We start from the raw sequence: 143,880 nt of genomic DNA, 5'->3' as shown, positions 1-143,880 counted from the left end.
CTCCCAAGTGTCCCCTAAAAGACTATTGTGCCCTCAGCAACTCCTACCCTTCCCTGGAGCGTCCCAGGAAATGTGGCTCTGGGAATAATTGCTTTGACTGTTTCTTGTCGGCTGTACCAGTGCTTGCCCCCAAGAAGAGGCAAACAAGATGGGGAGAGGCCTGGAGAGAGGCGCAACAAAAGAGCTTTTCTGGCGTGGCAGGACTGTGAGCATTGTCTCCTTAACAAAGTCTTCCTTCATCCAAAGGTGTGTGTGCATGTATGTGTGTCTGTGTGCGTGTGTGCATGCAAGTGTGTGCATATGTGCTGCTGGTGCATGTGTGTGTGTGTCTGTGTATGTGTGCCTGTGTATGTGTGTGTGCATCTGTGTGTGTGTATGTTTACATGTGTCTGTGTGTGTGTGTCTGTGTGTTTGTATGTGTGTGAGTGTGTGTGCATGTATATATGTGTGTGTGTGCCTGTGTATGTGTGTGTCTTTGTGTTTGCATGTGTCTGTGTCTGTGTGAGTATGTGTGTGTGCGAACACGTGCGTGTGTGCAGGGCACAGGGCCAAAGTGCTCATGTAAAGGTCAGAGGACAACCCGAAGGAGTCGGTTTGTTCCTTTCTCGTGGGTTCCAGGAACCAAACTCAGATCAGGCTTGGCACAAGCACCTTTTTACCTGTTGAGCCGCCTTCCCTTGCCAACTTTCCTGTGTCTTAATACATTTCCTTGACAGCGTGTTAGTAATGTTAACAATTCACAGTCCTTCCAGGTGAACAGAAGACCAAGACACAGACAAAAAAAGCAAACAGCAAAGAAAGCTTATGGGGCCAGACAGATGGCTCAGTAGTCAAGCTCTGAGTTTGAGCAGCTCCCACCCAAATGTAAGTTCACCTCTAAAGGATCCAACACCTTCTTCTGTTCTTCTTGGCACCCCTCCCCCAACAAACACATACAAGTGAAGAAAAAAATAACTAATATATATATATTAAATAAATGTAGTATGGTGTCAAGGTTTGCCAGTTTCTCTGTTAAGTTTCCTTTAAAAAAGCTTTTTTTTAAAAAAGTTGAATGTAGTGGCTTGTGCCTTTAATCCCAGCACTTGAGGGACAGAGCCAGGTGGATCTCTGAGTTTGAGGCCAGCCTAGTCAACAGAACAAGTTTTGGACAGCGGGAGCTACAGAGAAATGGTGCTTGCATGTGTGTGTGTGACTGTTTGGAAAGGGTGTGTAACTCCCTCGTTCTGCAGTTACAGACACCGGTGAGCTGCCCCGTGGGTGCCGGGAATAGAACCCAACTCCTCAGCAAGAGCAACAACTGCTCTTAACCACTGAGCAATTCTCCAGCCCCCTAAAATTCTGTTTAAAAATCTTTATTGGGGGCCAGAATGATGACGCAGCAGTTAAGAGCACTGGCTGCTCTTCCAAAGGACCCAGGTTCAAATCCCAGCACCCACATGCCACATGACTGTTCACAACAGTCTAACCCCTGTTCCAGTGGACCTGACACCTTCAGATAGGCATACATGAAGGCAGAACATGTATGTAAATACATTTTTTTAAGTTAAAAAATGTTTGTTGTGTGTGCACGTGCTTACGGTGTATGTGTGGGGGTACTCATACCATGGAGGTCAAAGTACAGCATGGTGAAGTCAGTTCTCCCCTTCCACCTTTGGGGGAGTACCTGGAGGTCAAACTCACTACCAGGCTGCCATACCAAGTGTTGAGCCTCTCAGTGGCCTGAACAATCCTTTATTTTAAACACAGCACAGCAGGATTTTAATTCTTGTTGCTTTATAGTATTCTACTTTATTTCAATTTAACAGTACCATTCATTGCATCTTATTTTGTGTGTGTATGCAGTCATGCATGCCATGGTAAGGGTGTGTGTGTACAGAGGTCAGAAGACAATTTGTTGGAATTGGTTCTTCTCAGGGTCCCGGGGTTTGAACTTGAGTCATCAGGCTTGGTGGCAGGCACTTTTACCCAATAGCCATCCCGATGGCATGCTTTATAATATTTTAACACCTGCAAGATTGTCCATTACTCCAGGAGATACTAACCTTTAATCTGGAACACATCTTTTGTTGGAGACCTATGGAAGGACAATGGAAGAAGGAAGGCTCTCTTTGCCTGTTTGCCTTGTGGGGCTGAGCATCTGCTAGATCCTTGGACTTCCACTCACAGCTGATGCTGAGTTTGGGAGTCGAACTACAGACTGTAAGTCACCGACAAATTCCCTTACTATATAGAGACTACCATAAGTTCTGTGACTCTAGAGAACCCTGACTTATACAGAGGGGGATGAGGGGAATGAGGAACCAGGAAGATGGTGCTCCTTTCCTCAATCTTTTTCAAATTTTCTGGGTGTTCGAGTTTTACGGACAAAAAAGGAGACACCAGTCTTGCAACCCTGAATTATGAGACAGGATGAGGCGATACTTCACAGATGTTTTACGAAGCATTTATAGTTGTTTTCTTATTAAACTTTGGGCTTCCCTCACTGGAAAAAAAATCAGTTTCAGTCCATCCACTGCAGTGGCCAAGAACATCTCTATTTAGACGTCATGCAGTAAAACAGAGGTTCACAGAAGACAGATGTCACCATGGAAAGATGCTGTCAGAACTCTCCAAAAATGTGCAGGATAAAAAAAAAAAAAACAAAAAACAAAACAACTCACACAGGGAGCACAGAACAGCACAAACTGCAGCTGTGTCCAGTTAGGACATGACTGGTAATCCTTACTGGACACACACACCTTGGAGTAAACTTTCTAAAATCTCCCTAAGCTAGTAGTGCACTGATTTTGGAGAACTCTATTCATGTTTGCATTTGAGGGGCTTTTGAACCCTACGTTGTTCCTGCTCTAAACCTAGATGAATCTTTTTGCTAAGGAGATTGTCTTAGTTAGGGTTTCATTGCTGTGAAGAGATACCATGGCCAAGGCAACTCTTAAAAAGGGCAACATTTAACTAGGGCTGGCTTACAGGTTCAAAGGTTCAGTCCATCATCATAAAGGCATCATGGCAGCATCCAGACAGGCAAGGCACTAGAGGAGCTAAGAGCTCTACATCTTGATTGGAAGGCAGCCAGGAGAAGACTGTCTCCTACGTGTCTAGGAGGAGGATCTTAAAGCCAACCCCTACAGTGACACAGTTTCTCCAACAAGGCCACACCTCCTAATAGTTCCACTTCCTGGGTCAAGTGTATTCAAACCACCACAGAGATACAAGTGTCAGGTTCACCACTTTCTCTTCCTATGTTTTCTTTTCTTTGGCATTGTCTCATGTAGCTCAGGCTGGCTTCAAACTTACTATATAGCCAAGGATGACCTTGAACTTCTGACTCTCCTCAGCCTCTGCTTCCTAAATATGCTGTTGTGCCTATTTCTTATTTATCTGTTTATTATTTATTTATTTAATGTGCACCGGTGTTGGCAGCACGTGCCTTCACCCACTGACCATCTCGACAGCACAACTTTATTGTTGTTGTTCTTAAGTTGGTTTGTTTGAGACAAGGTCTCACACTATTTAGCCTAGGCTGGCCTGGAATTCCCTGGGAATCCCAGGTAAGCTTTAAACGTAAGGTCCTGCTGAGATCATAGGTATACGGGGAACTCTGCGTCTACACATTTACTCAAAGATACTAGCAAATAATTTTGTTTTTCCTACTTGTTGATTTGGTCTTCCAAAATATCTGGCAGAATCTTCCTCTGAGCTCTCAGCCGAGCATCCACTACCCCTCAGCCTTATGTTATAAACTAGGAAACAGACGAGAGGAAGAAGGCCACTCTCCTTTAACAAGCCTGTGGCCACGCTCCTTGTGTGCTTTTCTTTCTGAGTGTGTCTTTCTCTTAGCCCTGTTGCTACTAGACTGGAGAGACAGCTCACTGGCTAAGAGTGGGTGCTGCTCTCACAGAGGAAGCGACTCAGTCCCTACTACCCACAGCCACTGGTTGTTGGTGCTGGGAATCAATCCTGGTCCTCTGCAGATGCACCCCTCCAGCTCAACTCAGGTTCGAACACTCCTGTCCTAGCTGGCGGTGCAGCTAGGAGACTGGGGGCCTGGTTGACAGAAGTAGGCCACTGAGGGGCCGAGGTGGAGCCTGGCTCAGTGGCCATGTAAGGAGCAGCTACCTTATGCTCTTGTCCCCACGCCTCCCCGATCATGATAGACTATATTCTCTCAACCTTAAGACAGCAGAAGTCCTTTCTCTGTACCATTAGGTGCTCTGCTTTATTTATATGTTATATTTAACAGTAAAGTTTTAAAAAATAACCACATCCAAATGGTCTCAAATGGCTGCTTGTCAGAAGCCATCTAGGAGAGGCTAAGGCAAGTGAGCAAGTTTTCTGGAGATGGCTCGACATTTTGTATGGTGAGCTCTGAGATCCAAGGTCACCAGAGACTTCATCCCAGGACTGCTTCTCACTGCTGATATGAAATCACTATTACACAGTCTAATGGTTCCTGGGCATCAGCCCACCCTATTGGCCCTTATTGGCCTATTGGGCCTTTTTTCCTAATCCCCTGATGCTAACAGTAGGAGTTAATTACTAGAAGCTACGGGCTTTTGGCCTTAGAATAGCAAAGAGTTAAAGAAAAAGAAAATTTACAAGTATTAAGCAACCCCCTCCCAACTGCCAATGACACCCACTGCTGCCTGCCGGGATGCTATGGGTGGTTCGTGGTGGCTGTCTATTCTTAAGGGCCTTGTCTCTTGGCTGGGAAGACAGCGTGACATGTGTCCACCATGAAGGTCTGAGGAAGGGAGGCTGGAAGGATAGATGAGGTTTGTGCACAGGGCTGGGGCTGTGAAGCAGACCTTACATGCGCATGACCTTGGGTTCAGTCCTAAGTATTGCCTAAAAGTGGGTCCGCAGTGGCATGTGCCTGTGTTCCAGCATGGGTGTGTGTGAGAGAGAAATTCATGGGCATCATTTGCTACATATTGAGTCTGAGGTTAATCTGGGCTATAGGGGACCCTGACTCAAAAAAGGCCACAAATAACCCAAGACAATTTTTTTCAGGAAGCTACAAATAATAGTTTTCCGTGTTTATCTGTCCAGGAAAGAACTAGAAATAGCAACTATCTGTGGGCTTCCTAACAAAAGATGTATTTATCTCCTGACAGGCTTTGCTGAGCGCCCAGCTGGCCCTGTAAAAGCCAGCGAGTGAAGACTGGGGGCAGGATAATTACTGGCTGCACCTCATCAAGTCTGCTTTATACAGCCCTGGTATTTCAGATTGCCCAACAACCATCGCTGAAGGTACTTACAGGTGTACCATCATCTTGTGGTTTGGTGTGAATCCCAGACAAAAGCTGAAACCCTGGCAGCGCCAGGCTCCTAACAGGGTATGATTTCGTGAGCAGCACAAATGTGGCCAATTAGAACCAACAACACTCACCAGGGAGCGGGCAGCTTGCTCCCACCCCAGAGGGACTCCAAAGGAGGAAGTGACAGCTCGCCTGACTGACAACTATCATTCTGATCCATCATTTTGATAATGACAACCCTCCTGGGTAATGAAAGTGTTTTGTTGACATTTTTGTGTCCACCGATGTGTAGTACATGAAATTCATGACATAAGCTTTTTCTTGCCTGTGCCCAGCTCCCTAGTTTTTGTTTTGATTTTTTTGTTTTTTAACCTCTCTGTAAGGATCTCTTCAGAAAAGCGTAAGATAAATTCAGCCAAATGGAATGCTAAAGTCAGAGAGGGAGGTATTTTATCTACTGCTCCCTAAAAATGTTCATGTCCTAATGCCTGGAGGCTGAAGATATTTTAGGTTCGATGTCAAAAGCCAGTTCAAAGTGCAGACATGGCTCACACCCATAATTCTCCTTGGGAGGTGGTGATGGAAAGATCTTAAGTTTGAGGCTAGCCTGGGCTTCATAATAAGACTTCTGTCTGAAATAATTGCTTTAGAAACAAAAAGGTTGCTAACATTGACACAGTGAGTCACAACACTTACATTTTTATTGGTTTTGTTTGGTTTAAGACATGGTCTCACTTTTACACCTGGCTGGTCTACAACTCAATCTGCCTGCCTTGGTCTCCTGAATGCTGAGATGTTAACATGTATACCATCACACCTAGCTGTTTTGACGATACTTAGATTTGTTGTGTGAACATGCATGCACCAGGGTGTACGTGCAACTTGTGTGATTAGGTCATCTTCCATCATGAGAGCCCCAGGAACCCAACTTTGATTGTTAGGCTTGGGAGCAAGTGCCTTTATCAGCCGAGTCACCTTTTCACTGGCCCAGACTTACATGGTTTAAAGCTACTAAATCCTGCAGTTTGTTTGTCGTAGTGTTCTATGGTTGTGAAAAGACACCATGATGCAGCAACTCTTAAAAAAAAGAAAGCCTTTAGCCCAAGCTGGCTTACAGTTTCTGAGGGTTAGTCCATTTTCATCCTGGCCAGGGGCATGGTCGCACACAGGCAGGCCCAGGACTGGAGAAGGAGCTGAGAGTTCTACATCCGGATCCACAGGCAGCAAGAAGATTGAGACACTGGGCTTGGCAAGTCCATGAGACCTCAAAGCCCTCCCCCAGTGACATACTTTCTCCAACAAGGCCACACTTCTTACTTGCTCAAGTAGTGTGACTCTCTGAAGCACTCAAATATCTGAGCCTATGAAAGCCGTTCACTTCCAAACCACCACACTGTTGCAGCATGAACAACAATGCTTTCCAAAAATATTTAAATTTTAAAAAGGGCAACGTCCCCCCTTTACTATATTGTATGTCGCCGAATTAATTGTACATGTCTAATCTGGACAATGGAGCGGGGATTGAGGTCAGGACCTCACAAATGATAGGATTCTACCACTTAGCTACACAGACAAACCTTTTTGATGTTAGTCTTCACTTTTTGGTTCCAGGAGACAGAATCCCAACTCAAGGGGGGGGGGGGGGGAGGCTACCAAAGCCGCAAGGCAGAGTGTGCAAGGGAATTTTGATCTGAGGTATTGTTTTCATCTCTAGTCACTATGGCATTTTCTATCAGCCCTTGCCGATCAAACCACCAGAGAACTTGGCCTGTCACGGCTCCAGACTCATCGCTGGCCAGGGATGTAATGCTATGGCATGTGCCACAGAGGGAGGGAGCTGGAGCATCAGCAGGTTTGGTCTTTGGGGCGACTTCTCTAAGGCAAGAACGATGCAGTTTCTGTGACCAAAGGAACCAAGTTGAAATTCTAACGTTCATTTTATTCCTTCCTTCCTTTTTGTTTTGTTTTGTTTTTGTTTTTGAAGCAGCGTTTCTCTGCATAGCAGGGCTGTCCTGGAACTAACTCTGCAAACTACACTGACCTTGAACTCACAGAGATCCCTCTGCCTCAAGTGCTGGGATGAAAGGCATACACCACCACCTAGCGAGTGTCAGACATTTTCAGACTAATGACACAGATGGTGGTGGGACATGGGACAGGGCGAGCGGGCTGTCTACCTCTTGCTGATCTTCTCCACCCTGTTTGTTACACACAGAGCACTCTCCTTTGTGAGCTCATCAGTCATCCCAGGCTGCCATAGCAACATACCACAGCTGGTGACTTACAAGTACTTTTTGAAGAACCAGAGGCTGGAGGGAGTGGCTACCAAGTTCACTTGGGCGTAAGGGATGGGTGAGAGCAGACAGGTGTGCAAGCAGGTCTTCTGCTGACTTACAGAGACGCTTTCCTACTGGATGAGGCCTATATTCAGGGTATCATACAATGTCAATTTTTTCCGGAGTATCTGTCCTGTTTTAAGGATACTGAGGGCTACAGCTTCAATGCACACATGTCGGGAAAACACAAATATTCAAGTGATTGCGGGCATACTGACGTTGATTTGAAAACAAAGGCTACTATGCCTTTAGGCACCATGTGTCCTAGTTGTTCACTTTCTGTTTCAGCTAAAGGACTGAAAATAAACCTATGAGAAATGGCAACTTTAAAAAATTGAATGAAGTCACCTAAACTTAAGTCATGGGTAAAATCATTTCTGTGATTTTCTTTGTTTTCTAAATAGTGTTTGTCTTTCCAAAGAAACAGCTTTTAAATCCAAACACACTGAGCCAGGGCATAGTGGCCCCCACCTTTCGTTCTCGCACTTGGAGACAGAAGCAGGCAGATCTCTGAGTTGGAGGCCAGCCTGGGTTTATACAGTGAACTCCAGGGCAGCCAGAGCTACATAGTAAGACCCTGTCTCAAAAAAATAAGATTACAAAACAAAAAACAAAAAAACAAAAACAAAAAAACCAAACACATTAAACCTAAATATTAATTAAATCAGACACATATTTTGATTTATCCTGTGGTAATTTAAAAGTTAGGACAACTACAGACAGGAATTTGTGTACTTTCGAAATCCTTCCTTCTCATGCAGGTAGCAAAAAGCAGGATTTTTACAAAAGCTGTAAATTAAATGTCCCCATCACATACTATTTTCAAGACCCGCCAAGCACCACCAGAATGCCTTTTCGGTACAGACAATGGCACCACCGCACACTCCGTACACACACGAAGTGAGTGGATGAGATGTTAAGAGTGCTGAGGACGGGACGAGGGCCTCAGTGTGAATTCACAAATGACAGCGTCTCTAGCTCTGGCAGTTCGTGGTTTCTCTGTGGCCGAGACACACGGGAGCATCCCTGAGGGTGCAGTGAGGCAGCCACAGGATACGGATGAGATTATGCAGGATGCAGGATGGGAAAGCGGCTACAGTTGTTCTCAGCAGCCCCTAAAGCAAACCGCAAACCACTACTGGGCAGTGGCTTACAGTTTTCCCAGCACTAACTATTGAAGTTCTACAAGTAAAGTATAGATTTTCATGTGATACGATTTGTTTCGCTGTCAGACTGCACCAACCCAGTTGGCTCAAACGTAGGACATCTTAACCACACATGGTGACTTACTCATTTTTATTGAGAATACAAAGAGAAAAATTCAATAAACCCAAAACCCTTCCACATTCCCTCACACTGACAGCTCACATTATTTAGCACATTACCTCCCGCATGCGTAAAGGCGTTACAGTGTGATACTACCTTGCACTGTGCTTACTTAGCAGACACACACTTCTACAGCCTTCCCAACAGTTGTCATGGCGGTACGCCTCACTATTTCATTAGCATACTTCCTTAAACATAAAGATTTTTGTTTTCTCCGTATTGTGGCTACTGTTTACAATGCAGACATAACCACTCTCATGCATTTACATTTTCATCATTCTTTAGTTTAAAAATAACGAGAGCTCACAGGGCAAATGATATAGTTATCTTTAAGACTTTACATTTCCTTCCATTGTGTGTATGTGTACGTCCATGTAGCACAACACACGTGTGGAAGGCAGAGGGCAGCTTTCAAGAGTCCGAGTTCTCCTTCCACAGTTGGCTCTAAGGGTTAATGCAGCTCTCGGGCAGGCCAGGTAAGCAATCTCACCAGCCCAGGACAGTCTCTTTTATGACTCTTTATAAAAAAAAGTACCATATAGTAACTCCAAAGGGTTGTATCTATTTAAAAAGCTACCTGGGGGGGGGGGGAATATTAAATAGTCTCCTTAAAAGTTTTTTTAATCAGAAGTAGTTTTTACTTAAAGTAAAAATTAGGTATTATCTCTTTAAAAACAAAACAATAAAACCAACCTCATCACTCACATTCAGATGAGTTATTTCAGCAGCGCTTCCCCCCTTTCTCAGGTCAGAGCACATTTGGGAAGTGACCCTGCAGGCACACAGAGGAAAAGGTATATCTGGCCCATAGGTCACTCAGGCCTCATGTGGCTTTAAAGGCCCGGGGGGCTCTCGTTACAGAGAACTCTGTCTCAAAGTGCCGTGTACCTGGTTGAGGAAGCTCGAGTCACAGATGTGTTCAGACACTGAAGTCACAAAATCTGGTTAGTAGCAAATAAATGCACATTCTTCTCCTCGGTGCATTTCTACCGCCTAGCAGCTGTTCTACATGCGTTCTGGCCCTGGAATTCAACTGGATAAACAGACATCTAACTGTAAAGAAGAGTTAGCCAACATGCTTAAGCCAGAACCTAAACTAGCAATTTTATACCCAAGCTAAAAATTAAGCACAGACCTTAGCATCAGGAAATATCTGACTATTTTTTAGAGTTGCCATTCTTTTAAATCGAGTTGTCAACTCTTTGAATGTAACAATCACTTGCACGGTGTTTAATGTAGCTCTGACAGAATACTAGCAATGAATTATTTACACCACGAAGGAAAGAGACCGGAAAGAAATCCACATTCTAACTAATCTAAAGGGAAAACGTTTTAAAGTGTTGTTTTGTAGAGGTAGAGAAGGTTCCCTCTTTACATCTCAGATCCCCGTCAGCTAGAGACCTGTAATATACACAGGTACACCACAGGCTTTTACAGACAGGTTCTCAATGGAGCTTTGGCTGGCCTGGAAGTTGGTATGTAGACCAGGCTGGCCTTGATGTCCTTCAACTCAGAGGTCTGCCTGACTCTGCCTCCCAAATTCTGGAATTAAAGGCATGTGCCACCATGCTTTTTCATAGACCTTTAACAGACATTTTATAACTCAGGCGAATGATTTTGACCTATACCCAGTGTTGATGCTACCAGGAAGAAAAGATTCACTACAAAAGCTTTCACCTTTACCAAGTGTCAAATACTCCATCTTGCCTTTAAAAAGCAGAGATTCTAGGAGGGGTTAACTCTCCTAATTGAACTGTTATACATACACCACATTTTTTCTTAGGTTATTCCCATTAATCACTGGTTCTGGGAATGGTGTAGGGTTAGAATTAAAATTTCCCAATGCCCCAGAGTGTGCCAATATCAAGGGCACCCTAAACTCTGCACTTTTACTAAGCCCCCAGTGATGACCTGGTCAGCTGTGGACTCAGACATTATACACACAAACACATCCATGAGACCGCATGGCACTTGGGAGATTGCCCACTATTTCCCACTTATTAAGGTCTGGATCATATTTCTCAATACTCTGGAGATACGTGCCCTTCGAGTAGGAGTAACCCCCGGTTACATAGATGCATCCATTCATGATGACGGCCCCACACTCCATCCTCCTTTCCATCATGGGCGCCGTCTCTCTCCACTCATTCTGTTCTGGGTCATAGCACTCTGTGATCGTAGTCTGTCCACCGACTAAGTAGAGCTTGTTTTCAAATGGAACTGAGCACAGTCCATATTCTTTATGGAAGGAAAAGAAAAGAACAAAACCTTAATTCCGGTAGCAGAAGGGCTATCATACTGTGGGTACAATAGCTCTACTATTTAGAACACAAAAATAGACACATGGTGACATTTGGATTCTGTTATACTCTGCTCTACTTAAAATCTAGTTCCTGCCATCTGACTCAGATGACCTGTTCCTGCTGCATGGCCATTAGCTCTCGGGATAATCATCATTACTACTTACACACAAGGGCAAGAAGAAACCCACCCCTCACACCATCTGGAGCTTTTCACTGACACCTACCTTCAATCTGACACTATCAATTTTCATACGACAGCAGTAGATTCCTGACAGGACACTAAACCAGGGAACCAGCGTAGGTTTCTCAAGATCTCAGTAACCTTGTGACCAAGGACAGACTACCTAATGTCTCAGCTGCCACTCTTGCTTCAGAGGATGGCCTGGCTAGCATCCCTCACACTGCCTGCCTGGCCAGGGAAACGGGTGAGAAAAACATACACAAACATTCCTGAGGCCTATGGCTGTCATACTCAGCCATCTTGAAAGGGGTCCCCCGGCAGAAGCTTGCTTTGGGTTTTTGGGCTCTGTGGCCGGCAGTCCCCTCCAAAGGGGCACACCTCACCTAGACTGTGCTAGTGCTTTTGGTTCGGTTCTCTCCTCTGTTGGCTCCCCAGGTACCATGATATACAGCAAGCCAGGGACAGGAAAAGCAGCAAACCAAGTCCTTTGATCTGGGGTGTGACCAGAACTGGAAGCGCTGAGGTGGAGAGCACAGGCCTCTGACAGGACAGCTGCTCCCTGGGTGTCACGGCTGCTCCAGGAGGGCGCACAGCCTCCCTGCCAGGCCTGACCACCTCCCCTTAAAGGCCTTTCAAACAAACCATTCTGTTTGAAATCTTCTGAATTTTAAAGTTTGGTAACCAGCCAATTCAAAAATAGTTTAAGCACTCTGACAGCTAGACAGAACAGACTTGTAAAGTGCTAATTGGTGTCTTTAAAAATTATCTCATCAGGAAAAGTTTAATATAAATTATAACTTCACAACCACAGCTGTGTGTTTCTATTGACTTATACTACACATTTTGAAGGGCTGATTTTCAAAGTTTTGTATCTTTTAACACTAGGCCTAAGTAACATTGCCTTTTAGACTCTTTTTCAAGTAGCCAATAAACCATATACAACTTGTAGATGTTGTGGAATACTTATTTTTATGTCTGTGTGTAAGTACCTTCATATGTGTACATGTGTGGATCTTGTGCATGCCTGGTATACACAAAGGCCAGAAGTAGACTAAAGAACCACATGCACGCAATGGAAACTAAATCTATGTCCTCTGCAAGAGCAGCAAGTGCTCTTAACTTCTGAGCTATTTCTCTGGGTCCAGAACACTTATTTTTGAAGGGATCCCCTTGTACAATGCATATTAAAATACTACTGTAAACAACTGTTTTCTGTTTCTTACTGTTTATTCTTTTTTTCCTAATTTTTTTCCCCTAAATTCCTAAATTTCCTAAAAATCTGATTTTTCATGTGTTGGATCGTTAGAAAGATGATGTAAGTACGGAATAAGTGGAGTAACATGGGACCCAGGTTTTAACACGGTGTTCAGATGGGAAAACAGTGAAGAGCCCAGGCCAGCACCGGCTCAACCTCACGGCAGACTTTGAACAATGTATTTAATGTCACTTCAACCTCCTGATAAACCAGTTAACAACACCACCTCCTTAGCTCACAGGATCACTGTAAGGTTTAAATACAACAACATGGCTGAGGAGGCGGCTCAGCGGGTAAAATGCTTGCCATGTATGAGGTCCAGAGTTCAGAACTCTAGACCCCATGTAAACTCAGAGTAGTGTAATCCCACTTCAGTGGGCAGAGAGAAGAGGACCCTCAGGGTAAGCCAGACTAACCCAAGCAGTGAGCTCTGGGTTCATTGGGAGACTCTACCCCAATATATACGGTGAAGAGCATCCAAGGGGATAATATCCATCTCAGGCCTTCATGTGCATGTTCTATGTGCCTGTACACAGTATGCACACACATATCCTCACATACAAGCATGCACACCATACACAAACACATTAAATAAATAAACACATACATGGTGTCACAGTTTAAATATGGTTAGTGTCCCCCAACAGACTATACTATATCTAAAGACTTAATCCCCAGGATATTGATATTAGGAGGTGCTATGGATTATAAAAAGGCTAGGCACTATGGGAGGCCCCTGGAAAGTACTGTATAAGTCTGGCCAGTCCCTCTCTCTTCTTCCTCAGTGGTTGTTGAGGCGGCAATGCTTTCACACACGCTTCTGACATCACCATTTCCTGCTCTCAGCCTTGGAAAAGAACCTCCACACTGGACTATAAACCTTTTCCAACCAAGTTAGTTGTCTCGGGGATTTCTTAACAGTATTTATTGTAAAGAGAATAAAATAAACAGATTAAGACATGTAAAATTATTGGAATAGTGTGCCTAGCCAATACCGAATAAACACAATTGTTCAGCATAAGATACTATTATTACTTTTCAATAATTTTGTTTATCACAACAGAAAATGATAGGAGTATTATCTAGACTAGAAGACAGGGCTGGATGACTAAGGCCAGTGTCCACACATCTATGTTTTCAGAGCTAGAACAGCCTGCAGCTGAGGTTCCTCTAGTGTGGAGGTGTTAGCAGCCAGATGTCGCACCAGACACAGTGGAGATGCGACAGATGCATGAGGTGGAAGCAGCTATGTGGGCTGAGAGCAAGAAAGGCTGCTCCAGAAAGCAGAAGCAGGTCGCATAGTGGTCACATCCCAGACAATGGAATCAAGATGGACAGACTGTGGATCCTGGGTCGTCCACTGTGTGTTTCAAACTGTGTGTTTTTGGAAAAGTTACGGACCCCACATTTCCAAATATGTAAATCAATAACCATACCTACACACAGAATTGATATGAGCATTAAGTTGCATGTGAAGGGCTTAGTCAATCCCTAACCTACATAGGGTGCACTCAAGGATGTTAACTATTGCTGTTAGTCACAAATATCTCAAGCCTGAAGATTTTAATTTCCCTCTCCAGTGACCCACTAAAATCCTTACATTCTGTAAAAAAATGATTCAAAATAAGAGGGTGGTGTGATGTGAATTCACCCAAATGCAAACTCTCAAACATATGGTGTAACTGTAAAAGCCTGGACCACTCACTCCATCACAGTGGAGCTGAGCCCAGGGCCTTGACCCATGCTAAGCACATGCTCTTGTTACTCCCAACCCTGTGTAATAGGCTAACGGTAAAAGAGCAAAAGGGGCCAAAGAGATAGCTCAGCTAGTAAAGTGACTGGTAGTGAGTCTGTGGACCTGAGTCTACATCTTCAGCACTCACGTAAGATGCTGGGCTCGACAACGCATTCCTATACTCCCAGTAATGGAAGTGCGGGGACACAGTGACCTCAGGAGCTTGCCAGACAGCCAGGCTAGCCAAATAGGTAAGCTCCAGGTTCAGAGAGATCTGGCTCAAAAAATAAGACGTTGAGGCAACTGAGGAAGGAATACTCTTGACATCATCTTCTAACACACACACACATACACAAGAAGCAGGGCATTTCTTAGGTAACACTTTTCTTTATGGCTGTTAAGGTAGCACATATGAAGGGCTCTGCATATCTAGGAAAGGTGTTTAATAGTCCTTGAAATCCAGAGTGAACAAACATGCTTCTAAAAGAGAAGGAACACTCTCCCAACTTTAATCTACATGCACTGTCCCAACTATCCTAATGACTGCAGTTATATACTCGAAATAGGATTCTTGTTACCTGGGTGTGGGCTCGCAGTAATAAGGCTCCATTCGTTGATGTCCGAATTGTAACTCTGCACCTTGTCATACGTGCAGCTTCCTCTGTAGCCACAGTGGCCGCCAATGACATAGATGACTTCATGTAGGACACAGGCGGTAGCATTTCCCACACCTGTATGTCAATTAATAGCACATCTTAGATTGCTCATGCTTTCCTGAAATGAGTACCTGTTATTGTTCTGTTGTTATGGGTAGCAGAGGCAAACATTGTGGTAGACGCTTTGAGGTAAGAGTGAATGTTAACTGCTCTGTGTGCTCTTTGAACACAGAACAGTTATAGGGAGGGAAAAAAATACTAGAGAGAGAGAGAGAGAGAGAGAGAGAGAGAGAGAGAGACAGACAGACAGACAGAAAGAAGTTAATGCAATTGCTCAGACCAAAGAGATAATGCTTTTGACTGGAGAAATCACAGCAGGGAGACACAATTTGCCCAGAGCCTGGGTTAGGACTCTGGCAAGCGGGGAGGGGGGGTGTTGGGGGGGTGGGGGGTGGCTCTAAGCAGGGGAGAGCTTCACAGAGGCTCACTGGGCAATGCCATGCAGGTCCTCACAACGGGAGTCATCAGATGAGAATTAAGGATGGAATGTAAGCTAAATGCCTGGGCTTTGTTCAGCAGGATATTTCAAGTTTATAAACAGAGGCAGGAAGAGACTAAAAACGATGGAGGGGACTCAGGGAGATGTAGAGACAGAATCACCTCAGGATTCTCAAGGGCCAGACTTAGAAGGAGCTTCGTGCGAACGGAAGGGCAGAGGTGAGAAATAGGTCAAACTGACAGGCTTCAATGACAAGACAAACCAGGCCAGTTCTGAAGTCTTGAACTGGGAAGACTGGAGACTCTGACACCACAGAAAAGTGAGGAGAAAACAGGTTCAGCCAGGTATGAAGGGAGGCTCACTTTAGTTGAAAATGTGCAGTTTCAAGTCTTTCAGTGCAGTTTAATCTCCTTGTTGATCTCCACTTCAAAGTAAGAGCGTGTTGTTATGTAAAAGACGTGTTATAATGAAAAAGACTCTGGATTCAAAGAGGCCAAGGGCTTATTTCTTCTCTGTGTCCCTAAATATCCTTCCCCAAGGGAAATGAAATTGAAATTTGACTCTACTCAATGTTACTTCACTTCATAATGCAAATAACACCAACTGAGGAAACATAACATATTCTTCCTACTGAAAAATGGGAAACTCAAATTTTGGTTTAAGCCTATCCATTGGAATACCCATGAAAGCTGCACAAAGAGGAGCTGAGCGGTACCCTCCCCTGGGTTGGCTAGACAGAAGCAAGAATCAAATTTTTCAAATGAAAATAATACACCTCCCTCCTTGTGGGTGAGTCGCACCTCGAATCCCAGTACCTGGGAGGCTTAAGCGGGAAGACTGAGTTTGAGGCCAGCCTGGGATACATAGCAAGGCATTGTCTCAAAAAATAAAATAAAATAATGGATCTCTGTGACTTCAAAACCAGCTGGTACATGGGGAAGGATGGCCGAAGGATGCCACCAGGGGTAATAAAAGAATAGGGCTTTCTTTTCCGGGCTTGGTACCCCACTCCACACTGTTTCACATAGCATTCTTACAATTTTCAGTAGAGTCATAAATTTCCATCCTCACAGATGTATTATCTATAATAGTTACTGACATGATTATCATTGAGAAATAAAAGCAGCAACACCCGCAGGTTTACAAATGCTGCTCAAGTATTTGAACTCGGCTTGTTTCTTCTATGGGAAAGGAGCCAGAACATTCAGGATTCGCCTCTGAGACAGTAAGCCATGGTTACACTCAGGCAAAGCCAAAACCCAGACAGCAACAGGCTCTCTGCTTCCTTCTCCCACCCTCTCACCTAACCACATACACAGCAGCTTGTGAAAGGCAAATCTAGCTCGGAGGCTTCCGGCGTCCCATACTCAGCTCTGAGTGCTCTATAGGCACACAGCCCTTTAGTCTTCTCAAGAACCCCCCCTCCCAGCTATCTAAGGCTGCCTGCCCTCCCCCCATCAGACAGATGGAAAAATTGGGCAGAGGGGCTGAATCATTTGCCCAAGTTTGGCAGAGAAAGTCAGAGCTGCGACCCAGGCAGCTTGACTACAGAGCTGTGTTTGTGTGTGATCGTAAGACCATCTGCCTCTAAGCTTCCGGCTTGTCATCCAAGGATCACTTCAGGTCAGATTTCCAGTCCAGGTCACATTCCCACACCCTCACTAGTGTTAAAAAGGAAACAGAAAGGCCTGGGAAGAAACATTCAGGACAAAATGACACCAGTTTGTTAAGAACCTACCAGCTGTTTTATTTTTTTTTAACTTTTTCGTTCTAAATAAACTCCCAAGCATTCATGCTTAGGGACAACAAAAGGAGACTCTAGTTGAACTTTTTTTCTCCAGCTGAAGGGAAGAAGGGAAAGGCTAAATAATCTCAGCAAATGCAGTGTTTGTGCAGCAAACACTGAGACTCAATATGCTTGGCTCTGTAGGGCACAGGAAGTAAGACGGCCTTGTCTCTGCCCTTTATTTTGACAGAAGCCTGCATCACAAAAGGACAGGTTATGTCTCTAGTTCTGGGGAGAATGTACTGTTACATTCTGTGGGGACTAACTGTCCAAAGTTTTAGTGAGAGGTCGAATAGAGATGATCAGTGCATTCTGAGAGAGGGAAAAGCTGGATGTTAAAAAGCACGTGGACGCCAGGTGTGGTGGTGCACACCTTTAATGTCGGCACTCAGGAAGCAGAGACAGGCAGAGCTCTCTGACTTTGAGGCCCGCTTGGTCTACGTAGCAAGTTCCAGGCCAGCATGGCTACATAGTGAGACTATCTCAAAAACAAACAAACAAAAAGAACAACAACAAAAATCCAACAAAACAACAGAAACAAATCAAAGTTGAAAACATTTCAGAGCAAATAAAAAAACAAGACGACAATTAACAAAACTAACCAGGTCAGTCTCTAAGCTAGGCACACATTAAGACTTGAAGTAAGATACTGGAGGATGGACAGCGGGAGAGTGAATTATACTATTTCCTAACACAAAATAGCTTTCTGTTCTAACCTGAACAGTATTCTTTTTAAAAATATTAATACGCTTTACTCCACTTAATTAACATGTTTTAAAGATGGAGTCTTACATAGCCCAGGCTGGCCTTGAACTACTTATGTAACTGAGAATGACCCCAAACTTATGACTGTCATGATCATGGGAGTCAGCCACAAGCCCAGTTCATATGGTGCTGGTGAAGGAACTCAGCTTATGTGTGGAAGCCCTGTACTCTACCGACTGAGTGTTTTACGGAGACGGGCTGGGTTCTGTACTGTTTCCACCGGAACCATGCTGGGCTGAATCACTTGTTTAATCTGCTGTAGTTCCTCAAGAATATCTCAGTGTGAAACATTGTTGCTAAAATTACTTCTCGAAGAGCGAAGATTGCTGACCTCAGCTCAGGCATGTGAAAATGCAGACGTGAAAGCCGTGCTTACCTTTGATCATGTTTGCAATGGGAAGCCACTTCTCTTTCAGAGGATCGTAGAACTCGGCCTCTTCTGCGGGTGCGCCTTTCCTGTAACCACCCAGTGCATAGACACAGCCCCCCAAGGTGACTGCACAGTGGTAATACCTGGCATTGAGCATGGGCAAGCCTTCTGTCCACTCATCTCCTTCACTGTTATAGATCCACACTGTGTCAAGGGCGTCTATGTTATCTGTCCTGTACCCTCCGGTCACATAAATGTTGGGTCCTAAGCATGTAACACCGTAACTCTCCCTAGTATAATCTGGTATTTCTGCTCCCTGAATCCAAACGTTTGTCAAAGGATCCCATATGTGGACCTCTGATAAAGGATGCCAATAGTAGCCTCCAATGATATACATGGTGGCTGTGGACCTCTGGGAGATCTCTTTATGCATGGGATTCAGGGCATTGTAGATTAGGGAACGCATCTTATTTTCAGTTAGTAGACAGCTTCTTTGAAGGCCTAAAGCTGTCTTTAAGTACACTGGGTCTATGTCTATGTGGATATAGCTTAGCAGATTGTAGAGACATTCAATTCGGTTCTCTACATCGTGAGCAGTCCACTTAATGACTGGCTCTAGGATAGCTTCTTCCTTCCAGACACTGAGATTCTTTCTGGATAAGATAAAGAGAAACTTTTCGAGGCTGATTTCCAGAAATTCTTCTTGTTGCCAGACCTCCTTAAACCTGGAGCACAGAATTCTTCGAGACTCCTTCTCTAGTTCTGAGCACACATGAAACTCTGCAAAAGAGTGCATCCCAATACAGTTATCAATATCCAGGTGCCTGACCAGAAACTGCTCACAAGCCTTTTTTACCGAAAGAAACTGCAGCAGGTCAGCTGCTTCAAGAAGGCTTTGTACATTTCTTTTAGTTATTTCAATTTGAGAAGTATATGCATAATTTACAAGGCCTTCCAAAATATCGTGGTGGATGCCGGATAGTTTTATTTTACTTTTAAATTTTTCTTTCATGTCAGCTGTGAACATTGCCTTAAAATAATTGCTGCAGGCAGCTAAAACAGCTCGGTGACAATGGAAGATTATGCCTGAAGGGCACTGAAGGGTAATATCAGTAAATAATCCATCCATGTAAAACGTTCTGAATGCATCCAGAAAATCCACTGGATGCGATGAATCCTTGAAAAGATAAATGTAATCTTCTTGTCCTTTTAGAGCCATGGCTGTAATAAATATAAACAAACACGTTTTCAGCCTTTTGTATTAACTCTAATAATTAATGTTAAATATACCAATCATCAGACATGGATGGCATCAGGTATATTCCAAAACTAGACTAAAAATCAACCGCCCAAACACCATATGCAAAATGCACTGAACTATTTTTACGATGGTCTATTGAAATTCAGGATAACTAAACGAGGATTTTTCCAGTTATCCATCTGTTAAGAGACATTGGCTTATTACCCTCCAGTCACCCAGTATCCGCACTGTCCCAGTGTGGCAGTTTCTCTGAGAGTCCACAGGCCAAGTGTTCGAAGGGGTCACCCCGCCACAGCCCGGCCCCAATTCCGCGTTGTTACTTCTCCCCCTTCCACCTCCGGTTTCAAATCACAACGAGATGCCACCAAGATTGAGTGGATCTCAGGAAAGGGATCCCTGCGCCCTGCCGCTAGCTGATAGCGCCAGAGCGGCCGGGCCCGAGCCAGCTTCTGCAGTCCACGCTAGCGCCTGGGCCCGGCCCTCATTCCCGCCGGGCGAGCGAGCGAGCGCCCCGCCCCGGGGCCCGGCGCGGGGGTTCGGCTCCGGGGCGTCGCGCGTCGCCGTTGGCCGATGCCCGCGGCCTCTGTCGGGCCGGGTCGCAGGTGTGAACGGCCCCGCGGCGCCCACGCGCCCGCCCTCCCCACCGGGCCCGCACCGCACGGCCATTGTCTGCGCCCCGGCGCGCGCGGGCTGGGGGCGACGCGGCCTCGTCCCTCCGCGCGGCCCGCTCGCCCCTCCGGCCGGGTCCCCGGGCCCCCGGGTCCCCGGTTCCCCGGGCCGCTCGGCTCCGACCTACCTCGCTGGCGGCGAGGAACGCGGACCGGGACTAGCGGCTGGCGGGGGCGGGGGCGCCTCCCGACCCTCTGACCATCTTTGGTAGCGTGCGGCGGGGCGCGGCGGAGGCGGCCCGCTAGTGCAGCTCCAGCCCCCGGGTCGCTCCGGCCTCGGTGGCCCACGGCCCCCCGCCTCCGCCCGCAGCCCCCTCGCAGCCCGCGCGCCGCAGCGTGGGCTCCCGAAGCAGGTGGGCCGCGTCCACGGGTCAGCCCCGCTCCGCCCGCGCGCGCACGCCCGCCGCACCGCCTGCCCCTGGGGGAAGCCCGGGGTCCCCAGTCCGCGCCGAAGGGGAGTGTGTACGCCTTACCTTCCCTGTCCCTCCAGACCTCTGTCCGGCCCAGGCCCGTGGGGTGCGGGGAGAGAGAAAGTGCCGAGAGAAGAAGGCGAAACTAAGGTCTTCTATTAGGGCTGCCTTCAAATGCCACAAGTAGCCGCTTTCCCACAAACTCCATGCTGCCTCCAGCAGAGCGCGCAGGAAGGAGCCTTGTGGCTGCTTAGCACAGCAGGAGTTAACCTGGAAGCTTCCAGGAAAAGTGGGGGTAGCTTGGGTCAAGGCTGAGTCCAGGCACCTAAGATTGGAGAGTTTCTATGTTAGAACACGAGCGGCTGGAAGGGGCAACCTCCAGCCTTGTGGGTGATGTCCATTGTGCCACACCAGAGAGTCCGCTTTCTTATTGCAACAAAAGCTAGTATCAAATGTTTTAACAAGATGTTGAATAACTTAGGAGCACCTCATAAGGTCCGGAAGCGGTAATTAGGTTTGAAAGATAGCCCGGGGCTGTCACGGAGCTTACTGGAAGAAGGTCCCGACAAACCTATACCTAAAAGCTGATGTCCTTAAAGTATTGTCGGAATGAAAGACCATGCAGATAAATGAAAGAGTACACAGATACATAAAGGCCATACCTTACATGGTGGGAGAACTCTCTGCTGTAATTGCCCCAGAACAACCAGGAAGCCAACTTGGGTTTCTACCCCCACGTCCAGTTCAGGATCAACTAAGGAAATATAAATATGTCAAAACACGATCGCCCGCGTTTGTAGCCCACCCCCGGCTTTCCCAGCCAACAGCCTCCAATCAGATATCTAGGGTGGCAGAGGTGGTGGCTGCTACTGCCCCTCCCCCTTGCTTTTTTCTCTTTTTCTTCTATTTTTATCCACCCTTCTCATGTCTCTGCCTGCTTTGAGCCTCTGGGAAGGACGAGTGATGATGCCAAGCAAGCTCTGAACAAATAACATGCTTGTTCTTCTTTGAGTGGTTTTAATTTAATTCCACATCCTAGTGTTAATCCCGGGGAAGTGTTCACAACCCCCTCCCCCCACCCCAGATTTCAGAAATCTTCATTCTGTTCAAGAGCACCAAGTGATTCTTAGAAAACAACATAGAACAAACAAACAACAACAAAAATCTTGAAATGTTTAACATCCCAGAGTCTGGTCAACAATTTTATGCCAAAGTAAGAAAGCAAAGGAGAATTTGATTAGGGGCCTAAAGTTCACTGTGTCAGTTAACATACAGCCTTGAGCAAGCTAGTAGACCACACACACACACACACACACACATACACACACACACACACACACATACACACACACACATACACACACATACACACACATACACACATACACACACATACACACACATACACACACATACATACACACATACACATGCACACACACACTACATGGAAATAAGTTTTAAATTTTATTTGTGTGAGTGTGTGAGTGCGCTTGTACATATATATGTGAAGCATAAAGAGCCTGCAGAGACCAGAAGAGAGACCGCTGCATCCCCTAGAACCAGAGTTACAATGACTGGTTACCAAATCCTGATCCAATCTGCACTTGCAACAAGTGCTCTAAAGCCCTGAACCATCTCTCCAACATACAGAAATAATTAGTAAGAAAATATATATTATAGGTTCTATACCTAACTTGTAGAATAACAAGAATATGATCAATATGTATAACATATGTATATGGGGTAGAAACAGAAGTGTAACAGTATATGATCAATAACTTTTATTTTTTAACATTTATTTATTTTATGTATATGAGTACAACACTGTAGCTGTCTTCAGACACACCAGACGTGGGCATCTGATCCCATTACAGATGGTTGTGAGCCACCATGTGGTTGCTGGGACTTGAACTCAGGACCTCTGGAAGAGCAGCCAGTGCTCTTAAGCACTGAGCCATCTCTTCAGCCCAATCAATAACTCCTGAATAGAGTTTGAGGTTCACTATACTGTCATTTGTGCAGAATTTTTCATATTGTGATAGGAACCAATTAGAATGTTTGCTTCCAGGCTTTTGGTGATGCCACAATCCTCTAATCCTAGCAGAGTAGGCTGAGGCAGAAAGAACCCGAGTTTGAGGCTACCCCACCAAAAATAGTAAGGCCCTACCTCAAAACAAAATATTTGCTTATGGTGTTCGCTAGTTCTGAATTATTGCCTTAAACTATGTTTCCTGAGGCTAGGGATGAAGACCAATTACTAAGGTGCTTGCTTCGCAAACATGAGGGCTTGAGCTCAGCTCCCATAATCCACATAAAAAGCAGGGTGGCCTGTGCTTGTAATCCCACGCTCAGGATGCAGAGAAAAATGGGCTCTTAGGGCTCACAGATGAGCCTGTCTAACCTAGTCCATGAGCTACAGGTCCCAGTGAGAGACACTGTCTCAAAAACAAGATAGGCAGTCCCTAAGGAACAGCAGCAGGGGTTGGCCTCTGTGCACAAGCACACCACCTGTTAGTCAGCCTCCCCTGTCAGGGGAAGCACAGACCCTGGGGCATACTGCAAGAGTAGTTATTTTATGCTGTTGCCTTATCAAAGAGACCACAGGTTCATTTTCCAGCAGGAAAAAAAAACCCACATCAAACAAAACCCAAAGAGATTGCTGCCAAAGTGAGTGGGTCTAACACATTCCAGACACATGAGACGCACACATAAAACGAATACAGAAAACAGCCTTAATGAAATAAAGGACCAACGTGAGAAAAAACTGGGATTCTTAGTGGATAGTTGACAGTGTATCAACATCGTTCACCCTTCAAAGGAACCCTGGTTTCTAAACATAATTATTTTTATCTCACTAATACATTTATCACTAAGCATAGCCTTGACATTAAATGCTAGATATGTTAATTGTGGTATTATTAAATGCTAGATATGTTAATTGTGGTATCCTAATCAGCATGAGTAGGTGGTAGGTAAAAAAAGACATTTTTATGTACTTCATTTACATACTGGATTGAACAGGTTGATACTGATATAAATCACAGGTAGAATTTTATAAGGCTGTTGCATACAGACATATAAATGTATAATATAAATACATATATATTATATAAATGTGTGTGTGTGTGTGTGTGTGTGTGTGTGTGTGTGTGTGTAAAGCTCAAGTTACTCAAGGGAAGTTTGAAGTGCACACTGTAAGAGGAGTTGTTCAGTCTACAGAGGTGTATTTGGCTATGCCCTGGAGCTGACAATATCTTGGTAAGCACTCCTCTGGTTTCCTTTCTATAAAATAAGAAAAGTGATCTGGGTAGTGGTGGCACACACCTTTAATCCCAGCACTCAGGAGGCAGAGGCAGGTGGATTTCTGGAATCAAGTCCAGCCCGGTCTATGGAGTGAGTTCCAGGACAGACAGGGCTACATAGAGAAACCCTGTCAAAAAAAAAAAAAAAAAGAAGAAGAAGAAGAAAGAAAGAAAGTGTGCATCTGGAGTAAAGGGATGGCTTGAGTTCAGATCATTAGCATTGAAAACCAGGCACAGCCCTGTGAAGTGCCACAAACTTCTAATCCCAGGAACTGGTGGGGGTTTGGTGGGGCAGCAATTGGATCTCAGTGTGTTTGAGGCCAGCCTGGTCTACAAAGTAAGTTGGAGGGCAGCAGGGCTATGTAAAGAGGCACTGTCTCAACAAACTAAAACAAACAAACAAAAAAAATAACAGCAACAAAAATGGGCACAATGCTAACACCGAGAGGCAAAGACAACCTAGCCAAATGGGGGAACTTTGGTGCACTGAGACCTTGTTTCAGAAACAGGGCAGGGAGCTATTAAGGAAAGCACCTGACACGAACCTCAGCCCACACAGGTGCAGACGGGTGCTCTTATTCCTGCACGTATGCACGCACCCGTCCCCAGGTACAAAGTGAACATTCCAACAACATGTATTTTGCAAGTCAAAAGATGTGGTGCTTGGTTTTCAATTGTCAACTTTTCAAAACCTAGAATCCTTTGGGGGGAGAAAGGGTGTTTTGTTTTTTGTTTTGTTTGCTTCTTTGAATGTCTGAGACAGCATGCCACCAGACTGGAGGCGAAGTCACAGAGATCTGCCTGCCTCTGCTGGGATCAAAGGCGTGAGCTTCTATGCCTGGCCCCATATAAGTATTTTTATTTAGATTAATACATGATGATGCATGACCCAGTATCATACAGCACACATGCGAAGCACCAGCCCTCAGTCAGATTTAAAATCCTCAGAAGGGGCTGGAAAGAGGCCTCAGCAGTGAAAAGCACTGGCTGCTCTCCCAGAGGGCCTGAGTTAGTTCCCAGAACCCACATGGTGGCTCACCACCACCCATAACTCCATTTTCAGGGAATACGATGCCCATTTCCGAACTCTCTGTGCAGGGTGCATATGGTAAACCTACATACATGCAGGCAAAAGACTCACACACAAAAAGAACTAAAATAAGCAAATCTTACAAACCTCCGGAGGGCTTTGTAAGACATTCTGACATGCCTTGGACTTCCACTGGCTGTTGTTTGGTAAATATCCAGGATGCCTTTGGTAAATGACACTGCAATAGAATCTTATCTGGATTTAAACATCCAAGGATCTGTCCATAGTTTTCTCTGTGAATATACCTTCGTTTAAAATTTGCCAGCAGTCCCAACACTGAGGCAGGGGAATCTTGATTTCCAGCTAAGCCTGGACTACAAGCTAAGATCCTGTCTCAAAATGTTTTAAATGTTTGGAGTTGGGACAATGGCTCAGTAGGTAACAACACCTGCTCGGAAGACATGGGAACCTGAGTTCAAACCCCCAGCACCCTCTCGAGTTTGAAGAGTTCTATAATGCTCGCATTGGACTTGGAAGACAAGCAGATCCCAGTAACTCACTGGCCAGCAAGCCTAGCCCAAATGGCAAGCTTGCAGAGACCTCAGTCTCTCAAGACTGTCTCAAGGCAGCAAGGCAGACAGTAGCGGAGCAGAACACCCACACCCTGTTTTGACTTCTGCGTGAGTCCATGTGTGTGCCCTACAAATTTACGAGAATGTGCTACCGCGCCCCCTCTTCCACAGTGCATGTTCATATTGAATTGAGGATAAAATGTTATTTGAATGTGGTTGAAAAAACATGTTGCGACTTTAGTATTTTAACAAAATGCAGAATATGGGGCTACCAAAATGGTTCAGCCTTCAGGGGCCCCCGTGTATCACAAAGCCGAATGACATGTTAAAGCCCCAGGACCCACAGGTAAAAGAAGACAATCAACTCCTACCAAGTCATTCTGTGTCATGCACACTGTAGAATGAACACTCACTTATAAATAAATATAAATTTAAACAATGCTGGACTATGACAGTAGAGCATTTGAAAATGGAAAAAAAGCTGGGAAGGCGGCCCACATCTTTAATCCCTGGGCTCAGGAAGCAGAGGCAGGTGGATCTCTGTGTGTTCCGGGCCAGCCTGGTCTACAGACTGTCTCAAAGTAAAAATAAAAATAGGAAGGAAGGGAGGGAGGGAGGGAGGGAGGAAGGGGTCAACAAGCAAGGTTTCTATTTTCACTGATTATAAAATCATGCGTGGCACCACTATTTAGTTTCATAAATATTTCTGCCCGTTGTTTATATACACAACTGAAAAATCTATCACTTAAATATAAAAGAGAAACTAACTTTCATTCTAAGTAACATTTTCCATAAACAGTTGGAGTCTCCCAGAATGTCCGCGTTAGGAAACTTCCATGATAATATTTTGTTTCCATATGAACCACGATCACACAGACATCACTTTGCATAACATAAACGAGAATAGATTTAGCTCTTGGCTCAGAGTAAGTTTATCCCATAAACCTTCACAGAACACATCTAAAAATGTCTACAGCAGAGCTGGAACAGCAAGAGGGTTCGCAGGATGAGTATGGGAGGAGAGCTGGCTCAGTTCGTTACTGGGTGACTATATGACCTCTCATCCTCTTAGATGCATAAGGGACTTGTTCCCCCACGTCCTGAAATACTGTCTGTCTCATACTGAGTGGGAAAGTTGCTCTCAACTCCAGGCCTACTCAAACACTATTAACAGAATGCTAGCCATTCCAGGGGTTCCCTGTGGGCACTAGCTGCGCTGATCAGGTATCCTTTGAAGCAACCTGTATGAGATGTTAAAGGGAAATCTCTAACTACCCCCTAGAGCTAGTTAGTTTCAACAAGGCAATAAAAACGAACATACTGTAAAAATAACAAATATGTGGGTGGGACAGAAATAGTATTGGGAAAAGTACACTAGAGCTATCGTTATAACTTGCAATACAAATGGCCTTAAAGGGATATTAAAAAAATAAATAAATAAATAGCTGTAGGAGCTGGAGAGGTGGCTCAGCAATTAAGGATGCTGGCTTGTCTTCTAGAGAACCCAGGCTGGATTCCCAATACCCACATGGCGGTTCACAACTGCCTGTAACACCAGTTTTCTAATGCCTCATAAGGTAAGGCCTCTGTGGGCACCAGGCACACACAAAGAGAAACTGTTCATATGCACTTAAAAATTAAATTTAAAAACATTTGGTTATAGGGATGCAAGCCTGTAATCCCAGCACTCAGGCAGGAGGTGCAGGCAGGGGGATCAGAAGTTCAAAGTCATTTTCAGCTAACTAGTGAGTTAGAGGTCAGTCTAGGCTACATGAGACCCTGACTTTAAAAAAGAAAAACATATTTGAGATTCCAGGTAGGTAGCATAATACACATATAATATTTGGGAGGGAAAATGAATTAGTACCTATCTGCCATAAGAAGTCAGCGACTGAACTAGGTAACAATGTCTTTATGTTAAATGTTCACTGAGTGTGTATAGGGGTGTCTGTGTATGTGTTTACACGTGTGTTCAGCTTCCCTTGGAAATTGAAAGAAGGATGTGGGTCTCTGGGAACTGGGGTTGCAGGCAGATGAGATATCCAGGATGGAGACCAGGAACCAAACTTAGGTTATCTTCCAGAGTGTCAGACATTCTCAACTGCTGAGCTTTCTCTCCAATCCCTGAAATATTAAATACACCCAGGAAGATTGCCATGTCACGGCAAAGCTGTAAACTCTGTGAAAAGGAAAATTTTTATCCAGGGAAAACGTTCTCGATCTGAGGTTTTAGGTCAAGCCATTAATTAATACACACTCTTACTTAATGTGTTAACTGCTGTATCTACAAAACAGAGAGACTAAATTTGGGGAGAGGGTGGATGAATAGTAGATACTTGCCTAGCCTGTGCCTGGGCTTTACTCCAGCACAACCAATTGGTCAATCAAAGATGTGCATTTTTAACTGTGTTTTATTTTGGCTGGGCAGAACAGTTGCCAATGATCTAGTGTAGAGGTTAAAAAACTGCTGAAATCCTGCAGGGCTGCAGAAGATCTCCTCTACAATGCTCCAAAAGAAAAATATTAAGAAAGGCGATTGTTCATTTGGGATGTAAACAAATTGAATGATAATAATAAAAGAAAGCCAATTGAGTCCTTAAAAATGAGTCCAACCTGGCCCCTCTAACGAAACAGATACAGATAAAGACCGTCAAGCTTATGCGTGATGAAACATTTCAAATGTTCTCAGTTTAATGGAAGTTGCCAGAAATGGAAAGGAAGAAGGAGAGGTTAGCCAGGATGGAGGCTCAAAAGAACAAAAGATCCTTTAGGATTGATCCAGGGCCTCATACCTGCTAGATTCATATCCCACCATTGAGTTATAGCCCAAACTCCCTTTGGTACATGTAAAAATGTTCACTCAAATCCTTTGCGTCACATTCTGAATGCACTAGCCAGCCAATCAGAAGCAAGAGTGCTTCTTAAAGCGTGTCCTATTCCCAGTCTTCTCAATCTTGGCATACCTTTGCCTCTCTTCTCTATAACCAACACAATTGAACGTAAGTAAAGTTCTCATCTAACTTGCTACCTTGCCTAACCGCAGAGCACTATGGGAATTCATTCTGTAGTCAGCTCTTCCTTCCCCTATGACATCTGTAAAGACACGAGACTTTTTAGAAATGGCTCAATCTCATGAGTTTTGGTTTAATGCCTGCCTCAGAATAAGCTATGCCCCTTTCTTTTCTTTACTTAGTTTTACTTAAAGTTATTTATTATTTTGTATTTATGAGTGTTCTGCCTGCATGTTATGTAGTGCCCTGGGAAACCAGAAGAAGGAGATCTCCTGGGGTTAGAGCTACAGACAGTTGTGATCTGCAATATGGGTGCTGAGAACTGAACTCAGGCCCTCTGGAAGAGTAGCCAGTGCTTTTAACTGCTGAGCCATCTCTCCAGCTATGCTACTTTCTAAGTTTTTGATCACCGGAAAGGAATTACCAAACTTAATGCAAGTTTTGTTACCGTGAACATTTTGAACCTGAACAATTTAGATGATATAACCATTTTAAACACACATGTACTAAACATTCTTGCACCCAAGATTGATTGGTTATTAGTGACCATTCTTATGTAGATCTATAACGAAAAGGAACAAGGTGATAAAGGAAAAAAATAACAAAATGTGGACTGAGGAGAAAACAGAGCAGCAGAAAAATGGAGTGTGGGAGCCAGGCCCAGTTAAAGAGGTGAAAAGGTTGAAGTCTAAAGTCTGACACTAAGTGGGGTAAAGTGGGGGTGACCTCAGGGCAGGACCCCACCCAGCTAAGTTTCCACGTTGTGAAAAAGAACTAAGGGAAAGCTTACACAGTGAACAAAACCATCAACACAGAAGCTGATGGCAATGCATTTGGGGAGAGGGGGCTAAATTCCAGCCCTGGCACTCAGCCGGGCTTGGTAGTTTTGGCACATGTGGTTCTGGCTTCAGAGTCAAGGCTACAAGAAAGGTATTGTGGGATTTCACTGTAGCTAAGGAAAGCTGCCAAAGCCAGGCTTGTGTCAGGGATGCCCCCGAGGGCTCAGAGAGACTATGGTGTGAAGCTGTGAAGATGAAGCCTGCATTATGCTGGAGATGCCAAGGTGTTGGAGATGCCAGAGTCAAGGGACACCTGCTGAGCAAAGCTGCTAACAGGAGTGGAACCAGCTTAAGAGAGAGAAGTGTGTGATAGTCAGCGAAGCTGAACGATGTTGTATAGCTGATGGCCACTTTGACATCAGACTTAGAGATGCAGAATTTGGAGTTTGCTTTGCTGGGTTTTGGTCTTGTTTTGATCCAGTATTTTCTTGCTGTCTTAGTCAGGGTTTCTATTTTTGCACAAGCATCATGACCAAGAAGCAAGTTGGGGAGGAAAGTGTTGCAGTAAATATTAAAAAAAATAATAATCGGTTTATCTCTTTACTGGCCCTGAGGTCTCACTCCTCAGGCCCGGTTTTAGTTCGGAAGCCCACGAACCTCTGAAGCCCAGTCAGAGCTGCCAGCATGGCCCAACTCGTTCATACAACTCCCTTCCCTGGGCAGTTTTCTACCACTTGTTCTCTACCTCTGTCCTGGGGTATTTCTGTACCCCAAAATCCCACACAAAGACAACTCTACAGCCTGATAGCTTTTTATACAGGTTTATATGTTCAACTCTCAATCCACAAACCCTCTACACAACAAGATTACATCAAATAGACAAAGATACAAACTGCCCTTCATATAAGATGCTAGACCTATAAAATCCTTAATGTTCATAGCTATTTAACACCAATTACTATCACCTGGGTCCAGCTGGTCCTTGGGAACCTCCATTTTGCCATTATGGCTTTCACCCTCCATCCCCTGACCTACTCAGAGCTCTCAGCCCTCTCTCCTTCCCTCACCCCTCCCAGTCACTGGCTTTCCTTTATTTTACTAATTAAATTGGGAAGGTTCAGTTGGAGTCATGTGACTAGGCAGCCCTTCTTGGGGAAGTGGAATTAACATTAAAATACAACAGCTTCAGGACAATCTACAAATGATGCTGGTCTCTTCTTACTCACCACTAATATTTTAGCTCCAGCTGACCAGCATCAATAGACCTGCTTTGGTAGTTCTGGTATCTTGTTAATCACAGCTGATCTTCAGCCTCAGCTAACCAAAACCACAGAACCTTCACAATCAAAATAGCAACAGGCCTGATAAGAGTCTTTAATCTTCCCTCTGAAATTTCATAAGCCAGGACTCCATTGTTTGCACTGTTTTTAACATTATCTTCCAAGCTCCTACAGACCATCCCACAGAGTTCTTAACATCTCAGTGGCTCCTTTTTAAGGATACCGAGAAACAACAAAACAACAAACAAATTGAAGTAGAAACAGTCTCTTCAAAACAGGTAGTGAGAAAACTGGAGTCCACCTGTAGAAAATGGAAACTCCACTCTTACTTCTCACCCTGTATAAGAGTCAATTCAAAATGGACCAAAGATCTTGAGTAAACCTTGAAACTTTGAAACTAACAGGGCTGGAGAGGGGGAATAGGTCAAGATACAGGAATAGGTATATTCTGAACAATCCTCCAGGGATGCAGCGGATAATAGGAAGAACTTTGGCAAATGGGTTTCCAGGGAAACTTCCAGCATTTTGAAGGCCCTGCGCCTAGCTTGGGCAGCATGTTAGAGCTCACCCTGGTGTGGGTGTGGTCTAGTGTTGTGAGAGCTTGAGAGCTGGCCCTGCCCTCAGCACTTGGGAAAACAGGCCCTGCACCTTGCGTGGGCAGCACAGTAGAGGTGGCCCTGGAGACAGGGGCCTGGGTGAGCTAGCCCAGAGGGTACGAGAGCATGAGCACTGCACTGGCTCTGCCCCTTGAGGGATGCTAGCTAAGGCGATGCTGAAGAGCTCACCCTGGTGGTGTTCGAGAAGGAGCTCTTTAAAGATGAGACTAATTATGTTTCATAGAATTGACGTTTTCTGCCTGTGTATATGTACACACGTGCATGTAGGTATGTATACACATGTGTGTATTAGTGAAGGCCAAAGGTTACTACTGAGTGTTCCTTGAGTCTATCACTTTGCACACTATAATAATTATTATTGTTATTATTATTACTTTGGGTTTTTTTTCAAGACAGGGTTTCGGAGTTGTAGCCCAGACTGTCCTCAAACTCACAAATTTCCACCTGCTTTGTCTCCAGAGTGCTGGGATTAAAGGTATGGACCACCTGGCTTCTGCATCTTATTGACAGTGGGGTCTCTCATTGGATGCTCACTGATTCCACTAAACTGGCTGGCCATTGAGCTTCAAGGATTCCCTAGTCTATGCTCCCCACTACTTGGATTATAGATGTATGAAACCACTCCAGCTTTTACCTTGGTGCTTGGGGATCTGAACTTAGGTTCACATACTTAAGTCACAGAACCCTATGTGACTGAAAATGCAAGCCTATGGTCAACAATGTGATAAACTAAGCCTTCCTGGCTTAGAAAAGAATAAGAAGGAATTAGGCCTCTTGCTGGAAGGTATGACTGACCTACCCTTGAAGAGGCTCTTCCAGCCTGCCTTTCATCTGATTGAAGAACCAGCCAGTATCTGGAACCACTTTCATTTCAAGCCAGAACCATCTAGTCAACTGCTTGTAACTCCTGACTTCAGACAGGTCATGTTTATTGTTTCAAGCTGTAAGTTTGTTTTGTTATCATTGAAAAGGTACCACTGCTGTCAGCATGGTCTAAAATTTCTGGGCTCAAGTCTCTGTCTCTCTGTCTTTGTGTCTGTCTGTCTCTCTGTTTATCTCTGTCTTTCTCTCTGTGTATGTGTATGTCTTGACCTCACAAATACTGGAGCTATAGGTGTACACCACTGTACCTGGCTAAACTGTTAAATTCGGAGGTAACTTGTCCAACAATAAATAACTCATGCTTAAAAACTAGCAAAGCATAATCAAGAAAAACTAAACAACCCAAAGAGCTGAGCTGTTAAATGACTATTAGTGGTTAAAACCTTTCAAGAGAGAAAACCATGGGTCTGTATCACTGTTGAAGTCTACCTGCAATTTAAGGACAGCCAAAGTAAGTTGTTTTTCCAGTCATTTCTTTGGCTCCTTTACTCTTTTTTTGAAACTTTTGTTTTATGTGATGGTGATTTTGTCTTTTGTTTCCTGCTGGGGACTGAATTCAGGCTAGCAGGTGCCAAGTATACATTCTGCTACCAAGTTGCATTGTAAGCCTAAATTGTTTTGTCCTAAGAGCAGATTTTGTTTTGTTTCTGCTATGTAAACGAGGCTGGCTGTAGACTTCTTGGGCTCCAGTCACAAAGCTGGGACTACTTATACTAGTCTTAACCTCATTTCCCTGCAAGAGCATACCATGTGCTAGGATTCCACTTTGTTTCTAATTTCTTTAAACACTAGTGCACATGCGTGTGGACACATATATGTTCATGTGGTACATGTGGAGGTCAGAGGACAATGCAGACTTCATTCTCTCTTGGTCCTAAAGATTGAATTTAGCTTGTCAGATATTGTGTGCCAAGGATCTTTACCTAAGGAGCCATCTCTCCTTGTCCCACAGCTTCCTTTAAGAGATTTTCAACTCTTTGCCAAAATTCTTAAACATTTCTCTGAAAACCCTAGTATCCCTGCAAATAAAAATGGAATCTTGTTTTCATTCATGTCTCTTTGTGAGGCTCTCTACCTAAAACATACCTGCAAAACTTCTTACATTTGAAGACCTCCTATATCATTATTGTTGTATGACAAAACCTTGCTGTCTCACAGGTTCTGCTTGGCTGGGTCCTCCTCTTCAAGGTCTATGCTTGAATTAAATATGCAGTATTCAGCTAGTGAGGCTCCAGTGGGACAGGACCCGCCTCCAAAATCACATGGTTGCTGGCAAGAGTCTTACCAGCTCAAATACCACACGCCAGTAACTCTTCTGGTCACAGAAGTCACGGATATAACCATTAGGCAGCACAGTTTAAGGTGGGCCACATGTACAGAGAAACAGCTCCCAGCCACATCTCTGCATTTCCTTAGAAATGCCTAATTACTGTCAGTTCTCTGATGTGGTTAAGCAGGGAGCTAATCATCTTAAGCTGTCAGCTTGTCTAGACATTCTCAGGAAGTAATACAGTCAATTAATGGTATAAAATTTGGTCATTTATTGCAAATTAAACTATTGTATTTTAGTTTAAGTTGTACAGTTTGTTATTGACCTTGATATAGACAAATACTTTATAATTATTGTTTCAGTATAATCTGATCTATTAATGATTTACTTTGAATTTAGAAAAACAAAACCCTAGAGTATAATTTTACCCCATTACATTACACTGAATATTTGTATTTAGGAGATTAAGAAAATTGTATATGTCAGTGTGGTGATGTATGCCTATAATCCTAACACCTGGAGGCAGAAGTAGGCAGACTGTTGTGGGTTCCAAACCAGCCAGGATTACACAGTAAAACCATGTGTCAACCAAACCAAACCCAAAATAACCCAACAGAACAAAAAAGCCAGAATTTAAAAAATGAAACCAAACCAAGCCAAAACCAAAACACAGAAAGAAAATCCTGTTATGTACTGAATATTTATGACTAATTATGTGCCTATGGATTAGCATGAATTTATAATGCCTAGATCAGCTGGTATTTTGCTAATATTCCCACATCAGTCTCTTAACTGTTGAGTATTCATACAAGCTCATATTTCTCACAACGGAATTGTCAAACCTAAGTAATAGCTTAAAGAGGCATGCTGAAGCCAGACATGAGGGTACACTTGTAATCCCAACACTCTGGATGAAAACACGCAGGATTGAGGGCCAGAGATCCGTCTGGGTTATAAAGTAAGCCCGACTTAAAACAAACGGTCTGTCATATTAATTATTTACGGTGCTATGATCTAAACATGAAACATGAGGAAAATTAATATATCTACATATTAATTTCAAAAGGAAATCCCAACTGATCAAAACGCCTAACAATACTGCCTCATGGGCTGGCTAGATGGCTCAGCAGTTAAGGGCACTTGTCCCTAAGGCTGATGACCTGAGTTTGACCCCTGGGACCCACACAGTAGAACTTCTGATCTCCACACATGTACCTTGGCATGCCTCAACCCCAAGTGTAAAATACTGCACCCTTGTTTTAAAAAGAGATTTCAGAAGACATATGTTTGAGAGCCTCTTATTCTTATGTGAATAAAATAGCAGGGTTTTTGTTGAGAAAATAAAGCCAGTTTTATTTCTTGCATTTGAAGTAGTCTTCAACTGGTATCCTTAACACACCACAACCAAGTTTATAGGGTTCCCTCTCTTGTTTTCACAGATGCCTAATTGGGTTGCTCAGTACAGTGCTCCTCCACCAACTTGATACACGTAGGCTCATCACAACAGAGTTCAAGCATGCACTTGCTTAAGGCTTTGGTAGCTTTGCACGATGCCCACGCTGGGCCCTCTTGGATAAAGGCAGTCTTCAGCGTTCCTGTTAGGCACTACTGCATCCATCACACCTCCGGCAATGCTGCCTTCCTCAGCCACAGCCTCGGGTTGTGGGTGAAGCTGAATTGTGAACACACCTGAGTGTCTGTATGACTCACTGATAGCAGGGGAAGTGAGCTCATCAGCTACTTTCAACATTTGTTAACTATTGCATATATTTTTTAACTAAGAGTAAAATAAAGCCACTTTCTTTGGAAACAAAAAAAAAAAAAAAATACAATCTCTTAACCATCTTTACTATAGACTATGAGTTCCACATACATCAATTATGTATTCTGTTTTTACACCTTTTCCTGGGCACATGACCACCTGGAATGAAAGCTCTATTTCCCATCTTTGCAGGTAGGGAGGGCTCTGACTAGGTTTTGGCTAGTGGTGTTCATGCAAAACTGTTTGGAAAATATTTCTTTAACAAAGGGCTGAAATCCTCCTGCCCTGGTTCTTGATGGTCAGTGTTTGTTGTGAGGACTTGAGCTTGGATGTCAATCTCAAACCATGGGTCAGAACCAAAAGCTGAGGTTGGCTGAGCAACAAAGTGGCCTTGGCATATGACCAGAATTCTTTAAAGAGGAAAACCTCCAACATTTTAAAAGGTACTAATGTTGGGAATTTAGTTTTATGTTGCTGAGCCCAACCTTAACTAATACACATTTCAATCGTTGGCACATCAAATCTTTATTAGAATTTGTAAGTGAGAAATTATTTCAACACCCGAAGACCAAACTACAATAGAAGATTCCATAGGCTCAAGATTTTGAGACATTTTGGCAAGAGTTCTATGTAAAGCATACCCTTCCCGTGGCATGGCAACATCGTTTTTCTTTAGAAACGTTACTGGGCAGACATCGTTTCCGCCATCGCCTATATACACGATCCGTGTATATCTCACTCCCTTTTGTAACTGTTTATCTATAAACTCCCCCAAGACTGTATTTTTGCAAAGATTCTTTGGGCACCTAGTGCAAGAATGAGCATGGCAATTTTTCACTGTGAGACGACCACTGCTATCAAAAGATGCTGGGTTGGTAAACACCTTATCAAAGACATCATGAAAAGCAGCAGCTTCTAAAACCCAATCTATGAAGATGGAATTTGAATCTGAAATAATGATGCAGTCAAAGCTGTCCTTATTCATCCTCAGAAAGCTGAGAAGTTCTATCATCCCTGAGGTGAAGGGCAGAGACGTCACTGCCCTCTTCAGTTCATCTTCCTTTACCCCCTCATCTCTCAGATACTTAAAGACTCTGCCCATAAATTCTGTCCAAAGCCCCTTTTGATAAGAATCCTGTAGCTCAATGGGAAGCTTTTTGTCAGGAGCGCACTGTACAATCCAGGTGTCACTGTTGTCATCTACGATTGTATTGTCAAAGTCAAACACCAACAGAACTTTCATGGTTCCAGTAACAGACTTGGGTTACCCTGAAAGAGAAGAAATATTATTCCCTAAACATACTGTGTTTACATATCTACTATACTTATTGAAGAGAAGCAAACGTTAACCTGGTAAGAGCTGTGTGTGGTGCACGTATCTGTCATCTTATCACTTAAGAGCCTGGGGCAGAAGGAACGAGAGGTTGAGGCTGACCTGGCTGTATAGTGAGAATATACCTAATACCTAAAAAATAATGCCAAAAAAAAAAAATCACACACACACACACATGCACACACACACAGTTAACATGCTAAAACAAAGAATAGAAATTAGTAGCTTAACATGTTTTTTGTTTTTGTTCCTGAAATTAGAGTCTCTCTATGTACCCCTGGCTAGTCTGGAACATGCTATGTAGACCAGGCTGGCCTGGAACTCAATAGTAACCCACTTACTTCTGCTTCCCAAATGTTTGAATTACAGGTTCATGTCACCACACTCAGCTCTTATTATGCATTAAAGACAAATTAAAAAAAAAAGTTTCTACTTACATATGTTATATGTACCAAATCTGTGTTTGGTACCAAGGAGGTCAGAAATTGTCTTTGGATCCCCTGGAATTGGGGTTACTGATTGGGAACTGCCATGTGGGTGCTAGAAATTGAACCTAGGTCCTCTGAAAAAGCAGTTAAGTATTCCTACCCAGTGAGACATCTCTCCAGCCTCCAATTAAGCATTTTTTTAAGGAACATTGCTTATTTTTCCTAAGAGAGCTACTACAGTTATTTAATTAACTTATAGTATTTGTAATAATCATCATTATTAGAATATACTATGGATATTCTATATATTAAGAAAAGTTCTGAATGAATTTAAGTTATATAACTCTAAAAAATGTAAATAATTTTTAATTGGCTTTCAGACTGAACTCAATTTCTAAATGTCAATGTTATGACTTAATGATTGTTATTTCTGGCTTTTTTTTTTTTGTTTGTTTGTTTTTCAGATAAGTTTCTGTGTAGTTAGTCCTGGATTTCCTGGAACTCATTTTTCAGACCAGGCTGGCCTTGAACTCAGAGACACACCTGGTTCTGCCTCCTGAGTACTGGGGTTAAAGGCATATGACACTAAGTCTAGCTCCAAGTAGGTTAATTTTAACAAAAAGATGTTAAGTAAAAATACCCAGGGCTGGAGAGATGGCTCAGAGGTTAAGAGCACTAGCTGATCTTCCAGAGGTCCTGAGTTCAATTCCCAGCCACCACATGGTGGCTCACAACCATTTATAATGGGATCCGATGCCCTTTTCTGGCATGCAGGTGTACATGCAGCTAGAACACTCATACATAAAATAAATCTTTAAAAAAAAAACAAACAAACAACTCACTAACCTTAAAGTACATACTAACAAACTGTAATCATGTTGTAATTTTAGAAAGAAATTCTAAAAGGTAAAGGATTTAAAATAGGATAAAAGATACAGAAATCAATTAAAAATGGAAAAACATGGTATGTAGCTAATGTATTTTCTGGCTTATTAAAAAAGCTAATTAGTAGTAAAGATAGAATATGCACACACAAGTACTTTGTCACTTTATGGTTTATAGGAAATGTATAACCTAGTGGGGATCTCCTCTCTATGAACTTACTGGGTTTGACGTTATTGGTGAGGGTAGGTTTTTGAGACAAGAGTTCAGTGTGGAGCCCTCCTGTTCAGCGTTCTAAGTATTGAGATTACAGGCATGAGCCAACATACCCAGCTGTTGTATGAATTTAGATGGCATACTACATCCTGGTGCCTGCTTTTTGTATTTCTGAGTATCTAATCCGGGTGTCACTGGCTGTCAGATATCTAAGTGGGAAATTCAATTTCATATACAAATAATTCAGTACATAGCAGTGAGGCAAACCTCATGATTACTCATTACCTAAGAGCATTTTCAGTTAGCTGAGCAGTGGTGGCACACCCTTTTCATTCCAGCAGAGGCAGAGGCAGATCTCTAAGTTCTAGGCTAGCCTGGTATACAGGACAGTAAGTTCCAGGACAGCTACTTGAAAAATCCATGTCTTGAAAACAACCCCCCCCCCCCAAAAGAACATTTATTTATTTATATAAATACACTGTAACTGGCTTCAGACACACCAGAAAGGGGCATCAGATCCCATTACAGATGGCTGTGAGCCACCATGTGGTTGCTGGGAATTGAACTCAGGACCTCTGGAAGAGCAGACAGTGCTCTTAACCGCTGAGCCACCTCTCCAGCCTTAAAAAGCACATTTAGACAGACTGCCTTAGGGTTTCCATTTCTATAAGGAGATACCATGACCAAGGCAACTCTTTTTTTTTTTTTTTTAAAGATTTATTTATTATACATAAGTACATATTATTCAGACACACCAGAAGAGGGCATCAGATCCCATTACAGATGGTTGTGAGCCACCATGTGGTTGCTGGGATTTGAACTTAGGACCTCTGGAAGAGCAGTCAGTGCTCTTAACCTCTGAGCCATCTCCCCAGCCCCAAGGCAACTCTTATAAGGACAACATTTAATCGGGGCTGCTAAAGGTTCTAAGGTTCAGCCTATTATCACCATGGTGGGAAGTACGGCAGTGTCCAGGCAGGCATGATGCAGGAGGAGCTGAGAGTTCTATACCTCATTCCAAAGGCAAGCAGAAGACTGTCTTCTAGGCAGCTAGGAGGAAGGTCACGTCTGCTCTAGGCAGAGCTTCAAACCCCCCTCCCCCCAGTGACACACTTCCTAACAGTATCACTTCCCTTAGGCCTAGCATACCTTATGGAGATTCACTGTGTTCCATTTTAAAAGGTTTTCTAGGGATGTACACGTAGCTCAGAGACCTACCTAGCGTGCATGATGCCTCAGTTTGATCTCCAGCACCTATTAAAATAAAGTTTTCCCTAAGGTAACTCATAGGTTTAATTCACCACAAATTACTGAAAATTTTTAACTTTTTCTTTTTTGGCTTTTTGAGACAGGAATTCTCTGTGTAGCCCTGGTTGTCCTGAACTCACTGTGCAGACCATGTTGAGAAGAATACAAGTGAAGTAACATCATGTTTAAGGTTGATCCAAGAGTATTTTTTTCCCTCAACTTTAACATTTTTCCCCTGTCTTATAAACATATTTTTTACTAAAACCACTTACCCACACTGGTACTTGCAGTCCAATTAATCTTACTTCAGCATAGAGCTTAGGCAACTGCAACCTTCAATTTGCCAGCTGTTTTTAAACATTACTTCATTTCTGTATGCAGAGAAACTGCTTTGATGTGCAGCAAAAGAATGAAGACTTCTTAATTCCTGAAATTAACAAAAGTATTTTAAAGGCTTAAGTTTTATTCTTTCTAATTGGATCCCTTTTCCTCATATCAAAAAAACCAAAGATATGTACTGGCAATGAAGAGACAATTTGATTATACATATATACTTGAAATAAATACAAAAAAGAGAATGTTGTGTTAAAATATTTCATCTGATTAATAAAATCACAAGTGTGAAACCAACTGAGAATCATTTCAGTTTTAATCATTAAAAGGAAAGCACTATATTTTATTTATATTCAGATATGAGTGATGTACTTGAAATAAAACTCTACAAAAATTAAGGTAGTACACAGATTGACTTTTAACAATGTGAATTTACCAGGGAACTCTTTTTCTAAAATTTGAACATTTGAAAAACAGACCAGTAATCCCAGCACTCAGAAGGCTGAGGCAGACATAATGCTACAAACTTGGACCCAGCTTAGGTTACGAGTGCAACGTGAGGACCAGCGAGCAGAGGATGGGTAAGACACTTCCTGAGCAAGTCTAACAAGCCAAGACTGAGTCCTGCAAGACACACTCGGGACAAACCCACAGGAGAAAGGATTCCTGAAGGCTGTCCTCTGACCAGTATACCATTACACTCCTTCAACACACACATCACACATTTTATTAACAAAAAACAAAAACTGTATTCCCAGGGCTTCGAGATGGCTCACTGGTTAAGAGTGTGCACTGCTATAACAGAGCACCCAAGTGTTTAGTTCTCAGAGCCCAAGTCTGGTGATATAATTCTAGCTCCATGGGACTTAATGTTGCTAGACTCCATGGCTCGAGAATGCACACGCACACCTACAAGTGCACACACATACATGCACACAAACTCCAGGTAAGTAAATAAATAAGGGGCTGGAGAGGTGGCTCAGCACTTAAGAGCATACACCGCTTCTGTAGAAGATCCAAGTCTGAGTGGCTTATCACCACCCGTAACTCAAGCTTCAGGGGAGGTCTGACAGCTCTAGCCTCTTTGGGCCCCTTCAATCTTGTGCACTTACCCTCACACAAGCACATATACAAACACATAACTAGGTATAATACACATAAAATGGTCTATGGACAGTGGTCAGGTCTTGATGAGTGGTTTAATCATCATTTTTAGCTTTTCTTCTGATTTTGTTTTTAAAATGTCTCCATAGTCATTTAAATTCTGTTTCCAATTAGGGTGCAAATACTACCATCTTCAACTTACAACAAAAGTTTCTACGGGGCAAAAACCAAATAGTTCTACACCAACTTGTATGTAAAGGCTGTAGGTGGCAGTTACAACTTCGAGTTTCAAGTCAAATATCAGACCCAGCTTGAAATATAGGACTGTATTAGAAAGTCACTGATATATTATATGAGGCTCAATACTTGTAACTAATTTAGTAAAACTCCTGAGGATTTTCACTGAGAGACGTGGTCTACACTGCCCTGTCTTCTAAGTTATGTACTCTATGCTGAAGTTGCTTAAGGATGTCTCTCCAGAGAGCAGGCTAAAAAGCACCCATGTTGTCCCTTGTGATTGGAGTTGCCTCAGCTAAGAGTTTCTCTCCTATAATACAACACACATCACATTCACATAACTTTTTGCTCACTTCCAGTTATCTTGTGGGAGGATGGACTTAGGCAAATAAAGGCAAAATTTGCTAGTGATGCAGCCAGCTAGCATTGTGTAATTCGCTGATCCCTCACTAGGCGTCGTGGTCTCTTGCAAACTACGTAACTACAGTAAAATCCCCGACCCTTTCTGTTCTTGTGAGCTTTCAACTCACTAGGACACACGTACACAAAGTTCTGTCTACAGAAATTCTTATTAATCCTTCCACACTTACCAGCATTCTTACAGTGGTACATCTGAGAGAAAACCTGAAGAGAGACAGCACAGCTATGTGTTAGAATGTTCATTACTGAAAAGTCGCACTTGTTTACATTTTGAGGAACAACAAATGTTGCTTAATTAGTCGACAGTACCAACAATATCGTAATGAAACCATTTGTACGTCGATATATCAGGAGAGTCTTTTTTGTGATCAAGGGCCAGTCCACTTTAATATATTTATCTTGTGTCATTAGAGACTGACTGGTCCCCAAGCACACTAATTACAATTTCTCCACCAAGCAGTATAGGTTAAAAGTCTTAACGCCAAGGTTCTGAGGACAACATTCAAGTTTTAATACTTCTATGTTACAACAATCGACAGGGTCTCATCTAGTCCTGACTATGCGTCACAACCCAAATCATTTAAAAACACCTTTTATGTCCCTTAATACTTGGGGTTCAGTGGCCAAAGAGGTCTTTCACCTCAGCCAGCGAGGCGCAGTGTAGAAGCTCACACCCAGCCTGGGCCTCGGCTCGCACACCAGCCAACTCCAAACTAGCGCCGCGTCAGACAAAAACGGCACCGGACGGGCGGGACCGAGGGCTCCTCACTGACCCAGGCCTGGGTCGCAGCCGGTCGCCAGCATCCGTTCCAGCATCGGCCGGTTGATCCTCGAGCCTTACGTAGACGCTAGACTGCTAGCTCCACGGCTCGCCCACAGCTAATGTACCGCGCAGGCGCACACCCATGCTTCGGTTCTTGGTTCAACAGCGGACAGGACTTTTTCCTGGTTCCTGGATGGCGACTAACGTCACTTCCGGCGTGGTTGCTAAACAACCAAATGGTTTAGCTACCATTCAGTCACTGACTTCAGCTTGGAAATAGTCTCGCCCGCTCTGTACTCGCGGGGCTCAGCTTGGTAAAGATGCAGGTGCGCTTTGGACGGCGCTCCGGACAGGCGAAGGAAAGCACAGGTGAGCTGCCTTGATCCGTGCCGGAGCTGGGATTGTTTCTAGAAGCCCATCATAGGGTGACAAAGGGCTTCGGTTGCCCTTTGAAATGGGCTTTACAAAGTCCAAAACATTCCGAGCAAGCATCCTTGGAAGTGTGGCAGGATGGCCTTCAGGTGAATGAGTGGAAAAAGGAAAGAGGACGAGGGAAAGTTTATAGGAATGGGGTAGAAAAGGCAGAAGAAAGTTAGACATCTTACCCCAGCTGTTAGCTGGTCAGATACTCAGTGGGGCTCTTAAGCTTTGTGTTTCGTTGAATAAATTTTGGAATGCTGTTTGGAAAGGTTATTGACCTATCAAAGTCTTCATTCTTTTGCAGACCTGCTGACTAGTCTTTTCTAAAACTCAAGGAAATACCCCAGTTCTTTCCACGTTAAGTTAAAACTCTCCCCAAGTCAAATGCTTTGATAGTGTAAAAAATATGGTAGTAAGGCACTTAAGATGACTTAAAATTTGATTCTTTCAAAGACATGGACAAGTAGGACTTCAAAAAACAAAGTCTTTATTTAAGTCCAACCACAACACGTTTAATTGTTGTCATGGTAACTAATGGATTCTTGGAAATTTGAACTATCTTCATGATTTGCCTGAGTTCTGTAGCAATAGCAACCCCACCCCCACCACTCACCCTAGGACAGACACAATCTGGTGAGTGGGAACATTAGGAAATTTAATCCACACACAAGAACATTGTATAAGTAATGTTTACTCACCAGATGCCATTGTCTTGGAGGCACACTGCTGAATAAGCAAGCTCACCCTTCCTAGTTCTTTCTGAACTTTGGCCTCGCTGGTTCAGTGGAGCTGTTCTGGCCCAAACTCCTCTCTAAGATGACTGATTCAAACTGGCTTCTCTCAGCATCTGACTGAATTGCTCTGCTTTAGAAAAACTCCCCCTGAATTCTAAGAATTGAAGTCTTGCACAAACTGGACAAAGCTGAACTCCACTGCATTGCTTGAACTCAGCCGAACTGGCCTCGCTCTCCCCACTCTGTGCTGCCTGTCTTTCCTGTCTTTCCTGAGAGACTTGGGCAGATCCTATTCTGTCATATCTTTCTCTGGTTCATCACTTGGTCTTCCTCTCAATTAGACAGCCCTTTCAAACATGGCCTTTTTTCCCCTACAAACTACCTTCATTGTTAGGGATTAAATTGTACTGAGGACAGGTCTGTATTGCAGCCAGAGGGATTAAAAGTGTGTGTCATCGCAGAGGGATCATACAGACCCAGAAGGTTTTTGTATGGGAGCCCTTGCCAGAGCAGCCATGTGGCTGGAATAAAGTTCCTCCATGTCTTTCTCTTTTCTGTTTAAGCCAAAATTTGTACATAGTTCTACTTCCCACAACTGATGTTTCACAAGTAATTGTTATGATTCATCATGTCCAGTGGTTCTTTGGTGTTGTGATTTAAATACCAGGCTGGCAGCATTGAGAGGTGTTGAGACCTAAGCTAGGCAAAGTACTAAGTACCTAAAATCCTAACTCCTTAGGAGGCTCCTAATTGAGCATGTTTCTGAAGAGGGTTGTTAATGAGCTCCTATTGCAGTAAAAATAAAAAGTGATAATCTGTTATCCCGCGCTAGTGCTGGCAATCCTAGGGCCACATGGCACTGTGCAGCATCTTTATCTTAGCAGCTCCGTGTCACCTAAGTTGAGTCTGAGTACTCAGAGAGGTTTCATTTGACCCAGGCGCATTCCACCTGCCCTGGCTCCTTCCATCCCGGGTGGTCCACAGCCACCCCAGTGTGTTGTTTTCACTCACTTTCCCTTGGCGTGTTGTTGCCAAGCCTTGCACACACACATATCCCAACTCTGTGGCAGGCTTTGTGTCACATCAAAGATCACACCAAAATATTCTGACCCAATTGCTACAATATAATTTGCCCACCTAGACAAGTCAAATGATCCTATACAATTCCATCCCTTATAAAATATTCATAACAACCTTATCCATAGAGAGATGCGCGGAGAGAAACATCTATGTCTGCTTTCACGTTGCCTCCTTGCTTTCTCCTTCTCCTCTCTCCTTTCTAGACTTTTCCCCACCTACCTTTCCTTCTCATCCAGTGATAGGCTGGACCCACCTTGTTGTGTTTAATGACATCATCCTACAAGCTGCACTGTATTACTTAGGATATTTTGAGTTTAACATAACAGAAAACCCAACACAATCATATTAAAAAAAAGAATGGAATGTAGTTATTTAATTCTGAAGCAGTCACCATAGACTTCAGGTTGGATTGATTAGCACTGTAATATGATCATTGCTCTAGCTTCTTCCTTTGCTTCCTGTTTGCATTTCATGCTGTTTTATCCCAAGCCGGTTCCTCTTGAGATCATGGAATGGACCCCTTATCCATCTCTTACTTTCTTGCTCATGTTCAGCTTGAAAGTCTCTTGAGTGTCTCACTGAAAACAAAGAAGAGGTTTTTGTTTTGTTTCTTTGCTTAACATTAGAGAAATAATTGTTGGCATGGAAGATACTTGTTTATTCAATCTAGACCTGGCTCAGGACTGTAGTTGGTTCTTCCAGTTGCCTTCTCAATGGGGAAGAAGTTGTATAGCGTCCATCAAGGTGTCCGCAAATGCAACAGATGGATGTTTCCAAAAGTATCCACCTATGAGATGACACCATTAACTCTGAAAGTGCTTTTTATTCCAACCTATTGGTATAGTCACTGCTGACCACAGTCTGAAAGAGGAAGGTGCCAGTAATAAGGGGAAAATCAAAGTCTCCTTTGGGGATTCTCAGCCTCAATAAAAGAATTTAAGAATGGACTCAAATAGAAGCTCAAGGACAACTTTATTAAAAGAAAACTGCAGCTTGGGTAAGCTGCAAAAGCTCAGTTGATGCCTTAAGGAGGAAAGAAAGAGCTGTGTTAGTTGAACTGGCATGAAAGTCAGACATGGCAGACAGACAGCTATGTATTGAGGAGAGGAGTTCTGGAGCAGTGGTTCTCCATCTCCTGAACGCTGTGACCCTTTATTACAGTTCCTCATGTTGTGGGGACCCACACCATACAATATTTTCTGTGATACTTCATGATTGTAATTTTATGAATCATGTTGTTATGAGTTGTACTGTAAAAATATCTGTGTTTTCCAATGGTCTTAGGCAACCCTCATTTGACCCCCACATGGGTCGCAGTGCTGAGGCTGAGAACCACTGCTTTAGAGAAAGCATGTAGTCTGAAATGCTGGGGGAAAGCATGCAAAGGAAAGAGAGAGAAGAAAAGGAGAATACACTTCTCTGATCAGTTCAGAAGAGCGAAGAGACTTAACCTATTACATGGCTGGGGCTTGTAGGGTTCTACATTAGGGGCAGGGATTTTGGGAAGGAACACAAAGCAATTGAATCACATATATAACAACATGAATGAATATCAAAGCGATTCTTTTGAATAAACTCTATAATAAAAATAGCAGCTGAGCGGTGGCCTATTAGAGTCTAAGGAGGAATGACAAGGGTAAAACAGGGTGTGGAGACTGTTAGTGTCCTATGGCCATTATCTGAACTGTAATGGTGGCTTTGGAGGCATATTGTTGTCAAATGTAATGGAATATGTCTTATAAGAGAGCTAATTCTGCCCACGTCACTAGCATGACTGAAGAAGAGTTCAAGGATGGACCCTTAGCAAATGTGACTGAATCAACCCAACTAGCATGTTTGCTCTCCACCCAGGCTGTAGACCTCAGACTCTTGATTAGGAGTTTCCCCCCAAGATTCCACAAAGCTAAATGTTTTGCCCAAGCTTACACATGAAGGAAACCACCAAAGACTTGATCATGTCACTCTGATTTTATAAAGCCTTACACTATTTCCCTCAGCCAGACTTAGTTACACATTTAAGGCAATTTTCAGATACCACTTCACTCCAGAGATTTTGGGAAAAAAATCATGTGAGCTCTTCCTGGAAAATGATTTAATAATTATGTTTTTTAACTGCATTAGGGATGAAGACCTTTGAAAGAGATGAAATTCCCTACCCACCTCTCCTACCTAGCAAGGTAGATCTCCGGCAGGTCACCATAATTCCACATGCTGAGTGGGAAAGGATTCGGGACAGCCTCAATACGTTGACAAGAGAAGCAGCAGTCCTTCGTGCAGAAAGAACAGCAAAGAAAAATATGCATATGCAGTCCCAGGAAATGGTAAAGCACTGGACTAACACATACGCAGTAAGTATCAGCCTTCCAGAACTCACATGCTTTGAGCAGTAACTGTTGCTTCTGAATAGTGCCATATAATATAATATAATATAATATAATATAATATAATATAATATAATATAATATAATATAATTTTATGTTCAAACTGTCATAAATACAATGACACATATTTTTAAGATCTTTATATATATTAAGATCTAAATATATTTAAAATACTATAAATGACTCATTGAGGCAAACATTTTGTTAAATTTTGACATGTACATTCCCCCAAAACCATCTTTATAGTTAAGATTAAGAACATACTCATCACCTAAAAGTTTAGCTCTTTGTCACTCCTCCTTAGAAATGAGTAGGTCGTCACTACAGTTTATTATTACAGGTTTGATTCTCCCCTTTTGAGAGTCATATACACTCTTTTATTACTGAGCAATAGTCCAGTGTTTGGTACACTACAGCTTAACTGCTCATCGATGGTATGACATCAACCAAATGCTGACTCCTGGGTTGTCTCTATCTTTTGACTTCTATAAATATAGTTGCTGTGAACATTCATATCATATGTGGACATATATTCCCATCTCTCTTAAGTAGATATTTTAATATGAATATGTATAGTGAAATTGTAACCACTGTATATACAACTCTGTAAGTGGGTTAAAAGGTGACTGGAGAGATGACTCAACAGTGCTCATAGCTCTTTCAGAGGATTTGCATTCAGTTTTCAGCACTCACATTGAGCAGCTCACAATCACCTGAAACACCAACTCCAGGAGATAAGACAACCTATTCTGGCCTCTTGAGACACCTGCACACATGTACACATACACACACACACACACACACACACACACACACACACACACACACACGAAAATATAAATATTTTAAAAATTAACTTTGTAAGGAATTTCCAAACTGTTTCACAAAGCAATTGTGATTTTATGTCTCCCCCCTCTGACCAGCAGGATGAGTCCTGTTGCTTTTGTGTTCTCATCAATAGTTAGTATGGTTAGTCTTTCTCATTACATCATTCTAATGGGTGTGAATTTTTCCATATGGCTTGAATTTGAATTTTCCTAATCACAAATGTTAAATATTTTAAATACAATATTTATTGTACATCCATGTATCATGCACACATGAGGTCAGAGGACACCTCATGGGAATCTGCTCTCTCTTCACCATGTGGGTTCTCAGAATCTAACTCCTGTTGCCGGTCTTGGTAGCAGTGCTTTCTCACCAGCTGCCCTGGTTAGCATTAACTCTCAATGTGACGTGGCCTAGAATCACCTGAAAGGGTCTCAGCTGAGTAATTGTCCCCATCAGGTTGGTCTGTGAGCATGTCTAAGGATCATCCTGGCTAAAAGTTGATGTGGGAAGGCCCAGCCTACTGTATGTGGCACCATCCCTAGGCAGGTGGTCCTGGGCTGTAGAAGGAAGCATGGTCTCTGCACTTGAGCCTGAACAAGCCAGAGGGTGAGCCAGCGATTGGGGTTCCTCCACATCTGTTTCAGGTTCCTACTTTGAGTTCCTGTTATAACTTCCCTCAACGATGGGGTGCGACTTTAAAGTACAAACCAAATAAACCCTTTCCTCACCCAAGCTGCTTTTGGCCAAAGTGTTTTTAATCACAGAAATGGAAAGGAAACTAGATTGTTGGCTAAACATCTTTTGATCAACTTGCTTTCTACCTCTTCAAATTTTCATGATTAGATTTTTTTCCCCTTGTATTGAATTTGGAGAACTTTAAAAACATATTCTGAAGGTAAGTGTGGTGGTATATCCTTATAATCCAAATACTTATGAAGCCCAGAGAGACCTTGGGGCCAAGACCAACCTGGACTACCTAGTGAGTTCAAGGCCAGCCTGGTCAACATATCAAGACCTTGCATCAAAAAACAAAACAACAGTAACAAAAACAGGGCTAGGAATGTAGAGCAGCTGATAGAGTGTAGGCTTAGCTTGCATGGAGCCCTGGACTCAGTCTGTAATGCCAGTGAAAGCCAGGCATGGCGGTCCATACCTATAATCCCAACATTTGGAGATGGCAAAAGGAAAATGGAAAACAAAAATTCAAGGTCAGAATGGAGAGGTGGCTCAGCGGTTAAGAGCACTGACTACTCTTCCAGAGGTCCCGAGTTCAACTCCCAGCAACCACATGGTGGCTCACAACCATCTGTAATGGATCTGATGCCCCTTTCTGGTGTGTCTGAAGACAGCTACAGTGTACTCATATAAATTAAATAAATAAATATTTTTAAAAAGTTCAAGGTCATCTTTGACCATGCAGTAAGCTTAAGGCTAGCCCAAACTCTCTGATATCCCGTTGAAAATAAGATGTCTATATTTGAAAGTATTTCCTCTCAGTATATATTCTGAACTACTATTCTAAAAGACAAGGTTATTTTGTGTTTTTGAGATTTCCTTATACTGTCCACGGTGACTTCTACCTTAGGGTTTCTCTTCTGTGGAGAGACTCTATGACCATGCCAACTCTTATAAAGGAAAATATATAGCTGGGGCTGGCTCACATTTCAGAGGTTTAGTCCATTATCATCATAGTGGGAAACATGGCATCTTGTAGGCAGATGTGCTGGAGAAGGAACTGAGAGTCTACATCTGGATCTACAGCCAGCAGAAGGAGACTGTGTGTCACATTGGGTGTAGCTTGAGATTATGAGACCTCAAAGCCCATCCCCATGGTAACACACTTCCTCCAACAAGACTATACTCCCCAATAGTGCCACTCCCTGCGGGCCATTCAAATACATGAGCCTTTGTGTGCCATTCCTGTTCAAACCACCTCAAGCTCAAACGCAGACTCAGTGATCCTCTTGCCTTTGCTTCAGAGTAGCTGGAGTTACAAGTAGACCCAGCAGTGACTGGTCAATTGAAAAGTTTGGATCTTAGTTAAGTCTTAGGATTGGAGAGAGATTCATTATATACCCCATTAATAGTTTTGGATCATGTACATATACTACTCATCTAAAAATGAAATTAAAAATTAGTTTAGTGCTGAAGAGATGGTTAAGTGTTTAAGAGCACTGACTGTTCTTCCAGAAGATCTGGGGTTGGTTTTCAGCACACACATGGCAGTTCACAATGTTCTGTAACTACAGTCCCAGGGCACCCAACAGCCTCTTCTGACCTCCTCTGGCTCCAGGCAAGCACGTGACACATAGACACACATACAGGCAGAACAGCCATGCATGTAAACTAACTAACTAATGAACTAAACACTATTTAAAGATTAATTCAAGGTATATGTTCATGTTTACTAATGAATTATGCAAACAATAAAAATTTATAAAGAGATTTAAGTGATTATGAACTGATATTAACTTATGGGTTAATTAAACCAAAAAAAAGAACCCCAAAAGATTGCTTTTGTGTTGGGGTTTGACCACAAGGCCCTGGATTTGATCCCCAAGACTGAAAGAGAGAGAGAGAGAGAGAGAGAGAGAAAGTTTATTTTGTCTTTTCACAGGGAATGAAAGAACAGAAACTTAAAGCCAAGCAAAAGCGTGATGAAGAGATTGAGGCTGAAAGACAAATTCTTGATCTGGAGGAAGAAATATACAAACAAGGAGAAAGAAAGAAGGCCATCGAAAAGGCAAAGCAGTACCAGTTTTACCAGACAGAGAGAGTGAAGCACTTCCATGTACTATCTGGCTTCTCTTCTATTTATATATGTATATGTATAAAGTATATTTGACATGCATATTTAACAGTTTTCTTGATATAGTTATACATCATTTTCTTAAAATGGTGTGATTTTTTTGTAGTCAGGACTTCTTCTCAGTAGAGTTATGAAAGAGCGTGATGTCCAGATTCAGTACAAAAAGAATACAGTAAAATCAGACAAAAAATGGGATGAACAAGTGAAACTCAACGATGAAAATGCACTTAAAGAAGACAAAGAGAAAGTAGAAAGACAGCGCAGAGAAAGAATAGCTCTTGCCAAAGATCATCTGAAACAGTATGTATACATCAGGGAGCTCGTGTGTCCTTCTCATAATGGATAGAGCTTTTCCTCTGATTTTGAAATTAATGGGTGCTAAAACAAAAAACAAAACAACAACAAAAAAAACCTAAAACTCACTATTAGAGAAGACTGTTCTGATACATTCGTGACCATTGATATACACTGGTAGCATTGGGAAGGCTGCAGCAGAGAAATCAAGAATTGGAGGTCAGTCTGGTCTACATACCAAGACCCTAGCTCAAAAACCAGAGCAAAGACCACTGAGATGGCTCCGTGGGGAAAGGCATCTGCCACCCAAGCCTGACAGTCCCTGGAAGGAAAGCGCTAAGTCCACAAACTTGCCCTCTGACCTTCACAAGTGCACAACTCTGCATTCACCACACAGGTACACACACATATGTACACGTGCCCACTAAGTTGTTAAGAGCTGGCTGGGTTTGATTCCCAGTGCCCTCATGTTTGCTCACAACCATCTGTAGATCCTGTTCCAGGGAAGCCAACACAGAACACTCATACCATAAAATAAATATTTAAAAACGTATTACCAGGTACTACCCAGGGATTGCCTTGTGAGGTGTAAAACGTGTCTTCATGTTCTTTAGCTTTTCTTCAAAGGATAGAGCCTAATTTGTTTCTACTGTCTGGAGGACAGGCTACATATATTAGCTCATGGCCACTGATCAGAATGTGACAGATTGGCTGTGACATTTTAGATTAGGATATTAAAGATACCAGGCTTCTTCCCTGCTTATCCCTTAGAGAGCTTACTGGGGAACCTGACTTCCATCTTGCAAGATACTATGAGAAGGGGCAGGTGGCAGAAAGCTGCAAGTGTGTGACAGTGGGTTTTCTAGCCTCAGGGAAGCCTTGACCCCACTACAGCCCCAGCTGACGGCTGGACTGCAATGTCTTCAGAGGTGTCTAAGCCCCTCCTCACCCTGCCGGTCAGGAACGCACAGATAGAAGTGTTTGTGGTTCTAAACCACTATACTTTGAGGTACTCAGCAATCAGTTGTTAAGCTTCTGGTCCCACCCCTGGAAAAGTATGACGTATACCAACGTTGTAAACAGTGCCCAGGCACCAGATGCAGGCCAGTCTAGTTTTGGAGCTGTGTCTTGCACAAGAGTCTGCCTCACACTAGCATCCTGAAGATGAGGCACATAAGGAACCGTGGAGACACAGTTCCCCAAGTAGAGTGACTTTTAACCAAGAAATTAAAGACACCTACTCAGACAGCCAAGTATCTATGACAATATGTGTTTCTCATTCCTTCTACAGGTAGTTAATTTCTGTAGGCAGAACTTTATAGACCTTGTTTAAGGAAATTTTACTGCTGGGCTTGGTGGCACACACCTTTGATCCCTAGTACTTGGAAGGCAGAGACAGTAGGATCTGAGTTTGAGTCCAGCCTGATCTACAGAGAGAGTTCCAGGCCAGCCAAGGCTACATAGTAAGACCCTTATTTATTTATCTATTGACTGACTGTGTTTGCATCCTCTTGGCTCTGCTGCCCTCTCCCCTGGTTAAGTTCCTTTATGAAAAGGGTAGAAAGAGCGAAGAAAGCCAAAGTGGTTGTATCCATCTTAGAGAGCTCGACCACTCCTTTGAGTTCTCGTTTTTCCATACCCAGCTGCCTCCAAGAGCATTCCATTACGGGGTCTCATAGGTACCTCAAAGATGATTATGGATTCCCTACCACTGCAGGGGACTGCCCAGCAGCACCATTACCCCCCCCCCTTCAAGCCACGGTCCCTTGAGCCTTTGTCTCCTTTATGTTCCACAACAAATCTACAAGAAAGCCGCGGTCATTTGTTTTACTCCAAAAGAAGTTTTGAGTCTATAGCCATCCTCTTGGGCCCAGATGCTCCTGTCTGTTGCATGGATTATTGTACCAGCTTTCAGTTGAGCCCACTCTCTTACTCCCTGTTCCCTTTGCTATTCAGCATCTATGATAGTCCATTAAAATGAGAATCAGTCGAATTATTCTGCTAGTTTGGGTGCTGCAGTTGCTTTCTAGTCATTTATAGTGAGGTGGACTTGGCCCTGTGGAGTCTGACTTGCTCTTATCCCGAGCTCTCTCCCGCCGTTGCCCATTTCCTCATTACCCTGACATAGGCCCTGCCTTCCAGGGCCTTGAGTACCTGCTAAGAGCTCTCTGGCTTCAGTACTTCTCACAAACTATTTAACTCTCCAGAATTTACTTGTCTGTTCTTTAGCTGTGGTCTTACCTTCTAGAGAGGCCTTGAGACTCTTGGTGTACAGCTCAGTCTAGAGAGGTCTGTATTACTCCGTTGCTAACTTTTTCTTGGTCTCTTTTCTTCCCCTCCCCCCACTTTTTTGTTTTGTTTTTTTCAAGAAAGGACTTTCCTTTGTGTAATCTGAACTCACTTTGTAGAGTAGGCTAGCCTCGAACTCACAGACATCCACTTACCTCTGCCTCCCAAGTGCTGGAATTAAAAGCGTGTGCACCACCATTGCCTGGCTGTCTCCTTGCTTCCGTTATGACATATCACAGTGTTTAGTTGCAGTCCCTAACTCTAAGTTCCTTTATGGCTGTTTCATCATTGAGGTAGGACTTCAATAGTGATTAGATAATTGAATAAGGGGCTAAGGACTACAGAGGGACTCAGGCCTCCAGCACAGGCAACTGCAAAGATGGCAGTGTTCACCAAAATGAGACCACAAGGATCCACTTAGAAGACAAAGGTGATGGATTTGGCTTTGCACACACAGAATGTTAAGATGGTTATGGGATTAGCCCAGCACTGAAGCTTGCTGGGTTATCCTGTAAGACCCAAACTTTCTTGCTGTGATAAAAATCCATCTGTCTGTCTGTCTGTCTAATCTAAAATATAATCTATCTTTGAGATAAGGTAGCCCTGGCTGACCTTAAATCACAGAGATCCTCCTGCCTCTAATTTTCTGCCTCTGCCTTTTCCTCTGTTTCTACATGCTGAATTAAAGGCAAGTATTACCATGCCCAGCCTCTCCATTGCTTTGATAGGACTATTCAGACTATGTGTGAGCTTGAGAAAAATTAGATCTCCATAAGCACAACTTGGGACAGTCAGAATGTGAACCTTCCTTAACACTCTTGGGCTGTGAGCCGTCGTGGTGCCGTGTGCAGAGCACAGCAGAGTTGCTTTAGAACGCGCTAGCCAATCTGGAAGAGGATCATGTCTCTGTGTCCACTGCCTGGTTCAGTCTTTGGGCAGAAAGCATGAATGTGAGGGTAACATTTGCTGTAGCAGTGAAAAGGAGTGATGTTGTCACTGACTGGTGGGTTTTATAACAATTACATTTTAAATTACCTGTCAGTAAAGATTTTTACCTTATTTGGATAATTTGACTTAATGCAAATTTAGAATGTCGATGGAAATTTCTGGTCTGCCAGTTCAATAAATAAATAGAAACATTTGTATCTGGTTTTCAACTCTCAGGTTTAGAGCAAGACATTAGTCATCCACACCACCTTCTTCATGAGTCTTTTCAACCCAGTACACTGGGCAGCTTTTAAATAACCATCTAGAGCTGACTACATCACAAGAATGTTTTGGTATTGGTGATGGTAAATCTTGACTGTCAAATTGACCAAAAACAAACAAACAAACCCTGTATTTGTTTATGTATATGTTTGTGAGTCTGTGTGAATAAGCCACATGGTGTATTCCCATAAAGCCCAGAAGAGGGCGCCAGAAGCTATAGTTACCTGAAGTTCCAGGGAGTTAGGGGCCTGACCCACAACTGATCTTAATTAACTACTGAGCTCATCTCTCCAGCCCTAGAGCTGCAACATTTTGTATCTTGTTGTTCTGTCCTGAACTTAAAAGGACCAGTGCACTCCTAGGTTTCTTGAGTTCCTCCTGGAGACAGCACTCTAACGTCTAAGCTCCGTTACTTTGTGTCTGTGCCAAATTTCTCAGCCCACTTCCCTGTGTGGCCATCTGTGTCCTAGCAGGAGGGAGTTTTTCTCCCCCTGCTGCGGGGGAGAAATGTTGGCTTCCTTGCATGCCTATGAAAGAGCAGCTCGTTCTTTAGCCTCTTTACATTGTTGACTTTTCCCGAGCCACCTGTTCAGAAGGAAAAACAATTAGAGGAGGTAGAGTCCTGGGACTTGAGGAGGCTTGCAGTGTGCTCAGGGGTGCCTGCCAGCTGAGGAGCCCCAGGGAGTCAGAATGTGCTAGGAACTGCTGCTGAGAGCTTCTGGGGTGAGTAGAAGGGGTGAAGAACCTTCCTGACCAGGGCTGTGCTGTGATGCCGGCCTCCAGGTATCCCTGAAGAACTCCAGGAGCCACGAGAGTTGGCAAGTTTGGAGCTTACCACCCAGTAGGCCAACTATCCGGGAGCTACAGGCGGAATAACAACCGTAGTGGCCCATGGCTATGGAGGAGTAACCAGCCTTAGCTGTGCCTTCTGCACCACCAGCCTCTGCGCTGGAGCCCACAGACTCCTCCACAGCCTGCGGTCAGTCTCCTTTTGGTCAAGGAACAAAATGGGCTCGAAGCCCAGCAAATGTGGGCAGCCTGGGGCGTTCAGATCGTTTCTGTCACTGCCACTACCTGTCTTCTTCCTAAGGTATGACCTTTTTTTTTTTTTGCCTCACTCTTGGTCACACTTGTGTTTTTGCTTTAGAATAAAGGAACATGAGGAGGAAGAAGAAACCAGGAAGAAAAGTGAAGAAAAAGATGCTGAGGAGATAAAGCGGCAGAATTTGCTGTATGAAATAGAGGTGAAAAAAAAACTAAGCAAGAAGAAGGAAGAGATAGATGCAAACAGGAAACTGTTTTTTGTAAGTTTTGCATGCCACAGACAAGCAGTCGCACAGTCAGATGCGTGACTCATGACATGTTGGGGTGGGAAACAAGCATCCAGAAAGCTGTGTCCCCGGAGAAGCCACACTGCGGGCTGATCCTAGTCAGTATAGCTGTGTGTGGGTGTGATCTCGTGTGGAAAAGAAAATAGTAAGTTTTCTATACAAAATGAATTTCCTTAAAACAAAAATTGTTAGGAATGAATGGAGTGATTTATGTATAGTTTCTGCTTTGACAGCTTACGGATGTCATAATTTATTTGATTGCATGATTTTTATTTGTCTCCAACATTTTTAAAAACTGTATTTTTATGTGTATGGGTGTTTTGCCTGCATGTATATCTGTGCACTGCATGTGTGTTGTGCTTGCAGGGACCCAAAAGAAGGTGTTGGATCCCCTGGAACTGGAGTTACAGATGGTTGTGAACCACCATGTGGGTGCTGGGAACTGAACCTGGATCCTCTGGAAGAGCAGCCAGTGCTTTTAACTACCGAGTCATCTCTCCAGCCCCAGAATTTTTCAAAGTAATATTTGTGCTGCAAAGTTAATACATCAAGCACCGAGAGCTTGGAGAAGGAAAGGTGCTTCATTGCTCGGCCCCTTTGCTTCCCAGAGCTGCCTCCTACCACATGAGGCCCGAGGACTCAGGATCTGCAGGCTCAGCTACCCTGCCTCCTTGAGCCATCTTGCCAGTCCCTATATGTAGTTTTCAATAATTACGTTCCACATGATAGCAGTGTGACTGTTTATTAGTTTCGGGCGTAGAGGGTCTGGTTCTCTGTGGTACACAGCTCTCCCTACTCTTCTGCCGCGGACGGTGTGAATATTCTGCAGATCTGAGTTCTGTACCATGGCTCCTTCATTAGTGGATGTTCATTTTCGTTTTGTTTTCAGACAGGATCTTGCTATGCAACCCTGACTGACCTCAAATTTGTGATTCTCCTGCCTTAGTTCTCCCCTAACCACACAGATCACAGAGCAGCATCACTGTGCCCACCACTACAAATGGTTACTTTTCTACCTTGATTTTCATTTATTTAATGACTTTATATTTGATCTTTTAAAATTTTTATTTTGATTACTTGGGTTTTTTTCATACATTCACTAAATTCTGACAAATGTATATTGATGCCAACTTTCAATATTTGACTGACTAATAAACAGTCACCTATGTTGCTTTTTTTAGAACTTATCTCTGGAGGACCCTCACCTCTTCTCCTTTGGGGCTCCTGTCATTCTGGGGCTTGTCTCATCGCTCTCTAGGGCCATACCTCTGACCCTGGCTCTGATGTCTTCTGTTTCTTCTTTACTCTCCCTCTTGCTGAACAATGTCCCTGAGCGTCTGCATGAAGGGTGTTTAGGAAGTCAGTAATTTCTGTTTTCTAAAAAGATAATGTGCTAAAATCTCACATCATTGAGATTACAGTTTACTTAACCATTTCTGTCTTACTGAATACTGATAGATTACTTTGAATATTTTTCTTATTAATGTAAATAAACCTTAACATGAGCATGTATTAAAACTTCTGATTATTTCTTTGAAATAAATTGTTAGAAGAGAAATAACTAGGTGAGGAGCCGTGACCACTCGACAGGCTCTTGGTAGAGATATTGAAAGGCATTTTAGTGACAATACTACTTGTTTCCTTAAGGACAATATGCGTGACAAAAACATCATCCGAGCTGTAGAACAGCAGCAGCAAGAGGAGGAAGACGAAAAGATTAGAAAGTTTATCAAAGCCAAAAAACATCTGATACAAATGAGGAAAGACAAAGAAGCTGAAACACGCAGGTAGGATTTAAAAATACTTTCAGATTTATTTACCTTGAGTTTGAACGTTTTGCCTGCATATATATGTGTGTACCACATTCATGTGTGCCTGTTGCGTTCCTTGGAACTGGGATTGTGGGTTATTGTAAACCATCATGAGGGTGCTGAAATCTAACCTGGGTCCTTTGTAAGAGCAATGAGTGTTCTTAACTGCTAAGCCATATGCCTAGCCTCACAGGTAGGAATTTAACATAATATAATCACTAAAGTACTATCTGAGATTGCTTTCCAGTGACCTAAAAATTACACTATGATAGTTGTCTTTGGGAATTGAAGTCTCATAGATGACATTTAGTGACCTGATAGTTTCAATTTGGGGCATAAGAGTTGAGGTGTACCATGGAATATTCCAGAACTCTCTGGTAGATGTTTGGAAGCACTGGTAGGAGAGGGAGCACTGAGCGAGAGGAGGCTCTCCGAGTCACTGTCTGTACATTTCCTTTCCTCATTGCTGTAGCTGAGGACCTGGCAAGAAACAACTTAATGAAGGCAGAATTTATCTTGGCTCACAGTTTAAAGGTCTATAGCCCAATATGGTGGAAAGGCCTGGTGGCCAGAGCTGCTTATGGCTGTGGAGGCAGAAGCATGAGACCGTTCAGATCAACGTGGACCAGAAAGCAGAGAAAGCTGAATGCTGGTGCATGGGCTCAGTTTTTTTTTCTTTCCCTCTCTTTACTCAATCTAAGACCCCAGCCCGTATTCAGGATGGGCCTTTCCCTTTCAAATAATCTTCTCTAGAAATGCCACACAGATTGCCCCCAATGTGTGTCTCACCACAGTCTTAGGTGTTTATTTTTATTTTTTGAGACAAGGTCTTTCTATATAACCTTGGCTATTTTGGAACACACTAGGTAAACCAGGCTGTCCTCACACACAGAGATCCACCTGCCTCTGCCTACCAAGTGCTGGGATTAAAGGCACCACTATGGCCTGAACTCTTAGATCTTAAGTAAGTTTCCCCTTCTTCCCATGGAAGATTTCAAAATTATCTCAATTAAAAATTGCATCTTCTAGAGTAAAACCCAAAATTGGAAAGTAAAAAAGAAAGGGAAATTGCACTTCAGTTGTCAGCTTTTCAATATCCCAGGACACCCGATTCTTCAGCCTAAATGAGAGAAGTTTGATTTCGGCTTCGGGTCATAGTTGTTGCTTTTGGAACTACAGGAAAGCAATGCTGGAGTGGAGTGCATGCTGGAGAGAGCCGGTCACCTCATGTGTCAAGGAACAATGGCTCTTGAGAGTTGTGAACAGGTGTGAACGAGTGGACCCTAACTGAAAGAAGAGTGTTCGTGGAATATGCACTTGGGCTGCATCCCTTGCCAGCCTTTCTTTCTTTCTTTTTAAATTTTTTTAAAAAAAAATATATTTATATAAATTTATATATAAGTGCACTATAGCTGTCTTCAGACACACAAGAAGAGGGCATCAGATCCCGTTACAGATGGTTGTGAGCTACCATGTGGTTGTTGGGATTTGAACTCAGAACCTCTTAACCTCTGAGCCATCTCTCTAGCCCTTTTTTAAATTTTTAAAGTTTTTTATTAATGTTATGTATAAATGTTTTGCTTCCATGTAAATCCGTGTGTGTACTTGGTGCCAGCAGAGGTCAGAAGAGGGTATTGGCTCCCTTGGGACTGGAGTTAGGCATAGTCATAAGCTGGTTGTGGGTGCTGGGAATCCAACCTGGATCCTCTGGAAGAGCAACAAGTGTTCTCATCTGATGAGCCATCTCTCCACACACCCCTGCTCTTCTTTATGCTCCTTCCTGGCTGCCATTTTCCAATCCTGTTCTTTTATTCTCTCCCCTCCATGATCAACTGACACCTCCGAAAGCATGAGCTGAGATAAATAATACGGCCTTTAAAGTTTCTTAAATAGGGCATTTGTTAAAGAGTGGAGAAGACTTACATGAGGCAGAAGTCTTTAACATGTTTGCCCGTTAAGCTCTCAGGACCTAGAGTGATAGATGCTAATAGTCAAGTGTTCCGTCTGTAAATGTGTTTAGAACAGTGTTTAGAAATATTGAGTGAAGCATCATCTTTCCTACAAAGTTTTCTGCATGGCTCTCTAGCACTCTCATGGCCTGTACCATCATCTGCCACATATACGTATGCATATATACATATATATATATATATATATATATATATATATATATATATATATATACACATGTGCACATATATACATGAATACATATATGCATACCATCTCTTTTCTACTTCAGAGTCTACTTTCTTTTCACTCATGAATGGCGTCTCTTTCACTATTTCTCATACAAACTTCACAAACTCACTTAATAAATTGGTGAGCCTGTCATAACTAACTAAAATATTTCTGTTTAGTCTCTGTCTCTCGTTGCTTTAATTAAATGTGCTTATTGTGTATAATGTTCCGGACATACTTGGCCCTGGACTAGAGAGAGTTCGTGCAGCCCTGACGTGAGAAACTTCATGATGTGAGGGACAGGGACACATAAACAGATGAAATCAACACATCAACACATTTGTTCCAGATGGGGTGTAGTGAGAGGACAAATTCTTTAGCATTTTGATAACTTAGTTATTTCCAAGGTTTTATTTAAAGAAAGGGTTTTTATAGTGTAAGTCTCAGTGTTAGAGCAAGCAGAATAGTCCAACAAAGTATTCCAAAATATCCTCTGGGCTGCAACGCAGATTCTTATCCACACACAATGCTGCATGTGGCAGTGTAACTAACCCCAGTCTAGGCAGGTGGTGGGATCAGCAGCAGCCACTGGTGAGATTATACAAAAAGCAAAGCTGGCATGATGGTGCATGCCTCTAATCCCAGCACTTTGGGAAGCAGAGATGTGAGAGTCTCTGTAAATTTAAGTACAGCCTGGTCTACACAGCAGTTCCAGGCTATCCAAGGCTATATAGTGAAACCCTGTCTCAAAAGATAAAAATGCTGAGAGCTATAGCGGAAGAATTGCAACATCAGCTGTCTTCACTGGCACCCACCCATGCACTCATGAGCACATGCAGGCGAAAAGTGTCTTCCAGTGTTACGGAGAATTTTAACAACCTTTCTTACACAAATATACACACACATGTGATGATACTGTACATATTGCTCACTTGGCGATTTTAAAACTTCCTGCTACTTTGTAGTTATGAAATTCATTTCCTCATTTATCTCAAGAATGAAAATTTCAGGTTTCCTAATGAAAGCATTATCACTCCATTACAGAGCTGTTCGGTGTCGGTGTAATTTGGCAACTGTGGTTGTTCTGTTACAGGCTAATGGAAGAGCGGAGAGAAAGGATAAATAACTTCCTAAGTGAACTAATGAAGGAGAAACTTGATACTGAAGACTTGATTATTGCTAGAGATATTGCTGAAGCTGACACTGAACAGGAGAAAAGGGAAAAAGAAAAACAAGAAAAAATTCAAGCGGACTTGAAAGCAATCGAAGATTATAGAGCCGCTGTGGTAAACAGTTCAGTTACAGTGAATAGATTTGAGACTTTCCTGCCATGGCTACTTCCTCTTTTCCTCTCTCAACAAACTAACAGAGATTTGAAAAATAGTATGTAAATTGCCTTATATTTTTGAAACAAATACTTACTTTTAAACTTCTTTATAAACTTTATGACTAAAAAAAATCCTTGCCAAAAAAATAATCATCTAACAGCAGCTAGGTGATGCACACCTTTAATCCTAGGAGGCAGAGGCAGACTGACCTCTGTGTTCAAGGCCAGCCTGGTCTACAGAGTGAGTTCTAGGACATCCAGGGCTACACAGAGAAACCCTGTATCAAAAACAAAAGCAGTCAATCAGCCAGCCAGCCAGTCAGTCAGTCAGTCAGTCAGTCAGTCAGGCAGGCAGTCAGTCAGTCAGTCAGTCCTCCACTGAAAGGAACTAGACCCAAAGTCTGTTTACCTGGACGAATTTCTATACAGTTGGAAAGGCCATTAGAAGAGGTGAGGACCATCACACTGGGCTCTACTGTTGCGTGTGTTTGCATGCTGTCCTCCACAACCTTGTTTCCTTGTTTAATCTGGGATTTGTAAATTCCATGCATGGCCCCTCTGTCTGAAGTGTGCATCTGAGCATGTTCTCCCATTTGGGGCCTGTCTGTGGATTCTGCTGATTGTTTCCTTTGCTCTACAATTCCTGTAACTTTCAGGGAGTCCCACCTATTGATTCAGGGGCAGCTCCTGTGCTGTTGGTGTTCTACTCAAAACTCTCTTGCCTTCCCCAGTATATTGGAGAGTATTCCCTAGGTTTCCTGCTAGACGTTTAGTATCTTAGCCTTTCAGCTAAGGTCTTTGCTCCATTTTCTATAGATTTTTGTACAGGGTGAAAGAGTGCAATTTCCCTTTCAGTAGGTAAGACACATGCTTTTGCTGGCACCATTTGTTGAATAGACTGTGTTTTCCAAAAAAAAAAAAAAAAAGACGTATGTTTTTGCCTTCTTTGTGGGCACAGCTTTGTCATTTATCCCTAGGCCCTCTGTCCACTGATCTACCTGTCCACTTTAATGCCGGCACCAGGCTCTGCCACTATAACTCTGAGTATAATTAGAGGCTGGGTATTGTAATCTCTCCAGTGTTCTTCTTCCTTAGGATTGCCTTATCAGTTCTTGCTCATTTGTAGCCATATGAAAGAAATACTTGTTTTGGTTTTTTAAAGTTATGAAATATGTCATTGGAATTTTGATAGATATTAAATTAAATCTGTTAGTTTATTTTTACAGTATAGTCATTTTCACAGTATTAATTCTACCAACCCAAGAGCATAGACTCTTTCTGTTGTCTAGTATCTTTTGTGATTTCCTTCCGTCAATGTCACGAAGCTTTTGTTGTAGATATCTGTCACTTCTTTAGCTGGATATATTCCTAAATACTTGTTTTTGGAGTTATCTCAAATGGTACATTTTCACCAGTTTCTTTTTCTGAGAGATGTATAGTATAAATGTAGGATATTATTTTCTTTGTACTGATTTTTTTTTTTATCCTGTAACTTTAACTGTGTTTACTAGGTCCAAACATTTGCTAGTAAACTCAACAGGATCTTTAAAATAATCATGTCATCTACTAATAGGAGTATTTTGACATCGTCTTTTCCTACTTTTATTTCTTTTGTACCTTTTGTCTTGTCTAGTTGCTGCAGCTAAGATCCCAAGCACCCTATCAGACAAGAGAGGGAGAATGGGCGGCCTTGTCTCCACTTAATACCTTGGCCATAGGTTTGTTTTGTATACCTTTTAGTATATTGAGATGTGTTCCTTCTATTCCCAAAGTCTCCAAATTTTTACCAGGAAGACATGCTGGAATTTGTTAAATGCCTTTCAGCATCAGTTGAATACCATATAGTTTCTATCCTTAAATTTATTTTCATGGTATATTACATTTATTGATTTATATATGTTAAACCAAACTCACTTTTCTAGGATGAAGCCCATTTAGTCATAATGTATAATCTTAATGTGTTGCTGGGTTTGGTTTATATTGTACTGAGAATATTTACATCTCTGCTCATTAAAGAAATTGGTTTTTAGTTTTGTTCTTTTCTTCCTTGCTTGCTTTTTTTCCTCTCTCCTTTTTATGTTATAGTATTATTACTTTGTTTTAGTATTTGGATAATATAGGCTTCACAGAATGAATTTCACAGTGTTCCTTCACTTTCTATTTTATGAAGTAAAATGAATTTATCTGAGGTCATTAGTGAAAGGTTGATAGAATTTAGCAGTGAATGCATCTGGTTGAAACTTTTCTTTGAGGAAAGGCTTTTAGAAACATCTTTAATCTTGTTGCTAGTAATTGGTCTATTTAAGGTACATCTTCACGGTTGTATTTTGGTATATGATATGCATTTAGAATTTCTTCTGGCTTATCCAGTTTTCCAAAGTATATGTTTTCACATTAATTCTAATGATCTGTATTTTATTAAAATCAGTTGTAATGACACCCTTTTATCTCTAGTTTTATTAATTTGATCTATCTCTTCTAAGGTCTGTTAGTTTGCATAATGTTTTCAAGGAACCAATTGATTGACTTTGTGTATTATTTAGTCTTTAAATCTGTATTTCATTAATTTATTTGCTAATCGTTATTAATTTTTGCCATCTACTGCATTTGGGACTGGACACTTGTTTTTTAAGAACTTGAGGTGCATCATTAGGGTGTTTATTTGATAGCTCTCAGAGCACTTGTTGCTATAAACTTTCTTTTTATGACTCTCTTTGCTGCCTCCAAAAGGTTCTGATAGGGTTCATTATCACTTATCTCTAGGAATTTTTTAATTTACTCTCAGATTTCCTGGATGGCCTACTGTTCATTCAAAACTGGGTTGTTTAGTTTCCAAGTATTTTTGTGGTTTCTATAGTTTATGTATATTTCTAGTTTTAACATCTTATGATCTGATAAGATAGAAGGAATTGTCTTTTCTTTTTTTTTTCATTTGTTGGAACTTGGCTTGTCTGTTTTGATTTTGAAGAAAGTCCCATGTTCTGAGAAAAGTGTGTACTCCTTTCTGTTGGGTGGAATAATATATATATATATTATATTATATATATTATATTATATATAATATATTATATTAATCCAGTTCAGCCATGGTATATTTTAGTTCTGAAGCTTCTTAGCTTGGAAGTTTGGAAGAACCTCCTAAGTTTGAGAGTGAAGTAATGAATTCCCTACTATTATGCCAATGCCTATGTACTTTTTAATGTTCTAATGCTTGTTTTATGAAGTCAGGGGTTCCCATAAGCCTGATTGAGGTAAGATGGAGCTTAAACTATCTCCATAATCTTAAAATCTAGGTGAAACAAATTTCCTCATGGTCCAAGTGACAGTCGGGTGTCGCTGATCACACCAGCAGTTAGCATGTGACTATATAGCCTCTAGCAGCAGAACGCCCACCCACCTGGGACAGCCAGGAGCAAATGCTTTCATTCAACTGCAAGTTAATTTCTCTGTAAGAAATGATTTTTAAAAATACTCTAAAAAACTGTTCACCTGCCCGCAAACATGAAACATATCAAAGATCTTGCTTGTCTCCATTTTCCCTTGTAGGATCAGGTGCACCAGAAACCTTATTAGTTTAAGCAGAAACAGATTCAAAGGCAGCTTCTGCTCGTCCAAAGAATTGGTGGTAGTGACTTTTTTAATTAAAGTTGGGTTGGTTTAAAGACTTTGGTGCTTGGGCAATGTACTCCATTCTATTGTTTTTCTGCCTCTTCTTTACCAAGAATTTTGACAAAATTTGCAGGTATAAGTCCTGTTGTTTGTATGTTAAGGCTGGCCAGAAGCCAACCACGCACTTTGGGTTGTTGTTCTTTGAGGGTTAAATTTAGCATATCACCAGCCCGGAAAGAAACTTCTTCATCAGATGCAATGGCAAAAGTATATCCTGCTCTAGCAACTACATGGTCACCCTCACCAGTTGTCCAGTTGGTGTGGTATGTTACATCATCTTTGTCTGTAGATGGAAGTTTTCAGATAAGGACCGCCCAGGATAACAGCAAAGTACAGGAATATTGGCCAAGATTTTTGAGTTAGTTGCTTGGTCCTCAGCACCAAGGCAGGCCACAGGTCCTTCACCTTCTGTCCACAGGTCCTCGTTCTCAGAGCCTCTTCTTAATCCCATCACCCACTGTAACCATCTATGAAAGTATCTTATAGTCTTAACTAATGCATAGGCTGGAAACCCCTTTGTAAAACACATTTTAGCCAGGAAACATGATTTGCTACATCCAGCAGAGCCTGAAACTGTTACAGACATCTGGAAAAGTAGCGTCTGTCATCCTACTGACAAGGCGAGTGATACACAGTGGACTGCACTGCACCTCTATGGAGATGGTTAAAGCCCCACCATGATATCCACAGCTAAAAGGAACTGCAGGCAGGTCTGAGAGTGTTTACATTGTTGCTTCCTGCCTGCTGAGACGGCCTGGGAAGAATAGGTGGGGGCACTCTGAGAAGTGTTGGTTGTCAGGTCTTGTCAATAAAGTAGGGCCCAAGTCAGCAGATTGGAAAGTGGATGCTTACTTCTTTCTGTAAGTTTGGAAAGTTTTCTGTTATGATTTTTTTCCTTACAACATTATTTTTAAAAAAGAGAGATACATGTACAGATTTTTAAAAGCATTTTGGAATAAAACTATATGAATATATTTTTGTCAGTACTTGATTTTTTTAAAAAGGTTTGATAGTATGCGCTGAAATCTTGCTACTTACCATAAGCATAAAGTACATGAAAACAAAACATAACATGAAAATAGTCAAAGTTTTCTTGGTGTGTATAGATTGAACATAATGATTTTTAAATACCAAAAATTGCCACAAGGTTATCTTCTTAGCTCTTGAGTTATTAATGATTTAAGGTGTAGGTTTACCTGACTCTGAGTGGGTGCAATACACTTGTTGTTGCTTTTTGTTTCTAAGAAGGACTGAGGCTTCCATTTTTTTTGGTCTTTCTTTTTTTGAGCTTCATATGGCCTGTGAGTTGTTTCTTGGGTGTTCAGAGCTTTCTGGGGCTAGTATTCAATTATCAGTGACTGCATATTATGTCTGTTCTTTTGTGACCGGGTTACCTCACTCAGGATGATATTCTCTAGATACATCCATCTTCCTAGGAATTTTATAAAGTCATTGTTTCTAGTATCTGAGTAGTACTCCATTGTGTAAATATAGCACAATTTTTGTATCCATTTATCTACTGAAGGACATCTGGGTTCTTTCCAGCTTCTGGCTATTATAAATAGGGCTGCTATGAACATTGTGGTGCATGTGTCCTTATTGTATGTTGGAGCATCTCTGGGGTATATGCCCAGAAGTGGAATAACTGGGTCTTCAGGTAGGACTATGTCCAATTTTCTGAGGAACCGCCAGACTGATTTCCAGAGTGGTTGTACCAGTTTACAACCCCACCAACAGTGGAGGAGTGTTCCTCTTTATGATTTTATTAAATAGTCTGTCTATTCCATTTTTAATTCTCTTACTTCTTTTACACCAGGAGTTCTCAAGTATATAAATTATTTTTTTCTGAGTATATTTTTGTTGGATTATTGTCTCATGTGACTTTGTCCTCCAACCCTGAAATTAGTTTCTTTGAATGTATATGTACTTGTCTGTTAGTAATAGTGTCTGTTGTGTTTTTTTTTTAACTTGAGCATCTTTTGTCTTAAGTACTTCTGTTTGATTGTTTCTTTTAATGTTTCAATCTCCTTGACAAATTTTTCTTCTACGTTTTGAACTTTTGCCACTAACTTATTGTTATGTTGACTTTGAAGACTGTCTAATCAAGGTCTTGGATCTATTGCTATAATTCATATACATCTTTTTGACTCTTCTATAGGGTCATTAATTCTTTTGAATGTGACACTAAATTATTCCTCAGACACTTCAGCTCTCATTAATTTTGGCTCTCTTGTAAGCAGTTGTAGGATGTGGTTCTGATGCTAAGGTCCTGTTCCCCAATTGGATCTTGATACATCAATAAAGATGCTAGTTGCCAATGAGCTGTGAGAAATAGGTGAGACTTCCAGATCTCTGTAGGCAAGCTAGCAGACTCAGGGGAGAGAAGCAGGATTTTCACCTTGCTTTAGAGGGTGAAAAGGTGACCAGCCATATGAGATCTCAGGAGAGTGGCCATAGGCCGTTTCCCAAGATGGGAGATTACAAATGAAACTAAAGCTGAGTGCAGTTTTGGGTTACTGAACAAGGAGAAGTGTAACTAGCAACTGAAGTTGAGGGCAGATTTGGGGTGCTAAGCTAAGAGTATTGGGAAGGGCATACTAGCCATTAGAGAGTAGAAGCGCCCGGCAACTGAGCCATAAGGCATGCTGAAAATTAAGTTTTTGTGTGTGTTTCATCCAAGGATCTGAGGGAACCTGGGTGGGGCTGATAGTGTGGTTCACTTGGAGCTTAAAGCGAGGTGGTGGAAACTACATGCTACAAGGCAGTTAGTTGGTTAATTAGTTGGTTAGTGGGTGGGTGATGGGGCATGCATTTTACCTGTGTCAACTTTGTGTGTGTATTGTTTTACCATGTTTCATACATCTGTTGAAGTGTTTTGTTTTGTTTTTAACTTCCTTCTATTCTGAGCCCATTAGGATATTCTGGGGTTTTTTGTAACTCAGATCTAAAAGTTCAGCTAGTGGAACTGGTGAAAGCTAGTGTTGAATATTGAGTGAGTTGCGAAAGTGAGCCTGTCTTGGCTATGTGACCACATGAACAAGGGTAGGGTTGCATACTCAGCACCAAGGTGACCAGTCGAAGTCTAATCTTGATCATACCTTGGATTTTATGCACCTGCTGGAGGCAGGATACCAAAGTTTAAACCCAGTGAACTTGTCTACTATATTGGGATGTAGTTATAGTTACAGGACCAAATAACCTGTGGGACCATGGTAACAGAGACTTCAGGTCCTGCAGTGACTGCTGGAACCTCAGAAATCAGAATTCTGTAACCATAATGGCCTCAGAGACCATAAAGAGACCACAAAACCAAGGACCTAGTCCCTCAGGGTGGAGTTGAAGCTTGGGTCCTGTGCTGACCTCTGAGACCATTGGTTACAGGGTGTGTTCTGGTCTGCAGAAGCTAGGGGCCTCGTTGCCCAGTACTCAATGGTTGCCAAAAACCAATGTTTACTTTTATACCAAAGATGGTAAACCATCAGTTAGTTATACACAAAGTATTTTTCCAAGGTATTTGTCGATATTTATTCATTTTATTAGTTTATATGCTTTGCCTTCATGTGTATATGTGCATCACGTGTGCGCCTGATACCCACGAAAGTCTGTTGTCTAGAACTGGAGTTACAGATGGCTATGAGCTGCTGTGTGGGTGGTGGGAAGCAAACCTGGAACCTCTGGAAGAGCAGCTACAGCTCTTAATTGCTGAGTCATTTCTCCAGCACACCCATCCTCTCTTGTCTTAGTCATGGTTTTACTGCTGTGAATAGACACCATGACCAAGGCAGCTCTTGATAAAGGACAACATTTAATTGGGGCTGGCTTATAGGTTCGGAGGTTCAGTCCATTATCATCAAGGTGGGAGCATGGCGGCATCCAGGCAGACATGGGGATAGAGGAGCTGAGAGTTCTACCTCTTGTTCTAAAGGGAGTTAGGAGAAGACTGGCTTCCAGGAAACTAGGAGGAGGGTCTTAAAGCCCATGCCCACAGTGACACACCTCCAACAAGGCCATTCCTGCTAATAGTGCCACTCCTTGGGCTAAGCATATACAAATCATCACACCTCCCCTCTGCCAAGCTATTTATGGATGCAAAGCAACAAGTTCTTCTTCAGAACTATCTTAAGTGACAGGATTGTTTTTTATGTTTCTTTAAATGTCTTAAGAAAAGCCACACAAGTTACCTGATTACCTTTCCGTATTTCTTAATCTTAGACAATGGATCCTCTTCTTTATTCCTGACATGTCTGTCTGAACATCCAAATTGCATGGCTCATAAACATCCTAGCAATTACGTGTTAACATAAGTAGTTCTGTACCTTTGGGCCTGGCTTTTCTGGTCCTAGGCTTTCTTCTTCCTGCTCCCGTGCTCCCTGACCTCCTTCCATGGTGTCACTGTGGAGCCCAGGCTCCAGGTGTTGAACTCACGATCTCTTCCCTCGGTTTCCTTGTCTCCTGCTGGGATCACAGGCTTGCAGTACCACCCACAACTGTGTGTGTTGTTCTTAACCAAAGACATCGGTCTACACTACCGTCCTTACACTTTCACTAAGTATGTCTTTGCTATTCAAGAGAATAAAACAAACTAACCCAGCCACATGCATAGTTTTCTGCCTTCACATTGCTCCTGGCTCTGTGCTCAAAGCATTCTGACTCCTTTTTAACAAAAACTGGTTGCTAAAACTTATTTTAGTTTTTCTTCCTTTGGCATTAAACATCTAGATGAAAAGTAAAGAGGAAGAAGAAAGACAGAGGAAAATAGATACCAAGGAACAATTGCAGGCTGTCTTGAAGGCAGATACTATCTTCAAGGAGCTTGAAAAGGAGAAAAAACTCAAAGCTACCAAAGAGAAACTGGAAATTCAAGATGCTCACATTCAGCAAATGGTAAGTATTCTCGCTTTTTTTAGGATTTTAAAAAGTAAATATGTAATGGAGACTTCATTTTGGTTTTCTTTCCCTTAAGTGGTTTTCTTCATCAGACTGGAGTAAATAAATGATCATTATGGTGTTACAATGAAAACATAGAAAAAGTGTGAAATTAGCATTAGGGTCTCTGCCCTGTGATTCTCTACTGGGATGGCTTAGGGGTTGACCTAACTGGGGCATCAGGAAAGAAGAAACATGAGACATCCATGCAGAATAGCAGGGATCTGGTGGGCCATGTATCCTGATGAAGACACGCCTGTTTCTTTCCTTTATCTGAAGTGAGGAGGCAGGTTTATCATATACAGCTCAAAGCGGAGTGGTATTACACATATCCGAATAAGGGGTCTGAGTTCATCTCAGTAGCAGTCTCAGCCTGTAAGCATCTAGGAGGAAGAAGCTGCCATGGACATTTTCTGCAACATCCACACTTGGACTTGGGGAAGGCTTTGCCACTCCATGAGGCATTGTCTTGACATGTCTGCGCAGGCCCATGGCTGCAGTATGCATTCATTCAGGACTGCAGACACTCCCCACAGTTCTCATTCTTGGTTTTTTTTTTTCTTTCATAACTTTTTATCTTTCTTTAGAGCCTGTTATGCTTAGTAACTACTAAGGACACATGGCATGGGCTCTGGTGAGCATCCTTGACCCGTGGCATCCGTAGGGTCTGATGCACGCCCTTTGTGTCATCTTCCTTCCACTTTACCTTTTTATGGCACATCCTAATGCAGTCTACCTCTAGCTAGGTTTCCAAACATTATTTTCCCCAACTTTACAACAATATCCCAACAACCATGTTGATTGGGATCTTGTGGGATTCAATTGTAAGACAAAGGAATCTCAGAGATTTAAATGATGCGTAGAGAATCTGGTGTCCAGTCACCTCTGTGCAGAATCTTTTCCAAATACGTACTCCTCTTCCATTTCTGTCAGCAACATGAGTGAGCACAAGCCGTTCTCCATTCTTCCCATACCTTGGTATTGGCATCTTAGAATGTTAACCGTGGCTTCACCTGTCTCCAGTGAACTACTTTACATTTCCTTGTTGGACATTAATTGACTTCTTTTGCAAAGAAGTTGACAATTATTTTGACTTGTTCTTTTTTCTCATTTATTTATTTTTATTTTATGTGCATTGGTGTTTTGCCTGCATACATGAGGTTGTATGATCCCCTGAAACTGGAGTTACAGACAGGTGTGAGCTGCCTTGCGGGTGCTGGGAACTGAACCTTGGCCTCTGGAAGAGCAGAGCGCCCTTAACCATTGAACAATATCTCCAGCACCCTTGATCTATTTTCTTAGTGAATATGAAGGTGTGTGTATGTGTGTGTGTGTGTGTGTGTGTGTGTGTGAAGATCAGAAGCAAGCCTTGTGTTTTGCCCTTTACATTGTTCGAGACAGGGTCTCTCAATGAGACACGTCTTTACCAATTAGCTAACAAGTCCCGAGTCTCTGACTGGTTTTACCGTTCCATAGCTAGGATTAGAAGAGCATGCCATCTTGCCCAGGTTTTATATGGGGATCCAACTCACTTTTTATGTTTCTACAGAAAGCACCTTACTGCGTGGCCTGTATCTCCTGAGCCGCATTTTTTCCCTCATTGCTGAGGGGTGTGTGGTGTGTGCACACACGCCCGTGAGAGTATGTGCACATGTATGTGGCAACCAGAGGACAATCTCGGGCATCTTCATTGATTGTTCTCCACCGTACTATGTGTGTGTGTGTGTGTGGTGTGTGTGTGGTGTGTGTGTGTATGTGTGTGGTGTGTGTGTGGTGTGTGTGTGTGTGTGTGTGTGTGTGGTGTTTGTGTTTGTGTGTGTGTATGTGTGTGTGTGTAAACCACATGGATGAGGGTGCCTACAGAGGTCAGAACAGGGTGTCTAATACCTTAGATTTTGGTTGGAGCTGCTCAGTGAGGTGCTAGGAATCAAGCTCAGGTGCTCTGGTTTCTTCCCCGCTGGGTCATCTCTCATACGGAACCCAGAACTTCCTGGTGTGGTAGACTGAGTGGCCAGTGAGCTCTCCTGCCTCCACCTTCCTACAGTGTGATTACAGACACATAGCACCCCACTTAGTTTTTTGCTTGCATTCTGGGGATTGGAATCCAGGTCCACATGCTTGAGCAATTCACTGACAGCCATCTCTCCACTGTCTACTGTTAAACATTTTAAGCTTTTAAAAATTGTGTTAAAATGTGCCTAACATAAAATTTATCCTGTTAATGTTTTTCTGTGTGTGGTGTTGGAGATCAAACACAGAGGTATTTTATATGTTGCAGCTTTTTTTCTTACAGGACCGTAGACTGAATGCAGAGCCTCGTGTGAGTTGTATATAGGCAGATCATTGGGGATCTCCTATTTGCTGAGTTTCAGGGCAATGAGATACCTCAACATATAGGAATGACACCCTAGGCTGTTCTCTGGTCCCCATCTACAGAAACCACATGTGTATGTGTACCTGCGCACACACACACACACAAACATGTCTACATACATAATGTGTGCACACTGCCACATCTGTTGAATCTTGTAAGATTTCACTAATCATTTAAATATAATTGGGGAGAATTGAGAAAAATATTTAGGCGAATGACATAATAATATCAGGTATTCAGATTTATAAGTATTACATATTTAGTTCTTTGATTTTCACCTTAATGTTTGTAGTTTGGGGTATCTAAGTGTTGCAGTAAATATTTTAAAATGTAACCTTTCATCCCGAGCTAGTGTCAGCACCATTAGGGCCACATGGCATGTGGGGACCCCACTGCTACTCTGCCACCTGGTCTGCAAGCCTCCCTCTCCCAGTTGTCTCTCCTTTAGTCTGGAACTTTGGCTACTTGTTCCTGCAAACCATTTGTCCCTGCTGCTTCTCCACCAGCCGAGAACTTAGCTCACATTCCCCACAGCCCAGTAAAATCATGACTCAATAATCAATGATTTATCAATCAGACTTATGTGTTAACTTCTCAATCCACAATATATTCACAGAATAGGCTTATAACCATTTGACAAAGATGTAAACTGCCCACCTAGATAAATCAAATTGACCCCTAGAAACCCTCAGAAGTAATCATATCTACCTAAGGCTACTCAGAGCCAAGTGGACGGAGATGGGCTCATCTTCGCCTCCATCTTGATTCTCTCTCCTTCCTCTCTCCCGCCTTACAAAAACCTCTGTCCCCGACCAACTCTCTACTGTCTAATCATGTATCTTCTTGACCTAACTAGTGCCAGCCCTCACTGGCATATAGACATCAACCTACATCTATGTATTTTGTTATTAATTTTGTTTGAGACAGGCTCTCACTATGTAACTAAGGTCAGCCTCAAACTAGTGAACTTTCTGCTCCCCCCCCCCCCCCCAAATTCTGGTATTTACAGCGTTAGGTGCTATGCCTGACCATACTTTTTAAATGTTCCTGTCATAGAAACTGGTTTACAGTCCATGTTTATACCACTTGTTTGCAATATTGAGTGGCAGTTTTATCCCATTGAGTAGAGACAGCACATTATTTGTTAGAAGTACAAGAAGACATTATTCTCCTGATCCCAATCTTAAGCAGAAAATAGTTCCTTTTCCCAGTAACACGTTGTGATGGTTTGAATGAGAATGGCTCCTCAGGCTCTGTAAATTTAGTACTTGGTCCCCAATTGGTGGTGCTGCTCAAGGATGAGTAGGTCTGGCCTTGTTGGAGGTGTGCGTCTATTATTGCGTATTTGTGTGAACACCTATATCTGCCCTGGAACTGGAGTCACAGGAAAGTGGGATCTACATGATTGGGTGCTGGGAATCAAACTCAGAACAAACTTCTGCAGAACAATGTGTGCTTTTAACTCCTGAGCCATCTCTCTGGTCTCATGCTCTTTGAGGTTTCAGTAAGCCACACCGTTACCTCTGTTCTGTTGGCTTGTGTAGATTCAAGCTCCCAGTGCCATTTCTGTTTGCTGATGCCATGCTCTCAGACATGGTGGGAGGAGTCCCTAGTAAACTCCTTATTCTCTAAGTCTCCTTAGTCATGATGTCACTTTTACAGTAATAGAAAAGCAACTAAAACAGACATGATACTTCCCATAGTTTATTTTGGTAGCTGTAACTTATCAGCTTACTCTCTGTATTCCTAATTTGTTGAAAATTTCTATATGATTGTTGGATCTTGTTATGTATTTCTGCACATATTGAGGTAATCTTACCTTCTTTTTCTTTGATTCTACTAATATACGCAGTGGGTATTATTAATTTATTATTATTATTATTATCACTATGTTGCCCAACTTGATCTTGATTCCTGGGTTCAAACAGTCCTCTTTTAAGTAGTTAGGCCTGTAGGCCCAAATTATTTGGAAAAAAAACTGTGTGTGTTCAGGTCCAGAGTTTATGTTGGCTATCTTTCTCAGTTGTTCTCCCATGTTTTGGATGTAGGTTCTCTATATGAACCTGCTGTTCACAGATTCCAGCTAGCTTAGCTAGACAATTGGCCCCAGGGATCTTACCTCTGCTTCCTGAATGCAGAGATTGCAGGTAGCCTCCATGTCTGCCCTGCTTTTCTGTAGGTTCTAGGGATCCAAAATCATTAGACTTGTGGGGAAAGTATTTTACCCATTGAATCACCTCCCAGCACCTTCCAGTTTAAACATGGAAACAGTGTATTCCTCTGATTAAACCTGTGTGATCATGATACATTTTTTAAAATGTGTGTGTGTGTGTTGTGCTGGATTTAGTTGTTGCTAATGTGTGTGAGGGCCTGAACATGCACACACAAGCATACACTTACACACATACACATGCATACTTGTGCCTATGGAGGCCAGAAGAGGGAGTTAAAGCCCCTATAACTAGAGTTACAGACAGTTGTGAGCTACCATGTGGGTGCTTGTAACTGAATCATGGTCTCTGGAAGAGCAGCCAGTGCACTTAAATGCTGAGCCACATCTTCAGCCCCTCCAATGTACTATTTAAAAAAAAAAAAACTGGGTATTTTATCACCAATTCAGCAAACAGACATAAGCCTTATTTTTAGAACTCAGTAATAAAAAGTTTGATATTTCAAATTGATATACTTGTGCCTTTCCCTCATAAATTTCAATTAGTAGAAATGATCAGATCTTATGTTAAAATTTTAGATTGTTAAAATACTTTCAAGATAGTAAATATATCCATATACAGGAAAATACTTATAAATTCAGCACTTCTTAAAATGTTACAATATAAAATTGAAATCTGTTAATCAAAATTTCATGGAAAAGTTGTTAAAGCATTTCTTCCAATATAAATTAATGTAACATTATGAGACAAAGTCTACAGTATTTGGGAGACTGCCTAATACTTTCAGTTCTGAATACATTTTCATAGATTAATGTCATTCATTGTTCTAGCTTCACATTCCTGGGATACAGGACGTAACTAGTTGCATATAACTTAGGTATTCCCTGTTGCCTTAGTTTTATGTCGATGAACAGGAACAATAATTATTTATATGTCCTTTAGCTTACCGAATATCACACATATAAACAATTGAAAGTCATCTTTATAGCTGCCCTATTTTTACCCAAATTTATGCTTTTGATTTTGTTATTCTGTTTAACTGAAAGCTATATGTTTAAATATTTAATCTATAGAGTATATTCTTAGAAGCATAAAAATTAATGAGTTATAGCATATTTGTAAAATACTGTTTATAAAATTTCAACCATATCTTAAAATTATTTGGTATTTGGAAAACATGTTTTTGACCAATATTAAAATTTGTTTTTCTTCTCAATAGGCCATAAATAAATTTAATGCAAAACAACTGAAGGAAGAAGACTTGGACTATTGGAGACTTACTGAAGCCCTTGCAGTTGAGAAGGAGAAAGAATTTGAGAAGTATGCCAGAGAAGTAATTAACTCTGAGTCTGAATCGACAAAGAAATACACCTACCCTATGGTAAAAGCTGTGCAGGAAGGAGTGGGAGGTGGACGTGGACCACCCTTTGTAGGCCGAGGTGGGATAAGACCGAGCTACCAGGCAAATGACGCCACTGGCATCCAGCTCCCTTTCTATAACAGTCGAGGATCAGAGTATAATGATTTTCAGAAGTCGAAAAGAAGGCTAGGTTTTACTTGGTAAAAAAGTTCATATTTTGATTAAATATTTTTTTGTAATGAGCTACAGATATAATGGATTTTTGAATAATAAAGCTACTACTCATCTCTATAAAATGAGTCGCCTGGTTTGATTCTTTGCAGTATTTACACTAAGTACGCATAAAAGCCCAGGCACATGTACGTGTGTGTAGATTCCAGAGAACAGCCTTGTTTTACACGGTATCCACCTTTTTTTAGAAAACTTGACCTCTTAATGGCCTGGAACTCAACAAGCAGGCTGGCTAGTGAGTCTGCCTATGTCTACCGCCTCAGCATGGGATCATAAGCCTGTACCACCACACTGGATATTTTTCTTTAATGTGGCTCTGAGGGTCAAAGTCAGGTCCTCACTTGATTGGGCTAAATACTCAGTCACACATGTCAATTTCATGTAAAATGTTTTCAGTGGGTAAGTGCATCCACAGGATTGTATGGCCGTGACTTTGAGCCTGTTGAGCAGTGCATTTCCCTCCACACAGCCTTTGCTTTGCTCAGTCTATCTTAGTTATTCTCTAAGAATGCAGCCATGCTGTGGACTTGAGTGTCTGACTTACTTCACAGAGTGTATTTCTGTGTTGTGTGCCATATTGTCAGTATTTTGTTGTTCTTATGACTGAATCAAAGCTAGTACTTTCCTCAACAGAATTCCATGTGCTTATTCAACTTGTCATTTAGTTGTTACAGTCATTCAAAACATCATTGTTACTACATGCTTACCATATAGTTTCAATGTCTCTGTGGTTTATTGTGTTGTATGTATCTCTTAGACATGAAATTACTTAAAATAATTCTATATATGTAGTTATGTGTATTTGATACACAAGTTCATTGAGTTTTTTATGAATTGTGCCTTAGTTTTTAAAATTGTGGTTTAAAAAAAGACAATAGAACATGCGCTGCATGAGCGAGAGCATACACTAAGTATGACTTAATAGTGCTAAGTATATTTACATTTGTCTTAGTTACGGTTGTATTGCTGTGAAGAGACACAATGGCCAAGACAACTTTTATAAAAGGAAACATTTAATTGAGGCTCACTTACAGGTTCAGAGGGTTAGTCATTTATCATGGCAAGGAGCATGGCAGCGCGCAGACAGTCTTGGTGCTGGAGGAGCCAAGAGTTCTACATCTTGATTGAAAGACAGCCAGGACTATCTTCCTCAGGCAGCTAGGAGAGCTCTTCCCCACTGGGCAGAGCTTGAGCATATAGGACTTCAAAGCCCACCTTCACAGTGATTCACTTCCTCCAACAAGGCCACACACTGTTGGCCATAGTAGCACTTCCTATGGGCCACACATATTCAAAATACCAGAATATTGCTCTGCAATTTCTGGACTTCTGTCATTCTGCACAACTGAAACTTTATAATTAAATATCCTGTTCCCTCATTCCCTCCTTCCTTCAACTTTTGTAAACAACCATTGTCTGCACCAACAAATCTGGCTAAATAACTCATATAAGTAGAATCCTATAGCACATACTAAAAGAAATGATTTTCATGTGTATGTTTTGCCTGCAAGTCCACAAAGGCCAGAAAAGGATGTTGGATTCCCTGAAACTGGAGTTGTAAACTACCATGTGAGTGAGTACTGGGTACAAACTTTGATCCTTTGCAATAGCAGCAAGTCAGAGAGCCATCTCTACAGCCCCAGTTATGTCTTTTCATTTTTTTTTCTTATTCTTCTTGAGACATGTCTATGTAGCCCAAGCAGTTCTCAAGCTCTTGACCTTCTACCACTCATCTGTCTCGTGGCTTACACGTGTGGGCTAGCACACTAGCTGCCTTACTTTCTAAAGCTTAGCACCACTTTGCATTCCCGCTAAAGATCCATATTCTTATAATAATGAACACACACACATTTAAAGTGACTGTGAGGTTGTGTCTCTGATTAGTTTGTGCTGAAATTTAACCTTGGTGGTTGCTACTGCATGTGGTTTTGTTTTCTTGAGTCAAGATCTTAGGTAGCTCAGGCTGGTCTCAAACCTAATCGCATGCTTCTGCAACCACTAGGATTCTATTCAGGCATCACCACATTGATGACCGTTTCTGTGTTTGTACCAAAGGTGAACCTTGTATGTTCCTCAGAAGCCTTTTTATTTGGAAACAGGCTCTTATCCTCCCCTTCACTCCCCTTCCCCTGGTGCCTGGATTACAGATACACGCCACCAAGCCCAGCTTTTAAACAGGTGGGGATCCAATGCAGGTCCTGCTTGCACAACAGAGCACCTACAGACAGAGCTCTCTCCAGCACCTAACGTGTATTTTTAAAATCAAGCATATTGCTTTTTCCTTTTCTCCCTGGCAGATTAGCTGCATATGTGCTAGTTCACTCGATAGCCAGTAAAGGTGTATTTGTCCTTTGCAATTACAGATCTCTGTAATAGCATTGTGAATGTTTCATACTTTTGCCAGTGTATTAGAGACTGATTCCTACAAAGGAGATTATCAAAGGTGTGTGTCATTCATTAGAAAAATTTATAGCAAAAAAATCCAACTTATGTGTCTAGCAGCTTTGTCTGTACAACATACTACCGAGTGCCTGATGCTCTTGGATGCCAGAAGAGAGCTGTAACTTCTGGGACTGGAAGTTACACATGACTACAAGAGGCTATCCAGGTGCTGGGAACTAACTATCCCCAGGTCCTCTGGAATAGCAGTCAGATCTTGCTCTTAACTGCTGAGTTCTTTCCAAACCCTACAGCAAAACTTGATGTTACTATCAGCTGAGGAAAAAAAACTACACCATTCACCAGAAAAACACAAAAAGAATAATGTATATATATCAGGACTTCCTACCACCCAGACTACATAGTGCAGTGGCTCCTACACTCAATAGTTCTGTGTATGTGAGATGGCAATCGTCATCTATACTTTGAAAAATGTGTCCATCCCAAAGTTTAATTTATCCCAAACCCTGCCCAACCATTAATCTCAGCAGAGGGAATCTCTGTGAGACCAAAGTCTGTTCTACATAGTAAGTTCCAGGACAGCCAGAGCAGCAGAAGAAAGACCAGGCCTTGTAACTAAATAAAATAAAAACTAAACTCTTCCTTAAAGGAACAAAGCATCAGCCATTTAAAAAGAACACTGTGACAGATTCCTAAATTGTGTGCAAAGATGTCCTAAGACCATAACAAACTCAAAGAGACAGACGGAATCTTCTAAAGTTTGAAGGACATACACAGTATCTGTCACCTGCAAGATAATCAGAGGTTAATCCTGGCTCAGGACAGTTTATGTCGAGTGAAGCATTCCTTTGATGAGATTCTATCTCTGTAAAGCCATATTTACTAGAATAAAACTCAAAGCGCACACACACAAATGTAATACAGCAGAGTTGGGTGTCCAATCTGATTCCGAGGCTTGAGAAATTATTTTATAATCAGTACTTGCACAAAACCTATTTCAGTAACGAATCGTAGTGAATAAACCTGATGCTCGGCAGGTAAAAGTGCCTGCTGACCTGAGTGTGACCCTGAGATCCACATGGTGGAGAACCTATTCCTATTCTCTGACTTCAGGTGTGTTCTCTCTCATCCCCCCTCCACTCCCTCCCACCCCAGAGGCCAACCTGGGCTACAGAGCAATTACCAATTAACAAAACCTCAGAACATTCTTAAGACACTTAGCTCTATGAACTGCTGTGTGGGCATAGCTGCTAGGTGTTTCTTTTGACTCAAGGATAATTATGGTAGTTACTGCAATGCAAGGTAATATATCCATTAACACAACACAGACCATACAACACTCAGGATGTTCTTGCCTACACAAGAGAAACACATTTTCAATGATTAACTCTCAACTATGGACATTTTCCCTAAACATCATCTAAATTATACTAAAACGAAAAAACTATGTCTTACAAATCTTAAAAATATAGCTTTAGGCTAAGCACTTGAAAGGCAGAGGCAGGTGGATTTCTTGTGGGTTCAAGGCCAGCCTGGTGAATGACAAAGTAGGATACGGTCTTTAAAAAAAAAAAAAAAAAAGTAAATACTGTCTATACAACTAATACTAAAACTTACAGGAAGGTAGGGGCCTCGCTGTTGGAATACACACCTATGTAACATGTACGAAGCCCTGAGTTCAATTGTTCGAATCATATATATAAGCTGAGTATGATAGCTCATCTTTAATTTGGTGACTACCTATTGACTCTGAAGCCAGCCTGCAACAAAAACAAAACCCCAAACCCCTGCCAAAAATAAAAATAAATAATAACAAAACAAGAAAAATTGCATTGTTTCTAGTACTAGAAAACTTAGAGTAATTAAAAAACAGAATTCTAATGTAACATAAATCCCAAACTTGGTCTTAAAATTTGCTGAGATTTAAAAAAAGCTACTAAGCTTTAAGTATTATGCTTAAACATTTGAATAAGAATTTACTACTAAACTTGGAAACCATCACTGCTGGCTAAATTCTTTATTTTTGGTTTTCCTTCCACAAAGCACATGTGCATCATGGTACATGTGCTCAAAGGACAACCTGCTGGAGTCATTTCTCTTTGCATCACATGGGTCCCACCCAGGGATTCACCTCCAGTCACCAGGCGTGGCAGCAACACCTCTAGTCACCGCAGCATTTTACCAGCCCTGGAATTCTTAGGGTCTCACTACTCAGTCCTGGCTGGCTTTGAATTCAGACATCCACTTGCTTATGACTCAAAAGTCTGGACTTAACGGTGAAAGCCACCACACCCGGTAAATACTTAGGTCCATTTTGTCTACTACCTGTTTTTCTCAAAATACAAATGAATTTACATTTCTATTATATAACAAAATATTTTATTGGTTAATTTTAATAAGACAAATAAAATACAATCCCAAGTTGTTTATTATAGTATACTTTATTTAATACAATGTTTAACTATAAAAGTTAATACAGTTTTGAAGTTTAAATTTGGTAAAATGCAATTTGCAGAAAACAGTTCAACATTTACTAGACTAATGATAAGAGAAGCAGCATTTTTAAACTAATTTTACAATTGAGAAAACAAGTTTTTCTAAAGTCCATTAAAAAAATATACATCACAGTGACTTTGGAGCTAGGAAAGGAAGTGTATTAACTTAATTATGCTTTCTCCTTCCTTCCAGAGAGCAGCCGCGCCTTAAGATTCCATAGAAATACCCAATTTATGTATCAATCTTTCAAAAATACTATAAACACACAAAGAAGGTGGGGCAAAAAATACAGAGCATGTGCTTTTAGTAACATGGAATCATCTATAAAAAAACCAAAACCAGACAGAAACACAAATCAATGAATGCCCTTACATCCTCTAGCACTAGGGGTCAGCGAGAGCAAATGAGCAACACGGTTAACACTTCCTTCTTTGGCCTGGGTGGCCTGTTTTGTTTTGTTTGATTTGTTGATGAGTTGTCATACAGCAGGCAATCCCTTCACGACAGAAGTGAAGCCCACTGTAGGCAGTAATGCAATCAGCACTGCATGTCCTTGGGATATACTTTATTTGTTAAAACAACAGTTTAAAAAAATATTCCTACAATTAAAGTTTATCAAACCACATAGTTTGTCAATTGTAAATGCATAAACCCTACAAGGAATAATTACAGTAAATAGAATCAAAAGACAGAAAAATGCTCATTTAGTGTCTTTATACCATTTAAGTCTAAGTTCGTTCTGGGAAATTTACAGAAATTTGCTGTAAAAGGTTCCATGATGAAAGCTATTACCACATGGAACACAGTATCAATTATACTAACTGCTCTAAATAATCACTAGAAAATAAAGTACGAGCAGCAGTTAATACTATTATCCAAAATACTAGAAACCCAGCACGTGCCTATCCAGAACATAAGGGTTCTTAGTTTAACACCTACCACTGAACACAAGCAAAGCCAGTGAGCAGCTGGATCACACTGGGACAAAGAGTTAGCAGATTCTTGACAAACTCTAAGGGCTCCAATAAAGCAATTTAGAGTAAAACCAGCTCTATGACAGTGTAACTGTAAGTCAAATAGTGCTTGAAAACAAGAGGCCTCCTTACTATCAGAATTCACTGGGGATATCTATTCCAAGACAAAGTCTTATCTTTACTGCATGTATCCATTATGTATCAGCTATAGTGCCGCAGCAGCTTTCCTTTCTCTAACAACCTATTTGTAGTGTCTAACTGTATGGTAGACAATTTACCCAAAAAAATAATTCATACAATCATCATTAAAGTCTTACATAATGAAATGATTTCCTCAGCTTTGAAATCAATCAATAAAAACAAGTGAAAATACTATCAACGGGTATTAAGAAAAATTACAAATTAACTGTAAATTTAGATATTCCTATAAAGCCAGTGCGATGGGAAAATTGAAACAGGAAATAGTTTTGGAAATATGATGTGCAAATAACTAAAAACCTAGTAGAATAATTTCCAAAACAAGGACTTGAGCTGTGTGCAATCAGGTAACTGGGAATCTTGGGGTTCAATTAATGCTGTTAAATATTTTTTTAATCCACTTTTTATTCTGAAAAAAAAAAAAAAAAAACTAAATGATTGTCCTCAATTCTTTATCCCATTATCTGTTATACTGAAGAAACAAAAAAACAAAAAACTAACAAAGCAGGAGTTGGGAAAGCCCATAAATGCTCAGCACTGACCTACTGCTTTCTTGGAGAATATTATAGATGTTACTAATTTTCTTCCCTGTCTTTCCTAAAGAGCTGGAAAGTCCTTGTTTATAATGCATATGTTAACAAGTAAAAGCTCTAGACAAGAGAAAAAAAGCAATTTTACTTAGCATGGATTTTTAAATGTTCATTGAAATTCCTTTCTTAAAGATCAGGTAGCTTGGGATATATTTTAAAACACAACTGAATTTAAGACATAATCACCTTGTTTAAGACATGTAACAGATCATGTATATGTTAACTTTTCCCATCAAGAAAAACAATTTGTAAAGAATCCATTGTGGGTATTTGCTTTAAGCCAACAAACAGCTTTATAATCACCGCACTCTTCATTCTGTACCAGTACACAACTCCCTAAAGGCTACTATTAGTGGGATTATTGAAATATTTCTCAAATGAGGCAGGTCTTTGTGTTTGCTGGATGTTCAATGTTTTATTTAGAAGGATATTACAGAATAAAAGGCCACACATCACAAAAATAGTAAAATACAACACACAAAATTCTGAATGGACTTTGGCTATGTTTAGTGTTTAACTCTGTACGGTATCATATTTTGCAACTTTCTACTCTAATCTATATGGCAATGTTATACATGCCAAGTTAAAATAATGTTAACAGTAAACTGGTCTAAAGCCATCCAAACAGAAAGGAACCAGAGTCACAAACATGCTACAGCCTATCATGGTACATAGAAAGATGCATCTTCTTGACATTTCATATTCACAGCTATGAGAATTAGAGAAGTTAGTCCAAGTTAAAAAAAACAAAAAACAAAACAAAAAACAAACAAACAAAAAAACCAAATCATGCAGAATTAACACTCACTGTGATATAGGCTAATAGCCAAAATAGGGAATCTTATTTCCAATACTAGCGCTTTTTAGAATCTGTCTAGCTTAAGAAGGACCTACACAAGTAGTAAGTTTTAATGAGAAATGCATTTTTAAATTGTAGAAAAAGGTAATAACATGTTCTTGAAAAGCAACAATTTCAGATCTTCAACAACCAAAAGCAACAAAGAATTGAAAATTACAGTCTGGTCTTCCAAGGTCTAATTTCTGGAAATGCTGTATAACAGCAACTGAGGCTCAATCAGCACATGAACTGAAAACCGCATTCATCTCACTTTCACAGCTCACAGAGCAACGCGGACAATATCAAGAAACAAGTTACAGCTGGAATTGTAAAGTATACGGTATAAAGCACACAAAAAGGTAAAGTACAAATAACTGTAAAATCAGTGAAGGTTTAAGATCACATAAGGACCCTGCTTCTGTTAACTAAAGAAACCACTGAAAGCCTATGAATTATAAGTGAAAAAACCAAAAACCAAAAAGCTTTACAAAACTTCAAGTGTGTTCTAAAGGGATTTGTATCAAAAGAAACACAATCCTGTCTAACAATGTACTGCAACCAACAGTTAAGCTTGTCTCCAAGTGGCTGATTAAGCGAGGCAGGCTGCTGTTGACTGTTGCAACACAAAACCGAACACATGAGAGTCTAACATAGCACACAGCACTACACCAAAGTGTTGTTTTTCTTTTCATTTCAACTTTATTAAAACTTTAGCAGTACAAATTATCCAGGTACCAGATTATCAAAAGATCAACTTAATGAAGTCCACATTTTAAAAAAAAGGAGGGAAGGGGAGAGGGACACAAACATAAAACAACTCCAAAACAATGAAAAGAAAGCTATGTCCAACAGTAAGTCTTGAAAACTTAAAATTTGAGACAGGAAGTAAGTGTATACAACTCACTCATCCACTTTTGTCTTCATCTGTTCCAGGGCTTGATTCATGATCACATTTTTTATTTTTGTCATGTACATGGTCATTTTCTTGACCCTTTGATTTTTGGTTTTCCTTTTCCACTGGGGATCTGGTCTTCTCGTCCTCTTGATTTTTTAGCGTGGAGGACTTCACTTCATTGTCCTGACTGCTTTGCTTTGTTTTTGATGCTGGACTTTGATCTCTATCAGCCTTTTTTTCCCTGTTATTATTTGAGCTATTATGATCACGACTTTTAGAGTACATTCTTTTTTCACCCTCAGAATTTTCTTTTCTGTGTGAACTCTTACTTTCTTGGCTTCTATATTTTTCTTTGTTTCTACTTTGACTTTCTTCTCTCTCTGAGCTCCGGGAATCCCTCCTTCTCCTCCTCCTATCTTTACTTCTCGATCGTCCTGGTGTTCTCCGATCCCGGCTTCGTGACCTTCCTCTCCTCCTATACTCCTGTTCTCTGTATCTATGGTACTCCTTGCTTCTGCTGCGATCTCTGTCATGGCTTCTGGACCGTGCTCTTCTGCTCCTGTCTCTACTTCTGCTCCGCTCCCTTGTTCTACTGTTGTAACTGTGTTTACTTTTAGTCAAATCCCGATCTCTACTCCTAGACTGTGCACGTCTATCCTTCTCTTTACTTTTGCTATGATCATGTTCATTACTTTTTGATTCTACCTGTTTGGAGTTCTCTTTGCTTCTACTCCTTTGCTCATCTTTCCCTTTAGAATCCAACTGTTTCTCTTTCTCCTTAGTAGTCTCATGATCCCTTTCTTTACTTCTGGACCTCACCCTCTTGTCTTCATGTCTACTGTGCTTTGAGTCTCGCTCCTTGCTCTTGGATCTCTCCTTGCTCTTGCTTCTACTCTTGGATTTGCCCCTTTTCTTCACTTTGTTTTTGTTATATTTATCATCTTTTTCTGAATTTCTTCTGATCTCTCTCTCTTTGCTTTCAGACTTATGGTCTTTAACTTTCTTTTCCTTTTCTATTTTTCTGTTTGGACTCTCCGACATGTGTCTATGATCTGTTATTTTTTTCTCTTTTACTCTAACTGGGCTCCTTTGATTTTCTTTTATTTCATTTAGCTCACTCCTAAAAAGTAAAGGAAGAAAAGATATTTAGAAGTATTATTAGGAAAAGAACAACATAATTACAGGCTATAATGTTACTGTATTCTCTCTAAGGTATACATTAATAAACTGGCTCCCAATAAAATAATTGTGTGCAACAGTAAAAGAGTGTCACTAATTTTAAATAACAATTAAATCTTACTTATCCCCTTTGATCCATCTTTCACCACTTGACACCCTCATTCTCTGAGCTCTCTGCATCTCTTGTCTCCAATGTGGAGGAGTCTCACTTCGTCTGAATCGATCCCTCGATCTGGATCTGGAAGGAGTTCGATAACGCTTAAGAAAATAAAAAGGGGAAAGAAGACCATATAAAAATTTAAAAGCGATACCATAACTAAGTTACACAATTATTTCTAGGTTGAAATAAAATGAGATTTCTACGCTTTCTGAAATTTCTATGCTTTCTGAACTTGCTAAAATTAGGAATGAGAAAAAAACATGTGGTTAGCATACATCAAACTCTAGCATCTAATCCTCCACATAATCAAAATGTCTTGGCTTTTACGTAGAACACGGGCAGTCTTACCATAGATTCCAAGTAAGAAACAATACCCAGAGAAACTTGGGCTTTTGCTAAACTGGTACTAGAATACTCTGCATATTAACGACTACAAACTCCCAAGTTCTTATTTGAGGATTACACACATCACTTTCCAAGGCATACATCATGAGAAATGAATGGGGTTGGGGATTTAGTTCAGTGGTAGAGCACTTGACTAGCAAGTGCAAGGCCCTAGGTTCAGTCCTCAGCTCCAACCAAAATAAATAAATAAAAAGAAGAACTCACAGTCCAAAAAATAGAATAAACAATAAACACATGGAAGTCTTTTGTTTGACCGAAATGTACTCTTTTTTGGATGGTGGCTAACCACTTTACTAAAGAAATACCAGTAAGCCAAGATACAGCAGATCTTGATCTCTTAGAACTTAACATTCTACAAAGTTAAAGGAAAAAGTGAGTGGCTATATAATCACATACATTAAACTACAATAGAATGATTACAGAAGGAGAAATGGTGGTAAAAGAATCAAAGAAATATCTTAGTGTAGGAATGTGATCATGTAAAATAATAAAAGCCAAAAATAAAGAATGTTTATAGTAAGTTATCTAAGCAAAGATGAAGCAAAACATAGAAGATAGAAGAAAGCTCTGTATTGAAAATTTTGGGACAGAAACAGTATTATTTTAGAAATGATCGCAAAACAGGTCAAAGTATGACTAAAGCTAAAAATCCCAAGAGAAAGTTAAATTTGATTATACTGATGAAATAAACATCTATGCTTTTTTTTTTTATTCTAAAGCCAATACCATAGGAATAATATAATTAGTGTTGCCCAATGCCCAAAAGTGCTAGATATTCAACTTAAGGCCTTCTGCATACTAGGCAAATACTCCATCACTGGAGCTACATCTCCAGCCCAGATTTGCATTTTTATCGACTACTGTGACTATTGTTAAATACAGCATATGCCCTTTCCACTTGCACATCATGATCACTCAGACCATAAAACAAAAGTTGACATAAGTAAGTTGTATAAAATTGAAAGGAAGCAGAATAAAAATGATTCTTGGCTCTAGGGAAACAAGCACACAGGTGGTCGCATGAGTCGCCGTGAGCAGCAGCTTGAAGAGCCGTGAGAGATCTGAAGAGTAAGTGGTTACACTGCACTCTCAGTAGCCAAGCAAACCTTTGGTGCCAAGAGCATCTATGAGAGTAAAAGAGCCTGTCCAAAGAGTATGTGCAATCTAAAATGAACTAGACAGATAGGTCTTGATATATAGGTCATGTACAGGATGCAAAAAGTAGTCTACGTTTAATAGACAGGAAAAGGTAAGACCAAACAATAAAGAGAACATTTTAAGGAGAGATACTAAGTAATGACTGAGAGAATTCAATGGATTTTATAACTTGGAACCAACCAGACAGGAAATGCTGTATTCAGCAGACTGTAGAAAGTAGAACAACTGCGTAAGAAGTCAAGATCTAAGATATTAAATATAGCTTTAAAAAAGTATTGAAAAAAGTTATCTAAATTTTGATGGAAAAATTTAGGGGAGAGACACATACAATCATTAATTTTTATTTGGTTCTTGATAAGAATAGAGCTATGATGGGTAAAAATTGCCAAAAGTCAAAAGACTTCAATACCCTTTATATTCTGATTTTATTTTAAAGCTATCTATTTTTGAGACAGGGCCCAAGTTGACCTGAAACTCATTATGTAGATTAGGCTGGCCTCAAACTCACAGCAATCTTCCTGCCTTAGGTATGAGTCACCACACCCAACTCAATCCCATTTTTAAGCCATGTAAATATATAATCTGAGGGATGTATATTTTAAAACATGCACATCCCCTGAATTTTTAGCAACTTTAATAGTAAAATGATACTTAAAAATATTTTTAAAGCATTAAATTTCTTTTTCCTTATAGTGCTGGGGACCATAAATTCAGAGACGTTTACATGTTCTGCAAGCAATGAGCCAACCCCAGCACTCTGAACTCTTTAAGAAAGACAAATGCAGTATTATTAACATTTCTGACAAAGAATCACCTACCCTTGGTCCTCTTCCTTTAATTTTCCTGCCAGACCTAGTAACTAAGAATCGTCGCTGGTATGAAGCAGGCTGGGAATTAGGTGGATTACTAGAAGCAAGCAAAGGGAAAGTTTAAACATATTACTTTTATAGAGAGGAATCTTGAAACTATAGCTTTACTGATCCAAGTTAATACATTTAAATTTCTTTACATAATTAGAAAACTTTAGCCCAAAATGCTATCAAATCCCAGTAGGCATTGCAGCCTATGGCTGTACCACCCTAAATGCAACTTATCTTGGAAAGAAATACTTATTAGTAAGGTGAAACTAATTTGATAATGCTAAGGGAATCAAAATATAATATAGCCCAGAGGTCTTCCAAACTAGAAAAGGAAAACTACAAAATGCTTTATCTCCCATGAACATTTGTGCATTAGTAAAAAAATTGTGGACAAATTAAGTAATATATATTAGGCAGAAGAAGTTGGTCTGAATTAGCCAAATATTACTCATATTATGAAATATCTCAAACATTAAACTAAGGTATACATAAAACAGATCATTAATAACATTAATGAAAGTGATATTTGAAAAGTTTAACTTTAATAGTCAAATAGTTTTCCTATGCACTTTGTTTTTTACTCAATGAAATCATTCCCGTTTTAAAGCTCTTTTATTTTGTGTATGCAAAGTATGGCATATTCTTCTTGTACCATGCTTATAAATTTTTCCACTTTACAACTATATTTCTCATCATGACTACAAAAGACCTGAAAACATTAAAACTTTTTCCATGTCATTTTTTAAAAGATCTATTATGTCTACAGTGTCTATTATGCCTGCAGCATGTAGGCTGCAGAGCAGCAGAGGGTACCAGATCTCATTATAGACTGATGTTTGCTGGGAATTGAACTCAGGACCTCTGCAAGAGCAGCCAGTGCTCTTAACGTCTGAGCCATCTCTTCAGCCTTCCATCTCATTATTAAAATGACCCATAAAAATAATAAAGTTGGTAACATTAATAAATTTATGTAAAAAATATACAAAGTAATTGAACATTCCAAATTTCATTACAGTATAAAGTCAGGTTCGGAGAGCAAGACTTTATACAAATTTATAAAACAAGGTTCATTTTTTTTATTGGTGTATCTGTTTGTGAATGCATGTGCATGTAAATTCAGGTGCACCTATTTGTGTGGGTAGATCTGAGGTCAACATTGGAGGTCATTCCTTAGACATTAAACTAGTTTTTTGAAACAAGATCTCTAACTGGTCTGGAGTTTACTGGGCTCATTGGTCAGCAAAGCCCAAGGGTTCACTCATCTTTACCTCCCCACTGGAATCACAGCATGCCACTACACCCAGCTTTTTAAAAAAGAAATTTCAATAATGAAACTATAGTTCTTGTGCTTGGACAGCTTGTAGGAGTCAAGTCTCTCCCTAAACCATAGGGTCCAGGGGAAAATACACACATTTAGATATCATTCTGGTTTTCCTGCTTTGTTACTAGCTTCAGAGGAACTTTACTCACTGGGAACCCATTTCTGGTACAGGAGTGATCTTGTACTTACATACACATTCATGCACTCATATGAACACATGTATACATCTATTTGTGCAGACATACACAATATAAAAAAACAGCATACACGCATATGAACACATGTATATACCTATGTATGCACACATACACAGAATAAAAAATAGTAAAATGAGTCTTTTTAAAAATTATATGAGCAACATACCAAAATACCACCTTACTTTATTGGTCTAACATTATCTTGTTACTAATGCCATGTGGAACGCCACTTAACACATACTATTTACACTGCAGATTTTATTACCTCAAAATCTGCTGGTAAGTGAAATCATTTCTTAGTAATTTGTTATGTGTTTAGCAAAAAAGGAGCTTTGCTAGTATCTTTTTTTTTTTTCTAATTAAAAGAGGGTTTCATTGGGATAAGATCACCAGTTCAATACTGCCAAAAACAAATACGGTTCAAAAAAGAAAAAGAAAACATGTATGGTAATACATGACAGAACTATAAAATACACACATTCACATACCACTCTCTTCCTCTTTCTCTCTCTCTGTTTTTCCTTTCCTTGTCATCAGCTTTAGGAGGACTTTTTCTCATTAGAAATCTATTTTCTGGTATAGGAGGGATCTCTTCTGGACGGACAGTAGACTGGGGCTGTGCATCAACATTTTCTGCTTCACTTTCACTAGATGGGCTTAACAGGTAAAATCAAAGTAAGTTACATTTGGAACGTATGTACCTACCTAAGACTTCCAATTATTAGCATTTCTTTTCTTTTTACATTACATTTTCAGTTACTGTGTGCATAAACATACATGCCATGGTACACATGAGGTCAGAGAACCACCTCTAGGAATCATCTTTCCCTTTTCACTATCAGTCCAGAGCAAATTCAGATCAATAGGCCTGATTGCTAAGCCTTTACATGCTGACTCATCTCATCAACCCAACATTTCCATAGTATCAAAATACATGTATCAATCTGTCTCTTTCAAAGATAATGTGGTAGAAATCTTCCTCCATTTCCCATAACTAACCAAATAACAATCTCAACCAACCAAACAAAAAAACCCATTTGCTATCAAAAATACTTTTCTATAAGATACATCTAAAGTATGAAACTCTGTAGGTGATACATTCTGATAAATTTAAAATACAGGAGGGCTGGAGAGATGGCAGTAAAGCCCTGGCTGCTCTTCCAGAGGACACATGTTCAATAGGCAGCACCCACATGGCAGCTTAAAACCATCTGTAACTCCAGTTCCTGGGGCTCTAACGCCTTCTGACCTCTGTGAGCAGAGTAAGCAAGCACCTATGCATATACAAACAAAATTTTGTAGAAATATAGACTAAAGAAATTAGTTGCTTTTTAGGTAATAGGTATATAATTAAGTTTTAATATAAACACATTTCAAACAAAAGCAGAAAACTGTGACAGAATCATCTGGTCTCAATTCATATACTTCTACCAAAGCAAAAGAGAGAAAAACGGACGTATGGCTACAAAGTAAGGGACATAACTACTGGTTTTTGTAATTCAAATGTATCTCACAAATCTCTTCAAAAAAAAAGAAAGAAAATCCAAACCCAGCGTGATGTTGTATATCTGCAATCATTGCTACTTGGATATGGTATAACAGTTTCCTCTAAGATTAAACCATTCTATCCTGCAGGAAGCTACTTAAGCAGAAAAGTAACCAACTCAAAACAGTTTCAGAAGTTCCTGAAGCTGAAAAGACCAGTAAGTTTCTCTATGCAAAAGCAGAGTCAAGCTGCAAAGACTCTCAGACAAGACAAACTGCAAACGATTCTAGGCAGCTGCCTAGAAGCAGACACTGACCAAGCTGCCTGAAGAGGTTTAGACCAATTCTGGCACCTGGAAAGGACATGATCCAACCCACTGAACTGCCTACAGGGTGTACGACATGCTTCAGGTTCCTAGCTTTATGAGCTGTCATTTATGCTGCGATGGGCTTTTGGTGATGTGACTGAGTAATTTTTGCTCTTGTGAGTAAACCCTAAAACTCACTGGTTCACCGAGTTGGACTTTGGTAATACTCATACTTCATTCTGTCATGGATTCCTATCTGGGGCAAGTAGATGTTTTTGTTGCATTTTCCCAGGAAAAGTTTTGTCATGCAACAGAGGATGAGGCAGAAAAACTATGAATTTGAGGCAGCCTGAGGAACTGAGAATGCCTCAATGAAACCAAACTAATAGCCCTGTAGCATAAAACCAAAAGTATCACTTCACTGAAAAATATAAAATTAACTAAGAGTTTCTGTTGCATGATCTCATGCCAATTATAAAACTTTTTTAATGCTCTTACATAGCCGATTTAAAAAAACCTTAATAGACAACACTAGTATTAAAGACCTTTTCTTGCTTTTCTTTCGCTTCTTCTTCTCCTTCTTATGTTTTCGGGAATTTTTCCTATGCTTCTTTTTCCTTTTTCTGGATTTTTCTTCAGAAGCGCTTTCAGAATCCGAGGAATCAGAGGAGGACTGAGAATCACTTGAGCTATCTGAATCACTGGACGACGATGACGATGATGACTTATGTCTTTTCTTTTCTTCTTTCTTAACTTTAAAAACAAAAGATTCTACTCAGTAATTTCAGGCAAACTTATGAGGTAAAAACTTTTTCTACAAATTTTTAAGTCCAGTATTAGATATTTTGTTCATTCACTTATCTCAACTTATCAAAAGCAAAACAGTCAGGACTTAGGATTAGAATTCATATTTCCAGATTCATGAGCCAGAATTCTATTAAGCCAAAGTATTTCTGAAAATAAGCAAGCTCCAAATTCAAAACCATGTTAATTTTAAGAAACATTTGAATAGAAAAATTTGAAGCAAAGAGTAACACCGAAGATTCCCTAGCTTTAGTATTATAGTTTTCCGTTTCTTCTCCTATATCAAAACTGAAGGCAAAAACCAAACAAAAACCAAAAGACATATTACTATGTCAACACAGGAAGGAATATTTCATTGGCACCAAGCTTCAACTTCCATGACTGAGAAAGCATTCCTCCAATGATTAAAAACACAGCTAAAGCACAATCTCATAATCATAAGTCATTTATCAATAATAACTATATTTAAAAAGTCTCTACAGACTGGAGAGATGGCTGGGTGGTTAAAAGCACTGGTTGCTCTTCCAGAGGACCTGAGTCATTTCCCAGTAACCACACAGTGGTTCACAAACCATCAATAATGGGATATGATGTCCTCTTCTGGCATGCAGGCATACATGCAGAGAGTAATCATATATAAATATATCTTTTTTAAAAAGTTTCTACCAAAAAGTCTCAAGTTGAATTTTTAAGTTAAGTAATCAATATTTTTCTTTTGCTCTCACTCTGTAGACCAGCCTGACCTCTCGAACTTGGATATCCACCTGCCTCTGCTTCTTGAGTACTGGGATTAAAGGTGTGTGCCACTAACCCTGACTAGGCAATCAATTTCTTAAAATATTCTGTTATTACTATCATGTGCTATGATGTGTATGCCATGGTTAGAGGACAATTCTGTAGAGTTCTACTTTTAGGTAGGTCTAGGGATGGAACTAAGGTCATCAAACTTACATGGCAAGCACATTTACCCACTATGGAATTTTTTGAATATTCAGACATTAATTATAAAAAGAAAATAAATTATTTTAGGGAAAGTACCTTCAATTTGGTAATTCAGTTTTACTTAGACTAAATTACTAAGAAGTTCTAATGACACTGATAAATACCAGCATTTTGCTCTTGAAATTATAATTTTTGTATCTGCCTATAAAGGGAGTCAAGTTAGGTTTTCTGCATTTACTTTGTATGTAGACAAGCTTACACATAAGCAAAATTTCTAATACATCAATTGGATTGGAATAAAGGCATGTTTCCAAAACAAACATTCTAGCAGATGTGACCTATATTAGAGTTTGAAACAGATATCCCACCACTTGGGAAGCAGAGGCGCGCATGTGCACAGGACACCCAGGGCTTCAACGAGACCTTGTCTCACCACTCCCACAAAAGATATTGAAGAAAGTAGTAAATACTTATCTGCTAAGGACATAAAAATGCTAAACATTGTGCAAAGTTCTTTACTAGTATAATTTTTGTATTATATACTGTACTTATAGAATACTGTCCATGACTTCTGAAGAACCATAAATGAGGCTGTGCTCTGACACAGACACACACAGGCAGGAGCACCCACAAATTAGAAAAGACTGAAAGCACAGAATACATCTAAACCTATAAGCCTCGTGCTTCTAATCTTGCTTATCTAAGCAAGAGCTCCCTTAACTGTGCACCCCTTCTTACCCTTAGACTTCGGAATCAGCTCTCCACAACTGAGTATCCGAACCTCAGCAAATGGTTTGCTAGCAGCATCCGTTTTCTGGTTTTCAATCTCTCTCACAACTTCCTGACCAGAGATCACTTGCCCAAAAACAACATGATGCCTAAAATGTCAAATAAAAATTACTAAATAAAAGCTTCTTACTTTAATAAAAACAAAGTAAAGTATGTGTAAGATATTAAAGTAATCTTTACCCATCTAAATGAGGAGTTGGTTTCGTTGTTCTTTTGGAAGTCATCAGACAAAAGAATAAAAACAAGAAAAACAAAGTTAGCTTCTACAAAAGGGGTGCATTGAAAATAAGAAATCACGTGCTGCCCTTACATGGCACTCATTATGAGTGAAAAGGGTTTCCCATACAAGTTTTTAAAAAGCTTGTTCTGAATATAAAAGCCAAACCTACTTGCTGTTGAAGACAGTAAGTACACGTAATTGACACTGAGGATTATTTCTATCCACTCATACTTTCTACTTTTAACTAGGATTTTCTTAAATATTCCTGGTTGTATGATGTTCTGTCATATTGACTGTCAAGTTTACCAAATCACTCTACTATCTTATGAGTTTAACAGTGCTTTTCACCCTAACCTTTTAAACAGTTGAAATGGAGGGTTTTAGAGGAACTGAGAGAGGTGGGAACTGTCAATCTGATGGTTCTAGTAGTCCACTTAGTTTCATTTATTTTAAAATTAATTGCCAACATTTAATGGTATGCATGAAAATCCAAGTTTCCAACCTCTCTGGAATATCTGAAAACTATAGTACCTAGCACATGGAGTAATTGACCAGTACTTAGTATTCCTGTTTTCTTCAACATAGGTATTAACAACTGAGATTCTATGTTCCAACAGGCTTACTTATGTTATTCAACTTCTCTAGGCTTTTGAGCTTGTTATCTGTGATATTGAGTAAAATTTTGTGTTGAAGAAAAGTTTAATTAAACTGGGTTAACTTCAAACTAGAGCATAATGGTACATGTACTGGGGAAGCTAAGATGGGGTTCAAGGAGCCTAGTCAAGAGACTCTTTTAAAACAAACTCACCTGAATCTAAAGAAAGCATTTATTGTTCAATGCATTTTTGCAAGCACCCCTCCCCCCCTTTTTATTCTCAAGGTCAACCTTAAAACCTTTAGAGATGGATATTTAGTTATGGAGAGACATACTGGTACATAACATCTCTCACAGCTAGATAAAGTATCTGGTGTACAAGCTTGAGTTTGATCCCTAGAATCCACATAGAAAGCTGGGTACAGTAGAGGATGGTACGTGATGTGGTGAACAGATTCCCAAGATTGCTTGTTTTCTGACAATGGAAATGCCTTAGCCTCCTATTACTTCCTCAGCACGCTCTGTTGCCTGAGACTTTTAATGACCACTCTACTGTACCCTCAGTAACTGTTTCACCTCTCTTACAATTTTACACTCTTTCTTATAAAGGGAATGGGAAAGGTCAGCAGGGATATTTGAGACCTTAAATACATACATAAAGAACTGAGAGCCATTTGTATCCTTCCCTCTGTTGGCCATTGATAAGAGAAACTCTTTGTTGTGTTTAACAGCAAAACTCTCATCTATATAAAGAGAAGAAAATCTTCAGTTATATTAGAAGTATAAGCTCCAAGACACTTATTTTCCAAGGCTGGAGAGATAGCTCAATGATTAAGAGGCTCCCTGTGCAAACATGAGGACCCATGTAGGAAACCATGGTGACTACTGCACATGTGTAACCTGAGCACTGTGGGAGGCAGTGACAGAAAAACTGCTGGGACTTGTTGGCTGACAGCTTGGCTTGGGGTTCAGTGACAGACCTTGCTTCAAAGGAATAAGGCAGAGTGGTAGAGCACCTGATGTCTAGTCTGTACACATTAAGAAATGCTCACATTTGCCCACACATGTGCATATACATCACACTTACAAAAACTCATTTTCCACTATTGTTCACGATGGAAGTTCCCCTGTTTATTTGAGACAGGGTATTGCCATTTAAACTAAGTTGGCCTACAAATCCTTCCTCAACCTCCCCAGTGCTGGTATTACAGATCAATGCTACCATGCCTGGCTCCACGTGTTCTTTATTGTCAAACACAACATAAATGACGAAGTCAGGTTATGAAGGAAGAAAGAACCTATCATGAACTAATTTTTACTCCTATAATTTTAGATTTATCACCAACTTTTTCTCCCTGAAGTTAAGGATTGAACTCAGAGCCCCATGCATGCTATCAAGCACTCTATCACTAAGTCTAAAATACTTAAAAATTCTTGCCTACCATGAACAATGCTCTGGATTTGATCTCAGCACTGTACTAAAAATAAACAGCAATACTGTAAGAGTCAAGATGTATTTCCTTGCATTTTATCCCTTTCATTCATGAGCATAGAGAGATAAACATCATAGTCTAGACTCATTAGCTTAACCTCCATCAGAGCATTATTTACTTCAATGATAAGAACTTTTCTTCTAATCTTTGGTTAGAATATGAGAAAAAAGTATGAGAAATTTGAAACAATATTCTCTTGAATATTAAAAGTAAAATATGAAAACCATTAAGTTATTTCTATATTCATCTCCTTATAGTTGTATGAAAAATTAAGTTCCTGACCTACAGTAACTTATAATGAGATGTGTAAAAAAACACTAAAAATAATTAAATGTAAAAACTTTACCTTCAAAGAATCCTCCATATATAGATTCTCCTCCTCTTCCATTCCCTAGTTATGAAAAACACTCTTAGAACTCAGGATAGTAAACTCAGTCAAATACTTCTCATCAAGTACATATACAAATGATTCTGCAGCAATAACACTCAACGGAACACAACAAATTATAATTTCAATAACAAGAGGACTGACTCTTGTAAACTGTCCTCTGATCTCTACTTTCCCATTCAACACACCTTTCCCAAAACCTTTAATTTATGTTTAACAAAAATTATGTCTTGTCTTTTATGGGTCTCAAAGTCTCACCTTCACTGAAGTCACCACCCTGAACCATGAAATCCTTGACAACTCTATGAAAGAGACAGCTCTTATAATGTAATGGCTTCTGAGTTGATTTCCCTGTCCCCTTTTCACCTAGAGAAAGAAAGTCATAGATCAATGAAAAGACAAGACTGAAGTATTAGTAAAGTCCAAATTTTTCTAGGAAACACAGAAATCGACCTCAGATAAAATTTATTATAAGTAGTATTCATTTTTAACCAATTGATGAAATTGGATTTTTTTGAACCCAAGTTTATCTCTGTAACTTGAGCTGCCATTCCAGTCAGAACACTCATCTCAGCTTCCAGGGGTTGGGAATACAGTCAAGTCACACCTTACATATGGCCCAGATTGGTCTTGAATGCATGCTCTTGCCTCAGCCTGGGTTTTGAGATTTTATTACTTCACCCCAAAGCAGGGCTCACAGCTAGTATTTCTAGGAATTAAGACAATTGAAAGCGCAAACAAACCTGTACAAAGACAACGAAAGTTCTCACACGTCTTAGGACATACATCCGAAAATAGTTCAAAGACAACTCTTCCAGCTGAAAAAGAAGGTAATTGGTTTAAATTTCTTGACTACAATTTTATATTCTAGTATAAAATGTTAATTAGAAACAATAACATTCTTACCAGGTTGATTATTAATGGCAATGTCAAAAAAACATCGAGGACGCTGAACCTTTATTCCCATGGTTCCAACACTTCAATCTGTGAGTGTAATATGGTACAGTTTTAGGTTGGCCAACCAAATGGCAAAGATTTTCTATTAACATCTAAAAGCAAAATCTATTGCACATAAACTACAAATGTTGTTGAATTTATTTTACATTTGTTTCCTGGAGGATAGAAAAAGACTTTAAAGATTAAGGCACAGTAATTACCAGGCAGGAGTTATGCTAGTCTTCATTATTCCAATTTTAGTAAATGTGCTCCTAAAGAGAGCAGTCATTACCATATAATAAAATTTTATTTTTAACCAACCAAAACAGATTGCTACCCCATACAGAATACTGTAGTAAATCTGTAAAACTAGAGAACAAAATGTGCACATTACCTTTAAGTTGGGGGAAACAATAAAAAACAAAACCCACTGAGGATAACGAAGCCAATTGTTTTGCTCCTAGGAAAGAAAAATGAGAGTTCTGGTTAAAATATAACATATTAAAGAAAAATACTCATTTCAATACAAAACCAAAAATAAATAACCTACAGAGAGAGAGAGAGAGAGAGAGAGAGAGAGAGAGAGAGAGAGAAGGCAAAAATGTCACTATGAATCTCTGGCTAACTTTGTGCTCACCATGTAGCCTAGGCTGGCCTAAAATTTGTGGCAATTCTCCTGCCTCAGCTTCCTGAATGCAGGGATGACAGGTGTATGTTACTACACCTGACATGAAAGGCGAGTATTTTAATTATATTAATATAAGGTAGACAGAATTCTGATCAAAAGCATATTCAATTTTATATAAGGTTACTTCTGGTCCTTAGCAACAAACAGCCTATAACAAGCACATAGTATTGTGTGAAATACTATGTAGGTAGCTTTATTTACACAGAAGGTACCTTTTACTTGACATTTTTTTTTTATAAATCATTTATTTTAAGGATTTATAATGTCTAATTATAATACTTGGTAGGGAATGATATAGTAAGGTAAAAAGCTGATAAAGCAAACCTGGAAAGTATTAAATAACAGCCAAACTAACAGACTACAAAAATAACCATTTCATTTGCTCAAAAGAGACTGAAATACACATGCTTTCTGTTTAAACTATCATACCTAAATTACTAAGGTGCCTTAGCAAACAGCCTCTGATTTGTTACACAAGGTAAGTAACACCCTGAAAGGTCTATATTCTGCACCGAGTCATCCTTTTTTTTTTTTTTTTTTTTTGTGCTGGCCTCTCATGATACTTGTGTGAGGTACTTGTTCTGCCACTGAGTTATACCCCTGCACAGCTTAGCTGAAATTTTGAGACAATTATAAATTTATATCCAGTTACAGAAAAATCACTGAATGATGGACATGGTGGTATACTTCTTTTAGTCCAAACACTGGGGAACTAAAATCAGGGTAACTGATATTCTGTCTTAAAACAAAACAAAAACACCTTTAATCCCAGAACTTGAGAAGCAAAAGCATGTGGATCTAGGTTATCCTATTCTATCTACAAAGAGAGTCACAGAAAGCAGAGCTACATTAATAGAGAGACCTTGTCTCAAAATAAAACAAAAAACTAATAAACAACAGTGACACAAAAGATGGCGTATATGTTATGTCTCTAAAGTTACTAAATGGGACCAGCAAGGTAGTACAGCAGTTAAGAACAATTAGCTACTCTTCAAGAAAACCAAAGTTTGAGTCCTAGCACCCAATGGTCTCTCACATACACCTGTAACTCCAGTTTCAGGATATCCAATGTCCTCTTAGGCAAAACACCCCTACACATAAAATAATAATTTTTAAAATAAGTAAAATTGCTAAGATACTATTACTAATTATTACTAGAGACTTAACAATTGCTATCATCAATAGGACATGTTTCCTCTGTATTTATGCCTCTTAAATATTACTTAATAATATCTAAAATCTGAAACAATAAGACAAACATCTAATCAATTTCTCACTTTTCCAAGAAAAAGAAGATTACCAAGATTACATTACTAAGATATAGAAAATTTAATTTAAAGCAAAGTTAAGCCCATACAATTTTCAAGAAAATGGCCATACAATCCTGTATTCCTGGCATTCCAGAGAGTCATCTTCTAAAACAAACCTGGGCTATGTAGCAAGATTCATTTCAGGAGGGAAAAATATTAATCACCAGTTGTCTCAGAATAAAATCAAATCTTTTGGAACTAATTATCTGTGAATATTTGTTTGTCACAAATTCATTTAGCCTGAATGAGTTATAGCTAATATTATAAAACCATGATTTGAATTTTTTTGAGAAATAATTACCACACCTGGCACAGGGCCCCATTCTGTACAGCAATCAGCATATGCTGCTCCTACTATAATGATGGAATGCATGTTCTAGCTTGACCTTGGTTCCATTACTGCTTATGAACTGTAACTATTATCATCTATTTGATGTTATGAACTCAATTTACCTATTTGATGTCCTCAGAAATGACTGACACTGAATTTTTTTTCATATTAGAACTACGTTTTTTTGAGTCAGGGTCTCCCAATGTAGCTCAGGTTGAACTTCAACTTTCCATCCTCCTGCTTCCGCCTGATGTTTGGAATGAAAATACTTTTAAAATAAGAAATAAAGCTAATAAGCTCCTAGTTACACAAATACATGTAAAATCCTAACAACTATAACTTTTACTATTTGTATTTCATTCTACTTTCTATGAATGATTAGAATCTTGTTTTAAGTGCTTACTAATCACTTTGCATGCTACCAATAGAGTAATAATATTTATAAACATAAAATGCTGAACTTCAAATGTTTCAGAAACATCAGTGAGTACTCAAATTCATTTTGCAATTTCATGTGTAAAATGATTTCCATATTCACCCTAATGGGTCTTTAAGATACCAGAAGGAAAGGGTAACTATACAGGCAGCTAATTATTAAATGGATTATAGTAATGTAGTGACTTTATCACATTAAAGAGAAGAGTTTAAAATTATTAAGATGACAATCAACTCTTTCCTTCTTTGCTCCTTCTAATTCCCCTGGCTATGTATCCCTTAAGATTCAGTTCAGCGATAGTACTCTAGAAACTTCTCTCTCCAGGCTGATCCTCCCTTGGTGAAAATTATAAACTCATCTATAAATCCCATGAACTTAACATCCTCCTGTCTCAGTTTTTCAAGTATTTGGAATTAAAGGCCTGTGTCACAAGTCCTTCTAAAACTTTGTCTTCTACACAACGTGCCACCCCCAGGGACTTCATCATATAGGTTGCTATTTACTGCAGTATGTCTGGAAGCAGGTAGTGTTCTGTTGTTGGCTTTTGTTTTCTTTTTTTTTTTAAAGATAGTTTTATGTAACCTGGGCTGCCATCTAACTTACCATGTAGCTTGAGAATGATATTAAACTCTTGATCCTCTTGCATCCACCTCCTAACTGCTGGGGTGACAAGTGTGTACCAAAACACCCAGATAGAACTTGTATTTCCTATTATAACCTGCTGCTTTTTCTCTATATGAAAGCTTTTCACATGAGGTATTGTTATTATTGACTCTCTCAAAAGAAAGATGTTCTTATCAGATAGGCTTATTTATTTTTTAAAATTCAATATTTGTTACTGGTGTTTTGAGTCAGGGTCTTTTTATGTAGTTCTGGCTATCCTGGAAATTGAGCTGGCCTAAAATGAAGAGATCCACATTCTTCTGTGGACTAAACATCTGATCTAATAGTTTTGTTGAAAAGTAACAGTTTTTGTACAGTACTCAAGTTAAATTAAACTAAAGCTCTATTGGATCTTTAAATTACTTTTTTTATGTATTTACTTCAATTTTTGAATTATGGCACTTCATAACAAAAATTATATCATTTCTTTTTAAAAGACTTATTTATTTTATGTATGAGTGCTCTATTTTCATGTACACTTAAATGCGAGAAGAGGGCATCAAATCCCATTAGAGATGGCTGTGAGCCACCATATGTTTGCTGGGAATTGAACTCAGGACCTCTGGAAGAGAAGCCAGTGCTTTTAACCTCCAAGCCATCTCTCCAGCCCCAATTCTTTTCTTTGTAGTTATTTCACTTTCAAAGAAATATAATTGAGGAAGTGCAAATATTCTTTATTACCAATAAAGAAATTCCAACATGTTCCATAAGCCTTTAATTGCATAAAGTATTACATTTGAACCGGTATACTCAAACTGCTATCAGCATTCTTTGAGTCTAAAAAGAGAAATGTTAAATATGGTGTGATATATGAAAACAAAATGTCATTCCTGAAAAAAATCCTGGATATCAAATTTTAATGATCTAGACATGTTTTATGTTTTTAAAGCCAAATTTAAAATAAGTTTATTAAATGTTTCACTAAAAATTTAAACAATTTTTTAACTGTAATATCTTTAGAAAAGATTGTCCTATTCATCTACAGTATATATAAATTAAGGTATTTGTGAAAATATGTACACGAACTGGTGAGGTAACCCGGGCATTAAGGTCACTTGTTCATTTTGTGAGGACCAGGTTCAATTCCCAGAACCCACAGTGGTTCACATCATCCATAACTCCAGTCCTTAGAGAATCTGACATACTCTTCTAACCTCCAAGGACACCAGGCACACACGTGCTACTCATGTATACATGTAGGTAAAACACTCAATGCACACGTAAAATTCTAAAAAAGAAATATATGTGTATACAAACATAAAACCAATATTCTAACTTTTGATTAATGCTAAGCTGATAAGTAGTTTCAGAAACATTAACATCTAATAATACTTCATTCATTTTGTGTTTTTCATATTCCAAATTGAAAATTTTTTACATTTTTTAAGTGTGGGTGACATATATAATGCACATGTGTGTAGGTCAGAGGACAACTTAGAGGACTTGGTTTTCTCCTTCTTCTATGTGGTTTCCAGCAATAGAATTTAAATCCTCAGACTTAGTGGTAAGCGCTTTTACCTGCTGAGTCACTTTTCAACTTTCTATCTTACCTCTAATATTACTCCCAAGGAAGACTAAGTTTTGAACACAAAGAGAAAGAAACCTTTGTTACATTTAGATTTTTTTAAATTTAATTAAAGAATTTTGAGAAGTTGATACATGAGTAGTATTATATTTAAATTGCTTCTAACAACCCTCTCCCCTCCCAAAAGTCCTCTTAAATTTATGACCCTTGTTTTACACACACCCTACTAGGCCTATTTAATGTTGCTCATATGTGCATGTGTTTTAGGACTAGCTGGGATTGGATAACCTATCTTCCCATTCTGAGCAGTCATCAACTGGCAATAACTCTTCATCCAAGGTTAGGGTCTTCTGAAAATTTCCCAATCCATAATGGCATGTCAATTGATGTTTGTCATTAAGCAATTAAGGTCTAGAAGACACTTTCCTGAGGCTTAGACATTAATTGCCCCTCAACAGCAGTATGTTAAAGGTTTGGTTGCCAGTCTTTGGCACTACTGAAAGATGGTGGATCTTTTAGGAGCTGGGAACTAATGGAATGAAGTGATTCATTCCATTATGAACTAATGGAATGAACTAATTCAAGGAGGTGAATCCTTGACAGTAGTATTGGAACAGTCCTCTCCCTCCATCCTCTGCTTCCTGGACTCCACAAGGAAGATATTTTGCTCTATTGTGTTCACCACTATGTAATGCCTTGTCACAGGACTTAAAGGAGCAACAGGCCAACCATAGACTTGAGACCTCCAAAACTGGGCAAAAATATATACCTCCTTTAAAAAAACTACCTGCTATGGAAGAACTTCAACATTCAAAATAGTTTCATCAGCTCACTCTTAAAGTATGCACATGGATCAAGTAAGAAATAGAAATTAACTAATTAGAAATATTTTCATACATTTACAAATGCATACAGTGCTGATGAATTAAGTAAAACAAGTCAACATTTTGGTTGTCAGAAAAAGAAACCTATGCTCTTCCAAACAAAACCTTTTTCTTTAATATTTTTGATATACACAAACTACTGGTGATATACACAAACTAAGCTGGTGGAAACAACACTTAACAGGTATTCTGAAAATTTAGGGGTTTGTGGTCCAGTGCTCTAGCACTTGTCTCGCAGTTGTGACGTCTTGAATCATACACACAAGCACAAGTGGAGAATAAGGTCTAGGAATATAGCTCAGTGGTAGAGTACTTGCCCTAACAATGCCAATGATCTAAAACAGAGCAGAACATTTTCCCTATCAGTAAAACACAAAGGTCCAATTACAGCAGTCTTCTCTGAATATTTGAAGTCTGCCTGCAAATCTCAAGGTCCATATTTTGGCATATAGAAATAAAAATCCAATTTTTGTGAAAGATACACATATACCCCAACCTACTTAAGGAGCAAACAGAACAATCCACCCAATCAATTCAGTGAAGCTTAAAGAAACTGTTAAGCAATTAGCTTCTTTTAAACAGAGAGAAATGTAAAACTCTTACAAGACAAATTATACTCCACATTATTAAAATTAAAGAGTTGGGTCCCTAAGAAAGTATTTTTGTTTGTCTCATCAAGTTGTTCAGGTTGGCCTTGACTGGTGACTTTCTCCTCAGCCTGGGATTGCAGACATTGTGACACCCCATCAGAAGTTACACTTTAAGGTAAGTTAAAATAAAATTAAAGAAGCAGCCATTCTATGCAAATGTGCAGTTCCTAGACTTTATGGCAATCTTTTAAAACTTACAAAAACCGTTTACTCGAACTGCCCAGCATCTGTTACAAAATAGCAATTACTAGTCATCATATTCTTTATACAATGGGAGTGACACGAAACACAAAGATATATCCTATCCTTCCTGGATTTAGCTTCTGAAAGTTAATATGGAATCTCCAAAATCTCAAAACATTCTATTACTTCTGAAATGTACTGATTACCAAAAACAAACAAAAAAAGAGTCTTGTGGCGCAAGCAATGTACTCATGCTCAGAAATCAAACTGAGTGCACAAGGTGATGCTTTCATAAGGTTTCCCAAAGCAATTAGACATCGTTGCCGGCTAAGGTCGACTTTGTTCGACGTCAGAGTAAATACGGAACAAATCAGTAAGGCGAAGGGGGTTCAGAAACCATCTTCTAAACCGAATCCTCCTCCCCAAAGGCCCGGCCGCTTCCAGTTGCTCAGGAACACGGAAAAACTTCTAGAGATCTAAGGCTAACATCTCACACTTCAGTTTTAGGAGTATCCTTAACATCAGGGGCCTGTGTTACTTAGGTATGCATGACAGCCGCTGTCCTACCAGAGGAAAAGGTCGGAGGAGAGCTCCTTGTCGATTTTATTCCTAGTGATTCTGGCTCTGCGCCCGTCCCTCCCTAACCCTAACCTGACAGGCCCTCGCGCTGCGCCACCCCCTTCCCCAACCAAACGTCCCACCTACCAAGCAGCAGCGCTCCGTCTCACGGTTTGGAAGCATCCAAAACGAACCTAGCTCCCGGGAGCCGAGGTCGCTGTCGCTGCCGCCATATTACAGCTTGTGCGGCAAAATGCGTCAGGGAGGAGGTGTGCGCCGAGCAGGGAGGGCGGGGGCTGGAGAGGAAGAGCGGCTTCCTGCGCCCCAGGGCTCGGTTGCAAGCCGCCCAGCCACCACAGTGCCACAGGCCGCGCCGCGGTCACCGGGGCCACCCCTCGGAGCCCTGGCTACCTAGAGACCTCGACGGAAAGACGGTTACCTCGGCCCTGCCGCCCGCCGCGGCTCCGCCCCTCGCCCTGGGCCTTTCCCGCTCTCGTTCCCGAAGTCCGCAGAAAATGACGCCACGGCGACAGACGCCCTCGCGTCCCTCACCTGCACCGTCACGGGCTTCTCGTCTCCGGGGCCCGGTCCTGTAAAGCGCTTCAAATCTACCGCCGTCAGGAAAGGCGCTAAAGCCCACTAACCGCCTCCCTCCCCCACAGCCCAGTCCAGGCGTGGAGGGAAAGCGTCGCGCCGGAAGTACGTCAGGGATGGGAGACGGCGTCTTCTGGCGTCCCCCGGCTTACGTCAGCATCTTCTCCTTGAGATTGTAGGGTCTTTCTGCCTTTTAAATACATCCTTGACAGGTCGTTTAGTGTTTTCGGAAAGTTGATTGGATCGGTGTGTATCCGTCACAATGTCATAGCGCTCGCCTCATTTTACAAATACTGACATGCGCTGTCTAGGTATTTAGAGAGATGTTCTGCCTCCAAGGAACTTACAATATTCATCTTCGGCAAACGCTCAAAAACTAGTAACAAAGATGAGCTACTTTGGGGACGTGGTAGCGCATGCCTTTAATCCCGTACTCGGGGATTTATATTTATATTTATTTATAGTGAGACAGGGTCTTACTGTATACCTTGGCTGGCCTGGAGCTCTGTACATAGATCAGGCTGACTTCAAACTCGTAGAAATTATCCTGCCTCTGTTTCTTAACCAAAATGCTGGAATTAAGGGTGTGCACCATCCTGAGGCTGCAGTGGTCCACACTACTCTTTGAGCTTCTCCATGCTGACCAAAGACGGCGAGAAAAAGAAAGATACCGGATAGTCGACCAAAAAAGAGAGACCCAGTAAATAATCTGCTGGCAAGGCAAAAAGAAGTGTCCAAAGGCAGAGTTCAGGACAAGCTGAACAATCTCGTCCTGTTTGATAAAACTACATACTACAAACTCTGTAATGAAGCTCCCAACTATAAGCTTATTACTCCAGCTGTGGTCTTCGAGAGACTGAAGAGTCCAGGTTCCTTGGCCAGGGCATCCCTTCAGGTGCTACTAGTAAAGGACTTAGCAATCTGGTTTCAAAGCACAGAGCCCAAGTCATTTACACCAAAAACACAAAGGGTAGAGAAGCCCCAGCTGCTGGTGAAGATGCATGAACAGATTCAATTATCTGTACATTTAGGAAAATAAAACTTTATTGAATAAAAAAAGGTGTGCACCACCGTGCCTGGTCCTATTTTTATATGGTTGTATTTGTGTTTGTGTGTCTATATGCACTAGATGTGTATAGCTGCTTGCAGAGGTCAAAACAGGGTGTCCACACACACCAAACTGGAGTTAAAAGCCGTTATGAGACACTCAATATGGGTCTTTAAGAGCCACAAGTGCTCTTAATGGCTGAGCCATCTCGACAACGCATGGCCACGTGATTTAAATTTTTTGAGAATGAAATTTATTTGAGACAAAGTGGCATGCTGCTTTAGGCTTTAAGACATTGCCTCTTATTTTCTTCATTTGCTTTCTATTACCCAATGAAATATATACTAATGATCCGCCAAAAAGGGAACTGGCAGGCATTAGGATAATGTGATAGAAGGAATTCAGATCCTGAAATAACTACATGGAAGAGAGAGAGATGCCCCTTATCGGGGTCATTCAACTAAGATCTTATTTTGTAAGAGAGATAGATCTTTTAAAGTCATAGTATCAGAAACAAAAAGGGCATTCTAGTGTAAGAATTAAGTCTAGAATGCACACAGTGGCAGCGCACACCTTTGATCCCAGCGCTTGGGAGGCAGAGGCAGTCAGATCTCTAAGACTGAGGCTACAGAGAATATAGAAGTCTGAAGTAAGGCAGAGTGAGTATCGTTATTTTATCTGGCTAGAAATGTATTCTCTCAGGGGGAAATGCGGATGAGACTCCCAAAACTCACAAGCAAGTTTCAAGAACTCAAGGACTAGAGAGATAGCACATCGGAGATATTGCAGTGCAACTGTGGGGTCCAGAGTTCAGATCCGTGCACCCACATAACAAGAGAGGCTACTTGTGCAAGCTTGTAATCCCATTTCTGGGAAGTGGGATTCACTGGCTTCCAGCATAGCTGAGAAAATCCAGATTCAGGGGGGAAAACTTGACTTAAAATGATTAGATAGAGTACAATAGTGCCCTCTTCTGGCTGCAATGCACATGCATTTGAATACACATGTTCAAACTCACACACATCTATTCAACATAGTACTGGAAGTCCTGGCTGGAGCAATTAGACAGCAAAAGGAGATCAAGGGGATACAAATCGGAAAGGAAGAAGTAAAAACCTCACTCTTTGCAGATGACATGATAGTGTACTTAAGTGACCCCACAAATTCCACCAGAGAACTCCTACAGCTGATAAACAAGTTCAGCAAAGTGGCTGGATACAAAATTAACTCAAACAAATCAGTAGCCTTCCTATACTCAAAGGACAAACATGTGGAGAAAGAAATTAGGGAAAAGATACCCTTCACAATAGTCACAAAAACTATGAAATACCTTGGTGTGACTCTAACTAAGCAAGTGAAGGACCTGTATGACAAGAACTTCAAACCCCTAAAGAAGGAAATTGAGGAAGATCTCAGAAAATGGAAAGATCTCCCATGCTCATGGATTGGAAGGATCAACATTTTAAAAATGGCCATCCTACCAAAAGCAATCTACAGATTCAATGCAATCCCCATCAAAAATCCAACCCAGTTCTTCATTGAGTTGGAAAGATCAATGTGCAATTTCATCTGGAATAACAAAAGACCTAGAATAGCAAAAATCCATCCTCAACAACAAGAAAACATCTGCGGGAATCACTATCCCTGACCTCAAGCTATATTACAAGGCAATTGTGCTGAAAACTGCATGGTACTGGTACAGATATAGGCATGTGGATCAATGGAATAGAATAGAAGATCCAGAAATGAGCCCTCACGTATATGGTCACCTGATTTTTGACAAAGGAGCTGTAAACATTCAATGGAAAAAGGACAGCCTATTCAACAAATGGTGCTGGTCCAACTGGCACTCAGCATGCAAAAGAATGAAAATAGACCCTTTCTTATCTCCTTGTACAAAGCTCAAGTGTAAGTGGATCAAAGATCTCCACATTAAACCAGATACACTGAAACTATTAGATGAGAAAGTAGGGAAAACCTTAGAACACATAGGCACAGGAGAAAATTTCCTGAACAAAACACCAATGGCTCAAGCTCTAAGGTCAAAGATTAACAAATGGGACTTAATGAGATTGCAAAGTTTCTGTAAGGCTAAGGACATTGTCAAGAAAACAAAACAGCAGCCAACAGAATGGGAAAAGATCTTTACCAACTCCACATCAGATAGAGGCCTAATATCCAAGGTATACAAAGAACTCAAAAAGCTAGACACCAGAGAATCAAACAACCCTATTAAAAAATAAGGTACAGAACTAAACAAAACATTCTCAGTTGAGGAATATCGAATGGCTGAGAAACATCTAAGGAAGTGCTAGACATCCTTAGCCATCAGGGAAATGCAAATCAAAACAACCCTGAGATACCACCTCACACCAGTCAGATTGGCCAAGATCCAAAACTCAGATGACAACAGATGCTGGCGAGGTTGTGGAGAAAGAGGAACACTTCTCCACTGTTGGTGGGGTTGTTAACTTATACAACCACTCTAAATCAGTCTGGCGATTCCTCAGAAAATTGGACATAGTACTACCTGAAGATCCAGCTATTCCACTTCTAGGCATATACCCCAGAGACACTCCAATATACAACAAAGATACATGCACCACAATGTTCATAGCAGCTCTATTTATAATAGCCAGAAGCTGGAAAGAACCCAGATGTCCTTCAGTAGATGAATGGATACAAAAATTGTGGTACATTTACACAGTGGAGTACTACTCAGCCATCAGAAACAATGACTTAACCAAATTCTTAAGAAAACGGTTGCATCTAGAGAATATCATCCTGAGTAAGATAACCCAGTCACAAAAGAACAGACATAATATGCAGTCACTGATAGTGGGATGCTAACTCCAGAGGCTCGGACTGCCCCAGAAACAACTCACAGACTGTGTGAAGTTCAAGAAAAAAAAAAAAAAAAAAAAAAAAAAACCGTCATGCTCAATCCTTACACACCAAGAAAACGTTGACTAATTCCAGGTTACATCCTGTTTTACATGTACTTTTTGCTCATTGTAACTAGTAAGACCTTAATGCAGAGTATCAAACCTTAAAAAAAAGAAAAAAAAAAAAAGCCAAGCACTGACACAGTTGTATTTGTATACATTTATGCAAAAATGTTTAAAATTTTTTCTTTTATCTTTGTTTTTTAAAATAAAGTTTAAAAAAACTCACATACATGGACATAGACATACACATATACAGGAACAGATATATCTTTTTAAAAAAACTGTAAAAAATTTTTAAAAATTGCAAAAACTGTAAGGTAATGGTTGTGCACAACTTTAATCCAAGCAAAGGCAGGCAGATTTCTATAAATTTGAGGCCAGTCTGGTCTACAGAGTTCAGTTCCCAGGACAGCCTGGGCTACACAGAGAACCCCTTTCTCTCAGGCGGTGCAGAGGGTTATAAATTGGTAAGAAAGTTATGAAACTTTCAGGACCCCTCTCTAATGTTAGATAAGTTAAACAGTTGCTGGGGAGAGGAGAATGTTCGTTGCGCTACCTGGAGGCAGCTTTTGTGAGTTGTCACCTAGGCTGAGGGAGTTGCTTGGTGATCTAGCTACCTTGCAGTCACTCACTCTTCTTTAAGTAAACCCTCACCCGTGTTTGTAGAAGGAGCCCCAGTACATGTGTGGGTCCACTAGGTAGACTTGAGTGAAATTTTTCCTCTGCTCTGCCATCAGTGTCCTCAGTATACATGAATAGACTTTTCTTCATGTCTTCCCAGGAAAAGAACACAACGCTCTAGAAGCCCAAACAGGGTTTGGAAGAACCAAAGATGTGTTTGAGAGGATCATCTGCACTGTCCCTGCTCTGGATGATCAGACAAACATCGGAAGCTGAGACATCTGAGGGTGCTGCATCTGTGCAGGGACTTCCATAATGGCTCTCTTATGTGGTATCAGGTGATTTGCCTCCCTGATAAACAGTGTTTATCATAGACTATGTGATTTGTGCTGTTTTTTTGTTGTTGCTATTGTGGTTGATGATTTGACACAAATCTAGAGCTGTCCAGGAAGAGGAACCTCAGTTAAAAATTTTTTATCATATTGCCTGTAGGTTAGGTTTTTTTTTTTGTTTTTGTTTTTTTTTTTTTTTTTTTTTTTTTTTTTTTTTTTTTTTTTTGTCGTTTGGGGTTTTTTTCCTAGTTAATAATTGTTAAAGAAGGAATTATCTCACTGTGAGTGGTGACACTCTCTGAAAGGTGGTCCTGGGTTGTCTGAGAACCATTTCTTCATATCTCCATAGCCTCTGTTTCAGCTTCAGCTTCTGCCTCCAGTTTTCTGCCCTGCCTTACCCTGTATGATATAGAGTATGACTTGAGAGTTGTAAGATGAAACAAATCCCTTCCCTCGGAGTTGCTTTTGGTTATGGTGTTTGTCACATCAGTAGAAACCCTGACTAACATAGGGATGCCTCCAAACAAATGATAGATTAAAAAAATACATCGCAGACTTGGATATTAACAATACAGAACCTGATAATAAAGCCACGGTGGCACGGAACAGCCTCTGCTGTGGGTTATATGACAAGCAGCTGCCGGCGAGTTGTTTGCCCAGGATGAAGCACACATTTAAAAGAGGAATGACCACAGAAAAAGGACATGAGTGCTGTTCTCATCATTACCTGATTTGGCAAGAAAAGGGGAGAATAAGCTGGAGATGCAACTTGCAGAACAAGGGAAAAGACATTATAAACCATATCTGTTCCCAAGAGCCCTCCCTAGGACCCAACGCAGAATCCGTGGAAGAATCAGACAGAAAGGAGGTAGACAAGATAATAAATAACTGAAGTCTGACCTTTAATACAGAGGGAGGGGAAATCCATGATTCAACATGTAGTCTGAAGCCTTAATAACCACCAAGTAGAGGAAACTATGAGTATCAGAGCACACTGCCTCTGAACTTCTTGAAAATAAGAAAGTTTTAAAGAAGACTTGAAAAGAATTTTACAACCTAGCTGTAAGGCCGGGAGACATCAGAATGGGTGGGATTCATCTGAGCGCTGTGAAAGAGGAGAAACTGAGAAACTCTTCCCTCCTTGAGGCAAAAGATGTGTAACCGAAGCCACATGAGGGAAATCAGTCCTTGACTGGCTCATTCATATGAATCACTGGAGACAGTTGTCCTTGGCAGTGGTTACCATGAATACCGGGGGCTGAGAGGCAACAGAAGAAAGATGGCATTGCTAAGAAAATTATGCTTGAGAGAAAGGGAGAGAGAGAGAGCGCGTGCATTTGGTACCTTGGAAAATGTATGAGATGTTTTGCCAAGCCCATAGTGGAACATAATCTGTTGGGGTGGGAGAACCTGTGTCAGATCTGAATGGTTTAGACCAATGGTTATTTTGGGCTCCTGAAGTGCTAAAGAATCCAGGAGACGATGAGGGAAGAGAGGGGGTGGAAAACAGTTAATGGGTCCTGTCTGAGTCACTCAAAAGCAAATGTGGCAAGATTTGGTTTTAGCTGTAGTTCCTAGGGAAAAGCGTGACAAGAAGCCAAATTCAGTGATTAAGAGCAAAGGAGGGTTCAAATGCAAACAGCAGTCTACCAAATGGATGTAAATAGGACAGGGGTAAGGTGAATAAGGTCAAGCTTTTAGAAGTGACTAAGAATCTCCACCAGAGTATGCTGTTTGTATTTATCTCCTATAAGTGTGCATACAGAGTGTATATTGTTTGCCTGAATGAGAGCCTTTACAGCCAAATATACTTGATGGAGAGGCACCTATAGTACCACATGGAGCCTATCAGAAGTGGGCATATAGGGCTGGAGAGATAACTCAAAGGTTAAGAGCACACACTGCTCTTCTAGAGGTCTTGGGCTTTGTTTCTAATACCCACATGGCAGCTCCCAACCAGCTCTAACTCCAGTCCCAGGAGATTTACCACAGTCTTCTGCCTTCTGCAAGTATTAGTCATGCACAGAGATCCATTCAGGCCAAATTCATACACATTGTGGGGGGTTGAATAGAAAATAGTTGATGAACTGTTTGGAAAGAATTAGGAGGTGTAGCTTTGTTGGAGGAAGTGTGTCACTGGGGGTGGGCTTTGAGGTTTCAGAAGCACTTACCAGACCCAGTCTCTCTCTCCCTCTCCCCCTTCCCCTCTCCCTCCCTTCCTCCATGCCCCAACTCCATGGTGATTAGGATGTAAAGCTCTCAGCCACCGTTGGAGCACCATGCTTTCCTGCCTGTACATTGTCATACTTCCTACCATGATGACAATGGACTTGCCCTCTGAATCTGTAAGCAAATCACCAATGAAATGCTTTCTAAGAGTTGCCTTAGACATGGTGTCTCTTCATATCAGTAAAACAGTAACTAAAACACACATCAACTAACGATTTAAAAAACAAACAGTGGTGATGTGGCTGCAGTGGCAGGGATAGCAGCTAAGAGCATGGTCCCGTTTCCCTTTGGTCTTGAACTGGGTGTGCCAAGCTGGTTGGAGATATACAGCAACACTCCAGAAGGAGACCAAATGTTTTATTGTGTTGTTTTGTGTGTGTGTGTGTGTGTGTGTGTGTGTGTGTGCCTGATGAGGCCAGAACAGGATGTCAGATCACCTGGAGGCAGAGTTATGGGTAGTTATGAGCTGCCTGACATGGGTGCTGGGAACTGAACTTGGGTCCTCTGCAAGAGTGGTATATGTGTGCTTAATTGCTGGCCCATCCCTCCAGCCCCATAACCACTTGCATTTATTCCTACAGGCCCAAGAGCTCTCAAGAAAATTACAAAACTGACAGAGCCTTTCCCTGGAGTTACATAAGCAAACAATAGCTGTTGGGGGCAGGGGGCGACTCTTGGACCTGTGTACACCCTGTGGTGCAGCTGTCATAGGCCGTTGTCCACACTGGGGTGAACGGTTTGGTGATGAAGCTGCCTTTGAGTCAGTCCTGATCCTGTAAGAACCAAAATGGTTGGTTCACCAGGGTAGACTTGGATGGAGTTGTTTCTTTGGCTTGCTGTTGGTGGCCAGTCTGCTGTTGGTGACCTATCTGGGTAGAACATGTGACTTCTGGCCAGGAAATGTGACACAACCGACTTGTCTATGACTGAGAATTTAGCCCAGTGATAGAACATGTGGTTAGTGTGTGAGAGTGGCTAAGTTCGAATACAGGTCTACAAGGTTTTTATTGATTCTTTGGGAATTTTACTTCGTGCATCCCAAACTCTCATTTCCCAGTTCTTCCATGTCCACCCCCACCCCTGTGGCCTGACCTCCAAAAAAAATTAAAAATTAAGATAATGTTATTTTGAAAGTCAAGTTTGTGTTATTTATATACTAACTGGAGCATGGTCAAACTCTCAGTGGCCTGCTCCTTAAATAGAACCAAGTTGTTCCCCTCTGACACTCCCTGCCAGAAGCCATCAATTGTGGAGAGCTGACTTTCAGCATCCTTATCCTGATCAGATCCAAGACTTCTCTTGAATGACTTCATCTATAGGCTGTTACTTTTCTTTTTTAAGAGATTGAGTTTTACACTAGCCTGAAGTACAAAGTGATACTCAGTCTCAAACATTACCCCCCCCCCCGTGAGTGGGTGTGTGTGGGGGGGAGGAGTGTCAGAGGGGAACTTTGATAAAAATTTAAAATTATGTATGTACATCTGTATATGCGTGTGTGTGTGTGTGTGTGTGTGTGTGTGTGTGTGCGTGTGTGTGGTTAGCTACCTTTTTCTTCCTTGTGGAGCCCTGGGATAGAACTCACTTTCTTAGGCTTGGTGGCAAGCGCCTTTCTCACCTCTTAGGCTTCTAGAATCATCAAAAAGAATATTTTGTAGTGTGCGTTACAAATAGGTCAGTGCTTCAGGAACTGGGAAACATCTTCATACAAGAGAAGCACTTAAGGGACCTGAGTGAGCTCCCGCCAATCAGTAAGAACGCTTCAGGCTATGAGAAACTACCAAGCCCAGAATTCTCCGCGCGCGTATGGGCCCGCCTATGCCTCTCGCAGTGCCTTCTGGAACCTGTAGTGCGAACTTCCGTGGTGCACGCCGCCTTGGGACCGCTTTTCTTCCGCTTTGGGACATGTTCTGTTACGGGGAGAAGTTTCTCAAGGAAAGGCTAAATACCCATGGACGCTACTGGTGAGCGAGAGACGCCAGCTTTCCGCTGCTGCTGCTAGGCCTCGGATGATCCCTGCTTTCTGAGCGGTCTAGAGCAGCCCCGTCGGGCCGTAGGGGGCGTGGGACGGACTCGCCGGTTGTCTGTGGCTCTGCTTTCCGTACCCCGCTGTGTTCCTCCGGAGACGCGCAGTTTAGCTTAGCAGCAGCGGAGTCTCTACCTGTCTGGGTTCTCGGTGGCGCACAGCACCATTGCCATCTGGGCAGGTGGAGGCCAGTTCTCCCGCGGGCTAGGTGTTCGGTATACCTTTAATCTGTGAACCGTGGGGCAGTGCGACACTCGAAGCCAGCTCACCGCACTTCCAACTTTGTCCCACTCCCAAGGCGTCTCAAGGTCACCTTTTTGTAATCTTAGTAGATTGGGCTACAGGATGAGACACGATCTCCACAAACAAGCAGGCAAATACTCTTAAAAACAAACAAGCCAGTTTTGATTTTGTTTTTTAATGCTGCTTTTTTGGGCAGAATTGAAAAGAATCGTTTTAAAATTAGGTTCAGGAAGAGATCTCCCTCCGCCCCCGGATGTTTTATTTTGGATCAAATCTAGTTGGTTCAGACCAAGAACAAAGTCTGTAATCCAGACAAAAAGAAATATCCTCGTTACTTGAAACTTGAATTTGGGGGACCAATTTGATAGTCATGAGATAAGAGTAACCAAGGTTAACCAGTTTTTTACAGATTCTATTGGAATGGATTTAGAGCCGCCCGCCAGGATGGAAATCAAACATATGAATGAAAGCCAATTTTTATACTGTAACATACCTGACTTCTAGCACAGATGCTCTTTTTAGAAACAAACAAAGAAAGAAAAATTGTGTGAAGAAAGGAAAAGAAACCTCTATTTTGGAGACCTGTCCGTTATAAATATGTTCCGTCTACGAGGCATCTCTCTACTCTCTTGGAGAGCGTTTCCGTTCCGCCCCTTCAGTTGTGAGTCATTAATTATTCAGATGCAGAACTGTACAGATGAAGAACAAGTGTTTGATCTTATTGAGAGAAATAAAGACACACTCTCAGAACAGCAAGTGGGCTGTGCATTTAATGTACTTTGGCAGTTTCAGAAGCAGAAGACCACCTTGGAGAAAAATGTTGAGCGTGTTAGAAACCATCCTCAGTTTCTTAATCTTTGCAGTGTTACGACAAATCACATCCCAACACTGAGTGATGAAACCCTGGTGGATGTGCTATACAATGTAAAACAGTAAGTTGCCTTTCAGGTTTATGAAAAGAATTACAGTATATATATATTTTTTTAATTGTATTTTTCTTTCTTTTTCTTTTAAGATTTACTTATTAACTGTGTATTATACCTGCAGGCCAGAAGAGGGCACCAGATTTCGTTACAGATGGTTATAAGCCACCATATGGTTGCTGGGAATTGAATTCGGGGCCTCTGAAAGAGCAGTCAGTGCTCTTAACCTCAGAGCCATCTCTCCAGCCCTCCAGTTTATATTTTAATTTTTAAAATAATCCTTTAAAAAGGGAAAAGCCGTTCTTCCAGGAGATAGTTTTTCTGATGATGTCATATTTGAAGGATATTTTGAAAGATATTCTTTGATACTAAGTAGTGATATAGTTTTGAAAATTAGGAATGTAGAAATGGCTAGCTGGTTGACTATGGAATGTTAGAGCCATGTTGGTTGGCTAAAGGCTGAGACTGTAATAGGTAAGTGGTCACTCTTCAGATTAATGTCTGGTACAAGCCAGAGTTCTATCTCGGTTGCTCTATCTGCAGTCTCTTGGCTTTGGTGACTAAGAGGTTCTCTCCCTTGTTTGTATTGAGGTTTGCAGTTGAGTCCCACCACCCACTAACTGGAGCACTGGTTACGGAAGGATGGAAAAGACTGGAAAGGCAAGTGTGCTGGGCTCGTCATAGACATCAGGGCTATTCTGGGGGAGATTGTCGAAATGGAATATGGGAAAAGAATGAAAATGTACAGGAAAAAAAAATATGTCCTGGGCCTGGGGATATAGCTAAGTCATCAAAATGTCTGTTTGCATTCGTGAGGCCCAGGCCTTCCAACCCTAGCTCCACATTAAGTCAGCTGTGGTAATTCACTCTAGAGGTGCAAGGCCGGAGGATCAGAATTCAAGATCATCCTTGGCTTTTTGGCATGTTTGAGGCTTGCCTGGAATACATGACACCCTGTTTCTGAAAAAAAAATTTTTAGTTTGAAGATTTGTTGTTTGTTTTTACCCTGAGGCAGGCCTTCCCAGAACTTGCTCTATAGACCAGGCTGGCTTCAAAATCAGAGATCCTCCTGCATCTGTCTCCCAGTGCTGTGTTCGACGCCACGCCTGGCCTGTTTGAGGAGGGTTTTTAATTGTGTCAAGAGTAGGCAGGTATTTCAGGTGCCCCCCACTCAGCAGGCTTCCGTACACTTCTCCACATGCATATTAATAAAATGTAACCCTGGTGATGGCACAGGCGTCATGAACTAATTGCTTCGACTCTTGAAGAGTTCTGCCTCAGAAAGAGGATTCTGATTGACTCTACAGCAAACAAACAAACTTAAATATCGGGGTTGAAAAGGTGGCCTCGCAGGTGATTCCTAGCACCTATATGGTAGGTCAGAGATTGCTGCTACTCCAGTTCCTGAGAAGCTTCCTCAGGCTTCCACGGGCACAACCAGCACACTCGGTGCACAGACATACTGCAGACAAAACACCCAAACACACGGAATAAATAAGTATCAACAACAACAGCCTTGGATTGCAGGGCTATGGAAGAAGCAAAGGAGAGGCAGCCGTTGGGTGGAACGGGAGGGCATGTGACACTGTTGAGCATGCCTGGTTTTCTGCCACTCCGTTTCTGTGAGTGGGCAGTGACCACAGAGTACAGTCAGCTTCAAAGCTTCCTAAAGAAAGTAAGCATCTACACCAATATCTGTTCCTGCTCAATGGTACCTTCCCATCTTAGCTTGTTTCATATTGCTGTCAATACATTTTGACTTCACTCAGAAAGGGAAAGAAACGAGAGCAAGCTTCAGGTCCAGAGCTCTTGGATACATTTTCATGGTCTGAGTTTTTCAGGCAAATGGATGGAACTAGAAAATATCCCGAGTGAGGTTACTCAGACCCAAAAGGACGTGTATGGCAGATACTCACTAATAAGTGGATATTAGCCAACAGATAGTACAGAAAACCCAGGACACAGCCCGCAGGACTCAGGAAGGTTAACAAGCCGAAGGGCCCAAGTGAGGACGCCTCAGTCCCATTTGGGAGGGAGAAAAAAGCAATCATGGGGGCAGAGGGAAGGGGGGACCTGAATTGTCTGCAGTTTTGGTTGTTAAGTGTTGTGCTGCTACAAACTTCCTTAGGCTGAAAAGTAGAACTTTTTTGTTTTTTTTAGATTTATTTGTATATGTGTGTTGGGTAGGGGGATATGGGCACCTGTGTGCAAGTGCCTGCAGAGGCCAGAGGAGGGTCTTGGATCCCCTGGAGCTGGAGTTAACAGCTAGTTGTGAGCCACCTGATGTGAATGCTAGAAGGCCAACTTGGATTCCCTGGAAGAGCAGTGTATACCACTGAGCATCTCTCCAGCCCCAACACTGGTGCTTTTAATAAACGAAATAAACGATAGCAACAAATTAAAACCTTGTTGCTGAGAATGTAGCTTAATGTTAACATGCTTGCCAATGTGCATATAAGCCCCCGGGGTTTGCGCTCCAGAACTCACAAAACAGCAAAGAAAGGGAAAGGAAAGCAGTGAAATGTGGAGCACTTCATTTTTGTCTTGCCATTCACTTGAAGAGATTGGATCCTTCTTTCCTATGCATAAATTCTAAAAATTTGATGTTCTTTTTAATTTAATGTTTGTATTCTTAATTTCATACAGTGTGTCTTAAGCATATTCAAAATATACCCTTCGAAACATAGAAACATACCCCTCACTCCTCCCAGATGTGCTACACATCTGTTCCTTATTTTTATACTGTTGGAGCTCAAACCCAGACTCACGGCCTTGTCTGTACTTGCTGGGCACACGCTGAGTTCCTCTTGTCTGAGTAATAAATACATTAGCATTTTTGTTACTTTTTATTTCACCACTGCAGCATGTGTTCTTATTGGTACTAATGATCTCACTTGCATTTCTCTTAATAGGTTTGATACTAATGTGCTGTCAATATTTTCCACTTGCCTGGCCGACCAGCATTTGTATTTTAGCCCATTAATGGGAAAAATTGCTGACATTGTAAATAGGAAACTGGAAACCATACAGGACTTAAGGTACCTCTGTCTGGGAGCATTGTTGTAGGCCTGCAGGTACAGACTTTGGGTTCAGATAGAGATCTGTCAGTCATCATTTTCAACTTCATCTCTTGTGAGCTCATCGCCATCACTTGGAAAACAGCAGTGGTAAAAGCTACTTGATATTGTTGAGCTCTCTAAAGCATCTAAGATTTTTAACTCACCAAGTGTCTTTCTCAGGGTTTCTATTCCTGCACAAACATCATGACCAAGAAGCAAGTTGTGGAGGAAAGGGTTTATTCAGCTTACACTTCCACATTGCTGTATATCACCAACGTGGAAGTCAGGATTGGAGCTCAAGCAGGTCAGGAAGCAGGAGCTGATGCAGAGGCCATGGAGGGATGTTACTTACTGACTTGCTTCCCCTGGCTTGCTCAACCTGCTTTCTTATAGAACCCAGGTCTACCAGCCCAGTGATGGCTCCACCCACAATGTGCTGGGCCCTCCCCCCTTGATCACTAGTTGAGAAAATGCCTTACAGCTGGATCTCATGGAGGCATTTCCTGAGGCTCCTTTCTTTGTGATAACTCCAGCTTGTGTCAAGTTGACACAAAACCAGTCAGTACACCAAGTTTGTCTGCCATGTTTCAGCCATCTGTCATGTCTTCACATGTAGCAGCAGAAAACATGATATTCCCAAGTCAGAGCCAGATGACTGTTTCTCATGGTGCTAGGAGAAAAAAAAATGAATAAATGAATGAGACAGTTTATGGCATAAACAATATGCTTGCTAAGTTCTTGCCATATCTAATTATTTCATTTAGAGTTGGTTGTTTTTGTTAGTGCTATCAAAATGTGTATCTTTTTTCTCCTTCAGGGCCTTGTCTGTCTTGATGGTCAGCATTTCTTCTTTAATATCACCCGGTTTTCAAGAACGTCTGGTGACCAGAACTGAACTTCTTTTCGATGCTGTAGATTCTTCCAAGGTCAACATTGCAAGAAGGATATTACTGTTTCTTCGAAATGTCAAATGCAGTCATTACCCACTGTTAGAGAGGTGTAATCAAGTGTTTGTAAGAAATATAAGCCACCTTGATTTGGAGTCCATCAGTAGAATCCTTAGTCTGTATCAGTCTCTACAGTTCCATAGCTTTGAATTTGTTGAAGTGGCCCGGAAGAGGCTGTCTGAGATGAACCTCCCTTCTCATCATCCGGAAAGCTTTGTCAGATTGTTTGCCTCACTGGGGCCCGTGGCCAGACCTGAGATAAAGAAACAGTAAGCTCACTGTACAGCGCATTACTGCTCATGCTGGGTTCTTCAGACCACCCGGGTCTGCTATGGAAGGGGCATTTCCTGTGACCCTCTGTTCTTTGATTCTTCTGACTTTCATTTGCTTTTCCAACGTTCAGACTACTGGTGTGTTCTACACAGTGGACCAAGATAAAAGATGAGGGGTGCCACCTTGGTATTTTGATTAATTAGCCCTCCCTGGGTTTGCATAGAAGCATAAAAGACTCATGACCCAGCAGAAGAGAGTGGGCGGTTTGGGCCATAACAGTCTAAATGGTGCATCATGGTCCATTACGTCATCATATTTACCATCAAAGTCCTCAAGTTTCTTTTGTTCATGGTGTTTTATCACCAAAACCCTAACTAAGGCAATGCTAATGTAACATATGTTACAAATATTTATTCGAATTCTAGAACAAATAGTTCTGTTATTATAAATGATTTTATATATATACACACACACATATAAAACCTAGGTATATTGAAATAGAAAATACTAGTAATTAATAAAAATAAGGGCACACATACTTCTTTGGGTATAGTGGTGCCTGGCTGTAATCTCAGATCTTTGGAGGAATATTGTGAGTTTGAGGCCACCCTTGATTACAGAGGGAGTCCCAGGCCAGCCAGGGTTGCAAAGCAGGACCTCATTGTGCACACACACACACACACACACACACACACACACACACACACACCCTATCACCACCACCACCACTTAGGTGCACAGTAACAGGTGCCCTAAAGCACCAGGCTTGAGAGAGTTGACTCAACTCTTAAGAATTTCTGGTTTCATAGGACATTGGTATAGATACAAATATTTGGAATATTTAGTTGGATTTTTTGCTGTGCTGTGAGTTGAACTTCCACATACCAGACAAGCACCCTTACTTATTTACTTTTTATGTGGAGACAGTTTCACTAAGTTGCTCAGGCAAATCTTGAACACTTGAAGTTCTGTTTCAGCCTCACAAATATCTGGAGAATAGATTTGTGTGTGGCATTTGGTTGGATGTGATATACATAGGAATATTTATGATACTTTGGTCAGATCTTATTCCACTTAAAACATTGAGATATTGGTAAAAGATGAGGAAGATATTAAATTAATACACAAATATCATTAGTTTCTCCCTTCCTAGGCTATGGGGCTAGAGTTAGGCAGTGCATAAGATTCCCCTACTCGGCATAAGTATGTGGCGTGTTTAGAATTATGGGAGTCTTTTAAATACTTTTAATTGTCTATGTCTATGGGTATTAGCCTGTGTGGATGCAGAAGCCCTCAGTGTCCTGTAGAATTGTAACTTCCTGGAGCTGTAGTTGCGGGTGATTGGGACCCACCTGACATGGATGGGAACTTGAGTCTTCTGTGAGAGTAGTACACAGTCTTACCTGCTGAGCCATCTCCCCAGCCCAGGAACGGTGGTAATCTGTAGGTAAGGGCCATGAGCTCTTCCCCTTAAACAGGGCTTCCAAGACCTCCACGGAAGAGGGATTTGTAGTTTTCTATTGGGTTCCCCAAAGCAGTTTATGAAAATGAACTGAGAGCTAGTTTTCTGACATTAACAAATTATTTACTTTTGTTTCTAGGCTAAAATCAACTATACTACTGATGTCGGAGGAGCTGAGCGGCCAACAAGCGCTGATTGTGTTGGGAGCAATGGAATATATGGAAAGCCGAAATTTACACTTGATTAAAAAGTAGTCTTTCCTGAAGTTCATGGTGCTAAGTTTAGTTGTCACTCATAAGTGTATATATATATATATATATATATATATATATATATATATATATATATATATTGGCAAAAATACTTGTGTTTGATTGTTTTGAAGTGATAAGGAATGACCACTAAGGCATTGCTTATGTTTCCGTTTGGGATTTCGGAACAGAGACAGAGTTGTTTACAGCTGTTTTTATTTCCTTTCCTGCTGCTGTGAGACTGGAGCAGTGCGTCACAGTGCATAGAGCAAGGGCTCTGTGTGTCCAGAAGTGGACGTGTCCCACTGCCACCTGTAATGTCTATAGCTTATTGGTAATGAGACTTAAGAAGGAAAGGAAACCCGTTCAAACTGCATACGTTTAACTTTTCTTTATCATGTGCCACTTTAGTCTCATTTCTCATCACTTTTCCTTCCTTCTCCTCTCTCAGTCGAGGTTAGCATATCTACATGAGGGCCAGAAGGTTATAACAGGGTGTGGAATTTGATGCATGCTCTGTGAGTCTCTCTCTCTCTCTCTCTCTCTCTCTCTCTCTCTCTCTCTCTCTCTCCCTCCCTCCCTCCCTCCCTCCCTCCCTCCCTCCCTCCCTCCCTCCCTCCCTCCCTCCCTCCCTCTCTCTCTCTGTTAAAGCTATGCTCTTCTTTAAAAAGTACCTTGTAAAAACATCACGTGTATGAGTGTTTGGCTTGCATATGTGTATTTGTGACGTGTGCATACCTGGTACTGGCTGTTGTTGGATCCCCTGAGACTGGGGTTACAGATCATTCTGAGCCGCCCTGTGGGTGCTGGGAACTAAACCCAGGTCTTACTGAACAGCCATGCTCTTGACTGCTACATGATCTTTCTACACCTCGTCTTTAAATCTACACTTCACGATTGTTCTCTCTTTTAGTTATTTATGTTTCTGCCAACATCTCGAGAGAGTTCTGTAAAAACAGAAAATGAGATAATTTTGCTGATCCCCAACGTGAAGTAGAGTATTCAGTATGAAGTCTGTCTAGCAATCGCTTAATAGAAAAGTGATCGGCTTGTTTATAGTATGTGTTCTTTTTAGGATTGCTTCTGTTGTGTACAAACATTTGGATGACTATAAATCCATAGAGCTACTGAAGATAATACAAGCGTTGACTTTTCTACATTTTCAAAGTAAGGAGCTTTTCATGAAACTCAGAGAATTACTCCTCAGGTAAGATTTAAGTAATTAAAAAATAAAGTGTTGGGGCTGGAGAGGTGGCTCAGCGGTTAAGAGCACTGACTGTACTTCCAGAGGTCCTGAGTTCAATTCCCAGCAACCACGTGGTGGTTCACAACCATCTGTAATGAGACCTGATGCCCTCTTCTGGTGTGTCTGAAGATAGCTACAGTGTACTCACATACATTAAATAATTAAATCTTAAAAAATCTTAAAAAATAATTAAAAATAAAGTGTTAAATTAGCATTTCATTTCAAAATCTATCCATGTCGCTGGAATTTTCTGGATAAAACTGAATGGCTTCTTACTGAATTTCTAAGGTCTGGATAACACTTAGCATGCTGCATATGTGAACTCTGAGAGTGATCTCCACTAAATAACTAAACAAACATAGAACGGTAATGTTAATAAAATAGCATTTTTTTCATACAGTTTTCCATTTACATTAATAATTGAAAATTACCTTATTTTCTCTGGATATTTAACACTGTGCTCTAATTTGGAAGTTACACAGTTTTCCATTGATTTGATTGGGCCAAAATGAAATATTACTAACTTTAATCTCTACATTTACTAATGAATGACAGGGCCTCTACCAATGTACTGTGACTAGCATGGAATATTACGTTTATTTTCCAAGCAATCTGTGGTGTGTGTGTGTGTTCTTTGTTCTTCTTAGGTAGGATTTCAGAACTTCAAAACAACAAATAATAAAATCATAGCAACTCAGTTTTGAATTTAATGCAATTGAGTCATTTCTTCTACTCTTCCAAATGTACAGGTGCCTTAAAGTGGCCAGTTTCTAATTTGTTCTTTAACAATTACTGTTCTCGAAATGGAGTTGCACATCTTTAATCCCAGTACCCAGGAGGTAGAGGCAGAGGCTGGTGGATCTCTGCGAGTTCGAGGCCAGCCAGGGCTACACAAAGAAACCCTGTCTCAAAAAACAAAAACAAAACAAAAAAGAAAAAAAACAAAAAGGAGTTACTGTTCTCATGGGGAGATAGTTGCTGTGCAGATTTAGAGAAGGAGGATTAGAGAGTGAGGTTGTGTGTCTGCCTGTCTGCCAGAGAGTGTGTGTCTCTCTGCCAGAGACTTAAGGCTGTGTGTCCTGTGCACATAATTAAGAAGGGAATTGAATTGGTATTATTGAAGATCCCCATGCCAGGGTCTGCTCAAGGTCACAGCAGCTCCTGATAGTCACGCAGACACAGAGCTCAGACTCTCCCCAGGATCCGCACTGTCCCTATGCCGGTCCCTTCTTCCCTTGACAGTTGGTTTTTTGTTTTTGTTTTTTCATCAAAAAAGTCTGGAGCATGGTTACGTCACTTTAGCCTTTCTTTAGTGACCCCTTGAGACCTGTCCCCTGTGAATAAGACTTAAATGAAGTAGCTTTCTAAAGTTACCTCGCCTGTGAAGAGCAGTCGTGTAGCACTAGTTTTTGTTGTTGCTGGTATGTTGATTATGGTCTTTTTTTCCCCTCCTTTTTCCTGTACGTGATAGTCGTTTGGAAGCTAGCGTCACACCTGGTGAGATTGCTGTCCTGGTCTCTGCCCTTTCCAAGCTTCCATACCCTCACCTCAGCGAAGCAGCCGTCTCCCGAATTGAAGCAGTCTTGCCACAGTGTGACTTCAGGGAACTGAGTGATTTGGTGATGGGTCTCATGCGCTGGATTCAGAATGACCACGTCTGTTTGGCCAGTACTACTGCAAAGCAGCTGGACCTCCTTCAAAAACTAGATCACTGGGGCCATCACCGGCTACAGCAGAGCACCAGCTTGGACCTACTGTGGGAGGAGCTTAAGTCTCTGAAGGGAGAATGGCTTCAGGAATCCTTAGTTGAAGAATCAGTCAGTGCTCTGCAGCGTTTTATGGATGAGATCAATTACAGCAATGTTGCCAAAATCTCATCTTTTCTTTCCAAAACCAACTACCTCAGCACGCTGCTGCTCGATAGGATAGCTTCAGTGACTGTTGAGCAGATTGAAAAGGTGAAAATTAAATGTTAGACATGGCGTTTACTCCGGTATCAGCTTCTAGAAACACACCTTCTTATAACTATAGAGACTTCATTACTTGGCGGACTTAGATTACAGCGTGAAGCTTAAAACCTCACCTCTGGCTTCACCAGTTTGGTCTTTTTCTCTTTAAAACCACTTTCAGATGGGGGTGTGATGTCACACTTATAACGTCAGCATTTAGGAGGCTGAAGCAGGAGGATTGCCAAGAGTTTAAAGTCGAAGTGAACAGACACAGAGACCTTGTCTCAAACAAAACAAACCAGAGTGGTAGCTTTGTTCCTCTAGCCATAGATCTAGAGAGATGAGTGGTTGGCCTTTATTCCTTCAGCCCTAGATCAGAAGTCGGGGGTTTTGTTTTGCTTTTGAGACAGGATCTCATTATGTAGCTCTGGCTGTCCTGGAACTCACTGTATAGACCAAACTCTTCTTGAATGCACAGAGACCTTCCTGTCTCTGCCTTCTAGTGCTGGGATTAAAGGCATATGCCACTATGCCCAGCTAAGATTAGAAGTCAGATTCATTCATTCATTCATTCATTTAGTTAGCTAGCTAGCTAGCTAGAGACAGCATTTGTCTGAAATCTCGCTGAAGCCTATATTAAACTCTGTTTCATTTATACAGATCCATCCCTTCTCAGTCCTTGCTGTCATTCTCCCATTCAGCATTTTGAACTATGATCCACCTCAAAAGGATGAATTTTTTGGAGCATGTGTCCAATGCTGTAATTCTTACTTAGGTAGGTAAAGTGTTTGACAACATATTGAATGAGTGGCCCAGTAGATTCTTCTTGTAAATATGAGCCAAGAGCTGTTTCAATGGCCTTCAATAGTGGGTATTCAAAATAGCTGGAAATTCTGTACTACTGGGTGTGATGGTGTGTTTTTGAAATTCCAGCACTTGGTGAGGCAGCAGAAAGATCGATCGCTTGATACCAGCCTGGACTATGGGGGGAGTTCAAGTCTACCTGGGGTGGACATCTATCTGTGTTGGTCCTTGACTTTGCTCTTGAGGGTCTAGTATTTGTCACTGTAGTTCTAGTTGGCTGACCCAGGAGCTTCCTCGAATGCTCTTGTTCTGCCTCCCATTTCCCCGAGCTTTATGTGGTTCTGAGGATCCAGGTTCTCAGACTTGCTCAGGAAGCTCTGTCTCGACCCACTGAGACACCTCGGCCCATCTACCTCATATTTTGTGGCATGGTCAGTACTGAACCTAGAGCTCACTGATGGGGCTACATTGGCTGGTTGGCTGAGCTGCTGGGATCCTTCTGCCTCCCTCACATTGGGTTACAGGTGCGTACGGCCATGCCAGCATAAAAGTGGGTTCTGGCCGGTTGGACTCTGGTCTTCATGCTTTTGTATAGCAAGCACTTGACCCTCCGAGCCATCTACCTAGCCCTGGCCTTGAAGTCTTGACCCTTGTGTGCAGCTTCATTAGTGCTTGAGTAATAAGCCCTTTATCTGTTTGTTTTGTGTTTTATTTAAAATGAGATTTGTTTAATTTTATCACCACCCCATTTCTTTTTCTTTTCTTTCTTTTTTTTTTTTTAAATAATAAGGACTGGCTGTTTTAGTGAAGATGTGTTGTTACCGATTGGTTACTAGTGGTGGCCGTGTTACACGCTGTCTACAGAAGTACCTTGTTGTGGTACATACAACATTTAAATATTTTTTTTTTTGTAATTTTATGAGTGTTTGGCCTCCATATATGTCTGTGCACCACTTACATGCCTAGTCCCCATGGAGACCAGAAGAGAGCATTAGGTCCTCTGGAACTGGTGTTAATAGACGGTTATGAGCTGCCATGTGGATGCTGAGAATCAAAGTAGGATCCTCTAGAGCAGTGGTTTTCAACCTTCCTGATGCTGCAATGCTTTCAGACAGTTCCTCGTGCTGTGGTGACCCCAACCATAAAGTAATTTTCATTGCTACCTCATAACTGTAATTTTGCTACTGTTATGAATCATAATGTAAGGAATATCTGTGTTTCCAGTGGTCTTAGGTGACCCCTGTGAAAGGGTCATTCAACCCCTAACGTGGTTGACACACTCATGTGTGTGTGTGTGTGTGTGTGCGCGCGTGTGTGTGTGTGTGTGTGTGTGTGTGTGTGTGTGTGTGTGTATATGGTGTGTGGTGTGTGTGTTTTATGGGGTTTTAGACTTGGTATGTAACGTGTGTGAGGTTAGCCTTGAACTCGTGACCGTCCTGTCTTCACCTTTCAAGCACTGAGGTCACACTATTGTGCCTAACTATTTGCCTCATTCGTGATTTGGTCTTTTACAAAATAAATAGAGCAAAGAAATCCAAACGGAAAGATGTTTGTTTGTCTGGTTTTGAATTTAGCCCAGACAGACCTGCAACTGTAATGTAGCCAGGCTGCTGTCAAACTTGTACAGTCCTCCTGCCTCAGCCTCCAGGTGCTGGGATCCTAGCTGGGTGCCACCATAGCTGGAAAGAGGTTGTCTTTTCTGTCCTGTATTCTCATGCCAGTGGATTATGTCAGTTTGTCCTTCTCCTACCTAAAAGTGGCCCCCTCTGTCTCTGTCTGTTTCTCTCTGTCTCTGTCTCTCTTTGTCTCTCTGTAGCTTTTTGAGAGACAGGGTTTCTCTGTGTAGCCCTGGCTGTCCTGGAACTTGGTCTGTAGATCACAGTGGCCTACAGAGGACTCACAGAAACGCCCCTGCCTCTGCCTTCTGAGTGCTGGGATCAACGGCGTGTGCCAGCATGCCGGGCCAGCAGTACTTCCTTTTGTCTGTCTTTCTTTCTCTGCCCCTAAATTACTGTTGACTTGTGATGGTATACATTAATTTTGTGTTGATATGATTTGTTTTCTTTTATATCATTAAAAAAACTTGACTATATCTAAACAGCTTGCATATATATATATATATATATATATATATATATATATATATATATGTGTGTGTGTGTGTGTGTGAAATATCTGTACATTACAGTTTTAAACTTACTTTTTAGGTATATTGGATCCTGGTACATTAGTGTTTCTTGGCTTTTCTTTGGCCGTACTTGGATGTTTTCCAGAAGAGCTGCTAAAGAACATGTTTAACATCAAGTTCCTAGCCAGATTAGATTCCCAGCTTGAAAGTATGTATCTACTTTTTACTTTTGGAGCGTATTACGTGCACTTTATACACAAGTGTCAGTTGTGTCCATAATGAAGCATTTAAAGACTGATAACGTCACTTCCTGTCAATAAAAGCTTTTTTGATTGCCTGGGAAATAGATTAATGATAGAATGCTTGCTTAGCATTTGTTAAACCCTGAGTTTCATCTCCAGGACTTGTAGGGTAGAGATGTATATGTGTACGTATATATGTAAATAGAATTGTAAATACATAAAATATAAAATAGGTACCTAATACGCACACTTAAATATAACTATGATTTTAGCATTTGGGAGGCTGGGGCAAGAAGATGGCTGACAGTGTGAAACTGACCAGTCCAGCTGGAGCCTTGTATTGAGATCCTGTCTTTAAAACATTACGAATATTATAGAAACTTTGGAAAACACAGTAAACAACATCAAAATTCGATTATATCCCTAATTCTACCTCCAACAAAACTGCTATTATTGGGGTGATATCTGCCTTTCCTTCTTTTTGTTTTGTGTGGAGAAGATTGAGCCCAGGGCATTCTTCTGCAAGCTGAGCAAACTGCCTTATGCTAACCCCACATGCTTGGAGTATTTCCTCTGGTCTTATATAAATACTCCTGTGTCAAAGTGTTTTAAATGGAGATCTTAAATTGCTTTTTTATTTTTATTTTTAAAAATGATTTATCTTATGTGCATATGAGTATACTGTAGCTGTCTTCAGACACACCAGAAGAGGGCCTCAGATCCCATTACAGATGGTTGTGAGCCACCATGTGGTTGCTGGGATTTGAACTCAGGACCTCTGGAAGAGCAGCCAGTGCTCTAACCACTGGGCCACCTCTCCAGCCCTTAAACTGCTTTTCCTGTTTGCTGATTTCATTGAACTGTGTTATGAACAATTCTCCGTGTCATAAAATATTTTTGATGTCATATCTTTACTAGATTCATATCATACTGTTATATTACTATAGAAGAACTTCATTATCTGAAACTCGGACCCCCTTTTTTCAGAAAGGCAGTGCTGTGGATTGAACCTAGGGCCTGTGCATGCACTGCAGACATACCGCTTTATTTACATCCTGGGATCTGTACGTCTTGTTTCATAGATTGTTCCTCATTCATCACAAATAATGAATGCGGCACAAGAACCATAGATTGTTTCCTTAGGATAAATTACAAAATACAGAATATCATAAAGATGTCAATGAAAATACTTGGTAGCATCTTTTAAAATATAGCTTTAAAATTTACAAAGTGTAGAAATTTCCTTAATCATGTCACCAAACATTATCAACCTAAAACGTGAAGCATTTGTGTACTCGTGGAGTTGGAGTGCCAGCCAGGAGTGGGTGTCATGATATGAAGAAGCGACTTGTTTCTGCTGGGTCTGGGCTCTCCACAGCCACTAGTGATGTGTTCTTAATTTCAGTTTTACCTTCGAGTCTCAGCGCAAGGATCCAGTTCCGCCTCATGGAGTTAAATAGGGCAGTCTGCTTGGAGTGCCCCGAGCTGCAGGTCCCGTGGTTTCATGACCGCTTTTGTCAGCGACAGTTTAACAAAGGTTTGACTTTTCTTTTGCTAAGAGAGTACAGTTAATCCCAGAACAGATTATTAGGTACTATATTATTATCACTGTAAAGTCTAAATGTGTTTAGAGTTTCCAGGAGGGCCTTTGGCTTGTTAAATACTTTTGAAAGTGGAATTCATTTTGCAGGAATTTAGCTGGGACACTGGAGCACAGGAGTAAGCACTTGTCTCCTCTTGAATGTAGTGTTCCTCCACATGGGTAGCTCTAGGCTCGCACCGTGTTTATGTACTTCTCGTGTGTGCCTGTGACTGCTCTTGTGGTGCCTGTGGTGTGTGTGGAGGGCCAGTTCCTTCCTTCCACCTTTGTCTGGGCTCTGGGGTTCAAACACAGGTCCTCAGGATTGGGAAGCAAGCACTTGTACAAACCTGCTGAGCCACGTGCCAGCCCTGAGGCTCTGTGTAAACATGCCTTGGTCAAATTAGGATGTCTTTTTAATTTTTATAAATTTTCCTAAGATGCCATTGTTATGAATGGAGCGCAACAACAGATCTATAAAATGTTAGCAGAGGTCCTGGGAGGACACCGGTGTGTCAAGCCTTCCGTTCTTTCACCGTATTACCACACAGTGGGTAAGTCACCTGCAGACACCAGGCCTTTTTGGACCAAACTCACTTTAATGGAGTCTTTAAATTAGCTGGAACTTTAAGGAAGGTTTACACTTGCTTGTAAAGATTTACATGTCTAATAAGCATTTCCCCTGCATGGAAGTGCACTAAGTATAACCTTAATACTCAGGACAGAAGAGGGAGCCATGTCCTGTGGGGCTGGAATTACAGATGGTGAGGAGCCACACTGGGTGCTGGAGACCCAGCCCAGGAGCCACACTGGGTGCTAGAGACCCAGCCCAGGTCCTCTGCGGTGGCCTTAAATGCTCATTACTGAGTCATCAAGCCCCAGGTTTATCATTTCTTTTCAAAAATTTTAAATTTTATTTAATATTTCTTTACAGTCCAGATTTTACCCCTCTCCCGGCTCACCCTCTGACTGTTCCATATCCCACACCTCCTCCATCTGTCTCCACGAGGATGTACCCACCCCACCACCCACCATCCTACCAGAAACACCACCACCCCCCTTCCTGGGGCCTCCAGTCTCTTGAGGGTTAGGCGCATCTTCTGTGACAGAGTCCAGACCCAGCAGTCCCCTGCTGTGTATGTGTTGGGGCCTCATATCGGCTGGTGTGTGCTGCCTGGCTGGTGGTCCAGTGTCTGAGAGATCTCAGGGGTCCAGGTTAGCTGAGACTGCTGGTCCTCCTACAGGGTTGTCCACCCACTCAGCTTTTCCCTAATTCAGCCACAGGATCAGCAGCTTCTGTCCATTGGATGGGTACATATATCTGTCTCTGACTCTATCAGCTGCTTGTTGGGTCTTTCGGAGGGCAGTCATGACAGGTGCCTTTTTGTGAGGGCTCCATAGCCTCAGTAATGGAGTCAGGCCTCGGGGCCTCCCCTTGAGCTGGACCTTCTTTTCCTCAGGTTCTTCTCCATGTTGTCCCTGCAGTTCTTTCAGACAGGAACAATTATGGGTCAGAGTTTTGACTATGGGATGGCAACCCCATCCCTCACCTGATGCCCTGTCTTTCTACTGGAGGTGGGCTCTACAAGTTCCCTCTCCCCACTGTGGCATTTCATCCAAGGTCCCTCCCTTTGAGTCCTGAGAGTCTCTCACCTCCCAGGTCTCTGGTACTTTCTGGAGGGTCCCTTTAATCATGAAAGTTTTCAAACAAAAGTAGGCCAAAAAAAGAAAGGAAGAAAGAAAGAAAAAAGAAAAGAATTCTCAGGTTCATTCCTATGGCTCAGCTTTGATAACCATTCATATTTCTGTTATTCAGAGGAAAAAAAGTTAGTCTCCACCAAAGCTAACGTAAAGCCCAGATTCAGATTCAATAGACATTTCTGAGTCTTCAAAGTCTTCAAAAGATTCTGTCCTACCTGGACGTGGCGCATGCCTATAATCCCACTGCTCAGGAGGTTGAGGTGAGCCTGGGTAACAGAGCAAGACCCTGTCTCAAACACACAGGAAGGGGTAGGACTCCGCTGCTCTTCTCCAGATGTTCCCATACCCTGAGTTTTCTTGTGTGTATGGGTTGCTGTATCTTATAAGGCATGCCCACGTGAGTTTATCACCTCCCGAAGGCCCCCCCTCTCAACACCATAGTACTAGTGATTAACTTCCATTGTGTAAGGTTTGGATAAGACCATCTTTCCTAGATTGTTTTCTTTTTGTTGCTGTTGTTTTTTGTTTTTTGTTTTTTGTTTTTTTTTTTTTTTTGGAGACAGGGTTTCTCTCTGTAGCTCTGTCCATCCTAGAGCTCACACTGCAGACTTTCTATTGCTGTAATAAACATCGTGACTGAAAGCAACTTGGGGAGGTTTCTTTCATCTTATAATTTGTCGTCTATCATCCAGGCAAGTCAGGGCAGGAGCTCTAGGCAGGAACTGATGCAGGGGCCATGGAGGATGGGAGGAGGCTTTGGAACCTCTAAGGCTCCGCCAAGTGATACACTTCTTCCAGCGAGGCCACACTTCCTGAGCATCCTCAACACAGTGCGCCCGGGAACCTGTACTCAGGTGCCCGAGAATATGGGGAGCATCTCTTTCTAAGCACTACATAGAATAGCGCTGAGATGTGGCATGTGTTAGAGTTCAGTTAGAAATGAAGCAGGAAGGTAACTTGAGCCTAGGGATTCTTGGCCAGCTAAGCCACATAGCAGGATCCCATTCTCAACAGCAAAAAGGTAGAATCATTTTAATTTCATAATATTCACAAGGGAAGCCAGAATAGCATGTTTCTACATGTACCATTCCTTCTGCATTGATTGTACCATTTTGTCTAAGAAAACCACGTCTGTGTCACCGTAGTTACGTGCAGGTCATTTAGGAAGGCTTGTCCTTGCTTTTACCAGTTTTCAGATGGGTTGTCCTAGCATCCTCTGAACATGACCAAGAAACTTACAAGATCTTAAAAGCAAACGTTGTTGTTACGACAGTCTGGCTACCTGCATATTTGCTGCTCCTGATTTACCTGCCTTAGCGTCCTAGGTGCTGAGACTGCAGGCACATGTCACCATGCCTGGCTTAAAGCAAAACCCTTTCTATGACTTGGCCTGGATCAGTTCTAAGGGTAGCCAGCTGTGTGCTGTAGTTTAACACTTGCTTGGTATTTATTGATTTCCAAAGGAAAGTACCGTTGGATAACACCTTACAAAATAAATTAGATAATCAGGGAGCTACATTGCTCTTTTTGCTCTCTGAAATACATGTATGTATACATATTCGTGTAAATATTAAACTTTTGACTGTTAGAATCTATCTAATTTATACTGTTGATTCTTCTCCCCTTTTCAAATAAGATTTTGAGTGCATTTTGGATAAACGAAAAAAACCTCTGCCTTACGAAAGCCATGGCACAACTCCCGGAAAACCCCTGGGGACGCACTGGGACTCAAATACCTCAAGAGCTGAGCCAAGGCTTCCACCAGAAGCTGAGAGGTAATTCCGTTTTATGATATTCGTGAACCATTATATTTGGCATTATACCAAAGCCTCTTTCTTTAAGGGTTGGCGAGAGCAGGTGCTATTCTGACATCCCACACTGTCTGCCTCTATACCTGTCCCTTCTACCTTTGTAACCTTCCTTCGGCCGCCACTGGCCAGCAGTCTGTGTAAGTGATGGCCTCACCGCCCTTCCCCAGGAGGACAGGGTTTCTTCTTTGTATGCGTCCTTCTCCCCTGTGAGAGCACCCGGCCATGTCTGCACTGCCGCTCTCTTCACACACCCTGGCAGACCGTGGCTGTGCCGCTTTGACTTCTGGAAGAAGCTGTCTCATGGTGTGTGCTGGGCAGAGAGAGATCCATTAGATGTTTTACTATAATTTCTATAAATGAAAAGCTTTGACAGTTACTAGTTTCTTCAGTAGAAAAAGTAATTTGGGGCTGGGTGCGGTGGATGCCTGTCACCCCAGCACCCGGGAGCTAGAAGCAAGCTGATCCTTAGTCCAAGGCTTGCTTGTATGAGTTACTTTCCTGTTGCTGTGACAGGACGCCATGGGCAAGACTACTTAGAGAAGTATTGTTGCAGAGGGACAAGAGTCCACCGCTGCTGAGACAGGGGAGCGAGGCAGCAGGCCGTGTGGTGGCTTGAATAGCCGAGAGCTCACAGATTGAACCACAGGCAGGATGCAGAGCAAGCAAACTGCGAATGGCACAGCCCAGTCTTAAGGACATACTTCCTTGGCAGCACTGAGCCTCCCCAAGCCTCTCCCAGTAGAACCACCAAATGGGGACCACGTATTCAAATTGGAGGAATGGGAGTGGGTGGGGGGGTAATCATTCAAACCACTTCACTGGGCTGCTTGTTGCTGTGTCTCAGAGGACAAACAAAATAAAAACCTTGGTATTGTACTGATTTATAACAACTTAGCCTTTTGTTTATACAGATATATTTTCCCCCAAAGGCTTATGGCTGCTGGTTACTTAAATTCTTCTGATTTTGGGAAGTAAATAAATATTTTTTTTTCTTTTGTAGGATTGCTATAGAATTTTTGGATGTAAGAGCCTTTTGTTCAAACATCCCTCACTTAAAAGGAAAATCTGCTATGAAAAAGCGGCATTTGGAAATCTTGGGCTATCGAGTTGTTCAGGTATGTTAATCAGGTCACATGATTCAGCCTCTCGGAAGCCATGCTGGGGCGGGAATAGCCAGGCGAGTCTGTAATCCCCGTGCTGTGTGGGCAGATAGCGTGATCCTGGAGTTTGCTCTACCAGCCTCGCTCTGGGCTCCTGCGAGACCTTGTCTCAGGAAATAAGGCAGGGAGTGATAGAGCAAGAAAGACACTGTCTGGTTGCCCTGCACACATGGGCGTGTGTATCTGTGCCCATGTGTGTAACACACGCACACAGTGTAGGCCTGTAATTTCAGCACTTGTAAGTCTGAGGCAGAAGGATCTCAAGTTTGAGGCTAGCCTGTGCCACAAAGTAAGTTCAAGGCTAGGATGGACTACTTAGTGAGACCGTGTCTCAAACAACGTAGAGCTGGTGATAGCGGCTCACATTTGAGAGGCAGAGGGGGGCGGATCTCTGAGTTGGAGACTAACCAACTATATATTGTGTTCCAGGCCAGCCAGGGATACACAGAGAGACCTTGTCTCAAAAAATACATAAATAAAACAGTTTTACTGGTTTGCATATTTATGTTTTGCATGTTGGGCATTCTGGACAGGGTTTAAAAGGAAAAGGATATGTAGTGGGAGATGCCTTCCATTGATGCTGTGGGATGGGGGAGCCGGGAGCAGAACACGTGTTCCAGGCAGTGGCAGGAGGAGCGTCCCACCTGGCTTCTGAGTGGGGAGGCTGGGCTCCGGTAGGCTCCAGCCTTGCCGGTAAAGCACATAGCCTTCCCTGTGGTTGATGTAGCTGCTCTGTTGATTTTTAAAGGTGTATTTTATTTTATTTTTAAGATTTATTTATTTATAAGTACACTGTGGCTGTCTTCAGATACCAGAAGAGGGCGTCAGATCCCATTACAGATGGTTGTGAGCCACCGTGTGGTTGCTGGGATTTGAACTCAGGACCTCTGGAAGAGTAGTCAGCGAGTGCTCTTAACAGCTGAGCCATCTCTCCAGCCCTTAAAGTTGTATTTTAAAATTCATTTGTGTGAGTGTTGAGTGCCGGCCTGTGGGGGCGGAGCCGTCGAATCCCTCCGGAGCTGGAGTTTCAGGTGCTTGTGAGCCTCCTGACATGGGTGCTGGGAACCTAACTCAGATCCTGTGCAGGAGCAGTGTATGGTCTTCACTGCTGAGCCATCTCTGCAACCCACGTATATACACTGAACTTTATGTATGAAACCACTTGATTTCAAAGAAACATTCAATATAAAACTGTTTTTAAAGCTATTTTCTTCTACATTGTGGTACCATTTAAATCCTTTATCCCTTTATATGGCATAGGAAGTTAACAGAAGTGATTTTATTACTGTTTGGGGAGAGACTCGCTGACTCTGCAAACAGGCTAACCCCCTAAGCACTAAAGCCTGACAGCCTAAGAAATGACGTAGCGCGTTTCTTCCTTCTTATGTCGCGCCTACGTCCCCACGCATGCGCACACGGTATGTGCAGCATTCACAACAGAGCCCAACAGACATGCTCAAAACGCCCTGCCAGCCAAGGGTCTGCGATGAAAGCTGTGGTTTTTGTCTTTCCCTTTAAATTTTTAATCTGTTTTATTTGTTTATGAGTGAGTGTTCTGCCTGTTTATAGGCTTGTGCATCATATGTGTGCCTGGGGTCCAGAGAGGTCAGAACAAGCACTGCTTATAATAGCTGTGAGGTTAAGGAAATACTGAGGCTGGTTTCTTGCCCTGTTTGTTTGTTTGTTTTGCTTTAAATGTTATTTTATGTGTGTGGTCGTTTGCCTGTATGTGTATCTGATGCCTTAAGAGGCCAGAAGACAGCTATGAGCCACCATGTGGGTGCAGACAATCAACCCCAGGTTTGCTGGAAGAGCAGCAGTGATTTTAACCTCTAAGGCATGCTTCTATTCTCATCTATCCCCCCCCCCCGCTTTTTTTAAATGGGAGGGGTGTAGTGGGGTTGAGACATGGTAGTGTGTTATAGCCGTGCTGGTCTAGAACTCTGTGGTTTAGCCCAGTCTGTCCTGACTTTTGGTATTCCTCCCGGCTCCGTTTCTGGAGTGCTGGTAATACAGCTGTGAACCACGCCTGTGTTCTTTCCTATTTGGGGGTGGTGAGTCAGAACGCTAGTCAGTAACATGCTTTTATTTATAACATTTCTGGAGACTGAGAAGCTCCAGATCCGGGGCCTAGCACATGTGGTGTCTTTGGAGAGCCTGTTTCCGTATCTAGACAGTACCTTCTCCCTGTGTCCACCTTCCTTAATGTTTTAGCACACACATACACTAAGCAACACGTCATCTACACAGCTCATGTCCTCAGAGACCAATCAGATTATTTCTACATTTTACAGCTGTGTTTATGTTTTATAAATCTCCGAAGCTTATGTATTCCCCTCAGTAACTCAGTTGGGAGCTCCATCTGATGGTGAGAAAATCAAATTAACACCTTTAGAAGCAACCTTTAGTTGCTCTAAAACTTTTATTCAAACTAACTGCCTGCTTCACAGGTCCCTTACTTTGAATGGAACTCTATGGCAATGTCGACGAAGGACACACGGATGGACTACCTGAGAGAACATGTCTTTGGAGCAGGCAAATCATGACTGTAGTTTTCGTATAAAATGACTGTGGGGGGCTGGAGAGACGGCTCAGAGGATAAGAGCACTGGCTGCTCTTCCAGAGGTCCTGAGTTCAATTCCCAGCAACCACATGGTGGCTCACAGCCATTTGTAATAGGATCTGGTGCCCTCTTCTGGCCTGCAGGCATACATGCAGGCAGAACACTGTATACATAATAAATAAGTAAATAAATACATAAATATTTTTAAAGAATAAAATGACTGTGGCAACCACTTATGTATTTGCTTATGATGCTTAATTAAAAAATACTAAGGGCATATATTCAGAGTTGGAGAAGCCTGAGGTATTTGGGACTATCAATAGATCTATTGTGGTTTAATCAAATCAAGTAGGAAGTGGGTTGGGAGTGTAGTAAAAGGTCAGAGCTCACAAGTCAACAGCTTACGACCTCAAGGCTCCTCCCAGTGAGACAAGAAGCCATAGTAGAATTTTAGCAAAGAATACTAAGGATGCATAGATCTTATATTTTTTAATTTTTTAAGTCTTAAGTAGATCTGGCTGGTCTCAAACTGTGGTATTCCTCCTGTGTCTGCCTCCTAAATGCCGGGAGTATAGGCATGAGGTACGTGGCATCTTGCCTACCCTTTTAATAAGTGAGTTAATCCCAGCACTCTGGAAGTGAGATAGGAGACTTGCTGTAAGCATGAGGTCAACGTGAGTTCCAGGCCAGCCTAGGCAACAGTGTGAGACATTGTCTCAAAACACCAACCCCTCAAAACAAAAAAAAAAAAAAAAAGAAAAAAGAAAAAAAATTCGAAATTAAAAATTTTTCTGTTTTTTTTTTTTTTTCTTCATGCATGAAGATTTTATTTTGATTAAGTCACATCTACCTCTCACTTCCCTCTCCCACTCCTCCTGGGTCCCCCCTCTCTCTATAAATGTTTGAATATGTAACCAAGTGAGTCTATGTGGTGTTGCTGCCTGCACTTGGGCCTGGGCCTGAAGGAAGCTCATGTGCTCTGCCTGCAATTGCTGTGGCTTCTAAAGCAGGAGTGGGCCTTGTGGGCTCCACATCCTTGCTTGAGGGTTGTATGGACAACTAGAGTTCAGAGTTGGTGAGTGCAAGTACCTGTTGCTCCAGAAGACACTGGCTCTTCCAGTCTGCCCCCTCATCTGGGATGTTCCTCGAATCTTGGAAGAGAGGGTGTGACACAAATACATTCCTTTTACCAAGATTGGGGTCTATGGGAAGAGCAAGGTAGGAGGTGGGCTGGTGCTAGGACAATCCTGAATTTGTTCAGACGTGTTGGAACATTTTCCCATCACCAGGAAGTTCACTCTGAGCTTGCAGATCACTGGGAGGTCCCAGCTCCAGAAAGAAATGTGGGACTCGTCGTTGGTATTTAATGTCATGTGACTACATGGCGCCACTTAAGGTGCAATTGGACAAGTGTGAATTGAGGGGAGATGTGGGACTGTCCCCTCAGGCACGAAGAGCCAGCAAAGGAGGCTTGTGACAACCGATCCATACACAGATGTTTGGCTTAGGTCATGACTTACGTGGTTGAATCAGATGACCATGGTAGACTCAGGAGTCTAGACACATCCCTCCATTTGGTGTCTTACTGTGTTACCTCAAGAGCTGTGGCTTCAGACAACTGCCACCACACCTGGCTCAGTCACCTCTCTTACTGTTGGAAATTTAGTAAGTTACTGAACCAGTGACTGTATACTCTCCTTCACATCACCTTCTGCCTTGGAAGTTTAAACATCCCCATGTTAACTGCTGTGCTTAATGTTGTGAAGACTACGATTTATTGGGATAAATGTAAGCCTTTTATAATTGTGGCCAGAGAGATGGATCAGCAGGTAAACATGCTTGCCTCAGAAGCTATGAACTCAAATAGAAATCTTTAGAACCCACAGTCCCTCCCCCACACCAAAGGCATGTAGCTAGAATGTTCCTACAGAAAGATTCCTACAGGCAGACAGGAATCCACAGAGAAGCTTGAAGGCAAACTATCCTGGACAGTGGAGAAACAGCAAAGAGACCCTGTCTGTAATGAGGTGAGACATGAGAGTGGGTGCCAGATGTTGTCTTCTGACCTCTACACACACACCGTGGCACATGCCAGCATTGCATACATTTTGTATTAGAAATAACTGATATGCAAGGGTCCCGACAAGAATGGGGAAAGGACTGAGGCTCATTTATTTATACTTCTTAAGCAGCAATTTCTAGTCATCTTCATTGTAAGGCACAAGATTCCTGTTGTAGCTCAAAAACATGGAAAGGTTTGTTACCCAAACATTTCTTAAGAATGTAGACATATGCATTTCGTTTACAATAGAAAACAAGTGTAAATGTACCTTAAGAACAAAGGATAGGTAAACAGCTCAGGATGCAGAAAGCTCTCGTCTTTGAGAAAGGTTTAACAAAATACCTGTCCAACTGAACACTAAACTTCCTAGCAAAGGGTTTTATACTCAGCACACTGAAAAACTTGGGGATTCAGTTACACTGCTTTACCCCATAGAAACGGGACGGGTTGCTGTAACCCCACATGAATCATCGTATGGACTTAAAGGATGACGCTAAGTTAAAGCCCTCTTGTCCCAACAAGCCACCTCTCAAACTGTCTTTGTCACCTCCTTTATAGTTTAGACAGTTTAAACAGATTTAAGCGTGTTGCTAGGCAACTGGCTCCAGAAGCATAACGGATTTCCTTCAGCATCCCAGCCCATTCTTTCTTATCATCTTCGTACCTGATGGAAAAGAAAAAATAATAAGCAGCCTTTAGTGACAGAGTTTTGTACGTTTTTTGTGTTCAGTATAAAAATGGGATCTTCTGGGAAAAAGTCCCACCACCTTCTACCCAGACAAAGTCCCTGTTAAATTCAGTATTTCTGTATCTCACCCTCTTGCAAATTCTAGCCTCCCTGGTCCTTGTAAATCAGTGGGTTTGTTTGTATGTTTGCTTTAACTTTTTTTGAGGGAAAGAAAGATTACAGTGAATGTTTTATGGCCACCTTTCCCTCAAGACAACTAATTTCCTCAACACAACATAAGGATTTTTTTAAAGCTTATATGTGTGTATATACGTATGTGTATGTATTGTATATGTGTGTGTGTGTATGTATGTACACACAGGATTGAATTAGAGCTACAGGTGCCCTGTGCCCTGCCATGAACTGTCTATCAAGAAGTGTCTAAGGCACGGACATGGTTTGGTGAAACTACTGGTCTTTCAGCCGTGTGGCTCAGCAGTAGGGAATAAAGCACCTGCTAGTTTGGGTCCAGAATGAGTAACAGCCACTATCTGGTCTCAGGTGCAATGTCCTGCCATCACTGATTGGACATAATTAAGTGTGCCAACGAAACAAGTAGGAATCTTGTTAAAATGCCACCTCTGGTTCAGAAGCTTTGAGGAGGGGTCTGGGATTCTGTGTCTCCAAGCAGCTCAAAGGGATGCGAATGCTGCAGATGTTCTATAAGCCATACTCTGGGAAGCAGGGTACCAGCCCGTCCGAGAACAGGCCACTTGAAGACCTCTGGCCTTGGCAGTGGGGCTGGTCTGGAAGATGATGGGAGATCATGAGGGGGGCCGTTCTAGGAGATTATGCAGCATGGGCTCACGTAGGCTCTTCTTAGGCACCCAGAGTCCCCTCCTTACAGCCAGATGTCAAGCACAAGCAAGAACCATTCATTCTAAGTATCCTGGTGGGACCTATCGACCATCAGAGGCCCTGCACAAGACTGTGGTCTCCAAATGGAGCTTATGCTCCCGTGACCTCCAGGGTACATCTTGGTTTCCATTCGATATTTACTGTATCTGACACTATGGTAAAAGTGTCCCCTGCCCTTTAAGAAACATTCTTGGACTTAAAAAGTTCAGTTGAGTAACCACTGCCTGCAGCTGTCAGGGTGGTAATATGGATAAATAGTTTCACTTCTTTTTAAAAAAGCATTGACTGTCAGGCCTGGTGGCCCACACCAGGAGCCAGAGGCTGATGGATCTCTTTAGTCTGAGACCAAACTGGCCTAAAAAAGAAAAGAAAGAAAACTGAAGGAAAAAAAAAAAGCATTTACTAAACAAACCATCAAACAATTGGAAGAATAAATTATACTTAATGAGCTCATGTAAAAATTAAAAGGCTAAATGTTTCTTCAGTGCTGTGGATTTTTAAAATTATTTTTAAAAGATGATTTTTTAAAAAATGTGCAGTGGTGTTTGCTTGCATGTATATCTGTGTGAGGGCATCAGATCGCCTAGAGCTGGAGTTACAGACAGCTGTGAGCTGCCAGGTAGGTGCTCTAGGTCCTCTGGAAGAACAACCAGTGCTCTTAACCGCTGAGCACCTCTCCAGCCCCCCAAGTGCTCTGTTTTCTTAGAAAAGGAACTACTCTGAAGCTTAAAGCTAGAATTGGGCAGAAAAGCTCAAGTATCCGAACTCATTGTACAATTAAAGTAACCTGTTTAGGGCTGGATCGGTGGCTTAGCAGTCATGACCACTGGCTGGTCTTCCAGAGGACCCAGGTTTGATTGCCAGCATCCATGGCGACTCAAGCCTGCAACGCCAGCTCTAGGGATCCAAATGCACCAGACAGGTGTGCAGTATACAGACAGACATGCAGGAAAACACCCATATACACAAAACAACATTTAAAAGATTAAAACAACAACACAAAAGAAACCAGTCTAGATGACTTCTTTCTTTAGTCTTGCAGCTAATCACAATCACGTGGTCAGTAAGTCAAGTTCAGCTGAAACGTATAGTTTACCACTGAGACATACCATGCGTGGTGGAAAAACCTGGTTTGTTTACTACAACATTGCGTATCAATTCCCTGATTTAACACTGGTTCAGAGAATTGGAGGACAACTTACTTCCATATGTCATTGACTTCAGTGGGCGCAAACTCTTTAGACTCCAGCTGAATCATCGCAAAGCCGCCGATGGCATACAGAGACCCTGCCAGGCTGACAAGGCTAATGGAACTTCTTTCCTGGGGAAACTCCGTCATCACTTCCCACCTAGGTATTTTATTGAAAATACAGTCAGCATAAAATGTACAGAAATACAGCATTTTGGTGTAATTTTGTAACTTTTTAATTTGTTGCTTCAGAAGTAGTTTAACATATATTAAGAAAACCAGATAACAAGAAAAAAAATATTTTTTTCTCTCTTAGCAAACAAAGTGCTAAGTGTGTCAATCTCTTTTTCACAGTAGAAATAAAGTGTCTACAAGGTAAGTCCCTGCCTTGTATTATGCTGTTTTGATAAATATGCCGTATAAATTGAACAGACTGACCTGACGGGCCGACACCACAGTGGATAGTGTACTTGCTTTTGTTCTAAGCAATCCTGCTACTCTGGGCACAGAACTGAGTTTGGGGATGACAGACTGTGTGCACACTGTCTGAATATCCATCCTGGAACAGAGGCTTCCCCTGTGCAGGCTGAAGCTGTCTGCACAGGAAGCGAGTGAACGAGCTTTCCCTCTATTTTCCGACCTTTCAGCTGAGTATATATTTAAACACATACAAACCTGCACCAGGCATGAAAGTAAGGGAACAGGGACAACAGCCTGAATTTTATTTTCCCCATCAACCCCTTCAACACCTATTTGGGGGACACATGGGCTAGGTTCAAGAAGCTATTCATTACAACAAAAGCAGAGAAATCATCCATAAGGGGACATTCACTTCTAGTGACAGCCGTGGTTTAGATGTTACAAAGCACTTAGGAGTCGTCGGACTTAATCCCAAAATCTTCCATCTGACGTTTTGGGGACCTTTAAGCTGCTATGCAGAGGCAGCTATGGACAAGAGAGCATTGCTACCTACAGAGGAGAAGCAGCAGATTCAAGTCAGTACTGACTTACCTCCATGTTAGCTGAGAATGAAAGAAACTGACCTACAAGGGAAACTAGTAATTCTCAATTCTCAAAGTAAAGACTCATAGATTTAATTTTGTCATTTCTAAAGAATGTGTTTGTGTGTGTGTATGTGTGTATAAAACTAGAAACGCAGAGGGTTTATAGTGTGCAGATTTACACGTTTTTATTTTAGACAGTGTTTCACTCTGTGGCTTTGGCTGGGCTGGAACTTGGAGATCTGTCTGCCTCTGCCTCCCTTCGGCTGCCAGTCAAAGTTGTGCCCCACCCCCTAAGTCCCACAGATTTAAGTTTCTTTTGTATTGGAGCATTTACCCTTACTGTCCGGTCTTTAAGAACATTATTTTTTGGGCTGGAGAGATGGCTCAGCGGTTAAGAGCACTGGCTGCTCTTCCAGAGGTCCTGAGTTCAATTCCCAGCACCCACACGGTCTCACAGCATCTGTAATGGAATCCAACACCCTCTTCTGGTGTGTCTGAAGACAGCAACAGTGTACTCATACACATAAAATAAATAAATCTTTAAAAAAAAAGAACATAATTTTTCATGATCACTTAAATCTAGTTTTGTAAAAATGCTTTATGATTTGTAGATATCAAAATTATTTTGTAACCATATACATTTGGTTTCTTAGAAAAGCAATAACTCTAATTTTTTATTGCTAACACAATGCATATGCTATTGTATATGTGCTATATCTATAATATATAAAATACAACACATATGTGAACGGGTTAAACACATGTACTCACCTTGGGGCGTAAGCTCAAAAATTTAGAAAGACTAATTTCATATCAAAATATTAGTCAAGTATTTTTTTACATTAATCCAATAAAAACAAAAGTTAAAAAAATAGTAAATGTATAAAGTATTCATAATGTATGAGTGCTAGTTGTTAACAAGTGGAAATCTTCTTAAATTTTGTTTTTTTGTTTTTCGAAGCAGTATTTCTCTGTGTGGACCAGGCTGGCCTTGAAATTAGAGATCCACCTGCCTCTGCCTCTCAAGTGCTGGAATTAAAGGTCTACACCACTATGCCTGGTCAAAAAAAAAAAACAAAACAAAACAAAACAAAAAACCCTTTTAATTCTTAAACTCCCTGTTCCTAAGACATGCATATTCATCTAAGTTTGTACAGTATTTCAGAGGTAATAATGCTTTTGCTAAATAACTAGATACATACAGTTAATGCAGACTCAGGCCAACAACGTGTCAACATCGACTCAGGGGTCCCAGATTCCTAATCACAAGGCATGGGGTGTTGGAAATACTTCCCCTTTAATCCAAGGTTCTCTGGCTTCCCCTCCCCGAGCCTG

General features: G+C 41.3%; 6 protein-coding genes and 1 pseudogene across 14 annotated transcripts in view; 2 read left to right on the top strand and 5 right to left on the bottom strand.

Annotated features, from left to right (window-relative positions):
• Window positions 1-8,939: 8,939 nt before the first annotated feature.
• KLHL23 (kelch like family member 23) lies at window positions 8,940-21,554 on the bottom strand. 2 transcript variants are annotated; one of them, XM_080927021.1, is made up of 5 exons: window positions 21,472-21,554; window positions 20,873-21,134; window positions 18,477-19,691; window positions 14,973-15,125; window positions 8,940-11,158 (listed from the first exon to the last, which is right to left on the bottom strand). In XM_080927021.1, exons 3-5 carry the CDS (start codon window positions 19,687-19,689, stop codon window positions 10,848-10,850), a joined length of 1,677 nt encoding a protein of 558 aa, XP_080783147.1. In that variant the 5' UTR covers window positions 19,690-19,691; window positions 20,873-21,134; window positions 21,472-21,554; the 3' UTR covers window positions 8,940-10,847. The 2 variants fall into 2 exon arrangements, with proteins under 2 accessions (XP_080783147.1, XP_080783148.1); XM_080927022.1 differs by lacking the exons at window positions 20,873-21,134; window positions 21,472-21,554 and adding an exon at window positions 20,528-20,648.
• Window positions 21,555-34,906: 13,352 nt separating this feature from the next.
• On the bottom strand, window positions 34,907-42,418 carry PHOSPHO2 (phosphatase, orphan 2). 2 transcript variants are annotated; one of them, XM_080928141.1, is made up of 4 exons: window positions 42,159-42,418; window positions 41,689-41,722; window positions 39,697-39,851; window positions 34,907-36,586 (listed from the first exon to the last, which is right to left on the bottom strand). In XM_080928141.1, the coding sequence occupies exon 4, from the start codon at window positions 36,558-36,560 to the stop codon at window positions 35,835-35,837; it is 726 nt and encodes a 241-aa protein (XP_080784267.1). In that variant the 5' UTR covers window positions 36,561-36,586; window positions 39,697-39,851; window positions 41,689-41,722; window positions 42,159-42,418; the 3' UTR covers window positions 34,907-35,834. The 2 variants fall into 2 exon arrangements, with proteins under 2 accessions (XP_080784267.1, XP_080784268.1); XM_080928142.1 differs by having other exon boundaries at window positions 42,292-42,406.
• A 183-nt stretch (window positions 42,419-42,601) lies between these two features.
• On the top strand, window positions 42,602-75,683 carry CFAP210 (cilia and flagella associated protein 210; the record flags this gene model as incomplete). Of its 2 annotated transcripts, XM_080928186.1 has the most annotated exons (9): window positions 42,602-42,650; window positions 46,637-46,863; window positions 50,346-50,519; window positions 50,644-50,837; window positions 55,477-55,633; window positions 57,308-57,447; window positions 60,746-60,938; window positions 69,368-69,532; window positions 75,339-75,683. In XM_080928186.1, 9 exons carry the CDS (start codon window positions 42,602-42,604, stop codon window positions 75,681-75,683), a joined length of 1,644 nt encoding a protein of 547 aa, XP_080784312.1. The 2 variants fall into 2 exon arrangements, with proteins under 2 accessions (XP_080784312.1, XP_080784313.1); XM_080928187.1 differs by lacking the exons at window positions 57,308-57,447; window positions 60,746-60,938; window positions 69,368-69,532; window positions 75,339-75,683 and adding an exon at window positions 56,027-56,080.
• Window positions 64,491-69,164, bottom strand: LOC308428762 (peroxisomal membrane protein PEX13-like; annotated as a pseudogene). Its single transcript has 2 exons — window positions 69,074-69,164; window positions 64,491-65,495 (listed from the first exon to the last, which is right to left on the bottom strand). The product of its transcript is annotated as a peroxisomal membrane protein PEX13-like (transcript).
• Window positions 75,684-83,882: 8,199 nt separating the features above from the next.
• PPIG (peptidylprolyl isomerase G) lies at window positions 83,883-105,244 on the bottom strand. Of its 5 annotated transcripts, none has more exons than XM_080927524.1 (14): window positions 105,122-105,244; window positions 97,736-97,801; window positions 97,312-97,389; window positions 97,149-97,223; window positions 96,664-96,771; window positions 96,364-96,408; window positions 95,180-95,267; window positions 93,890-93,919; window positions 93,659-93,798; window positions 91,720-91,927; window positions 89,870-90,037; window positions 87,822-87,909; window positions 85,402-85,538; window positions 83,883-85,221 (listed from the first exon to the last, which is right to left on the bottom strand). In XM_080927524.1, the coding sequence occupies exons 3-14, from the start codon at window positions 97,370-97,372 to the stop codon at window positions 84,111-84,113; spliced, it is 2,259 nt and encodes a 752-aa protein (XP_080783650.1). In that variant the 5' UTR covers window positions 97,373-97,389; window positions 97,736-97,801; window positions 105,122-105,244; the 3' UTR covers window positions 83,883-84,110. The 5 variants fall into 5 exon arrangements, with proteins under 5 accessions (XP_080783650.1, XP_080783654.1, XP_080783651.1 ...); XM_080927528.1 differs by having other exon boundaries at window positions 95,176-95,267; window positions 104,717-105,228; XM_080927525.1 differs by having other exon boundaries at window positions 104,717-105,227.
• Window positions 105,245-114,958: 9,714 nt separating this feature from the next.
• Window positions 114,959-136,785, top strand: FASTKD1 (FAST kinase domains 1). Its single transcript, XM_080928121.1, has 14 exons — window positions 114,959-115,539; window positions 116,122-116,190; window positions 118,443-118,568; window positions 119,407-119,805; window positions 121,411-121,521; window positions 122,598-122,729; window positions 124,240-124,726; window positions 125,378-125,492; window positions 127,729-127,857; window positions 129,297-129,428; window positions 129,911-130,024; window positions 132,808-132,946; window positions 133,983-134,097; window positions 136,593-136,785. The coding sequence occupies exons 1-14, from the start codon at window positions 115,205-115,207 to the stop codon at window positions 136,686-136,688; spliced, it is 2,499 nt and encodes an 832-aa protein (XP_080784247.1). The 5' UTR covers window positions 114,959-115,204; the 3' UTR covers window positions 136,689-136,785.
• A 2,069-nt stretch (window positions 136,786-138,854) lies between these two features.
• The window catches only part of KLHL41 (kelch like family member 41), a 12,817-nt gene continuing 7,791 nt past the window's right edge, over window positions 138,855-143,880 (bottom strand). The window contains exons 5-6 of the mRNA XM_080927865.1: window positions 141,555-141,701; window positions 138,855-139,431 (exon numbers count right to left, since the gene is read on the bottom strand). Coding sequence (XP_080783991.1) covers window positions 139,320-139,431; window positions 141,555-141,701 — 259 coding nt within the window. The 3' untranslated portion in view covers window positions 138,855-139,319. The remainder of the gene's footprint in view (window positions 139,432-141,554; window positions 141,702-143,880) is intronic.

Source organism: Micromys minutus (assembly GCF_963924665.1).
Source record: "Micromys minutus genome assembly, chromosome: 13".
Lineage (NCBI taxonomy): Eukaryota > Metazoa > Chordata > Mammalia > Rodentia > Muridae > Micromys > Micromys minutus.
The sequence above is the reverse complement of the archived record's forward strand: the minus strand, read 5'-3'. Positions and strand labels throughout refer to the sequence as shown.

Bases quoted from the DNA above. Each gene is read 5' to 3' on its own strand.
- PHOSPHO2 (XM_080928141.1), bottom strand. From the start codon at position 36,560: ATGAAAGTTCTGTTGGTGTTTGACTTTGACAATACAATCGTAGATGAC.
- FASTKD1 (XM_080928121.1), top strand. From the start codon at position 115,205: ATGTTCCGTCTACGAGGCATCTCTCTACTCTCTTGGAGAGCGTTTCCG. The intron at 116,191-118,442 runs GCAAGTGTGCTG...TTCTCTTAATAG, and splicing joins GGATGGAAAAGACTGGAAAG to GTTTGATACTAATGTGCTGT. The intron at 125,493-127,728 runs GTAGGTAAAGTG...CTTACTTTTTAG, and splicing joins ATGCTGTAATTCTTACTTAG to GTATATTGGATCCTGGTACA.
- KLHL23 (XM_080927021.1), bottom strand. From the start codon at position 19,689: ATGGCTCTAAAAGGACAAGAAGATTACATTTATCTTTTCAAGGATTCA. The intron at 15,126-18,476 runs GTAAGCACGGCT...ATTGACATACAG, and splicing joins CATTGCAAACATGATCAAAG to GTGTGGGAAATGCTACCGCC. The intron at 11,159-14,972 runs GTAACAAGAATC...CCTTCCATAAAG, and splicing joins TACTGCGAGCCCACACCCAG to AATATGGACTGTGCTCAGTT.
- PPIG (XM_080927524.1), bottom strand. From the start codon at position 97,372: ATGGGAATAAAGGTTCAGCGTCCTCGATGTTTTTTTGACATTGCCATT. The intron at 93,920-95,179 runs GTATGTATTTAA...GACTTCCAAAAG, and splicing joins AATGGCTCTCAGTTCTTTAT to AACAACGAAACCAACTCCTC. The intron at 90,038-91,719 runs GTCTTTAATACT...TTACCTGTTAAG, and splicing joins CGAAAGAAAAGCAAGAAAAG to CCCATCTAGTGAAAGTGAAG.